General features: G+C 41.1%; 9 protein-coding genes across 14 annotated transcripts; 6 read left to right on the top strand and 3 right to left on the bottom strand.

The window, feature by feature from the left end:
• Positions 1-39,558: 39,558 nt before the first annotated feature.
• On the top strand, positions 39,559-43,844 carry cdcp2 (CUB domain containing protein 2). The gene is made up of 6 exons (XM_070974609.1): positions 39,559-39,625; positions 39,868-40,215; positions 40,658-40,999; positions 42,666-43,019; positions 43,242-43,420; positions 43,539-43,844. Exons 1-6 carry the CDS (start codon positions 39,559-39,561, stop codon positions 43,842-43,844), a joined length of 1,596 nt encoding a protein of 531 aa, XP_070830710.1.
• On the bottom strand, positions 43,519-46,097 carry tceanc2 (transcription elongation factor A (SII) N-terminal and central domain containing 2). Its single transcript, XM_070974610.1, has 4 exons — positions 45,659-46,097; positions 45,421-45,562; positions 44,910-45,103; positions 43,519-44,420 (listed from the first exon to the last, which is right to left on the bottom strand). The coding sequence occupies exons 1-4, from the start codon at positions 45,755-45,757 to the stop codon at positions 44,232-44,234; spliced, it is 624 nt and encodes a 207-aa protein (XP_070830711.1). The 5' UTR covers positions 45,758-46,097; the 3' UTR covers positions 43,519-44,231.
• Positions 46,098-47,214: 1,117 nt separating this feature from the next.
• Positions 47,215-51,761, top strand: tmem59 (transmembrane protein 59). Of its 2 annotated transcripts, none has more exons than XM_070974971.1 (8): positions 47,215-47,459; positions 47,691-47,796; positions 48,373-48,473; positions 48,557-48,709; positions 48,812-48,884; positions 49,621-49,744; positions 49,878-49,995; positions 51,035-51,761. In XM_070974971.1, exons 1-8 carry the CDS (start codon positions 47,304-47,306, stop codon positions 51,185-51,187), a joined length of 984 nt encoding a protein of 327 aa, XP_070831072.1. In that variant the 5' UTR covers positions 47,215-47,303; the 3' UTR covers positions 51,188-51,761. The 2 variants fall into 2 exon arrangements, with proteins under 2 accessions (XP_070831072.1, XP_070831073.1); XM_070974972.1 differs by having other exon boundaries at positions 47,239-47,459; positions 48,373-48,467.
• A 2,403-nt stretch (positions 51,762-54,164) lies between these two features.
• Positions 54,165-56,421, bottom strand: lrrc42 (leucine rich repeat containing 42). 2 transcript variants are annotated; one of them, XM_070974907.1, is made up of 7 exons: positions 55,730-56,421; positions 55,520-55,651; positions 55,324-55,445; positions 55,120-55,205; positions 54,926-55,039; positions 54,743-54,827; positions 54,165-54,632 (listed from the first exon to the last, which is right to left on the bottom strand). In XM_070974907.1, exons 1-7 carry the CDS (start codon positions 56,116-56,118, stop codon positions 54,337-54,339), a joined length of 1,224 nt encoding a protein of 407 aa, XP_070831008.1. In that variant the 5' UTR covers positions 56,119-56,421; the 3' UTR covers positions 54,165-54,336. The 2 variants fall into 2 exon arrangements, with proteins under 2 accessions (XP_070831008.1, XP_070831009.1); XM_070974908.1 differs by having other exon boundaries at positions 54,168-54,632; positions 55,324-55,442; positions 55,730-56,414.
• Positions 56,422-56,616: 195 nt separating this feature from the next.
• Positions 56,617-61,684, top strand: yipf1 (Yip1 domain family, member 1). 2 transcript variants are annotated; one of them, XM_070974904.1, is made up of 10 exons: positions 56,617-56,710; positions 56,977-57,102; positions 57,273-57,430; positions 57,560-57,640; positions 57,725-57,812; positions 57,972-58,088; positions 58,203-58,369; positions 59,168-59,350; positions 60,048-60,154; positions 60,452-61,684. In XM_070974904.1, exons 2-9 carry the CDS (start codon positions 57,069-57,071, stop codon positions 60,132-60,134), a joined length of 915 nt encoding a protein of 304 aa, XP_070831005.1. In that variant the 5' UTR covers positions 56,617-56,710; positions 56,977-57,068; the 3' UTR covers positions 60,135-60,154; positions 60,452-61,684. The 2 variants fall into 2 exon arrangements, with proteins under 2 accessions (XP_070831005.1, XP_070831007.1); XM_070974906.1 differs by having other exon boundaries at positions 60,473-61,169.
• Positions 61,685-62,582: 898 nt separating this feature from the next.
• LOC139338758 (GRIP1-associated protein 1) lies at positions 62,583-63,341 on the top strand. Its single transcript, XM_070974016.1, has one exon. The coding sequence runs from the start codon at positions 62,583-62,585 to the stop codon at positions 63,339-63,341; it is 759 nt and encodes a 252-aa protein (XP_070830117.1).
• Positions 63,342-63,749: 408 nt separating this feature from the next.
• Positions 63,750-70,751, top strand: ndc1 (NDC1 transmembrane nucleoporin). 2 transcript variants are annotated; one of them, XM_070975115.1, is made up of 18 exons: positions 63,750-63,903; positions 64,693-64,813; positions 64,894-64,995; positions 65,345-65,519; positions 65,603-65,735; positions 65,897-66,005; positions 66,260-66,311; positions 66,428-66,560; positions 67,088-67,180; positions 67,284-67,365; positions 67,508-67,669; positions 67,755-68,015; positions 68,165-68,277; positions 68,824-68,874; positions 69,480-69,543; positions 69,630-69,730; positions 70,177-70,337; positions 70,417-70,751. In XM_070975115.1, the coding sequence occupies exons 1-18, from the start codon at positions 63,865-63,867 to the stop codon at positions 70,478-70,480; spliced, it is 2,016 nt and encodes a 671-aa protein (XP_070831216.1). In that variant the 5' UTR covers positions 63,750-63,864; the 3' UTR covers positions 70,481-70,751. The 2 variants fall into 2 exon arrangements, with proteins under 2 accessions (XP_070831216.1, XP_070831217.1); XM_070975116.1 differs by lacking the exon at positions 68,824-68,874 and having other exon boundaries at positions 63,761-63,903; positions 70,417-70,535.
• A 977-nt stretch (positions 70,752-71,728) lies between these two features.
• On the bottom strand, positions 71,729-79,398 carry dcaf8 (DDB1 and CUL4 associated factor 8). The gene is made up of 13 exons (XM_070974482.1): positions 79,100-79,398; positions 78,527-78,600; positions 78,337-78,432; positions 77,403-78,040; positions 77,070-77,210; positions 76,887-76,981; positions 76,464-76,574; positions 76,222-76,352; positions 75,626-75,733; positions 75,255-75,385; positions 75,003-75,122; positions 74,360-74,476; positions 71,729-73,935 (listed from the first exon to the last, which is right to left on the bottom strand). Exons 2-13 carry the CDS (start codon positions 78,561-78,563, stop codon positions 73,828-73,830), a joined length of 1,833 nt encoding a protein of 610 aa, XP_070830583.1. The 5' UTR covers positions 78,564-78,600; positions 79,100-79,398; the 3' UTR covers positions 71,729-73,827.
• Positions 79,399-81,872: 2,474 nt separating this feature from the next.
• LOC139338834 (guanine nucleotide exchange factor VAV3-like) lies at positions 81,873-131,446 on the top strand. Of its 2 annotated transcripts, XM_070974111.1 has the most exons (28): positions 81,873-82,084; positions 86,166-86,282; positions 91,800-91,858; positions 92,575-92,640; positions 93,354-93,471; positions 94,341-94,430; positions 94,799-94,867; positions 94,947-95,050; positions 95,733-95,832; positions 96,662-96,757; positions 98,587-98,655; positions 99,761-99,847; positions 101,383-101,468; positions 101,757-101,889; positions 104,573-104,682; positions 106,740-106,841; positions 107,358-107,449; positions 108,201-108,223; positions 109,358-109,382; positions 111,413-111,543; positions 114,749-114,814; positions 115,062-115,096; positions 115,247-115,363; positions 120,988-121,075; positions 121,568-121,697; positions 127,607-127,660; positions 129,401-129,549; positions 130,256-131,446. In XM_070974111.1, the coding sequence occupies exons 1-28, from the start codon at positions 81,881-81,883 to the stop codon at positions 130,295-130,297; spliced, it is 2,562 nt and encodes an 853-aa protein (XP_070830212.1). In that variant the 5' UTR covers positions 81,873-81,880; the 3' UTR covers positions 130,298-131,446. The 2 variants fall into 2 exon arrangements, with proteins under 2 accessions (XP_070830212.1, XP_070830213.1); XM_070974112.1 differs by lacking the exon at positions 127,607-127,660 and having other exon boundaries at positions 130,256-131,179.
• The last annotated feature ends 10,519 nt before the right edge of the window (positions 131,447-141,965 follow it).

Here is a 141,965-nt window from a genome sequence, read left to right as displayed (position 1 = left end):
GCAGCACATAATATTTTGTGAAATAATAATGCAGTGCTTGTTCAACCATTCCTATGAGGTTAATTGCAACTTAAAAATAATAACTGTGTAATACTGTGAAAGCATAATGTTTTCTGAGACTATCAGACTATCAGTTATCATGCTGTGAAAATCTCATAATATGGAAGTCAAGCTGAAATAGTCGTGTGCGTATAGTCTTGCAGACTTGAAGGAAAAAAAGAACACAGGCTGCTGTGTGTCTTTGTAGGTGTGCATTCATGTGCTGGTGTGAAGCTCTGGACATCTCAAAACTTCAGTGTCAGCATCCTTGCTACTTTGTCATAAAAATCAAAGTCAAGCAACAAGTAAACATGATTGCCCTCAAAAGACTGAATTTGCTAGCTTTTCACACATTAAAAAGACTGCTCTTCCATCAGCTGGCTGTCAAGTTTTCTAAGTTGGGGGTTCCCACAGCACATGAACGCACTACAGCACAAGTGTCTACGCACACTGAGCAGCCTGCAGCAAACTTTCTCAACCAAATCTGAGAAGGCATGCAAAAACAGAGGTACTGCATGGTGCCTCATTATAAAAGATGCAAGAGTGAGGGAGAGGAAGCAGTGAATTCATCATTCTGTAGCTAAGAGCTTAACAGCACCAAGGGAAGGGAGTTAACAGAAGCACAGGGAGCAAAGGACAGCTAAGTGCTAAATAAATATACAGAAACGGGGAAAAATGCATTGTCTCTCCTGATATTTGTCCCTTATATTGGTATAGTAGTTGCTGTTTTGTGAATGGATGTGACGTCCATAAAGGATACTTGCGATTGGCTTTGTCTGTGTGGCCTTCTGGTGTGGGTAATTTCTTTTTCTTTTTCCTTTTTTGGGCACTAACATGAACATGAGTGTGCACACAAATTGAACATTTTGCAACAATTCCATGTGGCTGCACTCACACATCGAGATAATAAATCAATTAGTCAAACGGACAAAAAAAATAAATCAACAACAGTTTTGACAACTGGTTAATCTAGTTCTTTATCAACCATAAAACATGAAAAAAATCGTTTGATCCAAGCATTTGCTGCTTTCCTCTGTTTTGGATTTTTGGACTGCTAGTTGGACAAAACAAGCAATTTGAAGACATCAGCGTGGGCTCTGAAAAATTGTGTGCTTTTTCTAGAATAAAAAAAGACGTTGAATAAATCTATTAATAATGGATAAATAGAGGACAGACTCTAAAAATGAGTCAATAATTAGAATACATTAGCTGCAGGTCCACAGTCTGTAATATTACGTCATATACCACACGCCACATCACTTTGTATGCTGTGTCCTAAGATTACAATGACTTTAACAGCAGAACATAAGGGACCTAAGATCAGTCCCATATATCAATTCAAAACTGCACGTTTGGGACATTGTAAAATGGGATGTTAAACCATAAAATTGAGGCGTAGACCACCATCTCTGTGCAGTGTTTCCAGCACTTTGCTGAGCCAATGAATTGAAGAATTCAAACTGTTTTGGTTGCAAAAGGATCCTTTTCGGTGCTAGTTAGGTGTTCTTAATAAAGAGACTATGGAGTGTAAAATGTTTTGTGCTTTCTGCCTAAATACTAAGTTATGTTCAAGGGATCAGTGCTTTGTTCCAAAGAGAGGTAATGACTCTCCCCACTCTGTTGTAGGTATGCAAAGTCCCTGTCTCTCTTTCTCTCCCGCACGCAGTGGCATCAGCAGGCTATTGATTCCCAAACTCCCTTTGTGTTGTGTAGTGAAACCAACACCTAACTCACAGCAGAGATTGTGCAGAAGTCGCTGCAAATGGTGAGGAGAAAGTGAGGAATAACAGACAGAGACATCAGCAAGCTCCTCTTCGCTGCACGGACCCTCGCTCCTTCACTGATTACCAGTGAAATTAAAAGCACTGCATGGACTGGAACCAGTTTAAACCTGATTTCCTCGGCCCCTATTACACCTCACATCTAATGACCAATCACTGCGCTTCATTCCACCCTCCCAGGTAAAGTTCAAGTCTGACTGAGCAGTATTCACTATTTTTAAAGCTTGTCTAAGCCCTCTGCGTTTTTCTTCAGCTCTTTGAATGCTATTGTCATATTCTGACTTAATTATTTCTGGCTTTCCATGTAATCTCTGCATATTAGCACAATACTGATGAACTGGTAGTGCTGATATATAAGCTGATGTTAATTGGCACACAAATAGCAGGAAATGTCAGTACGGAAATGCTAAACAATCGTTTGAGATAGTGTAGAAACTGTCACCATTACATAAATTGCACTTACAAGATTATTTTTCAGCCGCATCGCATTTCTCCTTTCTTCTACAACTACAACATTTGCTGCCGATAAAAAAAAAAAAACTGAAAAGCAATGTTTCCGGACCAGCACAGGGTTGCACCGGCTATTTCTAACTTAGGACAGGATTTTACATGCAACACACATTTTCAGGATTGCACAAGCTGAAATAGTTAGAACTTAAATCTTACAGCTAGCCCTTGGCAGGTGCAAAGTACTCTGTAAACTAGGAGTTGGCATGATGCATTCTTTTGAAAGGTGGGATACCTTGGAGGATGAGGAAGAGCAAATTATATCAGCTGTTTTGCATCGGCAATGCCTTCTCTGTGACGGTACACAAAGTACTCCTGCAACAATACACAAACTAAGGTCAATATTATGATACAGGGCTAGCAAAACTGGTAATTAGCAAATATATAGAGTTAGATTTCTTTGAGGTAACAACGCCCAATCTACAACAGTTTGCGAGTGTAGTCTCTCATGTAACATTACAAGTTCATCCACTCAATAACAGAATACTGTTATATTATCCTATGTTGTAGTTGGCTGTTTCGCCACTCAATGTCTAGCTGTAGATTAAGGTTGTATAGTCATCACATAATCACAATGCCTTGTCCTAGCTTACACACTTTTTTGTTGTTGTTTGGTGATTAACATTTGCTATTTTCAGCCTTTGGCCTGTTCTCTGTTGCATAGCAAAGTGTGCAAAGAGGACTGGGCAAGACAGACAAGGTAAAAAACAAACGCAGCCTTAAGAATAGTGCTTTTCACTGATTGGCCACAGTAAGTAAAAACATCAGTTTCTGCAACAATATAATGTCTGATTTGGACTTTACACCAGAGGAGTTAAGATGAACCAGTTGAGTGAACCAACATGGACACAGCTTCAGTATCAAACTAACTAGTTTCAACAGAGTTCAGTGTAGACTTCACAGAGAGAACTTAGGTATAGCTGGTGCAATGGGCCATCTCTAAGTGGCTGCGCTACCAGCATAGAGAGGACTCTATCACGCAAGAAACAGTATAACCCAGACAAGACTGAGAGCAGAAAAAGGTGGAAAGAACTAGACAAACACACAGGGTTCAAGTTATACTTGAGCTTTACATCAACAACAAACCTATGCGCTACTGTAGCCTGAATACACAAGCCTTGTATCAAGCAACAGCTACAAGGTACATGAAACATAATGATGTGTATTTCAAAAGAATATCGAAGAATACTGTAGGAATACTCAGCATTCCTGTGGAAAATGTCAGGTATATAGCAGATACCTTTCCCTGCCATACATTCTTTCATTCAGCTGAATAAACACAGAGATGCTTTAGGGTGACAGCATGCATAGTTAAGTTGCAGTTGAAATGACACGCTTGACAGCAACTACCGTACATTCACACAGGGCATGCACGCTTCCACACGTCTGCCTTTTTTTTCATGCACGGATCAGCAGAGACCAGCATATCAAAACAGTGATGAATGTTAGAGAACACTGCATAGTATCCATCACTTGTAAGCGCAGCATTGTTTGCTAGAATAACACACTTGCTTGAAAGCATCTAAACAGCAAAGCACTTAGCGAATGTATAGAAAAAGAAGGGTTGATGGCAGCTGAAAAAAGGCAGTGCTGAAGTAATTCTGCTATTACTTTTTTTTTATTATCGGACTGCTTTTAAAAGCAGAGCCTTAAAATAAGCTAAGCATCTATTGGTTCAAGAGCAGGGCAGATTTATAGGGCGCCTTTTAAAATTAATTTTTTAAAATGAAATATTCAACTTTTAGGGGAAAAACATTAAGGTGTGCAGGTAAATTACATTATGAGTTACAGATGACGCACAATCCCTTGTTGGCTTAAAGAATAGTAAATGTACAGATGGAATAAAAACCCTCATCTGGTTTATATCAAATATTGTTTTTTTCCCACAAATATTGTGTTCTGAAGTGACAGCACTCAATGTCCCTCAGTTATACTCCAAAGTGAGGCTGGGTCAGGTCTGAATAAGGACAGCCTGTGCCCAAAAAGAATCATCTCCCCCATTTAATTCTGTATGTGTGGATGGATGTGATGATTCTCAGTCCAAGCGTTCAGATTCCTGCCTGTCTGAAACATGGCCTCAGGGTGTATGTCTACAATTCTCCAACACACATGGGGTGGCTATGGGAACACTGGTCACAGAGCACGGTGACAGTGTAGAGAGCTCGAGTTTATCACTGAAACCAGTCCACAAGCAGAATGGGACTGCAGGTGAGATATTGCCCCCTAGTGGTTTGTTTGCCAAAAGCAAGCACTTCAAAGTTGAGTGAGGCTGAAAAGCCAAGTCATTGGACAGCCTTAATAAATAAAGCACTGAAGTGTAGATCATCCTCATTTGACCAAATTACTTTTCATTTTTGGGTAACTATCAATGCAGGCTAAATACCCAAGAAATCATGCAAATTCAGAACCTGAATCCTTCCCGTAGGTAAAACAAGGTAAAATGGTGGGAACGTGAAACATGCTTGTTCATCCAAAAAGAAAATTAATTATATAAAAGCATACACTGGAGGAGTTTGAGGATTTTCTCCTTCTGTGCCAGCAGAGAATGTGCAGCTGCTCAGGTGCTGTGCCAACAACACGCCAAGGCTGACTCACTTCCAGAAGCTGCTGTGCAGAATCATCCAGAGGCTGAGGAGTCACTGGTGCTGGGGCTGACTGATGCACTGCGCTGATTTCTTTAGGAAATCCTAATAACGGTTTACAGCTATCACTGTATGTTTTCTATCTTAAAGTTTATTCCATCCTGAAATCTCGGGACTAGATTTAACAATCAAAACATGTTAAAAGACACTCAGCAATAGCTCAGCGGTTATGTGTTGGGGAGGAATGAAGCCGGCCCAATTCAAAATAATTTCATTTCAAGTGTTCTCATAAAAAACAGGCAAGAAAATAAAGACAAAAATAACAAGAGCAGATAAAGTAAATAAGGGATCTTACAATCAAAAATAAAAGAAAATTGACCAATAAGATTAGCAATTTAGTCTCTCTAACAGAATAAGAACCTTTACAACAATAAATACCACATGGAGTTAAAAACCTAAAATCTGATGTTAAATTGTATTATTTAGGTAATAATACTCTATTTTTTACACCAGACTTTTCTAAACAACACGGAAACTACGTGGACTTATTCTCTGTTTTGTTTGTTGTTTATTAAGCACCTCAGTGCATCTGTGTATTTGTCATTTTTCCTTTCTAAAGGGGCAATAACAGGGAAAATGGAAATTTTAAATGCTGACATGCTTGTCACATCTAATTAGAGTGTGACAACAAACCAGCCCGGTGTCGCACAGTCCTGTAAAGCCATCCATTTTGTTGCTAAGTTACATTTCTCATCATCTGAACGACAACAAAATTACAAGTGACAATGGTCGTGATCCCCTGGAAACTCTCAGATCAGCTGATAATTGGATGGTTCCTCATTCGCAAAGAACAAACGCCATAGTAACATCGCATCACACATAATTGCTTTGTGTCTCACGTCGAGGATTCATTAATGCTGGCTGGCTCTGCTGCCACTGTGTTGATTGGTTCACTCTGTCATGACAAGAACATTGTGATCACAAGAACATTTCCCATTCTATACTGAAACCAGCCACACAGTAATTGGAAACACAAGGTCCTTGTAGCACCGTTTGAGGTTTCATTGACAAACACAAAAGCTCGGTCTGACGACATCAGTAACACACTGCACGGCTCTCAGTTAATTCCACAGCATCCTTAAAAAAAGTGTCTAAACTCAAAATGAAATAGTTCACTAAAGCCTTTGATGGCAGAAATTTTAAGGCTTCTTCAGTGCAGCGGGCACAATTGAATAAAAATAGGTTCTTCAGAGTGCTTTAGCTCAATGGCTGTTTGTGTAATGTAGCATGAATAGTACAAATAGCTATAGAGGCCTGTCTCTTATCCTCTCCACATTCAGCTGGTGCTCTCCTGAGCAGTCAAGGTCCTTTTAAACGCATATTTTCTTAGTTAAGTCTTGCAGATGCAAAACAACCTCACTCACATGTCCCTTATTCATTCTCCCGACAATTCACCTTGCATTTGTCTTCAAAACGGCAGTTTTTTTTGTCAAACATCGGGCACAGCAGAGCCAATTAACCTTTTTTATGAGCTCAAATACATGTTGGCTCAGGACAGGGAAGACACATTTTTAGGTGAATCAAAAAGAGATGGCTTGAAACATCACGGTTCGGAGAAAAATGAGAATGAATCATGCGTGAAGAATGTAGTTCGTCTGACAGAAATGCACACAGTACATAGAGAGACAAGATAGAGAGATCGAGTGGGAGGCAAAGAAAGTGATTTAGCTGAAATGTAGCAGCCGGGTGAGTGGTCATACTGTCATTTCTGGCATGCAGCAACAAGTGGAGATGGTAGTAGATGGCATAAATGCACAGTTCTTCACTAAGTGACTCAACATTTAAATTCTCGTACCTGGAGGACCACAAATGGTCACATGCAAAGGGAAAATGTGCATATTTTGATTATTGTAAACAAATGCCACAAAAAATACCAAAACCAAGGAAACTAATCCTGCTAACAAGTACTTCTAGTGTAGCTGAAGCATGATTTCATGATCCTGTGTGCCATAGACCTACACTGTCCAAAAAGTCTAAGAGTAACAGGTAGAATATTTACTGTTAACCATCTTAGTTTAATGTGTTAACATGCTAACATATGCTAACTGCTACTAATTGCTATATAGCTGAATGTCATTAGTTTTACAATTACTCCGCCATAAATGAAAGCACTACGCAAATTAAAGGTTTTACTAGATGATGGCACCGGATGAAAAATCAGAAGATCACCAAAGTCATCCTCAGAGGAACATGAGCACAGCAATCCGTGAAACAGCAGTTGATACATTTCACTTAAAACCACAAATGTGAACCTCATGGTGAAAAATAAACTGATTTGTGACCTGTTTGAAAGAAAAAAAAGAAAGAAAAAAAAATTCCAGCTTGGGGAACATCTGATTGAAACAGACAGGCTAGGGAAGCTGGAAAGCACTGACCACGACTAACTTGTTGGTTTTGGGCTTTTCGTGGGATCTGTCGACAAAGAGAAAAATACAGAATAACACGAACCTTATCACTTAACATGCACAATGTAAAAACGTTACCTATGATAATCTGCTGCTGCTCAGGAAGAATCTGACCACAGATAAAGACATATTTTAAATTCCTCCCAGAAAGATGCTGTGGTTGCATGTTCTTTGTCAGCTATACCTTCAATTACACCCGTATAGACACTTTCATAACGTATATTTCTATCTGCCAGTACACCTGAGAGTCTGTTTTGAATGTTACTATCTACAGAACAAACATCAAGAGTGATCTAACAGCACAGAGGTGCCGTGTATCAGAGAAAAACACAGAGCGTGCACTACATAACAGCCTTCCTATAGGATCAACTGGAATTACAATATGTGTTCACCGCTGGGTAAAACAGCATCCATCTCCAGTGGATACAAATCTGCTGCAGTGGAAATATGCAGGGAGAGGAAAAACAATTCAATTTGTGTGGGCTGTGGATAACCTCTAATTCAGTGTTTCCTTCAATATCCAAAATGTAAAATGCAAATGAAAAAAGAGAGAATAATAAATGGAGCATGATAAGCAGAGGAAATTGCTGATAAAGAGAAAATTGTTACAGAGACTAATGTGCTCGGAAGCTGGCCAGTTATTTAGTACGTTGCCATCTCATCTCTTTCGACGACCATTTGCTATTTTGATTGATGCATGAGAGCATTGCCGGCCAAGTTTATGCCGAAAGTTTAAGGAAAGAGGAATGCAATCCGTGAAACAGGGCAGCAGCTGGACAAAAGCATGTTTCAAAATTCCGAGCTTTTCCCGGAAACCCTGGCCTGATGGACTGCTGATGAGTGGTGGATGTTGTGGCGGATGAGTGGAGGACAGAGAGAACCCGCTGAGAGGTCAATAGTTCTGCGCTGACCTGTGAAGAACTCCATTATACCTCGATCACATCTCTGACTCTCTCCTTTTTTCCAACTGGTGCAGCCAGCCAATACTGAGCAGTAACAATATCATTGTTGCAAACTGGACTAGAGTCCTGATTCAATCACAACCCTGTACAGAAATATATCACACAGTCCTCTCTTGCTCTCAGCAAAAGTTTGCAAGCACTTTGGCTGCAATATAGGTTGCAATTTGATGGCATTTCAGTCAATACTTCACCCTTCTATTTGATCTAAAAACCTGCGATCACTTCAAAAACACAATGCTTCAAAGAATGGAAGATCTTTTTGAAAGCACGTCTACAGTACTGTAAGGTTGATTTATATGATCTGTTACTAAACAAGCAAATGGATGCCCCCTCACTTTCGATGGAACAAAAAAGGAGAGAACAGAGCTGATTTAATTCCATTACATAATACCTTTGTTGTTAAGAGGAGCAATCTGTTATTGCTGAAGCTACGCTTTGTCACTGCTTTTACAGCCAAACAATTACAAGCCTGATTGTATTCACTTTGCCCTTACACACACCCACTGCAATTCTTTATGCTCTTACAACTGACTGAAATGCTTTGCATATGACACAGCTGCTAAGTTGGATATTCCATTTAGAAGCAAAAAGATGATAAAAACTTGCAGGAAATACACCATATAAGAAAAGTAGAAGCGCCTTGGGAGCTGAGCAGCGACAGTGCATGGCACATGGATCCATCGATTCCAGCTGTCAGCTTCTGTTGCATGTCATACCCCTTTTTCTGTCTCTCTCACTTTCCCCCATCTCCCTGCTTCTTCTCATGTTACTATCAAATAAAGGCCCCCGCTCCACCGCACCAAAAAAAATCGAATAAAATAACATTAAAAGTAGCTTTGATTATTCCTGGGGATCAGTATCCCATTGCTGGGGCCGTGATCATAGAAGCATTGAGACCGTTAAACGTATAAATAGTAATTACACAATGCAAAACATGATTATATATGTCATATTATGGGATGATTATGCATTATCAGTCAATTGCAAATACTTCATATACTGCTGGGTAATTCATTAACAACAGTGAACATATTTCTGTGGTATCATAATCCCATTGAACAGAGGCAGGTGTAAGCCCCCAGGTCATTTCGGCCAATGTTCTGGTTGTTTTAAGGCTATGAGGCACACGACAGCAGAAGATGGACAGTCTGTCCTAAAACAGGTCTTGCTTATTTGGCAGAGCAATAACAGAGACTCCTCTTGGCAATAAGGGCATGCAGAGCACATGGCAATTTTTAATATCCCCCAATAGCCCATACAAATCACCAGTCACCACAATTATCTCCTTCTGAACCTTTATGAATAGGAAATTACAAACAGTAAACTGATCCGGAGGTGTCTGTGCAGCTACAAGGCTTGAGAGAATAGTGATTCATGGTGTTATATTTGCTTGTAAGGAGATGAGCCCGTGGTAATGAATGAGCCTTAAGGAGGGCTTGGCCCCCGTCATTAATCTTACAGAACTGGGCTACAGAAAAACGCAGAGTCACTCTATTAACAGAAAAGAAGACATCTCTTCTGTCACGCTTTGTTGAACTCACCTAAGAAATACGCAGATTACTTCAAAGCAATTATACGATTCCAGTATGCCATTTTATAGTCCTCTAGGAACAAATGAGAAAGCAAAACTAGCCTGAAAAAACATGAAAGATAGCCAACAGGCAGAGGACACATCTGATGCAATTGGGATTCAGAGCATTTTCTCTTGTACCAGAAGAGTGAGGGAAAAAGTAATGAAAATCTGGACTAGAGTACATGGTGCCACTCCTGAAAATGTTTGACTAGGCACTGAGCAGTTATGGCTGCCAAAGCAACGCTGCTTATGGTTTATGTCACAAGGCGATTGATGCCACCATCATTACACACCTAAGCTTCTTTTGATGAAACAGCTATCTTGGAAAATGTGTCTTCTTCGTGACACACTGTGGTGGCTTTTTCAAGTCTCCCCATTCTGAGCATGATGAGAAAACACCGTCATGACAATGACAACTATGAGACTGGAGCATCAGTCACATTTTCCCTCTCATTCGTTTTCGAGGAGTGAGGCGCAAAAACTTTGAAGACCTTCTGAGGGATTCTCGAGGTGCTGCAGAGGAGGTTTCAGTTTTCAGGAAAGTCTGAATTTCTTGCATAATTCCCAATCCACTCAGCCAGCTGCTATCAGTTTTTCAATTCAGTCATTTCAGTTTTTCTGTCTAGGATATACTCCAGCGGTATGTCTGTAAAGCTTCCAGAGACGTTTTTTTTTCTTCTTCTCATCAAGTGTTTTGATGTGACAAAATCAAAGCGTTAAGTGTTACTTTTCAGATCAAATGTACAATGACTTCCTCGTGGCAATCACAGGCCTAATGCAGTGCTTACTTTATTCAATAGCGGCTGCTGTGAAAGATGCCTTGAAATAATTCTTTGAAAGGGAAAGGGTTTTGCTGAAAACTCTGCTTTAGTGGCATTCATTCAGTCATTTGATGGCTGCTAAGTTCCATTCATGATATGCATAAAGCTCCATTTGCACAGGAACTATTACACTGTAACTCACATTATCTTGCTCACAACATACAGTACATGAGTCAAAATGGCACATAAACAATATCAGTATTACATGGTCTCATACAGGACACAGTATATTTCCAGCCACATTTTTGATATTGTAGTATTAATGGTCATTTTTCTGGCATAATGCATTTGCATTCTTTAACTGCCTATGTGGCAGTTTTCATGGTTACTGGCAGAGCATGAGGGATTCGGAGACAATGTATGCGCATACTCAAGGTGATGTGAGACAGAAGCCGGTGAAAGGACACATTTCATATAATGCAGGAGGCGAAAACAACCAGTGTCAGGTGACACCTTGAATGCATTCTGTCATCTTCTTTATTAAATCAGTGACTCCTCTCAGCCCTCAGTTTGTTTGGCTGTATTGAAATGTAGGACTAGCATAATTAAAATACATTTGACAAGAGTGCCAGTAACTACAAAAAAAAACATGGCTGACACTTCAGATTTCAAACATTGCATGTTTGAAGTCTGAATGCAAAATTTCTGCGTCCTTAGAACATTTCCTCAACTGAATAAGAGAAGTAGGTTGCTTCCTGCTAACAATCCAAAATGGAAAATTATAGTCGTGTCACTACACCCGTCACTGATGTCGCAAAAGGATGATGATTCATAAGCGTCCGATGAGAAATCTTAATTTACTGCTCAGCATGAATTTACTATTATATGCAGAACTGTGAGTAATAAGAGAGTAACGTTGGACACAGTCTGCAACTATAAGCATGAATAAAGAGCCCAGGGTTCCTCCTCTATTAGACAGCTTTTGATTCACCAGCATCTGCAATTCAAAGGGATATTTTATAAAAGGTTTCTTTCATGCACTACATTCTCAAAAGCTACAACATATTTGTGCTCCAGACAACTTTAGCTTCACACATGGATAGAAAAAAACAGGAACTTATTTCAGCTTTCCATAAAAAACAAAAAGCCACAGGGCTATCGGCATAAAGGCTAGCTATGAGATGGAAGGAATTATATTTGTGAATGAAAATACCATATTTGTCTTATTTTACACTGCTAGTTTACAAATGCTAACTTTCTAGAATTGAAAAGACATTGCCCGTCATCTTTACTTACTGAGAACCACTAAAAGTTTACTTTTAAAGTAATAACTTGTGAAAACACCCACACGCAATCAGTGAATATAATGTATTTAAACTGTAATAATGATTAGAAAAAATATGCAATCAACTGGTATCTGTACTTTTTTCGTGTGCCATATCTAATACGGCTGTCAAAAATAAGGATTCTACTGGGATTAATCCTGGATGTCTGACTGACCAAACTAATATTCATTCAGTGTGAATGATACTGCTTGGCAGGAATCCTAAATATTCTGAAAGACGTGAATTAATGCTAGTAAACACGGTGCGTCTGATGCACTGGGACATCAACAACGTTAGTCAACATTTTGTTTTCTTCAATAAATCCCTCGATCATTTTTCTGTAATTACCATTTCACTACGCCGGATAATTGCTTGAGTTTAATTTATTTCTAAGTATTCCAGCTACAGTGCCATCAGTTTTTATTTTTCCCCTCACCAGGACTGCAGTGCATCTGTCACTAGTTTTGTTTTAGTCCACTTAGTCTGCACCAGGGACTGACAGTGAATTAGGGTAGAGAGAGACAAGCTCGGGTGAAAATTGGTACAATTACATTCATCTTTTCAGAGGATGTCTCAGTGAAAGGTGCTCCCTGGGGAATTAATCGCCCCAGCGTTTGAGCATCTTACCTGTTTAATAACCAATTTAATCACCTCTTCCCAAGGTTCAACACTCTTAAAAAGATACGAGTGGTTGATTTTTATTAACATACTGTGTTCCATTACAGGCCAATTAGAAGCCATGAATCAGTTGTGTGCTTCTTTGTGTGTGTCTGCTGTAATTCATTCATTGTCAACAAAATGAGATAGGGCTACTGAGAATAACTCGACATCGCTTTAGCAGTATTATTTATTACAATAACAGACATGTAAGAATAAGGTGCTGCTGCTTAAGTGTCACATGTTCGATCTAAATCATATCAATAAAATCCATAGTCTTGCATTTCTTATTTCTTAAGTTGCTGTAAGGATAAATAGCAAAACTATTTATCCTCAAGTGACTTGAAAGGCTTAACATTCAAACCATGAACCACGTTTAAAAAAAGAGCCCTTCTCAAGGTCAATGGCATGCTTACAACAAGCCTAATTGAGAATTTGATCTAGTTGCTCTAGGGGGTGGACAAAGTGCTGCTGTGAATGTTAAAGATGAGCTATCAGGATTTGATCAGAAGTAATCAAAATGCTCGACTACTTTTAGGTCACTTCCATCTTTACTGTGCAGCGGACCTGCTTTGCTGTAGTATATGCATTTATACAACTGCCAGACTTTCTTTAGCACAGCAAACACAGAGAGCTCCTGGTGTACCGGCACAGATAGATGCAAATCACATCTGAACAGTGGAGCAATAGCATAGCAACACTATGGCTAATATTCTCCTCAGACCCATAGGGAATATAAGCGTGCTATGATCTATACTGTGACTGCAAATCAAACAGGGCAGAAGTATTTACAACAAATTCATGCTTACAGACTCTGTTCAAAACACTGAAATAAAAAACAACTATAAGCAAACCAAAGTAACTTCGTCAAACAATCACACATACACACATTTTTTGCACCATGTACATAAAGTTCGAAAAAAAAAAATCAATAATAACAAACGCCTCTATCTGATTTGACACAGACTGACCCACACTAACAAAACACAGCTGCAGGTTTTAACATGAGTGGGCACTTTTGACTGCGTGAGGTGGAACTTTCAGCTAAATGCTAATGTGGACATGCTAACAATGACAATGCTAACATGCAATGTTAACCAAGTAAAGTTTACCTTGTTCACCAATTCAGTTTAGTGCTAACACTTGTTAAAGAGAATTAAACACTAACAAAGTCACTACTTACTTTTGTGTATGTAGTCATAAACCAAAGTCCTGGAAACACCTAAATCTTAACCTGCTGTGAGGACTTCAAACAGTCATGGTCGTTGTTTACATTCATTATGATAATGTCAGGTGTTTTCTTACATGTGAATGAGTATGAGGTGGTTGAATGCAGTTAGTGATGACAATGGTGCGCTAACCCCAGTACACACACCCTGAGCAGCTAACACAGTATGATTGTGGAATCTAACATCTAAGTTGTTTATTAATGTAGTTATTCAGAGAACCAGAATTTCATATCACTACTCCTCTCGTGGACTCGTCCTCCAGCAGTAGTCAGGCAGCGTTCATGTGTTTTGGGAGAATGGCTTTGGAGGGAGGCCTGAAGTGAGGGGATGGGATTTATTGGTTGCAGGGCTGCAACTAACAATTTTATTATTTCCAGCATTTCAAAAAACAAAACTTAATCCTCATCTTAAGTTACATAAATGGACATTGGGGGCACAGCCATGCACCGAGAATAATCAGGAAATGCAACTGATAAATATTTGATAAGATATTGATCAAGGTTCTGTTCTGAAGAAATAAAATCTTCACTTTAGACTGTCTCTGACTGCTGGCATGAAATATCTGAAAAACCATGAACTTATGTTACACCCCAGGGTCTCTCTGACCTAATTTCAGCTAATTAGTGTTTGCTAAAACTGCCATCTCTGGCAGATTTGTGGCCAATTTGATGGACAAACACATAATTACACATTAATTTAAAAAGAAACGTGATGAACAGAAACACCTTCTGTTTTATCTTCATTTTGTGATGATCAAGCCTCATTTTTAAATTAGAACCTGTGATCACGTGTTTCTCTGCTGTACAGTTACTCTCTGCTGTTTTTCTGAAGCATGCGCCAGAGATAAAGCAGAGCATCATTTCTTATAATTCATCATCGTGGCATTACCTGGCTTACTACCCCCACCTTAAGAGACAGCGTATGCTGTGCATCATAACATTCACCCAACTAATCAATGAGGAAAATCATTTTTGTAATTGATTTTAATCAATTCATTGTGGCAGCCCTAGATGGATATTTTTGAAATCTAGCTTACTTTTGCTGTTTGTCTGTTATTATTATTTTGTTATTTTTGTTAGTGATTTTTTTATATATATAAAATACATTAAAAGGTAATAAAGTGTATTTTCTGGTGAAATGGAAGTTTTCACTCTACTGACATGTATCCAGTGAATAATTTCCAGTGAAAAACATGCTGTCTTCACTCCTCTATTTTTACGGGGGAGAAAGGAAGACTGATAGAAAGCTTCATCACATGATGCAACGGCAATCACCTGAGGCTCAATATCAGCAGAACCAATCAGCTTGTGGTGGACTACAGTGCTTCAAATACGGACGTTGCTGCAAAGGAGCTACAAACTGTAAAACGTGGATGCTTCACACACATCTTCAACCCGGCGGCACAGAGGATCAATACAATCAGCACAGTTTCAAAGTGGGCAAAGTCATCACATCATTATTTTATCCAATCAGACATTTTGTGTGAAATCTTGTCATAACTAACATGAATTCTTGAGTTATGGCCAAAAACGTATTTTGCAATGTCACGTTGACCACAGAACTGTGATCACCAAAGTCTAATCACTTTATCTTTGAGTCCAAGTGAACATTTGTGCCAAATTTGAGGAAATTCATTTGAGACTTTCCTGAGATAATGTGCTCACGAGAATGGGACAGACTAATGGACATATGCATGCATGTACAGGCGGAAACCCAAAGACATGATGCCTCCAGCCACAGTTGTGGACAGCACAGAGGCAGAACAAAGGCATCTGGTGTGTCGCGCTTGAAAGAAACATCACATCACAAGCAATCATACTTTTAACTGCTTTTATAGTTATGCAATACAATGAAAGGGTAGGTGTGATGTTAACAAAAGATTAATTTTGTTCATCATAATGCTCTGTTAAGCAAAGATTTCACTTTCACAGGGACGTAGCAGATTTATAAGAGCTGCATGAGAGCAATGACGCTGCAGCATAAAGCTCTTAGTGAAAGGCATCTTGTTTTCAGTGAAACAAACTTTTTGCAGAGAATAATGCTGCTCTGTTCTGATTAAAGGCAGACACCATTGAATATTTCATTGCAGCTTCAAAATGAACTTGTGTTGTGAGTGGCTTTGATGTAAACTTGCCGTTTCAACCAGTGGTGGCTTGTTTGACAGGCAGCAGTCACACACAGACGAAAACAGCCCAAAGTTGCGCAGGAGAAATGTGCCCCCCTTCTACAAGCTGGCAGAGTGGTAATGATTAGCTCTCTAGCAGGATTCTCCTAAGGCAAGTGATTACGACACGCTCTGCAAACTATGACACCTCTTACCTGGAGCCCAAACAAAGACAGCATCCCAAAATATTTCTAGAGCGCTGCTAAGAAGAGTTTGAGCTCAAATGCTGTTTTTGCCTTCTCCCTGCAACAGTTTGTGTTTATTATTCAGGTTGGGGACTTGGGGGGGAAATTGGTTTTGCTAATGAAAATTACTTCCTGCGAAAACAAATGAACTGTAAATGCCAGCCACAAGAGCTGCATACCTGCTTTTTTTCCTCCTGTGTGCTTGAGTTGGATGAGAGCTGTTGAGTATGAATCATTTTTCTCAGTGTTTCGCTCCGTTTTGCCCCTTACCCGGGTTGTGAGCAGCGCTAAGCCTCCATGAGAGGAATAACCTGAAATGGAGGAACACTTCAATGTCGCCCTTTCCCCCTCTCCTCCACGAGTGATTATACAATTGATTTTTTTTTCCACCAGAGGTTCCTGCTACAGGAACAGTAATAACAATTTATCTTGGCTCCTTGTTCCATTACAGCAGAGCTGCAGTGAAAACAGAGGAAAAGCGCTGTGTTTTATGATTTATGGAGGCTATTTGACCTGTGCTTATTAGAGGGATCTACCGAACGTGATGTCGACTTCGGAAATAGACTATGAGCTTTGCTCTGTGATGGGAGTGTGAACATGGCTTTCAGGGAAGATGGAATGGGTGTCTCAGCTGATTGAAAAACAAATATGACCCAGTCTGAACAGTGATGTTTAAACATATATATCAGCTCCACTGCCACATTTCGACACTCTACTTGTTACTGTTTGATTTCAGTCTAATTTAGAGGTCAAAAAGAAGAAAATTTCAGCCTTAATCCCTCCGTGATTCCCAAAAGTGCTTAAGAATACAAGTTTTACAGGAGCACCAGTGGCTCACACATTACAGCCCCACTTGTCCGGTATAATGTGGCATGAATGGAGATAAGTAGGTGAGATGCTTATCGTCCTGCGTCCTTACTTTGGTTCTAGTTTTTGTTAGAGTGATGCCTGAAGGAAACCACCATGGCTCTAAGGGGCCCCTGGTTGTTTCTCATTGACTGGCGTTTATGGAGCCATTTAAGCATGGCGGCTACCTGCCTGCCTCCCTCCACCAAATCCAGGTCTCTCTCCTGTGGCTAGTGATAATATTTAACTACTGACCTTATCTCCTCTCCCCCACATCTCCTCTCTGCCAGCAAACGGAGAGCATGTTAATGTCTGACACAGCTCTACATGTAGCATGCTAATCCATCTGTGGCCTGGCTGATTAAAGATGAATATCAGTGGGATGGTAAACACAGGCATGCCCCAAGCAGCTTCACCGATGACTACATCTGCACAGGTCCATGTAAACGGTTACCCTCCAACCAGCATATAATATTACAGATCTTGGGGCTAGATGAATAAATCAAGGGTGCCCACTTAATAGCAAGCAAACAAGCTGCAAACTTTTATAGTCAAGAATATAAACCACAGAACTCTCATGTTTCCATGAACTGTTCAGTACAAAGAAAACCTCAGTCCCATCCTCCCACATCTGCCACAAATTAGCAAAGTTTATTATGATTGAAGTATCACATAATTTGCTTTTCAAAATGAAATTTCACACCCAGCTTAAATATTGATAAAGAATAAAAAAAAGAGGTGAAAAAAAGCAAGATAGATGGAATCAGAAATGCTAGGGCTGAATTTATTGTGGTAAATAGCTCAAGTTGATGTTTGAGGAATGAGATGTCTAATGGGACAGCGCAATATAAGAGCGTTGCAATGTGTCTGTTAAATTACATAAAGCTTCAAATACATATCAGTTTTGTGACAGTCAATTTAAAAGAAAATAAGCCATAAATCATTCTCTTATTCACTTTAATCCAGAGGGGACATGTACTAGCAATATAAAATCTGAGAAAACCATTACAGTAAGCTGGGAAATATAGCTACGAGAACTATTTATACTGAAATATTCTGATCATATATATACAAAATGTTGTACATTTTATTTGTATGTGTTATTCATAACTGTGACAGATGGTTAGAAGGCCAAATTAAAAGTGTAAAGGTTTTTATTACACAACAGCATCCTAAAGCAGAATAAAATCTACTTTTATCACATGGCATTATTATTTATTGTTACTGTGGACTCATATGTCCTTGTTGTCAAAGGCTGTGCACTCGCACACTCTATGGAAATGTTTGCACAGAAAGATGTGTCTCTTGACCTATAAAATATGGATTGTCATGTGTTATCCATACAGAATTATCTGACCATTCTCTTGTATTTAGTTTTAGGAAAAGAATAAAGACCCTCAGTAAACGTAATTTACAAATAACTCAGAGAATTCCAAAGTCTAAGTTGCATGAATTTAATATGCAAATAAGGCAAAATGACTGGAGCTATGAATTAAAATTAGATAACACAGAGGATATATTGAGTAAGTCAATCATAAAATTGAGTCAATTTGCAGTTTTATTTGGGAGCACAGATTTCAATCTCGTCAGTTAATGCTCCCATGGACAAACACTGACATCATTAAATTGCTAAAGCTGAAAGATATCAGTTCTTAAGCTCCACAGAAAATAGAGAAAAGTTTGCTTGCATCAGAAATATGTGTCTGGCAGCACTGCGAAGGGCCAAAGTATCACATTATGGGAAGCAAATACTTCAGTGTGCTTCAAACCCAAGAGCCTTATGGGAAATGATAAGAACAATTACTAGACCGTGTTTTAGAACATTGCATGTATCCTTAATGATTTCTTAATTTTCTCAGTTAAGGATTTGGCTAATATCTTTAATACTAGCCCTATTTTTTCTTGTTCTGATACTCCACTTCATTTGTTCTCTTTTACTGAGCTTATGCAAAAAAAAAAGGCAATAACTATTTTGACTTCATTTTGTAATTTTTGTAATTGTGTTATTCCTCTTTTTCTTCATCTATCAGTTTTTCCATATCACTGGAAAATTTCTCGAATTGTTTTTAAATCTAATAATTCAACCATAATTACAAATTATAGACCAGTCTACATCTTTTTAGTTATATCAAAGATACTTGAAATAACCCACACTGCTCAAGCAAGAGAATATCTTAAAATAAACACTCTTCTCAGTGAATCCCAGCATGCTTTCCACTCCAATCAATCCACTACATCAGCTTTATTATGTTTTGCTGAGCAGATTTGCACTTCCCTGAACAGAGTAATGTCACTAGGACAATACTTGATCTACTTAAGGCTTTCAACACTGTAGATCATCAAAAATTGCTTGGTATATTCAACTATTTTTATTTTTCTCTGCTCTGAAGCTGTTGTCTTCCTATTTGTCAAAAAGACCCCAGTTAAGAAACACCTTCCCCATCTTTGACACTGGGGTACCTCAGAGTAATATTCTTAGACCACTGCTCTTTCTCTCCACGAATGACTTGCCGATCATCTCTTAACATTCTACTTGTCTTTTCTACATGCATGATACCATAATTTCTCTTCATACGTGTTAAACATGAAACACTCTTCTGATTTTAATTCATTCTATAACTGGTTTCAGGAACATCATATGACTACCAATGTAAACAAAACTGAATGTATAATGTGTGTTTCCATTCCCCCAGTCGACCTTTGTTTATGTCTCGTCCCATACTTCTAGAGTACAGAATTTTAAACGCCATTTAAAAAATCCATTAAAAAGCTTCTCCTTCTCATTGTGCCCTACTCTTGCAATCTAAATCATTAGGCTATACTATCACTAACTATACTTGTACTATCAATTATATTATCACCTTCTCCCATTTCAACTTTGTTGTATTTTGCAAAATATAACTCTAAAAGAAGAAAGAAGAAGTTGAGTTTTTCAATGCTCTGTTGTTGTTTTCCTGCTAAAAATAAAAATGAAAATGAAAATGAAACTCACTTGATACAGTATTCTCACTTTCAGGAGATAAATGTTCGTGAGTTTGTAAAAAAATGTAAATGGATTAAAATACAGCAACCCTTACTTTGATGATAATTAGATGGGGGGTTTTTTTAGAGGCAGAAGTGCTATATCTCTGTCTAGTAAAAGTATATTTGTTTCTAGAACACCCAAAGGGTCCTTTACATGCTGTTACAAATGTCTTCTTCAGCAGACAAAGATAGAATACATGCCGCCTTCAGCTGATCGATAGTGGACCACCTGAGAGTTGTGCCCTTTCTCTGTGGGCAGAGTTGTCACCATTAGCTGGATAAGGAGCACAAAGTTGGAAAAAGAATGAGAATGTTGGTTGACAAGCTGCACAAAATACCTTTGAAAACAACAGAAGAGGGTGAAAACTGAACAATTCTGTGAAAGTGATGGTTTACTTTGGTTTCTTAATATCATCAGAAGCAATCATTATCTCTGCAGTGCCAGGAGGGAGAGCACAATGCTCTGCTGGCATCATATCAGGTGTAGTTCTCCTCTCAGACAAGCCATGGGGTGGCTAGACAGGAAAACCACAGTCTTACTCAGCTAGACTACTAATGAGTCTGGGGAGTTGTTTGCCACCATCCATATGACTGGTTTTGACTCATGCCATCATATTCCCCAACCAAACATAATACTTTTCACTGCAGAAATGAATACACTTTGTCCAGCACCCAACCTTTCCTTACAGAGGAAGTACAGCAATAAGCAATGGAACCTGAGAAGCAACCCTTTTCAGTCATGTAGCTAATAGATTTAACACACAATATGTTCAACAGTGCATGCTTGTTATTATCATCATTATCAAACCTTTACCTAACAAGGTATGTCCCATCGAGATCACAAAACCTCTTTTTCAAGGGAGCACTGGCCAAGATAGCAGCATTGGAGTGTACTGATATGAAATTGTTTCTGTGATGTATGAGCAAGCTAGATACACCACAGGCAGGATTCAGGCTAAATAAATGAGTGTGTAAACAGTATAAGACATTTGCAGTCTTTACTGAGTTTTCAAATACTCTGTCAAGGGTAATTTACTCATCTTACATTCAAGAGAAAACATTTTGACTGACATCTCAAAGCAAGCACAGATGCTGCAATTTGGAAGTTCTTCCAAGGGAACGTGAAAAAGATTCTCTGCTACCAATTAGCAGTGCTGATCTTTTTTAAAAAAAAGCAAACACTAAGATACAAAAATACCCTATAGTACTAGTTTTTTGTTTGTTTGTTTGTTTGTTTGTTTGTTTGTTTGTTTGTTTGTTTTAGTTTCAGTGTTTTCAAACAATCTGCATTTTTAACTGGGTTATTTTTAGTTGAAGAAATGTGTGAAAATGCAAAACTCTGTAGTTAGAGCTTATTTGTTGTTTTGCCACAAACTTACATACAGGGTGCACGATCTTCATCTTTTTTGCACCGTCTCTTCATTTTTCATTATTGACATAATTTCTGACCTATGCTCATTATAAGAGAACCTTGCTTACAGTGAAGTACATCTTGTAGCAGGCAACAATAATGTTTGGGGATCTAAAATCCACTTAAAAGACAATATAAATGTCAGTATTATTCAGTGAAATTTAAACAAAAAATATTTGATCACTGCTGTCATCAAACTTTTAGCTTTTGCACCTCTGAGCGGCCTTTTTTCCATGTTGCAATTTTTAGACTCCTCCACTATGTCAAAGTTATAGACAACACTTGATTTGAGACAAAAATGATTACTGAAATAATTACAACAGGTGGCCATAACATCAAAAGAGTTCAGTGTATCTGTTCAGTAACACTCATCTAAAGAAAAAACTTCATGAACTGAGCAAAGTTAACCCATTCATCAGGTTTTTAATATTATGGCCACATATAAACCACAATATTTTTCCATTTCTGTAGACAGTGGCACATCGAGGCGAGGTGAGAGGGGTGTGTTGTATTCAGTCACATATATGCGTCATGGACACTGCACATTAATCAACATGAGAATATAAATGTGCCATGGTCGGCTAACATTCATTCATTTTCATGATCAGTCTCTTTCCAAGATTATAAAATGGCCTACCAGTGAAGATGAAAAGTCTTAATTGCAGTAAACTGAGCAGATAGGAAAACAGTGTTTGACTTAAAGAAAAACTGAGAGTTTAACTGACTAAAGTTCTACTTCTTTACAACCCCAGGGATTTTTTCCTTCTGTATGTGTTCCATGCTAACCCACGGCCAACTCTACTTCACTACTTGTGGCAGTGATGGCTCCCACGACATTAGTGTTTTCCAAGGCAAGTGATTTTTTGGTTTCGGGTGCCAGCACTGGTAATTTGGTACAGAATCTGTGTGGGCGGGAACTTAAAAGTGTTCATTAAATCACTTCAATTCCAACAGCTACACGGACAGTTGTTAGCTGTTGCTTAGTCCCATCTGTGATTTCAATCTGAATCCCTGGTTAATGGTCAGGGTTGGGGTTGGGGTTTTGATCCGAACACAATAGGTGAGTTCATGTGTGTTAACAGAGTACTGAATTGAGGAACATAGGACCCTGGGAACATAGTTTTGCTCTCTTCATGGGCAAAACAGGGCTCTCACTCCAGTCAGCAGCACCCCACAGTTTACGGCACGTCTCCTAGCAGCACTGACTCCAAGATGTCCGTCGGCCGTTGCCATGGGAAACAGTCTCTATCCTCCTCAAGGATGCTGTTTCTACTATGTCCAAAAAGTTTTATCCTCTTCTGAAAAATGTAAAAATATGCACAATAGCTGCAGTGGCTTTTTAGTTTATATTTAACAACACAAAAAGTGAGGATGATTCAAATTTCAGCTTCACTTCAAAATCATCTGTTTGAAATAAATAAGACAGTTCTTTATGAGGGTGGCTTTGTGGCTGCCCATCTCTCTACTTTCAGCCTGTGCTCTACATTAATATAAAAGCAGTCACCCTCCAGATACCAGCTGGCATCTGCAACATGCCCTTCTGCTGGTGTTGGCAACCAAACCAGCAGGCTTTTGCTGTTAATTAGCCTCTCCACCACAAGGCCAATGAGCAGCATCCATGGCACAGCGCTTATGCACTCAACAGCGCAACAGATCACACTGGTCCACTTTCTTTTTATATTTCAGGCCTTCGCTTGCCCCCAACACACACGTCAAAATCACCAGATGCCAATATCTTCAGCCTCAGTTTGGGAGTAGAAGAAGGGGAGCAACACATTAGCATAAACCGGGATTACTATGCATGACTGTCACTTCAAAGATAATCAAACAAATTAGAAAATTCTTCAAGTGTTCACGAATGTTGGAATGAGTCAGAGATAATCCACTTTGCTTTGATTTATTTATTTTTTTGTTTTCGCCAGTCAAGAACATTTCACTTGCTTATGTAACTTTGAGTGGGGTAGTGATACAAGGCAGCAGCTGCAAGATGCACAAGGAGAGGAAAAAAAAATAATGAGGAGGGAGGACAAAGGGAAAAGGGGGACACAAACAAAAGTCTAGACAAGGTAATGGATATGGTTAAAAGCCAATAATCAATACGCTTCCTTTGCTGAGTGATCATTATTAGCACCTCCAGATAGACCTCAGACACACAGATGGTTTCTTCAGACTGCATGAATATGAAGAATTGAGCAGTTTCAGACATCTCATCCTCAATACATTTGTTATTTGATCAATAGGCAAATGACATCTGAGGATGTCATCTCACCATATCTTGGAAACAGTGAATTTTTTCCCAACGTTTTTCTCACATTTCATAGAATAATCAACTAGTGAATCTGAGAAACAATCAATAAAGAAAAAATCATTAGTTGAACCAAACAGAAGTAATCATTACAGGTAGTGGTAGCCTGGAGATCAGACCGATTATGAGAGGTGGGTTTCTGTCATATTCCGAGCAGGGAATAACCGGGCAGGAGAAGTTATCGCTGATCCCTTAATCAATAACACTTAAGTGTTTGTCCTAATGCCCAAATAAAGCTGCTCACTCCACTGTACCGCCAGAACTGCTGGGGTTTTTCTCGGCACACAGCACCTAAACCCTCTGTAAAAACCTACCCCAGGCTGTTTCTGCAGTCAAATTCCTTGATTAATGCTTACTGTACTACATGAAAATGAAGACCTAAAACGTCCATCCCCCAACACTGTAAACTAATGGCATCATATCTGACAGCCCTGGGCCTCATCAAGCAGCCATAAAGTTTAATAAAGCACAATGAAATGTGATTTTCACATGGTGCCATTCATTTCCATAAGCCCTGCCTTTACAACCCTCCCGTGTCGCCTTAGCGTCTCAGTGGGGTTGTAGAAAGTGGGGCTTGCGCAGGAGCGGAACACTTTCACAGCTCCATTTTCATTTAGTATCATTAGAAATTCAATTCCCAGCAAATGAGTTTTTAGAATTTCACAGCAGTCCCTTAAGATGTTCTTGCATGACCCACTTTTGTCTCAAGCAGCACAGGCTCCTCTTCATTGCTACAGTTCACAACGTACATGCATATTCCTAAACTGCTCCATCTGAGACCCAGTGTTCTTGTTTTAAGCGTGGGTTTTTTCAGCCTCTTTGCTAGGACTGCTGGGGTCACTGCAAGGGAAACTGGCCATTTGCTTTAAAAGTCCCATGGTGATTCAGGACTAGTGCAGCAACTGGCTATTTTCAGCTTGTAGATAATGGTGCCTGCAACCTATGTGACTGTGTCAAATATGCCTTCATGACTAGACATAGAAATTGAATATTAACAATGACACTGCTACCCTGGGAGACATTTAGTTTTCTACATTTTCACCCTGGAGTCCTAGTTATAAATACTGAAAAAGCCCTAATCCTGTGAACACCGAGGTGGATGCATCCAGATCACATGAATTCCTCTGATGGTTCAGTTGATTGCTGACTTTAGGTGCAAACACATCGTACATCAACAGCTAAACATGCTGAGATTATGTTCTGTGATCTGCCCCATCTGTTAAAAGGCCGATGACGAAAACAGCGGATCTGTCTCGGCTCCCCTTCGGAGTTAAGTAGGAAGTGGGTACAGCTGACACTTGTAACTTTAAGCGTGAAATGAACACACTCACTTTTCTGTCTGTGCAAACAAGCCTTAATAAAGGTGATGGGCTATAAATCTCGTGCTCCACCTTTTTCAATTTCCTGCTTCACTGAGCATGGAAACAGGGGACCACCTATCCCCAGGAAATACCCCAACAAAGTGACATCACATGTGTCGTAATGCGACACATATGAAATGTGTAGAAATAGTGATTTCATATTTGGGGATTTTGACCGAACGTAAATTAAATCACGTCAAAAATGCAGGTAAGTGCTTTAAGCTACAAAGAAAGCTGACTAGTGGGACCCCAGAGGAAAGATCGGACTCCAGGCCATTGAATGAATGATGAGTCCAACTGAAATCGCTTTGTTCAGGTCAATGACACTGTTACCCTTTGAAAGTCTAGGCATAATGGAGCTAATGAATGCTCTACCATTGAGTTTATGAACCGTACATCCTTGAAGTGAAGTCCACTACCCCCAAGTTGATCTTAAACATCATCAGTTGTGAGCCTGCTGGCTCTGACAGGTGGTCCTGTGTCGGGGAGCAGGTGACCCCCCCCCCTCTTTTCCCTCGATGCTGTCAGTCACAGTGACAAAGGTGACATTAGGAGTGGATCCTGCTATGATGGAAAGGGCATGTGCACAGCTTGTACATCTTTTAATAGCCTCTACTAAGATAGGCAGATAGAGACACGCAAATTTACCCACTTTTGAGTGAGTACACACACAGTGAGATACGGGGAGCCTCTCTAGTCTGAATACACACACTACACAAGTGCAAGGTGCCCTCCTGAGAAAAAAGGACAAATAGTTTGTGCATCGTGAGAATAAATGATAAAAGAACCACAGGTGGCAGAACCCAGCGTCCTTAAATCATTTTTTGTAATTCCAATTTATCACAACTTATTTTTTGAGGATGCACCTCTATCAGTAATCATAACATAACTGCTGAGATCTGAGATCACGGTAATGTCCCCGGGGCTGCAATTACTGATTTGTTTTTGATTAATCTGTCAATTATTTCCTTGATTAGTCGCTTTGTCCATAAAATAGATTATTTGATTGGTTAACACTTATCATTCCCTCACCTGTGACAGGTGTTTATAATGAACAGGATAATAATTTGACCATTCCCCTTGGTTAGCTCTTCTGAAGAAATTTGGGGCTTTGTTATATCCTAGGGAAAACCTAATCTAATCATCTAACTGCTTGTGTTTCTTGACCTGACAGACTCCTTTTCAACATGTGGCTGCATTCCAAGGTCTCAGAAAATTATGTCCAAAACTAAAATTACACCCAAGTTGTAATAAACCAAAATCATCCTTTCAAATATTAGATGTTACACTATTGCTGTAAGTCCACATAGAAACAGAAATAGTGCACTCCAGTAAAGATGGATAGTGAACATGCTGAATCTTTCACAACCTGGCTCTGAAAATAACTGTGTGCTTTGAGGAAATGTGAAATGGCTGATGTGTTGGAAAGCTCAAGAAGAGATACTGTGCAAGTCTGCACCGCAGAACAAAATGGTCTCCCCTGAGTAATGCAAAAGACAACAGCAATCAGTTCTTCCGCTTGTTCTTCCTGTCATCATACTTCAGATCTGCCACTGCTGAAAACATGCTGCAGGCTGTAATGGATGTCTTTTCATCATCACCGCTGTGCTAATTGAAACAGAATCTGTCAGTAAATAGGTCCATTTGGTCAGGCTAGGCTTTTAACTCCAGTTAATACACAGAGCTATTTGTCTGAGCATATGCTACAGTGGAAGTATAGTCACTGACACAAGGGAGAAGTGAGGTTGTTTCCATCATGGGCAGTGAAGACTCTCCATGAAAACAATGCTGAAAGCTTCTTCACTTCAGGGAGTTTTCATGTTTGTTCTATCTATACTGTCAGATAAAAACCTAGAACATCTAACGTGCAGGAAAAGATCCAGTGTGTTTTCACCTGAATTACAGGAGAGGTAAGAAATAATTTTAAATTTGAGAGACCTTAAAATGAGAAAAAGGTCTTCAGATCTAATCTAGTAGCTCAGATCAGTGAAATGTGATAATGGGAAACAAAGAGCGTAGCCCTACAGAGTATTTTTTTCCCTATCATAACAAAAAACATCATCAATTAATAAATAATAGATGGTGTCATGTATTAAAGATTATTTATGCATTATTCACAACTAATAATCTTTCATTCCAGAGGTTTGATGTTTGTTGAGTGCAAATGATAAATTTAGGTGATAAATTTCTATGAATTTTTTATAAGAGCTGAGCTGCGTCAATTATTCATGTTTATTGTAATGACATCTTGACACGAAAGCCCAGACAGAGTGTGTGGAGTTCTTCCAGGTTCCATTAAGTTAAACCACAGATATTTTGAAAAATTTCTGGAGCAACAGTCAATATTAGCAGAGAAAAACACAGATCTGTCGTAAAGAGGAGACAGAATATTCAGTGAAAACATTTTTAGCAGTTGAATTCAAACCTGTGGAACTGTGCTCTATTTATGCTTTGTTTAAGGCAAGTGATATTCTGCTTTCCTTATTATCAACTTGTGTGGATGTACATCAGTGAGCTATACTGTCAGGTGACATATTGCTTTCTTACTGTGAACATGGTAACTGTAGCATATTGAATGTGTATTCATCTGTGGCAGAAAACAGTCCCAAAATGCACCATCTTCTCCTGTAGTCAAGTTAATTTTATTAATACAGCCCAGATCACAAATCACAATTTGCCTTTAGCAGCTTTTCTGTCATTAGACCCTCGATTTGGTTAAGGAAATCCCATCCCCCCATCCCCCCCAGGGAGAACCTGAGCCACACAACCTCCTCTCAACCATGGAGACCTGGAAGGAGGACAGGCCCCACACAGAACAGACAGCACAGCATTCACAGAGATAGGAGAGACAGACAATCACACAGAGGCAGAGAGAGCCATGATAGCATGCAAAATAGCAAGAAAGGAGAGACGAGAAGAGGATGAATCTCCTGAGGGACGATGATCCAGATCCAAATGTTTGGATGAGGCATCAACAGCCAGGAGAGATAGAGAGAGGTTGCTGGATGGTCCAGCAGAGAGGAGAGAAAAGGAGGAGAAAACTAGAGATGGAGGAAGAGAAAGATAGATGTAAAAAAAACTACAGTGCTAGTTTAAGGAATTACTGAGTCCGCTATTTAAAATGAAACTACAACCTGTTTTTAAAGAATTTCATCCTCTGTAGAGACAAACGGGCTCAGGGCTGAGAGCCACAGACAGTTGGAAAATACTGAGAGACAGGCATTGTTGGTTTTGGTCTTTCCGTTGGATTTACAGAGAATTCAAAAACTGAGAATAATGCCAGACTTATGCTTCAAGGACCTGCACACACCAACTCCTAAACCCAAATGATCAGGACCACATCCTCTGGGAATTTATGCAAAATCATACACTAAGGAAGGCAGATGCTGTCAAAAGAAGGGGGCTGTGAAAAATAAATAAGGTTCATGATGCCCGTATTTTCACTTTTTAGTCCCCAATACATGTAGTGTCTGGTCCAATTCCTCCCTGTGTCACAAAGCACAACTAAGCCACATCGGACCAGCTGAGAAAACAGTGTTAAACCAAGGACATCCGCACAAGCTGCCCTATTGGGAAGTTGATGAAATGGTTATATGATATAGAGAAACATCATCCACACATGCGCTAAAACACATTTCCATATTCCATTCCTGGAGAAAAAAAACATATCTGAATGAGGAAGGGACACGTGGCGCATAAGATGTAGGGAGCAGGGAATGGAATAATCTAAGCTCAGTGACCAAACAACCTTTCGAAAATAATAAGGTGAGTGGAGTTGTAGGTAGGCAGGAAGGAAGATTTGCGAGATTTTATCACATGAGGGCAAAGACATATTAATCATAGCCCAGGCACATGTGAGCACAACAGTAAGGAAAGAACGCGGGAAAGGTTAATGTGTGGAAACGGGTGTAATAATGTGCGGCGCTGGAATACTAAAATGGTACGTTCAATATGCAGCAGAGCAATCACCGTACTTTGTCACATGCCATTGTACATATAAGAAATGCAACGCATATACTGCTGGGAAAAAATATGATGGAGAAAATACACACCATCTGCCAAACATCACGAATTTAACAATCAAAACTGAATTGTTTGTGTGTGTGGGGGAAGCTCAGCTGGTTAAGGCTGTCAGTTTGAATCTGACTGAGTCTTTCCTGCATGTCATCCTCTTTCTCTCCTATTTCCCCCATCTCTGCACAGACAAATAATCTCAAAAATCATCTTCATCATCAACTTTAGGAAAATAATCCTTCACAAAACTCTCTTCACACATGGAGACAAGACAATGTGTTAACTAATTGCAGTTCCATTTCTGACTCATTCTATGACCTTGATAATGACAATAAAGAGGCACTCAGGAAGGAACAAAAGAAAAGCTGGCACGAAATAAATCCAAACTTGAGTGATTCAGCCTCAGCTTCTTTTTGACAGTCCAGCAGGCTACAAGCTTTACATCTCTGTTTCAAATGCAAAATCAAAGACACTGTGTACTCATCAGCAGGCTACAGAGCCAGCGATCTCCGTCATTGTCTCGCGGCATGGATGTGTTGGCAGCTGGCCCTGGTACTCATGGTGTCATTGCTTCCCACTAATGAATGCAGACAAGAATTCAAAGGCCATACTGAAGAGCAGCAACATAACTGAAGCGTTCACTTTTAAAGACGCACAACTTTGCTGACGCAGACGGCACCAAAGAAGCGAAAACACTGAGGTAAGCAGGAAGACAGATCACATGGAAAAAGTATGTTTTCATATGGGAAACCATATCAGTGTGTGATCTCAAACTGCTTTTCACAGCGTTTCATTTTAATAGCACCCACTATGTCATCGTTATGTGATCAAGAGTGTTTAACACAGATGTTGAAAATTTGATTTTGTTTGATCGGTGGGCTTTCAAGTTACCGGTTTTCATTTTGCTTGAAAAAATAAAAATTCATCCACTTTTATGCTGTTTCAGATAGCTCATAAGTGGAATCATTAGAGGACTGGACCTTGGCTGTCGCAGCTCTCACAACAGCCGCTTAAATCCTTTAAATCAAGCAGGTTTGCAGCATTTCAACTGACACGCGGGTTCAAATGTAACTACTTAGCAGCTCTGAATCATCCGAATCAGGGGAGCTTGCACAGTCTGTCAGTCAGGGTTCAGAACCGTTCCACATGAAAGAGCTTATTCTTCAAATTCATTCAAGAAACACCCTATTATCTAAACTGCCCTGTTTTCAAAAACATTATTCTTACTGAGACATAGTACATTTGCAAACAAATTCCTGAAAAGCAAATAATTTTGGACATTTGCTGAGCTCACCATCAATGCAAATCTGAGCCCCCTAACATCAGCAGAGAAATTCCCCTTTTCTGCTGTGAAAAGGTGTTGTAATAAGCATGTCGCTGCTTCAGAACAATAATCCTAGCCTTCCAACACAGTATTGTGCAACATCAATCAGGACTGTGGGTACTAATGGAGCTTCAGTGGCCATCAGAGAAGGGCAGCCCACTGATAGATGAGGGAACACAGCACAAACAACCCCATCCACACACAGAAATGCACAAACACACTCCCATCAGTCTGCGTGCAAGTAATGATAATGTCTTATGAGAGGCACTGACGATCCACCCACAACACTGAGATTCACAGATATGGACAACACAGGAGTAATAAAATTTGAGAAAGAATAAGCAAAATCTTCTTAATGTTTTATTACAGTGAAAACATTACTGGCGATGTTTGGGAGGGAGACTATTTAATTAGACCCCTATTAATCACAGTAATTGGTCATTCTGCATCCCAGGAGTGTAACTGGCCAATAGCTGTTAACCTTCTGTCTCCATTGTTGCTGTTGTCCCCTAACTATTAATATACTGGTGGGCATCATTTCCAAATGACTCTTGGGAAGAATTTTCATTGGTTCTCAGTAAGGGGTTGATTATCTCCAACTGTTTATTCATGCAAAAGTGGATTATTCCTCAGGAGTACCTTGAATTGGTATCTCATACAAACACGCACGTTCTGTTCAGCTGTGAACGCAGGCAAGTTTCTCATGGATTACACTTTGCTTGCTGAACAAAGCCAAATCTGATATTAAAGAGAAATGTCACAGAATAATTAGGTTGCACTGTGTTTTTACCACCTTGTTTTGTCAGATTACTGCAACATTATGTAAACTGTTCAAATGGAACACCACCACCGTGGCCTTTGTCAAGTACTACGCCTGGTGAAATTGGTTTTCATATTGTGCTGTAATGCAAGACTTCACATTATTCACATTATTTGCAACTAAATATAACGCAACTCTGAATGTTTCGTGGGTATTCTGCATGTGCCCAGTCTGTGCATACAGTTGGTCCCACCCACAGATTGGGAAATGACCAGTGCACTAGGCCATCTGTCAGGAAGCAAAGAGCAGATTCAGACCCAAAAGGTGACCAAGGCCAAAAGGGTCAGCAACAGGGAGGAAAACTGTGGTCACAGATGGGTCCTTATGGTATTCATATGAGCACAATGCACTGAAAGGCAATGCTGCTGACCACTTTGTTTTTGTGCTTTTAGGTTGAGCTCCAATGAGGCAAGAGTCTTATCAGTTCTGTTCACATGGCAATGAGGTACTAAATCTAAGACCTTGAGTCACAGGCTCTTAGGACACTGTATACTGTGGATACTGACATTTAGACCATACTGTTCAAACAGAAAACACACCTTAGTCATGGCACTAATGAGTAGTGCCCTAAAGGTATGAGTGTATTTAGGTTATGTTCAAAGTGTCATCCAAATTAAAGGACAAAATACGCTGTTTGTAATTGCTCACCAGATAAAAGGGTCTTCAGATCTGATGCCAACTGTTGAACTGGACATACACTGTACGATTCTAGAAATGTTGTTAAATTCCAGCTCCTACTGTACAAGTAAATGGTCTGCGACGTAAAGCCAAGCTCTTACTATACATGTAAAATAGAAAATAAAACAGCCCATCTGGCCCTCTGGACTGTTCTGGCTATTGGCAATTGTTAATTAAGATTCATTTGAAAGTCCAGAGGCAGGTAGAAGTTTGTTTGCCAGCGGATGTCAGTGACACACACACTAAAATGTGGCTCAAATCCACAAAGGTTTGGTTATGTTTAGACATAAAACAGGTTAGAGAAAGCATTTTTTGGTTATGGTTAGGGAACAATTGTAGCCATGGTTGAAAGAAGTCCATGTTTTGTTGACCCATCCAACCATCAGAACCTTCTTCTTCACTTATGTGGTTATATAACAATGCCACACAATTTCCTCCTTTGCTTCTGACGGGTGACAGTCATAATTTGTATGGCTGTGAGAGGATTTGTACATAAATATGTTGTTTTTGAGCATTTGCCATAACAGCCAACACTGTCGTTTTTCATGGGAGGACACTCTCAGTTCAGTTCAACAGAATGATTACAAGACTTGAACCTCAAAAGATTAAAAAATGCTACACAAATGATATAATAATCCTAATATTTTCAAGTCACTGCCCTCATATTTGTCATCAAGTAGCTGAGCCGCTTGTATCACTGATTCTTGTCCCCATCCACTTCATAATTCCATTTTTTTAATTACTTGTGAATATTTGTGCAAGATCATAGCAAGAGCAATCTTCTGATATAGCTGATGCATTATGAGTCAGATGTTTAGTACCCAGTGAGTAAAGGGTACTAAAACAGCTTAATCAAGTGCTCTTGCTAAGGGCCATAATTGTACTCTGTTTATGTGCCAGGGTGCTCTTCTCTCCCCCCTTTTGAGTTCCTGTTATCTGGAGTATTTACACTGCAGCATCGCTATGTGAGTGATTAATTAAAATGCTGTCGCTTTTTGCCCAAAACAACACAGCCAACAAGATGACTCAGTTGGAACTGATTTATAGAGCTCTGCCTTAGATGCTATACTTCTACATGCTTGCTCTTTGAAAAAGCTGTGATACACTGTATATTATTATTATACAAAACACCTCACTTGTCACTGATGAAAGCACATCTCAAAATGTGCCTTTCTACTCAAAGGCCTATAAAAGAACCAGCTAGCTGGAAGCTGGGCTTGCCATCTTCAGCTGTTCACAATCCACTCTGTGCTGTTCAACAGCCATGCCACAGTCTTTGACGCTGGGTACTGTCACCAAAAGACTCATTTTGAGGAAATGGAAATCACACACTACAGATGGAAAGACTCAGGTTCTTGACAACAAATTCAATTAAAAAATTCTCAGTAATCTGAAACCCATTTCTTGCCTTCCCTGACAAGATCAGGCAAGGATGAGTTACTCACCCAGCCAATGTCTCGTGGCCCCTGTTTGAGTTCTAATGCATAGCACTCTGAAGCATTATTATTAGATATAAGCTATTATTTTATTTCACGTCTGGGTCTATTTAACCATATTTCATTTTTCACTTGCAAGTGATGACTGTGTTTGTTGATTTGTCTCATTGACTTAAGAAAAGCCTTGAAATAAAACATTGAAAGAACCGTGCCTTTATTCGTACAACTAGCAAAGCTGAACTCATACTGAATGCACGGATGTGAACAAAAAGCATCAGTAAGTGCTAGAAACGTGTCCAGTGTCTGTGTATTCAAAAGGTGTCAATCAATTTGAGATGAATATCTTATTCCAACATAGGTTGCCATTTTGTTTACAGCAGATTGTGCCTTTAAGAAAACTAATGTTTTGAGAGATTTCAAAACAGCAGAGACTGCAGGAGTGACGATAATGAACTTCACCAAAAAATACATTAGATACTGAGCCCAAAGCCAGCCAGTGGAAAGCATGTGGAATGTCTTGTACCGCTTGCATAAACCACTTACTTTGAGTTTAATTACACTACTTCTCCAATCACCATAAAGCATGTGGAGAAAATGTTTCTGACTACCAACCCTCTGCAAGACAAAAGCCATGTTGAGATCCCCATGCAGACAATATAACTATGTGAATATGCCATGTACAACAGTCATATTTAAAGCCATTATATAATTTTATCCTCTAGACAATCGGTTTGAAGTAAGCTGACAGGAAACAAGGCAAACGAATCGCAGCAACCTTTGGAAACCATCATGCCATTTCATATGCAGCAGTAGGCTATCATGTTAGTACTGTGTGAAAAACACAGGCCCATTACTTCTTTCAACAAGACCACTGTTTTACTCCGTGCGCCTTGCACAGCAGAACTATTACCCCGAGCTCTCTGAAAGGTTATGTGTCGCTGATATGCAGCGTGACAATCTGTACATGAAGTTTATGATTGGAAATGAGTGTAGCAGAAACATAAACCAAAGCACAGGAGCGCAGCAGTTTACATGCAATTATGATGGGAGGGATAGTCAAGCAATAATCCATCCTCTGTTACAAAGGCTATGCTACGCTCCCCATGAAGCCAATATTACTGGGTAATAATCATGTGAAGAGGCTGCGTGCAAGGCAGCAATCATGTTTACATCCCTACAGCAACACACGCTTAGCCGCTATTAGAGACCCAGGTGTACAATGAGGCAACAGGAAATCCCCTCCAAGGATGGCAACACCTTCAGCAACCTATCCAAGTCATTTTTCACCTCCTCCGCATGCGACAACATGAAACCTCAAAATACATATGCCTAGCTAAAAGAAACCAAAATACATTAAACACAAAGACAGAAAGGATATGCAAATACCAAACCTCCTGGTACTGCATACAAGCAGATATGTGGGTTAGCCAAAAGCCAAACCAACAAACAAAACTGCTAACATTAGCAGTGAGACAGACGGGAGTTCTCGGTCAAGGTGAACATTAGCAAAAGCATTACGCACTTACCTTAGCTTTGCATGTGTTTGGAAAGAGTCAACGTCGAGGTCCACAGCCAAGCCAGAAAGTTCCCACTTGAAACACATCTCTCTGACCGACCACCAACACAATTATTTCTTCACAAAGTCGTCCTGAAGTGACATTATCGAACTGTTAGCCGCAAATTAGCTTAACTAGCTTTCTTAATTGCTAGCTACACGAGGGGCAGTTAGCAAACAACGAGGTAGCAAACGAGTGTTTTGACCTTTAAACCTATAGTTACAAATTCTTTATTTTTATTTATTTATTTATTCACTTGTTTGTTTGTTTTTTAAGTCGTGGACACAACATTGACGTATCACCACTTTTTAAGCTAATATGATGAACTTTTCAGCTAACCGTTGCTTCTTTACTCCTTCAGCAGTTACAGCGCACATCCGCATTCTTTCGATGTGTGTTCAGGTATACCTGGCGTCCAGCAATCACTCACCTTTAAGCTCTATTTTGGTCTACCAACTCCTGAGGGAAATATATGACTGCTCTGCTGCTAAATATTTTATGTTTGCCAATTCGTTGCTAACCGTGTGTACCGCTCGGTGATGAGACGTTAGGGAACTGTGGGTTTTTAGAGCGTTCACCCTAAAAAGCAGGTGGCCGCTCCCGCGACAGAAAAGGAGGCTCTGCGGCCCGAAGAACTAAAAATGTGCTGAAACTCTCTCTAAAACTGAATTAAATCAGTAAAGTGGTAATATTAGTAAGGGCTGCCAACTGACCAGTCTTTTTAAGATCTTTCTTACTCTTTTTATTCTCTGTCAGCTGTAAATCCAATCACACATTTTAGCTGTGCTGCCTATTCATTTTAATCTTATAATGTCCATTTATTGTACGTATTAAGTTTATTCAAATTCATTTCTTCAAAAGTGTGTGTTTTCTTTCACATTTGCAACAGTTGTAATGATTTAAATGAAACACCAGTCTTTGGGAGAATTTAGTTTTGCCGCAGATTTGACAGCCAATTAGTGTTACAAGAGTAAGTTTTATAAGCAAGGTTATTTTAGGCAGTGCACAGTTTTTAAGAAACAATTTAAACAGCTAGGTCTTCAATTTAAGCTTTAAGCACAGCACTGTCTTAACAGCGTCCCATTACATGCATTTTATATTGTTGCCGTGATGCCTTTGGTTTGTCTTCACTCTATATGCAATTAAATTTGTATAAATGACAAAAGCAACCAGGAACATAACAAATGTTTTCTCATCTAATGCAGCAGAGTGAAGGTATTAGAAATAGCAGTTGCCAAGGGAAGTCGATTCTTTCTCCTTTCTGTTCCTTAACCCGAATCACGGATTTCATTGCCCTCATAGAGGGAGGTTTAGCTCATTATGGTCCATAATCCAATCTGTGAGCTCCCTGATTCGGAGGTGCAATGACATATCAATATTGTCCTTGGTACAGAGAGAAGGTGGAAATGGAACCAAGTGGCGCAGAGAAAATGTTAACAAAACCACTGCGAGGGGAAAAAAAAACAACATTTCTGGCTGTAAGTGAGCACCAGCTGGGAATACAAGGTACAAGGTTGTACCAATGTTTCCTCTGTACTCATTCAGTTTGGCTGGTCCACTCCTGCATGAAAATTGCCACCACTGCTATAGAAACGCAACTAATGTAGAATACTCTAAATGTCATTAAGTAAAGCTCTGTTATTTGAAAAATTAGCTTTTAGCGCCGCCTGAACTCATAAGACCTGAAACAGGAGTCAGAAATCCAACCAGCTGAATGCAAAAACAAGAAAAAAAAAAAAAAAAATAGGAGAAACACTGTGTTGCAGTGCACAACTAAACAACATGCAGCATAAGTTGATTGAGGCTTATCCTTAGGCTCTTTCTGCAGAAATACACCATGCATTAAAAATATTAAAAGACAAATCATGCCAACTAAGACACCATATAGCCCTGGATGCACTTGGAAATAGCATGGAGATATCCCACCTAGCCGCGGGCTGTGTCAGAAACATTGACTTGTTATTGTCCTGTGACATATGTGCTTATATATTCACCTCATTTCTCCCCGACTGTCAGGAGCTTTACAAAGCATTCGTCAGGATGAGCAGTTACCAACAGTCCCTGCATACCCGTAGCAGAGTCGAACATAATCTGTCTTGATGTGGAAAAAGATGTTTTGTAAACAGATTACATTTTATTAAAAATTTTATCAAGGTTTGCATCATTTGCCTTCTTGCTGTTTGGATTAAAAGATGTCAGATGCCACAGCTGTCAAATGCCCCCACCTACCACAACACAGCAAATCCCATCCACTTATGATTTGAGGTGTTAATAATTGATTTTTGTTTTTTGCTGAATAACCAATAAGATGCGGTATTTGTGGACCAAAATCATTCAATTAAGCTCCAAGAGCTATGGTCAAAAGGCTGCCATTTGTTAAACTGAAATTCCCCTTTATTCTGCCAGAATTTTCCAATACTTTCAACCTTATTTGTTTTTTGAGTATTTACTCGCTAATAGGTGATTTAATTGCTCTAAACAAACGATATCTTTCTGAAACACATTTCAGCACTGCCCAGTACCCACATCCTTGAACAATGACAAGCTTTCAGAGAGGACGGAATTAACATTCAAAGGCAAGGCGGTTCATTTTAGTTCCAGGAACCACTGTGTGAAAAACACTTGACTGATTTTAATCACATTCTTATTTATTTCAGCTCGGTGCTCAGCATGACTTTTTAAAAGCCAGTGGTGATTTTCACTCTGTTTTCATAGTGCCACAGCACCATCTAGCAGGTCTCTTTCAGCTACTAGCTTTGCTCACTGAAGCCATTATATATTCCCAAAAAGCATTGCCTGCACAGCACTACTGAAAAAGCAAACATTTATTTGCAGAATAGGTTTTTATGAAGAGCACTTTATCACCCTGTCTGTTATATACTCCACTTAGTCAGGATTATTGCTGTCTACATGTGTCTGCAATGCTCAGTTATAAGACTGCCAAACCCAGAGGAATGAGTCATGGGATATGATTGGCATTCAGCAAATACAGCAAAATCTTTGTCTGAGAGTCATTGCAGCGTTCTTGTCATAAACAGAACCAACAGTGTAAACAAAATTTGCATCAAAATCTTTGAGAGAGATGACCTTGCTTAGGAGTCATAATGCTGTGACTTATACTCTCTCTCTCTCTCTCTCTCTCTCTCTCTCTCTCTCTCTCTCTCTCTCTCTCTCTCTCTCTCTCTCTCTCTCTCTCTAAGGGTGAAGGTGTGAGCCTCAGTGGAAACAGAAACATCTGAAACTCTTTCTCTTAAGTAAAATTTTAACACAGAATGACTACTTATAGTGCAATATTAGAGTCCTGTTGTTATTTTTCCTCAAATGAACCATCGGGAGATACTTTATTTGAGAGTTAAATAAAAAAGATACCACTCTCTTATCTGTCTGTTAAATATGAAGCTACAGCCAAGAGACACTTGACTAAGCTTAGCATTAAGAGTGGAAACAGGAGGCTAGCAAAACTATTAATTGGCTGGGAGCAGTGGCATCAAGACAAGCTGTCTGCCTCCTGTTTCCACTGGGCGATAAGCTAAGCTAACAGACACATATGAGAGTAATATTAATCTCCTCATCTAACTTCTGGCAAGAAAGAAAGAGCATGTTTTCCACTAAACTTTTTTTTTTTTCAATAAAGCATTTGAGGATATATCCCATGTCTGCAAACAACGGCATATTGTATTTGACCAAAAATAATCAAGATCCACTTAATAGCTTTTTTATGGAATTTCCAGCTGCAGATACGAGAGAGAAGAATGAACTTTTAACCTATTGTACTGTACTGAGTAAGGTGACTGTGCTAAAATGTCAATAGTAGCAGCTATTATAATAGCTACAAAGCCTTTGATGCTGCAGTCCAAATAAGTGAGACACACCACACATGTGACACACCTGTGCATTTCCTCATTGACATACTGTACATTCCCATTCATTGTTAAGATATTGTTGTCTTTGTGTCGTACTTAAGTTGCTTTTGTCTGCACAGTTCCTCTTACTCCATGACATTAATAGTTCTGGGATGTTCTCTCCTTATATCTCTCTAATGAAGCCATTTATATTAGTGACAAATGTGATCATCCTTCTCTCTTTCTTTCTGTCTCTTCTATCAACTCCCCTTGCAGCTGGTGTTTAGTGTGTGTGTGTGTGTGTGTGTGTGTGTGTGTGTGTGTGTGTGTGTGTGTGTGTGTGTGTGTGTGTGTGTGTGTGAGAGAGAGAGAGAGAGAGAGAGAGAGAGAGAGAGAGAGAGAGAGAGAGAGAGAGAGAGAGAGAGAGAGAGAGCATTAAAAATGTATGGTATCTCTCCAAACAGTGTCCTGACAAGCCACTCGTGCTCATTGGATATCAGTCATTAAAATTTAGCAAAGAGGGCAAAGCGTGGCCCAGGTAGGTGTCAGGTTCCTCATTCAGGCTGTGGATGAATTTTTCAAAGTCCCATTACCTCTACAGGCACTACTGTTCTGTTGATGTCTCAAGGCTGTACGCTCTGACACTGCCGTTGTCTGTCTCTGCTGGTACTGTAGCTGAGGCGTGACAAAAAGCGAATCAACAATAACAACATGAGTCTCAGGGTGGCTATACTGGTTCATTTACTACTGCTTGTTGACAAGGCTGATTCTAAAAAAGGTGAGTTGCTATTTGTTATCTTGATGGAACAAAGCTTAAATTTGATGGAAGCACTTTATCTTGCTGGTACTGTATATACAGAGAAAGTTGGACCTAATTGTTCAATGTCAGCTTGTAATACGCTTTTCAGAGGTTGTTCCAGGTTGCTAGAACATTGTCACACAAGTAAGCAACGAAAGAGCAATAACCTTTACTCTGTATCTTTTCTCTTTGAGCTGATATTAAACTTTTGTAATCATAAGGTGTCAAATGTGGAGGGATCCTCTCTGCTCCATCTGGCAATATCTCCAGTCCAAACTTCCCAGGCCTGTATCCCTATAACATTGACTGTGCCTGGCTAATTGTGGTGGCAGAGGGTTCCTCCGTCCTCCTCACCTTTCACCACTTTGAGCTGGAGTACCATGCCAACTGTGCTTATGACTACATCAAGATCTACAATGGCATATCTGAGGATGAGGGCAACCTCCTTGGGGTATTTTGTGGTGACATCTCCCCGCCACAGTTCACCTCTTCTTGGAATGTCATGTCCATCATCTTCCATTCAGACCGCCATGTTGCCCACCGGGGCTTCAGTGTTGGCTACAGAAAAGGTAACTTGTTATATTTGATGCAATATGACAGGGATCAGTTGGCTAACTGCTCAAAACTTGAGTTATTTATTTCTGACAATGCCATAACTCATGGCTTTTAGCTAAAACTTCTTGATGTTAACCTCACTGGAGTTCTTAATATCTCACCAAAACATTATATAGAAACAGAATCTGCAGTCATGCTAGTGGCTCTGTGAGCCTGTATTTTGAGCTAAATGCTCACATCAGCGTGCTATCATGCTCACAATGATAATGTGAGCATGTTTATCTTTAATTGGTGTAATATTTGGTTGTTGTTTTCCAGATGGCCCCATTAAACAAGCCAAGTAAACCACTTTACAACCCTCTTCGGAGGTTGTTGCATCCATTAACTGTAGTCTGTGATGCTTCTCCTTTTCAAAAAGAAAACTGTCAGGTCCATCTGCCCTCTATCTTTCTCTAGATATGTGTGGTGGAGTCCTAACTGGCCTGTCAGGTGTAATCTCCAGCCCGGGCTACCCTCAGGAATACAGCAACAATGCTGATTGCTCTTGGGCCATCCATGTGTCCAACACCAGCGTGGTCAGCTTGGTCTTCTTGGACTTCCAGTTGGAAAACAATGAGGGATGTAACTTTGACTTTGTCGCCCTGTTTGATGGCCCGACAGTCACCCACCGCCACCTGGGGAAATACTGTGGGGCAGATAAACCCCCGCACATAGTCACCACCTCCAACCAGCTTCTGGTAGTCTTCAAGTCCGACTTCAACATTGGTGGACGTGGGTTCAAGGCCTACTATTACTCAGGTAGGAAAGTTTGGTTTGATTACTTGTATTGAAAAAATAAATTCTTCACACCACTATGAAATATAAAGTGCTCTCATTATTTGACCCCCTTGGTGTTTTCTGGTGAAAGTGCAGGTTTTGGAAATGAAAAAGAGACTTTGTTCAGTCATCAGCAGTCACATGCTATTACTTTTGGGCTTACACAAAGTGACCCTTTTTTGCAGAAATCCTATTGGAAGTCGACAGTGAAGACCTATAGATCTACTGAGGGCTATAAAATTATTCTGGGTTGGATTTAAACAATAGGAAACAATGGAATCCAGGGTTAGCCTGACATTAGTGGCGAGAAGGAAAAAAAAGCAAATCACATCATGCTGAAAATTTAAGTGGAGGCACATGAAAGACCTAGATGACAACATGGCACAAAAGATCCTGCCAACAGATGAAATGAAAATTGAACATTTCTGCTCCAATGTAAAGCACTATCTATGTGTCAAACAGAGCTCATCACCCCTCTCACACCTATCACACCCGAGAAAAAAGTCCACAAAGAGAAAGTCCTTAAGTGGTCTAGCCCAGACTTGAATCCAATTTAAACACTGCGGAATAACTTTCATTCAGCTGATCACAGACCGACTGTCGTTTGACCTCATCGAGCACTAACTGACCGGCAAGAGGATGAAATGAAATCCTAAAACTGTGTTGCAGAAGGTGATGCCACTCATGTGTGCATATGAAGGGGCAGCAAGCAACTAGTTAGCTTAGCTTAGCATAAAGGCTTGAAACAAGGGGAAACAGCTAGCCAGGCTCCATCCACAGGTAAAGAAACCCACCGACAGCACCTCTGGAGCTCACTAACCACCAGGTTATATCTCATTTGTTTCATTTGACATTTCACTATTTCTTGGCCTTGCACAGTGGCCAGGCTAGCTGTTTCCCTCAATTTACAGCCTCTGTGCTAAGCTAAGATAACTGGCTGCTGGAGAGAAAAACTTTATCATCACCCATCTGCATACAGTGCAGTACAGTGCATAGAGGAACGAAATTATGTTTCTCCTGGTCCATGATGCAAAACAAAGAGAATGAATGATGCACAATTCAATGGGAGTGAAGCCAACATTCAGACTACACATGAGGTGCAAACAAGATACAAAACCAGGGACAGAAATGCACTGCAATATGCAGGACAACAATTATATTATTTTATATTTCTGTACTTTAAAAATGGAAAAATTGAAACAAAGTATTGTAGATAAATGTGAAATGAAGGAGTGCAGTAGCAGCAGTAAAAGCAGTGTTGGGATTGGGATTTGATCTGAGAGGCCAAGTTGGGGGCAGAGTGCAGCTTTGCATGAGTCTAAAAGCCAGGTCCAGAGAGCTCACCACACACTGCAGGCTGTAGCTTCATACTTATTATATACATGTGAGAGTGGTATCAACCTTCTTATCTAAGTGTGAGCAAGAAAGTAAATATTTATTTTTCGCAAAAAGTGGAACTACTCCTTTACAGTGTGGAGGACGTGTTTATTTAATAAGGGGATTTTAACCACATACTTGCTATCACTATAAACCTTTACTTTTCTAAGAGTGATTTATCAAATCATGGATGCAGCATCCTACAATGCCGACACTGGACTGAACACAATGTACTAAATTGATATCATTGAATCTGACTGCACTCAAACAGGTGAATGCCAGCAGGTCCTGTCAGCTGTAAGTGGCAACTTCAGCAGCCCCCATTTTCCAAACATCTACCCAAACAACATCAACTGCCACTGGAGCATCACTCTAGCAGCTGGATACCGCATCAAACTCTTTTTCCCCATGATGGACTTGGAGGACCGTAACAGCCTGTCAGGCAAGTGTGACTATGACTCAGTTGCAGTTTATGATGGGGACAGTCAGACGGACACCCTGCTGGGACGCTGGTGCGGCAGGGAGCAACCTTCCTCTCTCATCTCGAAGGGCCACAAGATGCTGGTGGTGCTCAGCACCGACAGAAATGAAGCTCGCAGAGGGTTCACTGCTTCTTATGTTGGAGGTAAAAGTTCATTTGATGCATTCTGAGAGTGAAAAATTTATGATTTCTATTGATGTTAATTCTGTTTATTCTGTGCGGGCTGTAGAGTGAAGTCATGAGCTCGCTACCGCTTACAATATTGTTGACTCTAAATGCTTAAAAACAACTCTTTCCTATGTCATTAGTATATATTCTGCTTTTCAACAAGTGTGAACTGTGTCTTTTCTCTTCCCACAATCCAAGTGGTACCTGTAAACGTTAGCTGCACAAGATCAGAATTCACCATTTTGATACCCCAGCAGTATTTACCTCAGCTGGACCGCGAGAGCATCTACCTGGGGAACCCAACCTGTGCAGCCCAGCTGACAGCCACCTCGTACAAGATACTTGCTCAGTTTGTTAACTGTGGCACTGCTAGCCAGGTGACCAGCCGCAGTCTCACATCACTTACTGGTGCACCATGTTAGACAAAGATGATCCATACTTATGCTGTTAAAGACGTATTTGTGACCTGCTTCTATAACTCCTGCTCCCTTACAGAAATATCAGAACATCACTGTGCTGGTAAACAAACTCTACATTGATTTCTCTGATGGGAAGCAGCAGAATGTGCAGGAATATAAGGTGCAGTGTGATGCCCTGCGGAAGATAGCATCGGTGTCCATCATTTCAGCAGAGGAGCAACGTCTCGAGGAGCAGGCCCAGCAAAGTGACAGTGACAGTGACGGCAAAGCCGGAGATCCAAAACAAGAGCCTCACGACCTGAGCGATATTGTCTTCATTAGCATCTGTGTTCTGGCTGTTATTCTCATGGTGATAGCTATTGTTTGGCTGGTGCTGCTTTAGTATTTACAGCATGTACGTATGGTTTTATCCAACAAAGAAAGGACTCCGATGCTGAAGTTGTCATATTTTCAATCACATTTTATATAAAAGTGTTCAACCACAGTATAAAAACAGAGCCACTATTAACAAAAACATGAAGAAATGGCATAATCATCACCACCAACAATAAATTCCATATTCTAACAGTGATTTACATGTGTTCATAAAACAGTGTAAGGCTGCTGATGTGCCACAATGTGTAAAAGTATTTTATATCTCCTTTCCAGAAAATCAATAAAGTAATAAAAAAAAGTTGAAAAATAAAATGTGCATGAGAAAATTTTGACAAATTTCAAGTATTACAACCAGAAGTCTTCAATATGCAGGGTCAACCTAACTGATTACCAGTTATTTCTTGTACTTGGAAACCAGCTGGGTGACTGGCATTGTGCTGTCCTTCACTTGAGTTTTGATCTCAGGGTTGTGTTTGAAGGCAAACACCAGCGCTCTGACAGTCCGCCTGTATGAGCTGCTGACTAACCGGGAGCTCTGGTGAAACACTTCCCTCTCGATGTTGTCAATGAGACCAGAATCCTCCTGTGGGTCACATCAGAAAGCAACAAGAACAAACATAAGCAAACTGATACATAAAAAGATGTTAGTGGACTTGCAGCCAACATTTTCCTCAACATTTTTAGTTGGGGATTGTATATCAGTTCAAATAAACATTTAAAAAGTGCTGCATGTGTCATATGCTGAATTTCAAGTGGGATGTACTGATTTGATAAATGTCAAACATTTAATACATGCTGCGTGCTTTCTGGCAAGGAAGGAAACACTAAACTGCAAGAACTTACAGTTCATGTGAGTTTGATGTGATTTTATCTCTGATGCCATATAAACAAAAATGAAAATATGACAGTTGACCACATTCTGTAGTTTCTCCACCAATTAACCTTCAAAAAATATCACAACCAATGTAATGTTAATGTGAATTAAAATGGAAATTAGTGGTGGAATAAACATACTGAGTCAAACACAAAGGCTTTTGCTGTTACACTTGACTTCAGTAATGCTCCATCTCACCTTGACCCCCAGGGCTTCAGACATTAGTCTTTTAGCGTTGCTCCTGAGTCCTTCAGATTGTTTGTCGGAACGCACTTCAATAGACGGCTTATCGGAATTCTCCTCGATGAATGTCCTCCAGTCGGTGTAAACCTTTGCTGCCATTGAACTCACCTCGGGGTCCAGATGCTTTCGCATTTTGTTGACAGTATGACCTTAGAGGAGAGAGGATTTCATAATGTGGTGAACTAATTAGTGGAGTGCGAAGCTTAGAAAGGGCCCAGTGTGTGAGGTAAACACAGCTTTGATAGCTGTTTGCTCCTTTGAGGTATAATATACAAGTCAGGCCTTGGAACCACGCAGTATCAAACCTATTAAGTGTACATTTTTAGTAGTTTACATTGACTTGGTTTTTCTACAGACTGAGCTACATCCTGAGCAGAAAGATGGTAACAATCATTGTTAATGCTTTCAGCATCAAGACAGCATTGTGTCAGTAGTCTACACAGTGGGGTGGAAATCCTCAGTCTACCTATTTTTGTGGACCTGAGCACCTCCTTGGACGGGATCTTCTTGCTCAGGTCTGTCAGGGCACTCAGCAGGTTGTCCTTGCTCTGCTCTGGAAGCTCCAAGATGGACTTGTAGCGCATGATATCCTCGATCACAACCACCCTCTGTAAGAAACACAAGGGCAGTGAGTGACGAAGGAAACCTGTCACACAGTAACACTGACTTTACCCCATCATTCACATTTAAAACTGACAGCTCACCCGTAAAGATTCAATTGTAACTTGTTTGTAAATCTTTTCGTTACTCTTCGCTTTTTTAGGTGTTTGCCCTCTGGGGAGCCGCACTACAAACTTGTCCATCTTCAAGTACAAAGTTGCAGGCTACCTCGTAGACTGGTTATTTTTGACTAACTAGTGGTTAAATTGCTGTTCAGGTCAGAAGGAGGTTCCAGAGAGAACAATGCTAACTGTTATTAGCAGCTAGCTATGCTACCTGGTTACCTCGCTGTAGAGCGCTCATGTCCTTTTGAAATTCATTACATTAAACACGTTGCTGGCTTTGTTCAAGTCTTTTGTCTATACTACACTAACGAAAAGCTGCCTTTATAACTTTAAATGAGACAAATTTGTTTCGGAAAGCTAGCTAGAGCTGAGTGGCTATGGTAAAGTATAGCTACTTATGTTGCATTTAGGTGCTGTCGGAAATAACCCGTACCGTGGACCCTACCCAACATGGGGGTAAAGTAGAAAATTGGAAGCCATGAAGGTACGCATAGCACAAAATTCAATAACTTATCAGTCTTCTGAATTAATACAATAAAATGAATAAATAAGAAACTTCAAAACACCCCATTATTGTGATTGATATAATTATTATTCTCACTGTGTAATATTTGTTTAAGTTTAACATCATGTTGTTGTGTCTCCATCATTTTCTTTCAAGTCTATCTTTATTTCATAGTGCAATTTTAACTAGTGACACTTTTTCCATGATATCACTGTTACACCCATCTGCTACACACGTTTTGGCTTGTTTGCAGACCCAGCAATTGTTCTTGACTTTAGCTGAATAACTCCTGTTTTCTTAAGTACCTAAGAACATGTCTGTAGACTTTCATGTAGTCTTCTGCAGGAAAAAGGAGTCAGCATATGTTGTACAAATAATGTATTTAATGACCTGTCTGGATTAATGTGTAACTAGTATTGTTTATGTTTGTGAAGCTACTTTTTCTTTTGGTATGCAAAATATTGTCCACTCAGCTGGGTAAAATAATATTTTGCTCATGCAAAATACCTCTCTGCAGCTTCATTTGATTATGTAACTAAACAGTAAACACACCAGATACCTGTCCAGTTATATACAAAACCAGGAAAAAAGAAGAACAGAACAGAAAAATAAAACAGAATTAAGACACAAAATAAAATAAACTATTAATATCACGTAACACAAACAAGGCTGTATGCATAACATTTAAGAGTGGCACAGGATACACAGGATGTTTCCTTTGGGGTCTAGCCAATTCAAAGTCATGATAACAAGAAATGTTCAGCTTTGCCAATTTTATGTATGTATGTATGTATGTATGTATGTATGTATGTATGTATGTATGTATGTATGTATGTATGTATGTATGTATGTATGTATGTATGTATGTATGTATGTATGCATGTATGTATGTATTTAAAGCCATTTTCACAATGTTTATTGCTTGATTATATAGAGAATTTGAACATACAGTACGTTTAGGATAACACAGCCTGTGTGAAGAAGCCAGATTTTACAAGGAACATTTAAACATAGCAGAATGTTCAAGGCCAGCCTCGCGTGAGGCGGAGTTCCCGCGAGACAACAAACCGATTTAGAAGGAAGAAGAGCGTGTTATTTGTTTAGGTTTTCGCAGGTGAAATGGGGATGCAATCCTACTTTGTCTGTATTTTGGGGCTGTTCGTCCTGCTTTCGAGCACATCAGCATCGTCAGATGTGTTTGATAGCGTTTTGGGAAACACAGCATCCTGTCACAAGTCGTGTGAAATGACATACAGTTTGCACACGTATCCACGGGTGAGTACTCCTTTCGATGGGGCAACTATTAACGATGGCTAGCGTTAGCTAACGTCTGGGAAGTTAGCGGAGCGAAACGAGGCCTTAGACGTTATAATGTTACTTCGTGTCCCTCTCTGTTCTGTTACATGTTGTTTGCCAATGACTTGTGTAAAAGTTGAAAGTGCGTCATTTTTCACGGGCGCCGTTGTTTGTCGAGGCGTTCAACTGGTCCTCCGGTTTGTTTTGTAGGAGGAGGAACTGTATGCCTGTCAGAGAGGCTGCCGTCTGTTCTCCATATGTCAGTTTGTCCGAGACAGCGACGACCTGAATCAGACCAAAAGCGAGTGTGAATCAAGTAAGTCCTGCGCGGAGCCTCTCATCTGTTTACCTCTCCTCTGTACGGTGTCCAGGCCTCTGTGATTATCCTTTCTTATCTATGAGATCCAGAGCTGCAATGACAAATCGATTAGCTGTCAACTATTGAATTAACTGGCAGCTATTTAGATAATCGATTAATTGTAATTTTGTAATAAAAATAGACGCAATCCTCTGATTCCAGCTTCTTTAATGTGACAATTTCTGGTTTCTTCACTCATCTATGACAATAAACTGAATATCTTTGAGTTGTGGACAAAACAACACTTGAGGACGTCATCCTGTGCTTTAGGAAACAGTGATCACCATTTTCTGACATTTTATAGACCAAACAACTAATTGAGTAACTGATTGAATAACCAAGAGATTATTCAACAGTGAAAATAATAACTAGTTACCGTGTAATCACCTTCATTGAAGCTGTAAACACATTGTTCATGCATCTGTTTACACACCCACTTCTGTTAGATTTCACTCGCTCTGAAGGCCCCTTTGTCCAGTGTCTGTCATCCTATTTTGCTATATGTCATCTCGCATCACTTCCCAACTTCCGCAGCCTGCCGTGAAGCCTACACCCAGTCTAATGAACAGTATGCGTGCAACCTGGGCTGTCAGAATCAGCTGCCATTTGCGGAGCAGCGGCATGAGCAGGTACAAGTATGTGACAATCCCTCGATGGTCTGTATGAATATAGACACGCCTCAGTAAAGAACAGCACGCTCAGCTTGTCTTTCTTTCAGTTGGAGGCCATGATGCCCAGGATACACCTGCTGTACCCCCTGACGCTGGTCAGAGGGCTTTGGGAGGATGTGATGAATCAGGCCCACAGCTTCATCACTTCCACTTGGACGTTCTACCTCCAGGCTGATGATGGCAAAATTGTTATTTTCCAGGTATGATGAGATTCTGCACACAAACGACACAGTTCATCCTGTTGCTGTGTCGATGAAATGGAGAACACTGTTAAAAATCCACTCCTGCCTTCTGTCTCACAGACTGAACCACAAGTCCAGTTTTTCTCCCAGTTTGAAGTGGAAAAAGAAGTTAAAGAGGAGCCACAGAAGAGCTGTAAGCCTCCACTCTGTTTTCTTAACGGCCACTTATGCTGATGATATTCTTTTTATTTTTTTAAACCTGAGTTGTTGTATCCCTCTGCACCATAGACCTGCATTGTTGTCCCAAATAATACATTAATAGCCAGATAGTTGTGCTAAGTGACGTCTGAATGTGGCCACTATATGTTGTTTTCCGTCAATCTCACATATTACACATCTCACATAACTAATCCACAGCTGAAAGTAGGCCATAACAAATTAACTATTTACTCCTGTTTGTGTATTAGTGACAATTTATAAATCAAAGTATGTATTAGCACCAGTTTAACTGGTTTACATCTTCAGAGGGAGCAAACAGCCTTGGGGCTAAGGGCTGGATTATACTAGAAAAGAAGTAGTTCACCGGCATCAGAGGTGTTTCTTGTCATTTCCAAACGGCCTCGCTGGAAGGAGAAGTGAGAAGCCGGCCGTCATAGAGACACATATTGTTTAAATATGGGGACAGTGGTGCACATTTTCAGTCAGTCTCTGCTGGAAGACATTCATAGTGTTGGACTCTACGTAACACATTTTGGTTTTGGCCTTGTCATGAATTTGTACAGAATGCCAGCTTTGTCCATCAAATTCAGCATTCTTAAAAATATCGAGGCCTTATTTGAAACATAACCCACAAGACTTTCAGCACAACAAGGGAAATAAACGGATTAGATGTATCTGCATGTCAAGTAACTTCCGTTTCTTATTTCAAGTCCCCGCCTTGAGCAGCCCACTTTTCAAAGAATACCAACGCACTTTAATCCAGGAGAGGGACAGGGACATGAGCGGGGACCGCAGCTACGATGACGAATACAACCTCTTCAGCTGCCTTTCAAGGTTGGTTAGCATGCATTTATCTACATTGTAAAGGAAATTCATTTGTTTAACCTCCTTAACAGAGCATGTCATTGACCACACCATGCATCAAATCCTCACACAAGCTTTATATTTGTGCTTGTTTTTCCCTCAGGAACCCGTGGCTGCCTGGGTGGATCCTAACCACAACTCTGATCCTGTCTGTGCTGGTCCTGATCTGGATCTGTTGTGCAACTGTGGCAACTGCTGTGGACCAGTATGTACCTGCTGAGGTGAGTTCAGTGATGTCCTTTTTTAAGACATTTCTGGCACTTTAGTTAACAAACAAGCTCATTCAAGGCATGTAAATGTTTGTTACGAGTAATTTCAAGGTGCTTCAGGTTCGTTTATGGGTAATTGCTTGGAAAGTACGTGACTCAAGGAAATCATAAGAATACTTAACACCTGGACATTTCTGACTGAGGGTTACATGAAAATATTTATACCTCTCATGTATCTGAAGGGCAAATATGTAGCTGGAGGATGCAACTGGTTAGCATAGCCTAAAGTGTGTATTTGTGTTCCCTTTGGACAGAGCCGGGCTAGCTGGATACTGGATGTAGCTTCATATTTAGTGTGCAGATGTCAAAGTAGCCTTAATTTTCTCATCCGCCTCTAAGCAAGAAAGTGGATAAGTGCATTCCCAAAATATTTTATTTTAAGCACCCCTCGCTGCTTAAGCTGAAGGCATCAGCTAAACGCCTACAGCGGGAAACATACTGTTGGAAATGCAGAACATGCTGCGTTTTACACCTTTTCAGACCTAACCTCTTTAGAATAATGTGGATGATTGTAGTTATGTTCAAGGTTTTGATTATCATCACCTTTGAGTTCTGTTTATTTGGGGTGGCACAAGTGGTAATACTGTCGCCTCACAGCTAGAAGGTCCCGGTTTGAATCCCGCTGTGGGCGCTGGTGGCGTGTCCTCCACCATGCCCTCAATGCCTGCTCGAGGAAAAAGGGCCTTTCTGTGTTCTCCCCGTGTTCACGCGGGGTATCCTCCTTAAATAATCCCCACTAAAAACATGCAAGAAGATCACCTCCTGACCAATGGTGACGCTGGTCTGCTGCGGAGGAAGGATGGACCAAGGATGGGTTAAAGGCAGAGAAAATAATTTCACGAAAGCATGGTGTGTGCATGTAGTGTGCAACTAACTGTGTGATAAAGTACATTTCTTCTTCTTCTTTTTCTTCTTCTTCTTCTTATGTGAAAAATGTGAAAAGCCAAAAGAATATATCAGTTGTTTACCTTTTTTTTTGTTTGTTTTACAGAAATTGAGCATCTATGGTGACAAGGAGTACATGAAGGAGCACAAACTGACCCCGTACCCAGCATCCTCCCTGCTGATCATCACCTCCAAAGGGCCGGAGGAAGAGGCCGGGCCACTCCCTTCCAAAGTGAACCTGGGCCAGTCTGACGTTTAGAAGCCAAAGCTGTAGCGCAGAAGGGATCTCCTCCTTTTAAATCTTTAGTTGATTTTTATCCTCTGGCACAAGGCCTGTGCATCCTGTGGTCCGAGCAGGAGTAACTACTACTTGCAGAACACTTTGTATTACTGATATAATGTCTCGTCTCCCTTTTGAAGCTTTCAAAACTGGAGTGATGGAAAGGTTATTTTCTGTATATTTGTATGGAAGAGGCATTATAGTGTAGTGAGCAAAGTAAAATAGGTTTGGGGATTTTTCTTAAAACTTTTGATGTGTGCATTAGCTGTCTGTTGGTTTGCTTATTTTATTGAATAATGTTGAAATGTTTGTGACTTGAAGAGATGCAGGTTTCACCCTAAACTTTTGGAAAAATAGATCGTGCTAACATGGCAGACTTTCCCTGTCTGCTCTTATGTTTCTACTGCAGTGGTTTCCAGATATTGAGTTTTACAATAAAATTCTATGATTTTAATTAATAGTGATGGTACAAACAATAGGTCTTTCCTGCTTCGCTGTTGTCTGTTCTCGTAATGATGGGTCAGAATTAAATACAATGGAGTGAAGTTCTTTACACGGGTGTGACTTTTTCATTAATCAGAGTTTTCAACACAAGAATTTAACTGTAGAAAAACAAGGTTTAGAGAATCCAGGGCCATAATAAACACTAGCCTTCAAGCTTACAAATGCAATCACTTACACGTTTAGAGGATGATTGGTGACGAAGGTCTTTGCAGCTCCAGCATTGTGATGCAGTGGATTTCGTGCTTCTTTTTGTTGGAAATGTAAAGCTCTGGTGCCAATTTAGAGTTAAAAAAATGAGACAGTCATTTAGCCCCCCCCCCCCCCCCCCCCCCCCTCCACTCAGCAGTAAGTTGTTTAGGCAAGATTGCAGAGAACAGCACCAGTTTCCTGTGTGATGACAGAGTGGCTGTTTTATCACTCTAATCTCAGATGGGGTGGAGAGCTGAGGAGTCATAAATGCAGCAATGCACCGTCACACAGCTTGTTTACCTCTGCTGTTGGAACTGAAGGGCCTAATCTTGGAATGTAAAATTTCACAGCTACCTTATGGTATATTATATTAGCATAATGTGCTCCTTTTTTCACATCTCAGCCATCTAACCCAGCAATTTTCCTAGCTTCTTATTGTTTGGGTGTCGATATCCTCAGAACTGGCTCTTAGTCTGCTACAGGGCTGAAGGGCAAAAAATGAGCTGCTTGGCCCCCATTAACCCCTTCTTATCTCAGTTTTTTTGCTCTGTGTACAGCTTTTCTGTGTTGGGATGATACATAGGCTCCAGGTTTGCTGTTTGGTCGTTTGCTTTAAAGGGGAACTGTGGTGATTTTATACATCAAAGTCTGTTTACGTGTCTTGGGGAGTACAATTGCATATGAGAAAAAGTTGTATAAAGCCTTTTGTGGCTTCAGCCGGAGCTGTGCAAAGACTGATAAATTGCCTCAAGTGATGTCATTTGCATTTTTTCGACGTGCTTACGACTACAAGTTTGAAAATAAAAACAAATTTGGGAGGTTTTGAGTTTGTAAGAAGAAAGCCTACCAGATGTCTGTAGCCCACTCAACTCTGCTTGGTGCTTCTGGGCTGAGGCTACATAAGCTACAACAAGAAACAGCTTACATTGTGGGTAACCAGGTTTTGACAAAGAAGAATGTGTGGAAGAGAAGGTACCTCTAGTTCTGCTGCATCAATATTCTGACTTTTTTGTGACCTGTCCATCGTGTGTGACGAGGTTATAAGAGGGCGGTGCTGAATCGGTGCAGCACACTGGTGAGTCCATCAGTGGAGCCGCTACAGTTCACCAGTCAGCCTCACACTGGGATGGATGATGCTGTCATCTACCTCCAGCATAGACCCCTCTCTCACTGGAAAAGGGCTTGGAGCACAGTGAGAATCATGTTTTTTGTTTTCACCATACAGCCCACGGGTGGACTACCTCACCAACCAACCACAGCATGTAAGGATACTGGACTGTGAGTCTGACATGGTTGTCTGCATCAGCTGACAGTCAGCTGCATAAGTTCTCTGACACCTCGGCCATCATCAGCCTCATCACAGGTGAGGAAGACAGTGAATACTGAGAACTGGTAAAGGGATCTGTGGACTTGTGCCGACAGAACCACCAACAAATCAGAGCAGGAAAGACCAAAGAGCTGGTGGTGGATCTGCTGAAGGGACTCCGGCCTTTTGGAGCACAGCGGGCAGAGCAGAGCTTTTCTGATTCTGTGGCGTCACCAGTCATCTTCTACGGAGAGGTCTGCTGCACCTCGACTGCTGACAGGAAGAGATTTCACAGACTGGTTAAGAAGGCCGGCTCTCTGCTGGGATGCCCCCTCCACCCACCCCCATGCAGGACACTCTGACAGCGCTGGGCAGCTCCTACAGTGACAAGCTGCTTCACCTGCAGAGTGTGACGGGAAGATACTGCACACTAAACTGGCCAATTTAATATTCCCTATGTGCAGTAATGTGTTTTATTTATGTTGTTTAGTTATGTATCACATCTTTTTCTTCCTTACTGGTGCTTCTTAATATTACACTGCTCCCTTTGCTGCCGTAACGCTGCAAATTGCTCTGCTGTGGGATAAATGAAAGGATTACATTATTTTGCTCACTAAAGTCAGCGTTTTAGAAATGTGGCACACGGGAACAGAAAAGCTTGCGCAGGGACCCTCTTCAAAACAGGGCCTTGAGATTAGGTAATAAGGAAACTACCTTAAGGTCCCTATCATGTCTGCTGACACCATGCATCAGTGCTGCATATCCCCAGACACATTTTCAATTAAACTGGCATGAGACCAGTTCACTCACTGTTAGCATGCAGCTTTGGGGCCTCAGGGCAGTTGTCCACATCGCCCAGTTAGTATTGATGTAACTGGTCTACAACAGTGCCACATTTGTTCTGATGAGCATGAAAAATCAGTTTCAAACAGCGAAAGGACCATTAAGGAAGCGGACACGAGCAAAATACTTATTCATTTATTTATAAAAATACATGAACAACACTATCTATGTCCAAGAATAAGAGTTTACAGTTCGCAAGTGGAAAGTATTGTTCATTTGAGCGTGGATGTTACATACTCGTGCTGCTCTCCTCTCCGCTCTGTGGAATGCTACGTGGATGCATACCTCAGTAGCTGTTCAACAAGTCCATGTCCTCTGCAGTAAGAGCTGAGGAGGACAAACGTTTTGCTGGAGGGCTCTGATGTGAACTCTCACACCTTTCTGACTGGCGCTGCCTTTTTCTGACACTGTGCCATGAAGGCTTTGCGTGATGATTTGTTGTGGAAGGAGTCTGTTTCTCTGATATGTGACTGTGAGCTGCAGGTCTGTAGAAGTGCAGCCTCTCTCTCTCGGCCTCTTCCTCGCTCTCACATACCAACGTTGCTGCGTTCAGGACCTCTCTGACAAACTTCTGCCTGCCAACTAGGGAACAGAAACACTTTCAAGACCATTATAGATAATGTGCGACTGTGTCAAGCCAGACTTTTAAAAACAGCTGCTTAAAATGGAACTGAAATATAAAATCAACTCACAAAAGCGAAGTGCTGATGTTCTGGATTCCTCAATTTTCTTCTGTTTTGGCATTTGTGAGCCATTTGTTTCCCACTGGTTTACAACCTGACAGTGAAAATGATCATGAGATGTCAAATAGCACCACATCTGCAACATTTAGCCTACATATGTTTACTTTTTTATCTGCATCTGAAAATATTTACCTGCTCTGCCCAACCCTCTGTTTTACATCTGGAGTGATCAAAGGTCTCCAGTGGTTTCTCAGAATGAATGAGCCCCAACAGGTCCTGCATGATTGTCTTCAGTCTTGTGCCAAGCTGGAGGTGTAATTTACATTTAGTTGTCAGCATCAGAACAAGCTACAGCCAAGTGTTACACACAGCAATTACTGTCGTACCTTCAAACCGGTCCCAGATGCATCAAGTTTTTCAAGTTTGGGGAGGCATGTGAGGTATCTGAGAGCCCTCTCTGAAATCGGGTTATCTGTATGAGAAACAGCATTTTAATGATGGATGCCAGCTTCTAAATTCTTTAAATTTGGAGATGGTGGTTTTTGTGCTGCTGCTACAATCTGGAAGTAGATAATATTTTGATTACTAACAGGAAACATCAAGGAACTGAAGACGATCCAGTCCCTTCCTCATAATCCGGATAGGTGCAGTCAGTCTTTGCAGGCCGGCATCTGACAGACAGTTACCACCAATGAAAAGCTGAATCAGGCTGCTGAAGAGGCAAGGCGAAAGTGTTAGTAACATCTTTTCTTAAATCCTCCACGTGATGAGAAATCAGGGTGTTACCTCGCCAGTGAGCTGGATGTTAGATGCAGGAATATCTCATGATCATCACCCAGTCTGCAGCCAAACAGATCCAGAGACTTCAAACTGTGAAATGTTTTTATTTCATCCATCCTCTCGTGCAAGAGTGGAAATCTGCAGAATGAAAGGGACAATAGGTGTTACAGTCAAGAAAACTGGGAGGCTGGAGTTGTGTTGCCAGGTAGAACTTACCTATTTCTCAGACAGAGGGACCCAAGCACCATCTCCCCATAAGCGTCACTGAACAGCCGCAGGGCTTTTGGAGAAACGTCTGCGTTTAAAAATGCACGATTCTCCTCTGCTGCTGCAAAAAGTCTGTCACCTATTTGCTCGGGGAAGCCCACCAGAGAGTCCACATGGTGTATGTTGTCAGCTACGAACAGCAGGGTGATGTCGAAGAGAGATTTTGTGGTGTATCTCAGACTTCCCTCTGCATTGTAGGTGAATATGAAGTGCTCTTTTCTCAGGACTAAAGGGTTTGTCCTTCTGCATGAGGACACCGGCTTTGGCTGGGCTAAGACAATGCCACCAACACGACGAAGGTTGCCTCTTTCACGGACATAAATGGCGCTATTGTCCATACTCGGGTCACACTTTTCTTTCACCTGTGAGGACACAACTCCTAACTCGGGGACGATGAGGAAGCTAGCCGGCTAATCACGCGAAGCATTGCAGTATATCAGTTAGCTTATTTGTGGTCGTTGATTGAGCTAAAACCAAGACTGAAAAATTCCCAAAGTCTCTAACAAGACTCCTTCATCACCTGTTATCGTTTCTCATCTCATTCCGCCAGGTTATTTAGCACTTGCGCGTTTTAAACAAATATTTAGCTTGAAGTTCCTGGTTCTAGCCTTCAGTTATCACAGTTATGGTCTTTGCTTGCTAACTTCAAAATAAGAGTCCGGTATTTGATAAAAACTCGTTTCAACATCCTAAACTGCAAAATAATAAGCAAGTATTTAATCTGGATAAACTTCTAAAAACACGATACGTACTTCATCACGACAGGGTCAAACTTAATGTCGAATTAATAAAAGAAATTCAAACGCTTACTTTGAAAGCGTTTAGTAACAGGAAGAGGTATTGTTTACATGCTAGTATTTCCGGCTCCACGCAACGTAAACATAGCTGAGAGAAGAGAAATGATTTTTATCAGTTTTGGAAGATAACTTGGTAAGCATGCATAGTTTAAAAGAAAAGTATGCGTTTTTCAATACTAATGAGACTGCTGCTACTTTATTTTGACAGTCCCACTGTTACGTTAGGCATTTTATATAAGTTGTCGATGAGCTGTCAAGTGAGGACTTGGTAGCTAACTTAAGCTAACTTACAATGTTTCTTTTTTGCTGGAAGTTATTAGTTTGCATCGTTTTAAACTAACACATGGAGAAGGAATAATTAGGTTTGCAAGCTAAAAAATACGTGTCTTTCCTTCACAGCTTTTTAGGATCAAGTTGTGCCTTCGGGCAACTTTAATTTGCCGATAAGTTGCTGAGAGTCCAGCCTCGTCGCTGAGAGTGAATCCGTGTAAATGGCGTCGACAAATGATCCATTTCAGTTTCAAGGTGAACGTCCTCCACTATCATTTGTGTAATTAAAGGAGTTGCTTCATTGATGCTTCCTTTTACTGTTCTGTCTCTCAGTCTCTATGGCTTCAGTAAACCATAAGCATATCTCCTTGATGCTGTATTGACATTATAATAATATCTTCCTTTAATCTGTCCCATGAACATAGAATTTGAAGAAGCTGGCAATCTGTTGGAAGCTAACAGAGATGCAGTCACCATTAGCATTGAAGATGAACATAACAAACCTGAGAATCAGAGGAAAGCTGCTGGTTTCCCTCCCGATGATGACGAAAACGACCCACTTGCTGGTGATGACAAGACAGAGGTCTGGATAAGACTCACACCGGCTGACAATGTGCCATTTCTCACCAACTATTAAATGCTGTTGTGTCAATAATCCCTTCATTAATTTTGTTCTTCTCCATTGTTTTTTTTTTTTTTTTTTATGTTGTAGCTTCTCTCTGGGCAAAAGAAAAGTGTCCCTTTCTGGACCTTTGAGTACTACCAAAGGTTTTTCGACATCGAGACCCATCATGTAATAACTTCACAACTCCTTCGAACGATTTAACCACTGTGCAAAGCAAATGCAGCTTTACATTGTTATTAACACTCCTTTCAGGTGAAGGAAAGGATCATTGGATCAATGGTGCCGTGGCCTAGAAAGAACTTTATTCACGTCTACCTTCGAAGAAATCCTGATCTTTACGGTTAGCTCTAAGAACAGTTTAACGTTCATGTCCTTGTCAGACATTTTTTGGTTTGTCAAGTCTGAGAAAACTGTATTCCTGTTCTGTACTGTAGCTTAAAGTTGGTAATATTTGAAATTGTAAAAACTGTAATACTTCTAATGCTTTTTGTGCTTTCAGGACCATTCTGGATTTGCACCACTCTTGTGTTTGCCATTGCCATCAGTGGAAACCTCTCCAACTTTCTGGTGCACTTAGGCAAACCACACTATAAGTATACGCCAGAGTTTCGAAAAGGTCAGTGCTGTTATTGTTTGCTATTCATGTCTCACTTGTCCAGGTTAAATGTCAGAGAAAACTGTACATTTCTCTGAAAAACTCTTTTCTTTCTGAATTTGCTGCGTTTTCCAGTGACCATAGCTGCAACAGCGATCTTCAGCTATGCCTGGCTGGTGCCTCTCGCCCTCTGGGGTTTCCTGCTGTGGAGAAACAACAAGATCATGAACTTGGTGTCGTACTCCTTCATGGAGATCGTCTGTGTGTATGGCTATTCTCTTGCGATTTACATTCCAGCAGTGGTAAGACCTGAAATTTTTATCTCAGAATAACAGGTGCAACCATAATAATGTTCACTGTTTTTGCGCTGGTGTTACATATATACAGTGTGTATGCAGCCTATATTTATACTGTGTACACACACACACACACACACACACACACATATATAAATACACATACATGCACATACATGTTTGTGGCCGTCAGCCCCAAACCATTTGTTTCCCAATGAAGATGTACATTTTTGAAAACTATTTACAAAATTATAGTTAATTTTTTACAAAGGCTCAGAAGATTCCTTAACTAGTTTGGTACTGTAGCTTTTAGCAAACATCATTCAAACAGAGGTAAGTAGTGCATTTTTTGTGGAATATTTTCATTTATTTATGCACTAATGAATATTTATGAGAGCTGAATGATGTATGTGGGATCAACTGAAAATGAACTTCAGAGGCTCTGTTCGTGGTCGTGAAGGAAGGTGTTCCCCAGTGCAACAGTGTGTCTCAGTGATATATTTTCAGGGTTTCAGTGGACCTTTATAAGACAGATGAATGAGAAGTGTTGGTATACTGCTTCTGCTTCTTAGAAGATCAATTCATTGTTGGATTTTCTGTCTTTTCATAAGATTTGTTGACAGAAAAGTAAAATATAGATTACCACCAGCCTTTTTTGTCAACAACAACAACAGCACTGACCTGCATAAGATACACTATTCCCCCCGTATCATGAATACCTTTCAGGCATTGATTGTGTCTTTTGTTGCTCTCCTGAAATGAGGCGCCTGTTCTTTACTAACACACAGCTGTTTTCATTGTTAGGTCCTGTGGATTCTCCCATATGAATGGCTGAGGTGGTGCTCCATCGTCGTTGCTCTCTGCCTCTCTGGCTCAGTTCTGGTGTTGACCTTCTGGCCTGCAGTACGGGACGACCACCCCAAAGTTATCATAACAATCATGGCAGCCATTGTGTTGCTCAACGTTCTGCTTGCTGTTGGTTGTAAGGTAATTATGCTGGCTGTAGTTATGACGCTGCTTTTACGTAACTTCACTGTTCGGATTAATTACAAATTTGAGAGACATGGAAAATGAATCCGTTTGGCGAAATACAATAGAGCATTCATTGTCCTGCTTTGGCAAACTACATCTTCACTAATCCAGTTGATTCAAGCTGCCTGTCCATCTCAGTGTAGATAACAACAATGATTGACTCACTCCCATGTGTCCTCAATGATCTCAGTAGCATGGCCGAGCCTCAACCCAACTTGTCAGTGTCAGCCACAGACAGTACGTGGACATTTCTGTGTGTTTCTGGGAAATGACTGCACCAGATAGTGTCAAGTTTACTCCCCCTGGGTGGATTCTTCACTGGAAACTTTGACCGCATTCGCTAACTGGTGTGAGAACGGGCTGTTAGTGCACTTCTTAATGTGAATACGGTCAGGTCCGCAGAGGTATCGTGTGTCTGGTCACATTCATGTAATTAGTCTACAAACTAAGCCCTCGTCTGAAGGCTGACCAAGATGAATGGGTTGCAGGAATGCTGTGTTCTCTCCTGTAATGCTGAGCATTTGCTCCACACTTACTCACACACACACTGGCTTTAGTTCATGATTGATTAGTACTTTCTCTTCATACTGTGCTCGCCTCTTTGTCTGGTTGTTTTACACTTGTTTCCTTACTTGTTTTTTTTTTTTTTCAGGCCTATTTCTTTTCCAAACCAGAACCAGTAATACCAGTTGAAAATGTAGCTGCAACAAAGGGCATCAAGACACCGTCTTCGACATGAAAGCCTTTCATTGTCTGGAGGTAAACGCACACAGAAGCTTTTGATGTCATGATCCCTTTGTACAAATCCACCAAAAGCCTGACACATGTAAGATGTATACCCCACTTTGGGCTTTCTCATGGCCATTTTTAGATTTACATTCATTTAAGAATGACGGCCTCCCACTTCAGTAGCAGTTTTACTTTGCTGGCCTATTTTAGTGGCTTTGACTTGAGCATGTGTGTTTTTTGACCTACTAGAGCAGAACATCTGACACCGGACTTCCTTTACATGATTTCTCCTTCCCAAAGCAAGTGTTATTCTTTTTTAAATTGCAGGTTCTCCTGTTTCCTTATTAGAGAGAATCGGGTTGCTGTGGTGATGAAGTCATGGGTCGTCTGGATTTCACCTGCGCTCGGACATGCTGGCCTTAGACCTTAGAACTCAGTGTGTACGCTTGTTTCAACTGAGTGACCTCTGAAAACGAACACTGGTACCAAGTATGTCATTTCTAAAGGCATGGGTTCTAAACTTCCTTAAAGATAAATGGGGTCTGATGTTACTCAGCATACAAGATCTCTTTTAGTGTGATAGTTTTCTGCTTTATAGTTCCTCTGTCTGTAAAATATTTAGATAACCAGTTTATGCAGTAATGTTGGTGGAAACAAGGTGTTTTATATATGCATTTTTTTCTACTCTGTTAATGGAAACCGGCTTTGATACTTTGCGTGAAGGATTTTCTGTATGAACAGCATAACAGTTATAGGTGTCGGCAAGATATTAAAGGGCAGGGCTTATTGTGTACAAACAGAGTCATTGTATTTTCCTCTAATTGATATAACCGTTAAGTGCCCTAAACTAATACCAAAGACCCAGCCTAAATGTCCAAGGGATTTGCAGCCTGTTTAACTACTTTTTTTAAAATTAATTAATTTGTTTTTATTGTGATGAACTGCATTTGATACAATGTATGAAATGTATAGCGTCTGTTTCCAATGAGTTTTTCATAGGAAAAAATAATAAAATATGGTCTTTGTGGGATGCACCAAGAAATCAGCATTGTTGTAACAGTGATCAATTTTCAGTCAACCTGGAACCAATATTCAAGCACAAGACAGCAGCTGGTTAGGTTAGCTTAACATAACGACAGGAAACAGCTGGCCTGGCTCTGCTCAAAGGCAACAAAATCCACCTGTCAGCACCTTTTAAACTCAATAGTTAACATGTCACATCTTGCTTGTTCAATCTTTTTTGCCAGTTAAGCAGCCAAGATCACGCAGATTGAACACACAAGATACAATATGTTAATTTGCGAACTTCAGAGGTGCTGGTAGGAGTATTTTATTACCGTTTCACCCTGTTCTCTGTCCGGTTTAGGCTAAGATGAGCTACCCTGTGGTTAGATGCAGCATTGAAGCTGCAGTGGTATTGATCTTCTAATCTAACTCTTGGCAAGAAAGCAAGTAAGCCCGCTTCTGTAACAGTTCCTTTCAATAACATCCAAGTTGTTTTGTCTTTGTAAAAAAAACACCAACTAAAAATCTATTTTAAAAGTAAAATATTTGCACGCTAAATGTGGTCGCCGCAGTTTTTGTTCGTTTAGTTTCAGAATAATAAGCATCTGGATTCAGTGTTTGTCGTGTGAGAGCTGTTTCCTTGACTGACTGTGTTATATACATGCTGGTAACGTCAGTGTCAGTTCATCTTTCTCTTCTACTGAGTGTAAAGCTTTTAGGTAGGACAACCTTAAATCACCTCAGCCTCCACACGTGTCAGCAACGTGACTCTTTTCGACCAGCTCCTGACACCATTAACGGCTGCCAGTACATTTCAACAGTTGGACATTTTAAATATTTAAGGGATCGTAACTAATAGGTATAACTTCAACATTTCAAAGAGAGCATCTAACTTTGAAAGTGGGCATTTGGCTGCTGTTGCCGTTTTTCCAACTCATCCATCTAAACTGTCGTGTGGTCGAGCAAACTGATAGAATCTACTGTGTCACTGTTTGGATGCGCGGATCACCTGCAGTGGAAAATGTTGCTTATGTATGTAAAGCCTTTTTCTCCAGGCACACAGCCCGTGTTCAGCACCTCACACACAGGGGGCCTCTGTTAAGTCACTGTTTAATATTTCCATTGATGAACAAGGGCAAAGATTTTAGATTAATTAACAAAATAGAAAATTGTGTCACTTGAAACTGTGTCAAAGGGATGGTGGCGCCCTAATTAATGGTCATTCTAGCCCCAGCTTTGAGTTACACAGGAGCTGCCTGTCAAACAGATAACCCTGTTAGAAGAATGTCACCCGCCTCAGTCTCAGGCATTCATGTGGCTGCTCGTGCTTGTGAAGAGGATTTACCAACACAACACGCGTGGACCATTTAAACAGCTTGTGAGTAATAACAACAACAAAATGCCTTTTTAATGCTTATTTTATTGTAAAGCGATTTGGAAACCTAACCATAGGATGGCCACCTCAAATGGGAAAGGAGAAAAAGTGTCCAAATTTGAGACATTGAAACTCCTGGAGAAATGTAGAAAGGAAAGAGATGATGCCATGCACAGGGAAAGCGCCCTCAGAGAGAAACTCAGGCAGTATGAGTCAAGGATGCGTTCAACTGAGGCTCTGAAACAGAAGCTGAAGAGCTTGACAATGGACAACAAGGAGCTGAGGAAACAAGTGAAGGCTCTTCGCTCTGAGATTGGACTTGAGTGCAGCCCGAAGTTCAGTGGAAAGACCACAAAGGACATAATCAATGACTTGCATGAAAAGGAGCGTGAGTGCAGTTCCCTGGTGGAGAAGGCTGGGAAACTGAGTCTGACCATTGATGATTTGACATCAGAGCTGGCAAATACAGTCACCTCCAAAACACTTCTAGAGGATCAAGTGCAGTCATTGCAGCAAAACCTGAAGGATATGACAAATAATCAGCGTCGTCTGCTGAAGTTGTGGGAAGACAAGAAGACCCAGAGGGAGCAGCTCGCCCTGCCTGCCATTGCCCAGAAACCTCCACACAAACCGGTCGTCCATAAAGCAGTTCAAACAGAGATGTCCGTCAGTTCATCCCAAAAGCTCCCAGTTAATGCCTTTGAGACGAAGCCATTCTCTCGGGATCATGAGAAAAAGAATGTTCTGGAGAAACACAGTTTTCCATCTTACGGAAATGGATATCATCATGACAAGAAAGCTTTCTTGCATGATGAAACCAAAGGAATTCAGAACTGACTCAACTCACTGACTGACAGCCACAAACACTGCACTGAGCAGATACACAGTAATTGGACTAATATTTAATATATCTGTAAATAAACACATTAGTAAAAAGACATTTTAAACACCGAAAAGCCGATTTACGGCTTGTCTTGGTGCCTTATGTAAATTCATGCAGTGACAGTGCAGTTCTTTTAGTGTTTGTATCATTCAGCTGTAGCCTAACTTTATAGATCTGTTTAAGTCATTTTTTATCCGAGGCAACTTTTAAAAGGTATTGTTTGTGATCTTATTGCGATTAACCATTCGCAAGACTGTCCGAATTTATACAGATTTTATTGTTGAACGAGCTCATTTAACTAAGCGTGAGTGGCTGTGATCCTGGCAGCAGGCAGGAATATGGGCAGCTTTTCGGGGTCCTTCAGAGGTCCTTTGAATGCATGTGGCGCGATATGGGAAACTAGTGGAAAAGTAGTTTGACAACAGGCGAGCTGAAGAGATTATTCTCGCCGTGTGGCTCTCCATCTGTCCAAACAACATGTTTTCTGCAGAGCAAAGCTGTTGGTTTGTCCGCAAGGTGAGTCTTTAAACGTAATCTTTTATTCACTAAAGAGAAAATGTATCGCGCTTGCTAACTTCAAGTTAGCCCGGCTGTTTATGCTAGCTTGTGTTAGCTAAGCTGTGTTTCAGTTGTTAATAAGCAGCACAGATATAAAACAACTTACAGAACAAGAAAGAAAAGTGTTATTAATCTAAAAAATGTTGTCAATATATATATATAAGTATATAACTTACTTACTAAAAATAATACCCTGGAGGAAGTGAAAAAGAATTAGGATTATCAAGAGCAAAATAGTTACGCTTGTAAAATTGCTAGCTACATCATATAAAAAAGATCATTAGAATAAAGCATATAGACATGACAGTATAGGGTTGAATTTGTCCTATTAATAATAGAAGCAAATAGATCAAATCGGACAAAAATAACATGATTTAACGTTACGCAGCACGATGATCAAATTAATAGGATGCAGCAAGTTAATAAGCCGTTAGTTTTGAAAAATACTGTAATACTATAATCAAGGTGTTTAAGTGCACGTGTTTAGCCTGTAAGATATCTGGAAATAATAAAAGATACTGATATTTCAACCTTAAATTATGAATGTAAAAAGCACTCACAGGAAAATATTACATGAAAGCTGTAGTATTTTAACTCCGAAGATTTTTTTCTTGTCATTGATCCATTAAAACCATAGAAAGTTGGGTGAAAATGACTAATTTGACAACCAAGCAGAAAAGCTACATCTGTTAGCGCAGTTAATAAATGTTAGTTGTGAATGTGATAGTGACTGATATCTCCGTTCAGGTGATTTGGTGGAGAGCCGTGGCCAGCATTGCTTGGGCTGTGCTGTTGTTGCCACCCATCACAGCAGTTTTTGTAATCCTCAGCAGGTTCAGTCTTCTCCACCCCATCCAGACCATATCAGGTAGGTCACCATGTTAAATAGGAGATTCAACTCGTCTGGAGCTGTGTGACGCTGACTGTGACCTGCTTTTTTACATGCAGAATGCCTGTCCCTCTTAACGAGTGCAAGTGCTGTCTTCTCATTAATCCTGCTGTGTGGAGTGATCCTCATGGTTGGATTCCTGAACCTGGAGTATTATACAGGTGAGTGGCAGGAGGCTGGTTGTTACTGTTTAGTCACATCTGGCTTTGTCTTGGAGGCTGTGTGGGCTCGACGGGGTCCTCCATTCAGTGGTTTAGCGGAATTACACACAGTGCATCAGCTCATCAGTTTTTTTGTGTTTATGTACACAAGACAATATAATTAGATAATTAGACAGAAAAAGAAAATCTAACCTTACCCACATCAATCAGTATGACATGCACATTGCTTAAGTTGCACTATTTGTCACTGCTGAGTCTAACTAATATACCTGCATGTTCATACAATGCAGTGTTCATACAGCAGCTAGCACAAGGTCTTTGGTTGTAACGCCGTTCCGTTTATCTTCAGTCATTCCAACTATTGCGTGCTCAAAAATTGCCCTGCTGGGTCAGCTGCTGCACCCTCGTCAGTGTGTCAACTCCATGGTCCTCTGTATCATGGGAATGATCGTGGCTTGGTGTTGTTCCATCACCATCGGGGGCAGATATGAGACACTTGGCTACCCCTGCCCACAGAGTGATGGGTAAGCAGCTACCACATGAAACTATTGTGTTGAGCTCTACATGCTTCATCCAGAGTCTGATTGGCTCTGTTTGTTTCGAACAGTGAAAGTTCCCCTCAGATGTGTCTGAATGAGTATCACCTCATTCTTCTGCTGGCTGGAGCCTTTGTTGGACTCTCTCACAGTCTGCTGGGTGTGATCCACAACATGAACTATGTCTCTTTCCACACTGTTCAGGTATGCGATGATGCAAAGACTGAGTATTTTTAAGATATATTTTTCCGTAATGGCTCTCCAACTGTACAGGCTGAGCCTAACGTTAAACACAATAACTGCCACTGTCCTTTTAATAGCAGTTTATGATTGGCGCTGGTTTTCACAGTGTTTTTCTCCCCCAGCAATACAAATACCTTCGGTTTAAGGGATCTCTACCTATGGTGGTGAAGTGCAGCGCCACTCAAGCACTTTACTCTATCAGGAACTACATTGTTGTGTTTTTCTTTTTGGGTAAGTGATCTCTCTCTCTCTCTCTCTGATCTTTACAAATGAATCTTCAGTCACACAGAGCTTCTGTACCTTCAAACAAACTGCTTGAGGAGTGTCAACTTTCGTGATCTCATGCCAAATAGTCTCTATTTTCTAGACATGCTTTTAGTCATTGTTCAATTTTTGCACCTGAGCTTGGTTTTTATTTTGCTCGTCATTTTCCGTGCAAAGTTATTAGAAATGATGGAGAAAATATTTAATTTTTCTGTCAACAGGATACATTCCAAAAGCATGGATTTGTAAAACGCTTAATCTTCACTTGAATAGGTCAGTATGGAGTCTGTGTTCATATATGATTGTTTTAGGCCCTGCCACTCAGTGCTGTTTCCTGAACTGATTTAAAGGAAGGCATTAATATATTTGTGTTTGATCTCCACCTCCAGATCTGTCCACCCTCTTGACAGCATAGCTGGACTGCTGGACCTCTCCCTGCTCTACCACCTGTGGATCAGTGCCAGCTTCCTCCTCTTCACATGGCACATCACACTGCTGCTCTTCAGGGTCTTTGTCACTGAGGTATGAGTATCAGTTAAAGGCAAAATGTATACAATCTCCAATGCTGCAAAACTGAAGGTGTCGTTGTACTATAGAAGAGAAATTTCTGCATTTTTGTTAATTGTTTTTCTGTTTCGCTTGTCTTGATTTAAATTCTGTTTTTCTTTCTGGTCGTTTTTGTTAACCTAACTTCACACACCCACAGGCTGAATATTTCCACTTAACCAAGGATCAGGGTGCCAGCTGACTATGGTGACCACCATAAGATTGCATGGACTAGGCCCGTTATGATAATCAAATGTGACTGCCCATTTGTTACTGTAATTGACTTTAAAGTAGAGTGTGCTGTTGGAAAGACTACCTCTGTTTGCCTTTTAATTATTTAGAGACACTAGGGGGCAATGTTGTCAAGAACACTGGTCTTGACTGGATTATATTATCCATGCTGAACATCCCAGACTTAATCTCAGGTGTTAAAGTTAAATTTACTCATGAGGGTTTTAACTTTAAGGTAATGTGTTGTGTAATATATTTGCTGTTACCTGCAGGTGTACAGTTTTCCTGTGCAGTCGTCTTTTACTGAGGATGTCCACCAGTGTCTTCCCAAAGTTCTGACTGACAAGCAGCCAATGATACTGAAGGTAGATAACACACAGTTATATTCTTTCAGGTTTCCTCTTTTTTTGTGTGTGCTTGCTGATCATCAACTTAAGGTGTTGTAACTTGTCTTATCCCAAATTTTAGTTCCTAGCTCTGCAGGACTTGGCTCTGCTGTCTCAACACTCCCCATCACGACGCTGTGAGGTCTTCAGTCTGAGTCAGCCAGGTCTGTTATGTTGAAAGTTGTCTTCGTTTGAACCGATATTGATGTTTCTTGTGTCCCATAATTCTCTCAAATATTTCAATTGTATTTAAAAGCAGATGACAAAACAAATCGTGTTCATGTTTTCATTCTTGTCTCTTCCCAGGTGGCCATCCTCATAACTGGAACGCCATCTCTAAGGAGTGTCTGTCTCTGCTGGCTGACCTGACCCAGAGACTTGTTGCCTATCATGACACTGTCGCAACCAACGGCAGGGCCAAATCACTGTCCACAGGGAGTGACAAGAAGACTTCGTCTGAGACATCCTGTATGTTGCTATCAAACACAAATAAACAGAATTGTTTCTGGCCAGTCCCCTTTATCCTGCCTGTCCCATTTTTTTGTCTTAAAAGTACCCTCAAGCACAGAAGACCTGATGAGCCCGAGGCCCTCTTTACTGATGAAAACTCCAGTTTCGGTCTTTGCACGCTCCGTCATTGGCAGCCCACAGAGCCCTCTGACGGCACCGTTCACTCCCGACCTGGACAGCCCGTTTGCTTCTCCCACCCTGCGCCGTCTTACTGCTCCTGTGGAACAATGCTCGCCGTGGTTCGGCACGGTGCAGAGCCCACACGTCATGAGGAGAGCCCCAAAACTCTGGTCCACCTCCACAGGTGAGAGGACGCTCCTGGAAGACATCAGGTCTAATTTTAGACAGATGGAGTTACCAAGCATTAATAGCTGCTACTGCTAGAACTGTCTTATTGCCAGTTTTCTTGCCAGTTCCAGTTTGTGATTTATCAGTCTGTCTATTCTGGTGCAGATTCACAGATCAATGGCAGCCCCCCGTCATCCCCTGCCTCGGTTCCCACTCCCAAGCAGGAACCATCCAAACCAAGTCTCCTGGCTCAGTTCCTGCAGAACAGAAAAGAACAGGTACTTCAGCCTTTTTGTTACAGAGTTGACAAAAGGCTTTTCATACTTAACATTTATTAACCTCGAGCTAACAGTAGTAATCAAACAGAGGCTCTGTCTGTCTTGTCTGGTTTTTGTAACTTTCCAAAACGAACAGCCTGATCATCACCTCTGCCTCGTGCAGTGATTGGCCAGGATGTGCACGGGTGTGAAAAAGGACAGAGCTCCATTTGCTCTGCAGATTCTTTTTTCCACCTTCTTCACAGCTCAATCGCACCAGTCACTTCTGTGCTGGCGCCAGACAGATGTGCTTCAGAGATGAGACAGGAGGAGCGCCAACAAAATAAGCGTCACATATGCAATAATGGCTTGGAACACTGAGTCTTTTCCGCTGCCTGAATACTCATCTCTTTACTTCTGTGTCATAAAATAACGGTCCCAGTAAAGTTGTTGTTGTGGTCTTAGCCAGTGGTTAAGTGTGAAAAGCCAGTATTTCTTCATTTGTGTTACATATTTCTTGTTTGATTTCGAAAGCAAAACAACTTTACACTTAATTGTCCCATTCAGGTTAAAAATTTCTTGGCAAAGCGGGTGCTGATAATGTATTTGTTCAACAAGGTAAGGGCCTGTGGCGTCTGCATGCTGTCTTCTTTAGGATCCTGAACACTGTGAAGTACTCCCTGCATGCTCTCATCTTACCCAGTCGATTTTCACTTGGTTTGACCAAATCTAGCAACCTCACCCTGCGGGCATCACTAATTTAACGCTGCTGGTTTTGGCCTTGGTTGTGCAGACATTACTAATGTAGCTGTTTTCCGTCCATCCAGCTGTAACAATGAGCCTCACTAATTACTTAAAAAGCTTGAGTTAAGGAGCTGTGTTAACACGCGTGTCTTGCGAGTCACATGACCGTTAAAACCATTGTTTTGTTCAAATCAGATGCTGGGAAATCACATCCTTATGATCCTATTAGAAGTGTGAAGTACTGCAAAGTTCATCGCAGCCAAACACTGTGCATGTATTGCAGTATTTCCTCTTTCTAGAAATTAGTCTGCTTAGTCCAGTTTGCTTTCTGAGGTTTATGCATCTTCCTTTTGAATCACACATGCATGTTGTAGTGTAGTCTCACCAAAACGTGTCCGTCTAACTTCCTAATTCATCATTCTACTGTAAATGTGCGTCTGTCTGTTCAGTGCAGTACTCGTTAACATAGTCTCTTACAGCTTCCAGAAGCCTCCAGTCAAGCTCTGTTTGCAGACTCACAGGCTCACATCTGGGCTCTAGAAGGTAGGAGGAGATGGTGGACTTGATGTTCATTTTACAAGGAAGTGTCATGTTGATACATCATGATGTCCTCTAATGTCCTCCTGCAGGCCTGTCTTACCTTGTTCAAGCCTCCTTCTCAGAGGACCAGTTCGGGGTTGCACAGACGACATTACCCAGCATTCTCAGTTGCATGCTGGTCTTACAGGAGGTAAGCTGTCATGATTTACTGCAGCTACCCTGAGGGCACATATTGGTGCAGCAGAAGTGATCAGATTTCATAGCACAGCTGTGTGTGTGTGTGTGTGTGTGTGTGTGTGTGTGTGTGTGTGTGTGTGTGTGTGTGTGTGTGTGTGTGTGTGTGTGTGTGTGTGTGTGTGTGTGTGTGTGTGTGTGTGTGTGTGTGTGTGTGTGTGTGTGTGTGTGTGTGTGAATTGGCTTTGCACACCTCTCTGTGCTGGACTACAAACCTTTCATTAGACTTTGTGCCTTGAAAGCAAACAGGAAACGTTTAGTACTTTGCACTTACTGAGATTTGAGAAAAACAACTGCTTCACTGTAATTCTTGTGCATCTGGTGAAGAACTTAAACAACAAAGTGACTGTTCTTGCTTTGCGCCCCCTAACAGCAGCCCTGTCCCGTCCTCTTTGTCTTCAGGCTGTAGATCGACACTTCAAGCTGCCTCATGCCTCCAGTAAGCCGGTCCGGTCGACCGGCAGCATGGGAGACTCCACTCACAAAACGCTGCGCTTCGCTCTCAGGGCCACTCTCAAGACTGCCATCTACAGGATAACAACCACGTTTGGAGATCACTTAAAGTAAGGCCTGTCGATCAAATGGACTTTCTTCAAGTGCTAAAAATGTTATGCTAATTCTTGATATGTTTTTAATCCTCAGTGCTATTCAGATGTCTGCAGAGCACAGGAAAAGACTGCAACAGTTTCTGGAGTACAAGGAATAACACACTTGACACTTCGCCTTCTGATTCTTATCAGTGTGATTTGTGTGTGCGCGTGCACATTAGCATAACTGAGGCAACAAGTGAAAGTCCATGATAGTGCCTCTTTTAATATTTATGTCTGCACTGTGTCATGGCGGATTGTATTTGATAGGCTAGATCACATCTCCTACATGCGCGAGGCGGGGGCAGGAAGCCGGGATGATTACCTGAGACAGGTTGGAAGACTTTCAGCGCCGGCGTTTGGCAGATTCAAAGTAGCGTACTGTTTAAATCAGCGCCTCGTTTCAAACTATTTGTTTCATTTGCATTACAAGAAAATCAAATCAAGTAATTGTATTTGACTCGTTCATTGCGAGGAGATGTAAAGGGCTGTTCATGCTGCATTTCTACTAAATCTTCTGGTTTTATAGTTCATCCGCTCTCCTCTTGAATGACCTCAGAACATTTAGCATCAGGTGTGATGAGTGAGAGCGATCACACAATGTGTGTGTGTGAGTAGTGAGTTTTTTTGTAATGTCTTCGGTTTCAGAGGTGTGAGTGAATGTGTTCTGATGCGGATCTTTGGACACCAGCCTGGAGAACCAGTTTACAGCCGCACTTCAGGTTCTTGACTTATGAAATACTCCACAATCACATTTACAGATCGCGTGTTTGTTGACTGAGGATGGACAGATGCTGTGGCTGGTCAAAAAGTGGGTAAAATATGTATTCACTGCTGACATGGACCTCAAAGACCTGTTGAATAAAAATGTAATGAAAAGATCATTTCTGAGGTTTTTGTCATTTTTCAGCTTTAGCAAGCAGAGTCCATAAATGTGCTGGAGTTGGGATTGATCCCAGTTTTGCTGATTATCATCAATAAAACTCCAATCATCGAGTTACCTCTCGTCTGTATGTCTTCATGTTTGCTCCTCTTGGTTTGTAAAATCAGGAAGTGGACTAGAACTAAAATGCAACATTTCCCCTCATTTGATTGGGACCAAATGAGCTGAACTACAGGTGTGAAAGCGCCCTGAATCTCTCTTAAGTCACCCAACTTAATGAAATTTGCTTTGAAAAAATGAATACTTGCACAGAACACTGATCACTGGCATTAATCTGAAGACAAAACTAATAGAATGAGCTTTCACATATTAATACTGCTCAAATAAGAGGTGACTACAGCCCCCACATAAAGAATAAGACTTTGTGTATGAATCAATAAATTAATAAATGAGTATATCTAAACAAGACCATATGACGACAACATCAAGAGCACTGTTTTTGTTTATTGCACGAATCGTACATATTTCCAACTGACCTGGTAGAACGCAACATTAGGCAGTGGTGGAAAAGAAATTGTTCATCAAAAGCCTTATTATGTATACAAGATGCCAAAAATAGCCAGTGGGAAAATCTGGGTAGAACTGTTTCAAATGATGGATTAAGATCTAGAAAGGAAATACTGTTTTTTTTTTTTTCCTTGAACAAGAAAGACAAACAAAACTTTGATACTTGAAACGACAGCAGTTCTGTTCTTAACAGACAGATGTCATTCATCAAAGGAAAAACTGAGCAAAAATGGTGCCTCAAGTCAGCGTTTTTTTTTTTCCTCTGGATTTTAAAAGTACTTTGTCCTCATATAGAATATAAACCTCTGCATCAATACCAATCAAATGTTTTGACATCTTTTTTTTCCTTTTTTTGAAGTCAAATAGCATTTGCTAAAGTTGATTTTTTTTTTTACAGTTTTAATATATATTTATATATGTACATATAAATTCAACTAACTAGAGTTCTCATAGAAAATGAGAAAAGCTGGACTTTATCGCTCTCACACAACAAATGACTGGCAAGCATATTGACCCTACCGCTCCTTCTGTCCTCCTCTTTGAGCCGATGTTGATACAGCACAGACAGGAGTTTCCTCACAAGTGCTAATCTGGCTGCAAACACACGACCTGGTTCAAAGGAACTGAAAAATGTTACTTAGCAAATGATTTGAGACTGTTAGCATCACAGAAGGATTTGAAGGAACCACAAGCAGAGTCCTGTAATAGTCCAATCTTGATTGGCACACGGGCAGTCTTTCAATTATGGTTTGATCCAGGTCGGTTCTGGCTCTTTAAAACTACAGTCCCCCAACAGAGCCCAACATCAGTCCTTATATCCTATGCACATGCTGAACACCGTCTACTTCTGTATTTTCATGTTCGACGACAGAGGTGAAGTGAAGAGTTCCTGTCAAAGATGGGTGTCAAGGTGAAGAGGGAGGAAGAGGAGGAAAGGCTGGTGGAAGCAAAAGAAACCTTCCTTTGTCAAAAAACGCTCAAGTGCAAAAAAAACCCCCCCGCACTCCAAAAAATTTACGAAACTAAACTTCACTGTGGGTTTTCCGAGGAGATGCAGGACGAGATGAGAGCTCTTCCCTCCACGATCACGCGCTCGGTGCACGTTTTGTCTGTGTCTCAAACTAAAGCATCCCTGATTCGAAGTGCACTCAGCAGTGAGGGGGAGGGCGATGGAAGGAGGAGGGGAGGGGGTCGCTGAGGGCAGCATGTAGGGTGATGCAGCATGTAGGGATTTTTAGTAGTCCTCAGAGAGAAACTGGGAAAAAAAATGCAACTAGCTTCACAAGCTCAGGGCCAGAAATCAGTATGAGACTGGGCGATACACGGAGGGGCACTGGGGTTTCCCTCCACGAGTTCAAATCTTGAAGAAAATCACATTTAGGGGATGGTCTGAGGGTACTGGTACTACGCCATTCCTCCCTGCTGCACCCCTCTGTCATCAGCACAGAGAGCCCAAGAGCGAGAAGTGTGTTACTAAGAGAGAGGGGGGTGTTGTGTGCTGGTGATGTATAGCTTCCTACAGGGCGCCTACAGAGGAGGTGCTTGTTACCATACGTGCACACCACATCGTCATGGGGCTGGGCAGAGCATATAGATCATGTATGGACAAGCAGGGGCCTCCAAGTGGTTTATAGGGATGTAAGCACTCACTAAACCTCTTTGTACAATTCTCAAAAATCAGGATTCTGGAAGTGTGTCTGCAGTCTGTAGTCGCCATCCGAATACTCACAACTGCTGGGAAACCAGGCGTTAAGCATCTGTGTCACGCTGCTTTCAAATCTATGTTAAAGTAAATGTGTGTGTTTATCTGTTTGAGTTTGTATGTGTGTAAAAAAAAAAAAAAAACAAAGAAAAAAACAAAACAAAAACCCAAGTCTGTGGCTCGTCAGTGTTTGAGTGTGCCAGTGTGTCAATAGTGCTTGCCTATGTGCATCAATTCAAGGGCAATAAAGTGTGTATGTATGTATGTATGTGTGTGTGTGTGTGTGTGTGTGTGTGTGTGTGTGTGTATGTGGCTCAGGAGGACATGCACTGGACGTGGTCTGGACCTCCTTCCTCTTCGTCAGAGGAATCTGGAGAGCTCCAGGACTCATCTGTATCTGGCTCTGCACCCTCACGGCGGGTCTGAAGCGAGAAAAAGAAGAAGAGAATGCAGAAACGTAAGAAAGAGGCTGAAAGAGACAAAATTTTGTCCCTTGTCTATAGATACATACGCAGATACTGTGTCTGTGACGGGTTCCTATGACCAAATTTCATTGGACAGTGTCCCAAAGACTGTAACACCAACTGTATCCTTCATACATACTTCATCAGGGGCACTCCAGAAATGTAGAATAACTTGCTATAAAATTGAGGGACCAAGAAAGAAACCTTTAGTCACTACTGAGGTTCAAGCTCCAAAAACACTGAAGCCTACATTTCCCATAATGCAACCAGTGGGATGTTTTTGCTCAGCCCTGCCTGCCTTATAAATTCCCACATCTTTTCAACAGCGCACCCCGGAACACGGTCAGTGTTTCCGGGTTTGCTGCGGTGTCTGAGAGCTCACCCTCGGGGGCCGCCTGTTCCTCATGTGCCTCATCAGGAACCACAGCAGCTGGGTGTCATACTGGTCGCCGTGGCGCACGCTGTCCTCGTCGCGCTCCCGCTTGTTTTTCTTCATCACCTTGACGAACACAACAATTTTTATTTATTTATTCATTTTTTTTAACAGGTCTGACTGAGAGCAGCGAGAGCATGCAAACACACCTCTGATACAAATCCCATTACTCTTCCAGGACTTCTCATAAAGTTTTTACAGCCTTAAAGAACAGCCTGTTGTCTCCCTGCAGCCAATCATTACATAAGAAAATGTACTACAGTCTTATTTCTTTAATGACTTGGACCTTAGCTGTTGTACTTTGTGCCACCATTCCTATTCTACATTATGGCACTATTCAGAAAAACTGCACACAAAAGCAAATGTGAGCATGAAAATAGCCACAGTGCAGAGCTACTGCAGTGCTGTACCACTGTTTTGCAGTGCAATGGAGAATTATGATGCAAATTCACCTTCATTCCAAATCATACTGTCAAATAAGTGGCTTAGACAAATAAGTTAATCTGGGTTTGTTTAACATCTGTCTGCACCACCTGTCAGCGCTCATCCCCGTGTCTCTGAAAGAAGTGCAGTAGACTAGTAGTAGAAGTACCTCTTTTAGGCCCTTCAGTCCTGTGGGGCTTTCAGCGGTGGGGGCCCACAGTTTGATGTCATGGTCCAGCCCACTGGTGGCCATACCTGGCAGATGTGGATGCGGCTCCAAACAGTTCACCTGTAGTAGTCGAGGATAGAGAAAATGACCGGGATGATAAGATGAAGAGATACCGTCTTTTTGCTGCACATGAAAGAGATTACAGTCGAAACGCCGCCAACCACTAGTGTCTTCTGCCTCTCTTTGACTCACCACTCCTCCTCTGTCTCCCTCCATAAACTGGACGATGCGAGCGGAGTACTTGTCCCACAGGTAGATGTGTCCGCAGTCACTGCCGCTGACCACGAACTCACTGCACGGCCCGTAGAAGTTAACCCCCTTCACTGTGAGAGACAGGTGAAGATGACACAGCGTGAGCTAACCACACTCGTCCTTACAGTCCTGCAGGATATGTTCAGGAAATAGTCATCGTCCAAATCAGAACAGCAAGGATAATCAGCTGAACGCTTGTGAAGTTGGGCTACAGTTGATAAGTTGGATTTCTTAAACTGTGTGTAGACCCAAAGGGCGCCTTTTTACCACTGCCATAAATGATTGCTGTAATTGGGAACGGAGCTGAACACCTGTGGCATTATTGCGGTGTCCCTTGTATCTCCTGCGATAGTCGGCCCCGTCGCTGTGGCTGGAGTCAAACAGGTAGATGTCCTCGTCGTTGTAACTGGCCAGGAGCTCTGCGCACAAAAAGGATCAAACGGTCATTTGTTCGTTCCCTCTGATGTCAGAGAGGCTGAGATGAGGATGATCTGGACTTTTCATCATACAGAGATGATCCCGACAAACAGATATTCACTGAACCCGACCTTTCTGCTGCAAAGACGAGAGCGCCCAACGCTTTACATTCAGTGAGACTCACTCTGTTCGAGTGCCACTGATGTTGCATTGCGGTTGCATCAGAGAGGCTAAGAGGGGCAGAAGTTTTCAGACAATGAACGAAGAAAGCATCCAGCGCAGGGCTCATTACTTTCAATATTTCTACAACATCTTAAGAACAGCATGAGAAATTAGGCGAGGATGAATCTAGATTTGAAACAGGATCATGGAGATTGCAAGAAAATTAAACACGTCACAGGGATACTGAATTATTACTTTACATCCTGCATGCGAGAAATTCAATCTGCTGTGCTTACGACGTGTGCGAGAACTGCTTTTCTCTCTTTACCTGTGCCGTCGTGACTATACACAAGGCAGGTTATGTTGGTTTTGGACTCGCTGGAAACCAGATGTGAAGGGCAGAACTTTTTCAGTACGCCATTGTTGTCATTCTCATTGATCTTCCTCTGGTCGTAGATCCTGAGGAGGGTGAAGCGGAGAGAAAAGAAGATTAACAACAATAGCAAACACTGTTTTGCTATTCCATTATCAGAGACGTAATCAGCACTAGAGCGACGTCCTGGTTCCTACCTCACATACTGGTCTCTTCCACCCACAGCGAAGTGTTGTGTCTTCGCTGGGTTGACAAAGATGGTGTACAGCCCTACTTTTTTATCGCCCTCCTTTACAACCACCAGTTTACTGCCACATAAATGTGAGGAGACGAGAAGGAAAGCAGGTATTAGCTCCGGCAAGGGGAAACCTTTTAGACAACATTTGAAAACTGGCAAAGAGGAGCGTGTTTAAAGGTGGACGTTCACCAGCACTGACTGAAAGAGGACACTTGCGCAACAGAGCAGAGTTTTATCAACACCTCTGACTGTCTCAACAGAAATCAAACATTATGATTGTGGTAGCTTATTTTGCCCTCCTATTGCACAAGCCAGTTAAGAAATCCAATTCCTGCGGTGACTATATTTACACTTGGTAAACTTCAGTAATGGTATCACTCACTTGGCGGGACGGTCTAGACGCAGGTCAATACCGAACACCACGGCGTCCTCTCCGGCGGACAGAAAGGAGCAGGGGGAGTCTGGCTCCAGGGCCAGCTGGAACACAAACAGGGTCTTAAATGCGTCTGCCAGGGCTGCAACTTATGGCACAAAACGCTCACGCACGCACAGCGCAAACGCTCACCTTGTGCGCCGCCCCTTTGTGCTGCGCCACCCGCTTGGTGTTCTTGCAGCGCTGCGTGGCGGAGAGCTCGGCCACTCTGATCTGCCCGTCTCGAGCGCACATGGCCAAGGTGGAGTCTCCGCTGTGAGGCAGGAACTTCGCCTGTGTACGTTAAGGGCAGGGAGAAGACTCATTTCCAGTTTCTGACCACAAAGCACTTTAATTCTGTGTCTGTATCCTGTCTTGCAAGTTTTATCATTTAGAATTGATTAATATGAAATAATCACTAATCCTCACTGTTAAATCCATTTTCACCTGCTGTTCCCTCTCTTGGAGATTTCTACTTTGCCTTACCTGAAAGACATTGCTCTTGTGGCCGCTGTCAAACTCCAGCTCAGCGCGGCGGATAGCCCAGTCCCAGATCACCACCCGCAGGTCATCGCTGCCTGAAGCCAGGCGTGTGCCCGAGGGGTTGAAGTGCAACGTGTTGACGCAGCCCGTGTGCCTCTCCAGTCGGCCCTGGAGCTCCAGCCTCTGCACGAGGCCGCGGGCTCCGCACACGCGCCTCACGAACTGGTGCGAGTCCCTGCCGATCTCCCTGGAGCGCAGCGAGGGCACGGCCCGCCACACGGGGCCACGCAGGTCGCGCAGCTCTGCCCCCAGCCACGCCTCCATAGCCTCATCGTCGTCTTCATCGTCCTTCTGTTCTTCTTCTTCTTCATCGTCATCGTCATCGTCGTCCGAGCTGGTGGAGTGATTGGTGCCGCCGCTGGGTCTGTTCCTCTTCCTAGCCGCCCTTTTCCCACCATCTTTATCCTTCGCCCTCTCCCGCCTGCCTCCCTCGCTCTCTCTTTCGCCATCCTCAGTCAGCGAGTAAAGGCCGCTGCCATCCATGCTGTCTGTGTCTTCTTCCTCCTCTTCCTCTCTGTTTGCCTCTCCTTCCACATCTGGCATGGGCTTGTCTCCAGACGTCTCTCCTGTTTCTTTGGGAGCTACAGAAATAGTGAAAGAGCGATGGAGGATAAGGTTAAGACACTGCAAACCTCACTGGGAGATCCAATGAGGGGTGAAAGTCTGCTGCATAAACTCTGCTGTAAGCAGCATCCATGTTAACGATCAGGGTGCAAAGACAGTGAGAATTAGACTCCAGCAATGTCAGGAGCAGCATTATCCTGGTAGTAAAGATATAAGCATTTAAAATGAACATCATTAAAGATATATTGAAGCTAAGTTTTAACCAAAAATGTCTGCAGCATGAGCTTTTTGAAGACTACAACTATGAGGTTACCATCAAGAGAAGAAGACTGCGTTTGTCCCTCTCTGCTCTCGGAGGCATCTCCCTCCTTGTGCTGATCTTCTCCCGGTTCTTTCTCCTCCAAACCACCTGATAAAGACAAACACGTCCTCCGATTAACTGTCAGCGCTGAGGACCGTGACAGCTCGACAGGTTATGGTGAGCATGAGCACTGATCCTTTACCGTTAAGCACGGTGGATTTGCCGTTCGCCTCAGCCATCCGGTCTCCTTTGTCCTGCGTCGACCCGAGGGAGAACCTGAGTGTCACACGCAAAAACAATATTCACGTTTTCAGTTAAACAAACTCACAAGCGCTCAAATTAAGACAACCTGCATGCAGAACTCAGCCGACATCGTTGCTCGCACTCGCTCAACTGTTGTCAACTACCGACGGCGGACCGTGTGCCGTGGGACACAAGTTACCTGTTAGCTCCGTAGCTTCCAAACAAACAGCCAGGCTAGTTTTACTACCTATCTACCGCCGCACATAACGACATAAACAAAATAACTCGACTGCTAGCTGTCTCACAGGCCTGACTACTGCTCCATTTTGCTTTGTGATGTTTTATTGTCCCTTTGCAGCGCTCGACTGACCGACACCGTTATTAACGGCAGCTAAGGCTAACCCGGCTGCGTGAAGCTAACACATTTCCAGACTTAAATACTGCTGTCAGTCCTGCTTCTTAAGCTATCAAGCAGTCAAAAAGCGAGCGAGCAGCTAGCGTTGGAGTGGCTAACTAGCACGGCTAGCGTTACCTCTACTCGAAGGCCCGACGAGGCGTACTTCTTAGTTTAGTCCTAATCTTTATTGCAGATTTATTTTCTCCACCTCACTGCTTAGCAACTGAGCTAAGTGCCTCGACAAGGGAGTCTCTGAAGGTGAACACACGACATCAGGTTTGCGTGCATAAAGCTTTTTGCAGAAGACAGACTTAATGCAAACTAGCTGCGTTCACACAAGGTTGACTGCTCTGTTTATGTTTTGACGGTTCAGCTTCTTCTTTTTTTATTTGGTTCCATTTCCGGTGTCGTGCTCGCTTCGTTTTTTTCTCTCCGGAAGTTTACGCAGGATAAATGACAGACCAAATAATAATAGAGACAATTTATAAATAAATAAAACAATAATCTAAATTATTTTTCTGAAATATACCACCTATTTGTTAGTATACATACATTTAGTGTGGGGTTAAAGTGTAAGCTATTTTAAATTATTCAACAAATTAAGCATTTTTTTTAGTGTCACTTTATTTTATCTATTCATTCATTTTACTCTTAATGGCTTATTTTCTTAATTCATTGATCAGACCCTGGGGGTAAAACGGAGCTGCTGGGTTCCTGTTCCCATTCTTTGAGCAACAGGTACAGTGATACAGTATATATAGCATATTAGCACAGAGCTTAATAATAATGGTGTTAAAACTAGCTTTTAGACTTGCACAGGGCTTTCATGCAGGAAACTATAAATCTTTTGTCATTCAAGTAAAATGAGGTAACGTTCATATCGTCATGTACTTACTGAAACCATGATCTTTTCCTAAATCTAACAAGTACTTTTGGTGCCCAAATCAAAGCAAAGCAAAGCACGACCGTCTCTCAACGGTAAGCGCGTTTATTAGCGAGCTTTATTTTGAAAGTATAACCGGACGTTGCTAACCGGTTGTTTTATATTATCATTGTTAACTTTACCGGGAAGGCCTGCACGTTGGTGTCCACAGTGCTGGTGAAAAAACTGTCAAATTTAGGAGCCAGGAATGATGCAGTCACACGATAATACTTTGTGGATTTTGCATTACAAGCAGCCACTTTTACATTACACATAGTCAGTTGATCCATTGATTTGTGCAGTTTTCAAAAGCCTACATTTCGGATTAATTGTAAACCTTATTATAAACCTACCTTGTTTGTCACTGAGCAGGCCAGATTAACCTGCAAATTGACCCTCTGGCAAAAATGAGCTCAGTTCGTTCAAGTGTAACTTCTACCTTTTTTTCTTTTCTACTCTTAATAATGTCCAATTAAACAGTTCTTATCTAACCTCAGCTACGGGGCAATTCACATCATATCTCATTTTCGGCATATGCTTTGCTGACATTAGATTAGGCGTTGGTTGGTGTTTGTGCAAGGAGTGTTAAGCACCATTAGGTGCTATGGCAGAGACTGGCCATTAATGAATGTGGGTTGCTATGCCAAATATCTGCAGATAGTATCAGATATATAGTGGCAGGTGGATAATTACATTGTATTGGAGTATTATTTTTTTTGTATTTGAATAATTAAGAGCAAGTTTTCTTGCTTAACCTACTACAATGAGCTGAAATGTATGAGCCTCCTCAGTGGCTAAGGAAACATCTGCCTCTCTCTCTCTCTCTCTCTCTCTCTCTCTCAGGGTAACACAAGATGGGATCCCTCAGCTTCCTTCCTGTGTTTATGTCATGGGGATGATGACAGTGATCTGCAGTAAATCCCAGGCCAGGAGGCTATCCTTGCCTCTGTTAGGTCCCTTGATTCTTTCATTTTAATGGCTATACTAAAACATAGAGATCACAGCTTCCCGGCATACAATGCCACAAAGAACTCAGATTATAGTCACCTGTCTATAATCCACATGGAATGTCAGCTGAGAGCAGGAGACTGAGGGGGAAGGATTATTCTGCAGCACATATATAATTAATACAAATAAACTATGTAAATGGTAGAACATGTGTCGGTTTTTTTTAAGTAGGCTGTTATAAATTGTATATTTTGGGGTTTTAGATTGTTGGTCTGACAATATAAACATTTAATGATGCCATTTTGGGTTATGCAACATGTGATGGACTGTTTTTACTGGAGTTTATAGATTGAGCAATGCAGAATTTACTGAACTGATAATCTACGTATTGGCTGATAATGTCAGTAATCAATTGTTGCAGCTCGAAGAGAAAGTTGACATTGAATGTGAAATAGTTTCACTTGCTGCCAACAGCTGGAGCTCCATATCTGAAGTTAAAATCTATGTCAAAACTATGCAAACCTCGAAATCAGGTTAACATATCAATGGTGGTGGAGATGAGAACCACCTGTCACCTCAAACTCCAATCTCAGAAATAACCAGCGTTCATTGAACCTTTCTGACGTGACACAAAACATTAGAAACTTCAAAAAAAAAAAAAAAAAAAAAGGAATATAGCAGGACTCGAATCATTAGATTCTGCAGGTGTAGAAACCGGCAACTCATTTCAGAAGTAAGGGGGAAACAGCCTACAAAGCTTAAAAAAACAAAAAACAAAAAAAACTCTTTTACGACCACCTCTGTGGAAATATGACAGCAGAAGGAAGGGGAAGTTCACACAGACAGGGGGTTTCACGGCAGCCTTCCCCAGCTGTGCAGCGCTCTTAAGCTGCAGCGGCTCAGTCTGTCCTCCAGAGGCGACGCTGGAGTTTGGAGCGACCGACGCACGGCGCTGAGCGCAGCTATCATGCCGCGCACAGGCTTTAAATAGCGATTAAGTTTATACATTTGGCATTAACCTGCTGTTTTCACCGCCCTCCGACAGCATGGAGTACTGGAGGCAATGCGCGATGTGGCTGATCAGCTGCAACGTGCTGCCCGCGAACCACCGGGTGACCGCGGACGCCGCGCAGGTGTTCGACCTGGCGCAAACCCTGCGGGACGGGGTACTGCTGTGCCAGCTCCTGAACAACTTGAGACCTCGTACCATCAACCTGAAGGAGATCAATTTGAGGCCGCAGATGTCACAGGTAGACCGATCTTGTCCGCGCTGCTTTCAGAGCAACTTGTGGTTGACATGCGCGCAGTGGAACTGCACAACTGCTGTGAAAGAGTAAGCGGGTCTATAAACATGCCATGGTAGTAAACCTGGAGTTAGATGACAACAGTAATGGAATGTGAGCACATGAAAAGACTCACAAGACAGCGATGCTACAAACAAATAATGATCTTAGAGGATATGAAGCATTGCTGCAGTTTAAACTACCCAGAAGTATATAACATAGTTGAAATGAGCTCAGTCTTAAACATCTAGGTGTAAAATGTTACATACAGCAGTAAAATGAATCCAAGCACATCATATATAATGATAAAACACTGACAGGGACCGTTTCTCTGCAGAATGAATACTTTTACTTCTGAGACTTATGTGAATGTAGCTGATGACGTGTACTTCAACTTAAGTAAGATGTTGAATGCAGGACTTTTACTTGTGGTGGAGTATTCTCAGTGTGGTATTAGTATTTTTACTTAAGTAAAGGATCTGAATAGTTCTTCCGCCTCTGGACGTCAGCAACAGGCGAGCCCAGTCAGTGTTAATTCATTAATAATAATCACCTGATCTTAATAATCAGGTGCTGAGGTTTAATTAACTCTGTTAGTGGAAGAAACTCAATCATTGTCACTTTTGTGCTCATGAACTGTAAAGTGTGTTGAGGTATGCACAAGCTGGCAGCTGCTCTTCAAGAAATGTAAGGAGATAAAAAACACTGAGGTCTTTAAACACACCGCCACAGAAAAAAAGTAGAATCCATGTAGACTTATCATTTTTGTTTTGTTGAAACACCTGCAGGCAACAGCTCTACTTTGGACACAGAAGTCTTATTGCAGAGTTATTGAAAGCTGAGGAGGAGTTTTACCCTTTAGGTTATTCCATGACTTTAAAATAGGCCAGAACATTGTCATTTATCATCTGTCAACAAGCATTATGTTCAAGCCCGGTCTGGGAACACAGAGCACATCCTTTCTCTTCTAGCTCCGTATCCCTGTTAACATTTTAGAAAATAATGCCACACAGCGATCTCTGACAGCTTCATTTGGAGATTACTATCAGATGTGGACACGTCTCCATCAGTTTAATCTTGCTGAATATGATCATAATCCCAAACTAATTTATTGTATACCTCTCTACATGCCTTTATTTATTTACCTTTTTTAAGATTTAACTTAAGACAGACTCTTTCTCTTTCTTAATGTCACTCAGCCTGTGAGACCCAAAGGAATGGCTCACGGCTTGACCTCTCTTTACCCATAATTCTCCCGTCTGCCGCTGGAGAGGCCTGATAAAATCCTGGCTTTGATCCACCCATTAGTTAAGGAACTTTTACTATGTGTGCAGAAGCTTGTAGTTCGCTTGCGACAGAGTACGAAGCTGCTGCTGTTATTTTGGCCAGGATGCTCTGGAAGAAGTGTAATTAAACTGAAGAAAATATAACAGCTTAATGTGGTGTCAAGCAAATATCACTTGAAATGCTGGAGACAGACATTTATAGCTGCATATCTCCTTTAGGGGCCAAATAAACTCCAAATACTCGCTAATAATTTTCATGCCTTTTTGTAACATGTGACTGTGAAACTTCCTGTCACTGACTTTTACCCACTTCATTCAGACAACATTGCCGGTGATTAGATCTTTATCAGTGAGACACAAGTTGAAAATGCTTCATTGTCAGACTCTGAACACGCTTCATTCCAAGAAATCTCCAACACACTTTTTAACATTTTAGAGAAGACAATGAAACGAAGCACATACACAAAAAACGCTCTAACATAAGTAGGCCTAATAATTTATTACAGGACTTCAGATGATGTTTTTGAGAGATGAGATTAATTTTTAGTTGATGTATGACAGATTCCTTAAAAATGATTTCATCAAAGAAACCGTTTTTAATGTTATCTGCGATAAATAAATGGAGACATCGAGCCAAAATGACCAGCTTTGCCTCCAGAAAGCTTCTGTACCAAATAGAATCCAGCTTCCTAGCCAGGCTGTGTTGTGTATGCTCTCTGTCAGTGCACTTCCACTCGTCTTTTATATTCTTGATAGACAGTCAAAGCAAACCCAGGCCGTAATGCGCTGAACAATGGATAGTCATAGCCTGCAGCTGTAGGGCATCTGAGCATGGTCGAGAAAGGCATGTGTGTCAGTGGGCTCCGGATTTTAAATGGTCCTTTCATTGTGCCCTGCTGACCCACGATCTTAGAAAGGAATCAAGGGCATGAAGGTAATGGACGGGAGGAAGAGAGTGTAGCGTACTTTGATGGAAATGCACCCAGAAGTGCTATTTTGGTCATATTGTATTTTAGGCTTAGGTGCAAACGTATAATATGGAATGTGACAATAAAATTCTGATGTATGGATCATAAATACAGACACACTCAATACCATCTCTGTTTTTGTTGCTTTCAAGGAGGCTTCAGCATCAGACCAAGCTATGCTGGTAAACATTAATACATATGAGCACAAATGAGATAATAAGTGATGTCAAAAGTTACAAAATAAAAGCATAAAAAGCATATCAAACCAGCAGGAAGAGGATTCCGACTAAATGCTGCATCAGGAAACCTCCCTGATGACCCTTCACGATCATTTTGAACATACTGCACCAAGAAATACACGCACTTTTACTTTATAGTTTTTAATCTGAGGAGCTCTAGAAGCAGCGTTTATTCTCAAAGTGAAGAAAGTGAATACCACCAGAGCACCAGAGCTGTGACGGTAGTCAGGAGCACGAAGCTGGTGGTGGTGCAAAGCCATCATGTAGATGCACTTCCTCCTCAGACAAACAGGGCCCCGGGGGGCAGAGGGGTGATTACAGGCGTCTCCACGATGAGCTGACGTGATAAAAAGGAGCCTATCTGTTCTCAAGAATCTTCGTGCAGCTCTGTTTTTACTACAAACGACCACACATGCATTCCCTAGTTTAGTCATCGCTTAATAATGTGCAAAACGGCAAACTATGATGCAGTTGTTTATTGTTAGAATACTTTACTGAGTGTATTTAATGGCTCGAGCTTGACTCAGACACCAACCTTGAGCCCAAACCCTGGACCATAAGAGCATTGTCTTTGTGAAAGCTTGACTGCACGCTTCCCACTGAGGCAGATCCTATTAGGAAGTGACACCAAAAGAGCACATGCTTAGCGGTTTTCGCCTCACACCGTAAAACCAGTTTTCATTTTCGTTTTGCTGTGTGTGAGTGCGGTTCACCTTCACTTTTAGAAAGGCAGCTTCCAATTTCACTGTGCTCTCATTATACCGTTAGTGTAATTTGGATCTTGGCTAAAATTACAGATCTGGAAAAGGCTTTTCAACTTTGCACAGTGGTATCTAGCCTTAACATTTGCAGGAGCTTGAATGGTAAATGGTAAATTGACTGTATTTATACAGCGCTTTTCTAGTCTGACGACCACTCAGAGCTCTTTTACAACACAAGCCTGCATTCACCCTTTCACACACATTCACACCATGGCTAGGCCACCTGCTCATTACAAGCTTTTAACCATTCTCACACACTCACACGCCAATGGTAAGCATCAGAAGCAATTTAGGGTTCAGTATCTGGCCCAAGGGAATTTTGACATGTAGGCTGCTGAGGTCAGGGATCGAACCACCGACCCTCTCATAAGTGGATGAAGCTCTACCTCCTGAGCCACAACCGCCGAATCTGTCTGAGATTTCTGCAATGGAGGCACATAAACTTTGCTTTTATGTGGTGCTCAATTCATGAAAAACTAAAACTATTTCTTCCATACAAGTACCTCCAATGAAAACGGTTGGCAGCTTATTTTATTTATTTTATTTTATTTTATTTGTTCTTCTGTGAGACACCGACCCTTTAAATGTGCATCTGGTTCAGGTGCTGGTAGTGAGAAACTACTACTTTTGAATAAATGATGTATAGAAATGATCTGCGTGGCTAGAAAGCACGAAAACACTGTTTGACCTGTTATTCCTAGAATTATGGATAGATGGAAGTGAAAATATACACAAACTTCTGCAAGTGCTTTATGAGGGTAAATGATACTAAATCAAATTTTTGCCTCTTGCAGTTCCTGTGCTTGAAGAACATCCGCACATTCCTGACGTCTTGCAATGTGGTGTTTGCGATGAAGAAAAGTGACTTATTTGAAGCCTTCGACCTGTTTGATGTGAGAGACTTTGGGAAGGTAACATGCACGTCTACTCTACTCTTCCTCTGCAACAACGGTCAAATTTCCTCTGTTTTGTTCTTTTCTGCTCTCATTCACGATTTTAGCCGACTTCTCCGCTAGCAATGAGTCACGAAAGTCTTCAAGCTTTTCAGGATCTCATACCTTTACAAGCTGTTTTACAAGGGAATCAGTTTGAGTGGCTGTTAATTTCATGAGACATCTATGACAGCTGGGTGGTGATGATGAGTGTGCCGGCTGGCTGTGGAATTAATAGTGCATTTTACAGCGTTTCTTCATTGTTCGGAAGTTATAGTTTTGGGAAAATTGGTGACACAAACATCAAAATTGTGTTCTAGTTTGCAAAACAGGAAATGAGTGTTATGTTGCCAAAACTCTAATTGCATCAAGAAAAAATCCTCAAAGACAGAAAGAAAAAAAAACAAACCTGAAACATCGTACTTCAAATCCTTGGTTTGCAGCATTATTCAGAAGTGAAAAATCAATATTTTTTCATGTATTTTTGTAATCTGCACACCGTGCCTGCACTTCTGTTCAAGCTTATTGCGAACTATTCCCTATACTGTATGAATTGAGAGAAAAGTAAACACACCTGCTGAAGGAGGACTAGAGATCATTTAACGTGAGGTGCATCACTGCATTGCTGTGTTTGCAATCTGCATCTGAACATCGTGGAAAAATGGCAATACATACTGTATGTCATAATGAGACCCAAGCGATATGGAGCCAGAGGTGTGACGTCTTTCCCTCTGATGGAGTCGTATGTGTGTGTGTGTGTGTGTGTGAAAGAGAGAGAGTTGAAGAGCATTCAGCGTTTGTCCCTCCGTTGCCTGGTCTTGCATGTTACTGGTGCACTTCTGCAAGGATTGGTCGACTTCTATTTACTGCTGTGTTATTATGAGAGCTGGTTTTGGTGTGTGCGTACACAGTGTTACCAGGTCAGTGGGTTTGTAGCGCACTCCTCCACTCGGCGGACTCTTGCTCGCAGCGCAGGAGCCTGATTTAAGTCTGCCGACGCTCACTCTGACCAGCCTTATTCCCACATTCCCTTACTTCAGTGCATGAGGAGCGTCTGTGGGTTATCCACAGGGAAAGACATTAATGTTTGTTTCTAAATCATTTCATGATGGAAATGTATTTGCTTTGTATTAATCTGCACGCAACATATCTATTTTATGATTCAGTGCATTTAAAATATGGAGGATTAATTCTGTAAAAGTGTTTTAATGAATTCAGTTGTTTTGCCGGAGAAGATACTGAATCTATTTGATTACAGTACTGCATGCAGTTTGAGAACTTTAGTTATATTTTGTTTATGTGTGAGCAAATTTTAATTAAAAGAAATGTTCTCCAGGCAAAAAGTATTTCAGAAGTCCTTTAGTCAGGCATATTATACCTGATTAAAACTTTTAATTCACTTCCCTGCAGACAGTAAACAGTGGTCCTTGGTTCTCTCTCTAAGTGTGATTGCATATTGAGCTTTGCGTGCAGTTTCCCACACAGACTCTTTTCTTTCACTTCGGTGTGTTGTGCTCTAAAGAAGCTTCCAGTTAATCTGGCTGCTGATAATCCCACAGGGGAGGTGCTGCCTCCAAATATGTACAGTACATCCAAGCCAGGCTGCATAATCTCAGTCATGTTCAAGGGTTGTCCGTCAAACAAACAAGCTTCCGGAGGGCAAAGATTGCGTTACATCATTACTTTTTTTTCTTCATTAGTTAAAAATATGGGTGGCTGCAGGTTGGATTGGCTCCAGGAAGGGTTGTACAGCCGAACAAGAAATGCTCAATCTCTTCCTTATTTTCCAGAAAACATCCAAAAGAGAACATCTCAAATCTCAGTCAGTCTAATCTGCTTGGGTTGTGCCAACTCAGCCCGTAAACTGAGCATTAGTCCACTGAATATCTAATGAGAGCTCTCTAACCTACATTCCTCTGCTGGGTTACTACAGGCTTCACCCCGGGCAGCCACGCTGAGTGCATGCAGCAGCCTGGAGGCCACAGAGATGAAGGGAAGAGGCAAGAAATGCGTTTGTTTCTTACCTCAACCTAAAATGACGTCTACCTTGACTGTAAAAGCAAAAGGTTTGCTTTCTAAATTCAAGCGAACAGAGAAGGATTGACTGTTTTACTGAAAGAAGCAGTTCAGTGTTTTTGTAAATACATTTATTCACTGTCTTGCCGAGAGTTAGATGACTAGACCGTACGTTAGATATGAGCCAGAATTAGCTTAGCTTAGCATAAAGACTGGAAACAGGGGGAAACAGCTAGCCTGGCTTTGTCCGAAGGTCACAAAATCATCTTTCCTCTAAAGCTCATTATTCAAAATGTTACATCTGGTTTGTTTGATCTGCTGGAGGCTTCATTGGTTTCCTGTGGGAAAATTATTCTGCCCAGTCATGAAATAGTTGGCACGTAACCCCCCATAATCCAAAAATGAGATGTTTTTATGATTTGGCTTTTGTGAGGATTAAATAAAAAAAGATACCTTTAATTTCCTTAATGTTCTTAGAAATTAGACCCATAGGATTTGATAATAGTTTATAGTTAATACGTCAATGTGTATAATGCAGATAACAAAAAGAAACATGTAACATTATACTCCACTTCGTCTCCCATTTGCTTTCCTTTTCTTGGTGCTCTGGGGATTTAAGATAAACTTTGTAAATAGGCCACACCACCTCGGTGGTTGGTCTTCAGCTCAGCTTGTGGCTTTACTTCTCAACTCATGCGGTTTAAAGTAAGTGTCAGAGCATCGCACAAGACAGCTGTGAGAATATTTTTAAGACGGCCAAGAATTTACACTTCATCACACCAAGTCAACAAATGTTTGATTTTTCTCGTTTTTTGTTTCTCTCTTCACAAACCCTTATTCTGCTTCTTCCTCTTAAATTATTCGTCCTACTAAGCTGATTAATCTTGCACCCCATCGGCTATCACAACTGTTAAATCATTTGCGAGAGATGTGATGCATGAGAATGAAATTTAAACTGATAGTGACAAAGTCACTATGCCACAGAAATCAAATCATTCATGTAAAATTTCCTGTCTTAGTACTTAATGTTGGGAAAGCAAAACCCAGTGGAGAATCTAATACCGATCTATTGTCAATCTATCACAGCACACAACTAAATATTAGGGCTGCAAGTACAGAACACCACATTTCACATGAGTGAAATCGTCTCACATCAAAGTCAGAATTTTCGTTTTGCTCTGTGGAAGACATAAAGCTGGTCCCTCACTCTACAAATAGGTCTTTCAAGTCACATGCACACCTGGGTTCAGCCAAAGCCACAGCGCGCACTCACACAGGAAGAGGCAATGAACTGCAGATAGAAGGGCTGTTATATCTAACCCCATCGACTCATCTTTTTTTAACCATGCCTGCGAATCCAAATCCTGAGAACAGAGTCGTTTGCTGGGCTGATGCTTGAAGTTGAAGAAATTATTAAGTGAGTGAGTTAACTGTCAGATGAATCACTGTCGTCTTCTACTAATCTGGCCATTTCTTTAGATAAAAGCATGACATTATTAAATTTGCTGCATATGTAATGACATAAAATGCTCGTTGCACAGTCTCCTGAGTGCGAACATCATGATTTTTACTATGGTGGCTTTCTATCATGTCATCTTCACACTTTATATTTCCCTTCAGTATTTCTCCAGGAGCATCTGCTGACGACAAGTTCCAGCATCGACAAGTTGATTATAACATCCTCCACTTGGTCTGTTTGGTCAGTTGTGATCTCGTATCTGTGGATGAAATTGATATACAGTGTCCATGGCCTCAGATTTGTACGATAAAGGAACACTAGAGATTATTATAGCACAGAATTTAGATCACTTCTGCTCTCCAGTTTCATTTGTGTTTGCAGACTTCAGACACATATGATGCATGATTATCAGTATTTATCACTATGAGGTGTACTTTTTTACGTGCATAATAATAATGTGTTTACTTAAAATGTGAAAAAGTGACTTTCAATTAATGGAAGTGAGGAAATTTTAATTTTAATGATATGTTATATTGGTAAAAGACGCAGAATGCAGAGGTTTTAACATGTTGATTTATTGATATAGTAGATCTATTAAGCAGGCTTCTCTCACTTTCTTTTTCTCTCTTTTTCTCTATCACACACACACACACACACACACGCACACACGCACACACACGCACACACACGCACACACACAGCCAGATGCAAAGGTGTGAGAGTCTGAGGTTGCATGACCATTTCCTGCAGACCATGCTTGCCTTTCTCTGTCACACTGTCTTCTGTCTGTCTATTTCTTGCTGTCCATTTGAGTCTTATGAAAACATGCATAATTTAAGTATAGTAATTTAAGATATAGTAAAAATAAAGACAACAAATTGTTGTGCACATTTCCACACAACATAACATTGCTATATATAACAAAGAGGAGTCAGGTCGTGAAGGCTCTCGCTAACCTTTCACATGTGGCTGTAGCTTGCTCTGACATATTTTGCTGCTATGATGGCAAATACAGATTTTTATAGTCTGAAAGTGAAGCAAATTCTTGGTACTTTATGCTGGTGAAGGAATCTAGCTTGTCAATTTATTTCTTTATTAGAAAGTGACAGCAGAGAAATTACAGAAAATGAGCGACATGGAGAGGCAGAAAAGGTCCTCAGCTGGATTCTAACAGCCAAATTGTAGTTCATGTTGGTATGTTGGTTCTTTAGCCACTCAGGAACCACTACTTTACATTTTGATAGAGGCAGCTGTCTATTTCTACCTGTTGAGACTTTGGTTATAACATTACAGCACCAGTCAAAGGTTTGCATTTTACTTGAATGAGAAAGTGTGTGCTAAATAGTTGCTAAGATGTTCCAAATATTTCTAGCTAGTTGGTTGCTCAGTCGTTTCTAGTGTGTTTGTGTTATTGTGTTTATCTCCATAGTTGATTGTGGGCTTCAATAGGTGTTTGCTAAGTCGCTGCGAAGCAGTAACTCGTTGACCGCTAAGTCATTGCAATTTCAGCCTCTAAATTGTGGATATTTTCTGTTTCTTCACTCCTCTATGACGGTAAACTGAATATCTTTGTGAACAAAACTAGACATTCGAGACTTAGTGAATCAGAAATCGACATCTGTCACTATTTTCTGACAACTTATCGATTAATCGAGAAAATAATCAACAGATTAATCGTGTGTGACACTATATCCATTAAATCTGTATTTAATCAGATAGAATGATGGACTTTGCGTGACGTGAGGCACCCTAATGTATTTGGTCTCAGGCACTCTATTATTAAGAAGCAAGTGGTGTATATCAGAGCTTTAAGAAATTACAACTTTCCCGGTCATAATTAAGGGTTGGATGTTGATGTGAATGTTATTTACAACCACAAACTGGTAATTACAATAACTCCAATATGAACTGAACTCAGCATTAGCATAGCGTAGTGTTAGCCTCTTCTCTCTCTCTCTGAGGCTCTGTCTATCTCTGAGCCTTTCAAAAACATGAATTAACACACCTTTTTTTCCCACCAGGTTATGGACACTCTATCCAAGCTCTCTCACACAGCAATAGCACAGCAGGGAGGATTCAAGTAAGTCACCCAATATTAAAAATAACGAAAGAGACTTAGATGTCTGTAAAGTTACTGAAATATGCTCTTGTAAAAAACAATGCTGACACATTAGAAAATGTGTCCTCCAACCCCCGAGTGCCTGCGCGTCCATTTCACCTCCACCTCCTCACACTTTTACACCGCAGCCACACTTCACTCACTAATTTCCACTAATTTACTTTATGACCAGAAATGAGAAACAGCGGTTCATTTTTTTTTTTAAACAATGTGTTACTTGAGTTTCAAGTAAACAAAACACAATCACTAACAACAGCAATATATCAAATATGACTGATATCCATCAGACCTTTCTTAGGATTAAACTACTACTACTGGAAGTTTTTTCAGTTCCATGTATTTTTTTTTAATTTGGATGTCTTTAATAGGACTACACCAGCATCCACTGAATGAGATAATGGGGGGTTTGCGTGTCTCCATTTAAAAAAACATTAGCCCCTTGGCCCCAATTTCTGGTTTTTAAGCGGCTCTGATAAATCTGTAAATTTGTCCAAACGAGTTGTATCCAACATGTGTCCTTTTCTGCTGCACAAAAACATTTTAGGCTGTTGTAGATATTTGAATACATTTTAATACATGAAAAGTTTCCTGCCCTCAGTCACTCATTAATTAGAGTTTCTTCATGGTGATTTTTCTGTTCGACACCGAGTCTCACGCTGCTTTGCTGTCATTTTCAGGCCATTCCCAACCGAGGAGAGCCTAAAAGACGAGGACATTTATAATAATCTGGAAGACTTGATTGAGTATGTATGAGGCTCCTCTCTGCGGGCCCATTACTGGTGTTGATAGAACATGATTATTTCGCTCAGTAGCAGAACCAGCTCCGCTTATCATCCAAGCTCTCCAGGGGTCTGGACACCCACATGTTTTGGTAAAAGGCTTGGCTCCATTTCTCTGTTACTGTCAGAGGCAACGAATGAGTAATTCTGCATGTTCGCTGAGTGCTTGCATACCACCCACATCAAGGCTCTGGATGGGTGCTGCTGACAGTTTGAATGACAGATAAAGACACACAAGATTAATATATAGAACATATGTAAAGAACAGATGCAAAATTGTATTATCTTTATATCACATTAGAGTTTCAGAGCCTGTTTTCTTTGAATTGTGTGTCACGCCTTTCTAAAGTATTCAATTATCATGCAGTGATGATGAGTTAATGAATATGAGAACAAGAGCAGCCCAAGTTATTCTTTGTGTGCTATTCTATTACTGTGTCTACGTTTCAGAATGGGAGAAAACTATTAAACACTGCATAAAATGTGTTTCCTTTTGTTAATATTTGTGCGTATTTCTCGCCGTTAAATGTTGCACTTTGCTTATAATTGTCTACATTATCCACAAATTGCTCCCCCCTGCTTTCACAATGCAAGAAGTAATTTGTGACTGATAACACAATTTAGGGACGTTAATATGTGTGTGTGTGTGCATGGTTGTGTTTGTGTACATGTAATAGTGAGAATGCCCCCGAGGACGAGGATGACTTGTACGCAGCTGTTTACGGTCTGGAAGAAGACAACGCAGGTGGAGAGATCTATGAAGACCTCATGAGGACTGAGCACCATCCCCCATTGGTACTGCAATGAGTCACAAATGCACACACACACAAACCCCCACACACTCAATGATGGGCAGAATACTTGAAAAAAGGTCTATTACAATCTCAGTTTTGATGTTGGAATATAATCCACAAAGTCCTTACTGCTACAATTTCATTCTTCAATTTCTCACCTGATACAGTTACAATAAATGGAGTATTGTAGCTGGTTAAGATAACTTTAAGTATTTATTTGTTCTGTTGGATAACAGCGTTTCATATTTTACAAGCTCGTCATGTTTGTATGTAGAATTTAAATCCATTACAGTAACTGGAGTGCACATAAAACAACATTTTCACTGAAATGTATTGGAGTGGAAGCATTAAGTAAGATAAAATGGAAATAAAGTACAAGTACCTCAAAACTGCACTTAAGCATTGTTAATGAGTAAAGGTGTACCACAGGGGTCTATTTTGGGCCCATTGTAACTTACAGTTTGACCTTTGCTGTTCATGTAAATGCGTGACAAACAGTTTCGACTTAGATCTTCTTCAGGCAAACGTCAAAGAAAAAACATATTTTTTTGGATGCAGTAATCAACAAATTACTATCACCTCCTGGTCAGCAAGCAGCAACATGAGATGGCTGAGGTGCTTATTCGGAGCCTAACAGTGTGCAGACCTTTCTCCTTCGCGAGAAAGCTTCGTTGAGCTTGTAAATAGTTTGTTTTAAAAAAGAACAAAGAAGAAGAAGATTTTTTTTCTGATGTTATCGCATTCTGAGCACATACTCTGAACACACGCACTTTCTTGCCTGCAGATAAACATGAAAAAGAAAGTCAAGTTTGTCTCCATGGGATAGTCATTACTGAGCTACGCATTCTAAGGTGTGTGTCTTTCCAGAAGCAGGCGGAGGTGGATGTCCGGAGCTGCTGCCTTACGGAGATCAAACAGACGGAGGAGAAGTACACAGAGACTCTGGAGTCCATTGAGAAGGTACCGACCCTCCTTTAACTGTCTCCTCTGCACTGAGATCACTTTTACACGACAAATGTTAAACGGTGGATTTTTGTTGTTGTCGAATAATTAGGTCATAGCCTGATCTACTGTAAGTGTTTAATTGATTCTTTTTAACATTGAACACATCATTGTTTTTCACCACAGGAGGTGTCGAGCTTCTTTCAAACAGAAAAATCAATCAGTAAATAAAGCTAATTCAAATGTGGCACCATTTCAGAGAAATTCTCACAGCTTGTTATGAATTAGCATGAGGATTGTTTCCCGTTGAACGATCACTCATTGAGGGAGTCTGTGCAGAAGAGCTCAAATGCTTCATTCAGGTTTTTAATTGTTTCTTTCTCCAGTATTTCCTGAATCCTCTGAAGAAATTTTTCTCTGCGGCTGAAATTGACAAAGTTTTTGTCAACATTCCAGTAAGTTTCCCTTCTTGTCACATGACCTAAAGTTAAAGGTTTTTTGTCCAGATGCTGATTTCCTCTTTCTCTCATGCAGGACCTGGTTAAAGTTCACAAGAGCCTGATGGTCGATGTGCAGGACTCCATCCTGAACAAAAATGCCTTAAATCTCTACCAGATTTTCATCAGTTACAAGGAGAGGTATTCACTCATTTACTTTTATAGTTAGGCTGCAGGGAAGCTAATTTCACTTTCATTGTTTGAGTTTCCTGGGGTGTGTTTAGAATTTATGAAGCCATAAGTGAAAAAAAAACTGCCTCTTGCTCCCGTTTTGGGAAATTATTTCTTAGTAATCAGCTTAACATGAACAGACGGGTTCATTTAACTCGACCACTATACTTACACTTTGTAAAACTTGCTCAGTGTCCCAACTGTTTTGGAATCAGGGTTGTATGCTTCACTGAGACATTTTGACCTGTGGATCTGCTCTGCACACAGGCCACCTGCCAGTTTTATATTAGATGAATTAATAAGGCTCAGATTTGATGGTTTGCTCTATTTCAGTTCTCTGAAAAACTCAGGGTCAAACTCGGAGTGCTACAAAATGTAGTGAATAGATGCTGAGTGTGATTGACACCTGCTTTTTGAGAAATAATCTTGCATATCAGAGGACGGATTTCCTTGTCACGTACATCATGATGTAGTTCAGAGGACTGTCTTGCAGCAGAATCTCTCACAGCAGATCACTTGATAACATCTTTGTCACGAGCAACATGACTGCAGCATCTTATGAGTTACACGGTAGTACTTAGTTTTGTGTACATTTGTATGTCTGTCAGTACTAGACCCTCTGCTCATAATCCTACCTCCTTGTGAATTGCAGACTGCTCATTTATGGGGTTTACTGCAGTCGGGTGGAGATCGCCATCGCTGTCTTAGACCTCATTTGCAAAGAGAAAGAGGACGTTCGTCTAAAGCTGGAGGTGAGCCACTTGAAGGGGCTGTAACAATAACACACATTTTCACACACCTCCATGTACACAGATCTAGTTTTCCAGCGACACCCAGTGTTTAGATTGTGCACTACAGATATATTAGGATGCTTTTTTTTTTTGAGATAAGTCTTCATTGATCCCCAGAGTTGTGAAGGCAGCACAAGGACAGAAGTAAGCACAGAAAAATAAAGTAAAAAGAAGAAGAGCTATATAAAACGGAAATATGACTTGAAGTGAAAATAGAAACTATGCAAGAGCAATTGAAGACAAACAAACTTGTAAAATAAAATCTTTCTGCAATCACAGGTACCTCAAATTTGTACATTTCACATGCGATAGGTATCAGTGACATAGTTGAGATTACTGGTATGTAGATATTTGAGCCATGTTTCTTGCATCAACACTGGGTGTTTTTAATTAGACGTTGGATGTTTTCCAGCCAAGTTTTTGGTAACAAACCTGGGCCAAAACATAACCAAGTGGTTTTGTTTGCCTAAACCTAACCAGACCTAAACATAAAGCTGAACATTGAAATTTAAAGAAACCAAAAAAAAATTTTATGTAAAGAAATGTAAAGCCTTCAGATACAATGCCAGCAGTTATCCTGGTGATTGGATTGTGAGAAACTATAGTATACTTATATAAATTCATTAAAATAGCTGATTTTATGTGACAGATTTTAAATAAAAGTAAATGTAAGATAAGAAATGTTTAAAAGTATGTCATTTATTTAGAAGCTGTGAGTGAATGATGTCATCTGTTTCAGGATGCGCTGTTGCTCTTTCTGTCATAAATGTGGGTCTTGTGTTTGTTGCAGGAGTGCTCAAAGAGAGCCAACAACGGGAAGTTTACACTGAGGGACCTGCTGGTTGTCCCGATGCAGAGAGTCCTCAAGTACCATCTGCTTCTTCAGGTAGGGAATTTTAAAGAATTTCAAACCACACGTCATAGAAAGCAGCTCATTTCAGAGATCAGTCCTCACTGATGAGATAAAGGTGTGTTAATCACTAAAATCACCTCAATCCTAGTGCACATACGTCTTTTATTTCAGGACTTTTCCCATAAAATTATTGCAAGTTTTCTTGAGTTTTTGTCATTTATTTCAGTTGACTCAACTTGTATGAGGTTTTTCTGTCAGTATGAAAGCGGCCACTTGGGGGCGACATTCTCCATGTTTGCTTCATGTTTGTCTCCCTTCACATCTATTTTGAATCCCTTACAGCAGGTCCTGCATTTAGCATTTGCACCTCACAGCTTGCAAAGAAATGAATGAATGAAACATAACTTCAGTCTTCAGTCATAGAATTTCAAGGATTTTACTCAAACAGGGATTTTTCAGGAGATCATTTATTCTTGCAGTGTCTGTCACCTGATTACAAAATACGTTTCCAAGTGAAATTATGATTGCATTGCATATTGATTTTAAAAATGATTGCAGTCCTTACACACAGACATGTCTTGCAGTGTAATTGCACTCTTGCTTCATGTAGAAACCAGACATGCAGCCTTTCAAAACCCCCCAGAGTTCACTGCCTACTGATAGCTGTGTGACATCGTCTCCCCTGGTTAGTATGAATCAGAGGTCAGACTAGCTGGCAAGGCAGATGAGGACAATGACGAGAGAGCTGTTTAAAATTGTTGTTGAGGGTAAAGGCCTGCTTGGTAATGGGTGGTGTTCTCAGAAGCCCTCTGAGGAGAGACTTTTGGAGGTGGGTGTAGGGAATAGTTAATCTAAAAAAAGAAGTGTAAACAGGCCTTAAGTGATTCTGTCCACTTGTTCATCAGTCTTAGATGTATGTATTGCTGTCATTGTGTTTAAGTGTTGATGATATAATTTTCTACTATGCAAGGCACATACTGCACAGCAAATACAGTGCAGCACGTCATTAACAAGCAGCATCTGTCCAGCGAGCAAGAATCAGATGTACACTACAACAAACATTAAGCATGATGCTGTATTAAAAAAATGGTGAAACCGGTGCAACAGAGTTATGTAATGATATTTAATCATATCGACTGTGGAAGTTACTCAGCATGGACTAATATAAGGTTATTGGTCTCGCGCCTTCTTTGCTGTTTGATTGGTGTTTTGACGGCAGTGAAACCAAAGTCTTCCACAGGAGACTCTGGACAGATTTCATGGTGCCTCTGTGCAGGCTGCACTCCCAACAATAACTTCCATGTGTTGAGTAATCAAATAAATGTGTGCGTGGGTGTTGGCAGCGTGATGATTGAACACGTCGTTTCTTTTTTATTTCTGGCATTAAAATGACATTTTACAGCATTTGTACAATGTAAAGAAAGAGAAATACTGTGTACTTGTCTATTGACTTTATTTTTCTGTTTTAAAGCACATTGCTTAAGTGCAAGTATGTTGGCTTAAGTATCAAAAGTATTCACAGTGCAGAAAAAAGGTGTTTTATTTTATATGATATTACTGGATTATTATTGCTGAACCATTCACGTGTGAGCAGTGTTTTCATGTTGTAGCTGGCTGAGCCAATTTTAACCAGCTTCAACATTAAAAGGAACTTCATTCAACAACGCTGCATCATATATTTTGAACTGATCTTATGTTTAGCAAGTTAAATCTTAACCTGCAAAAGTGTAAAGGTGAAACAAACCAGAGGGAAAAAATCCTTTCAATCTGTTTGTCTATTTGGCTTCTCTTTTAGTGAATTAATATATAATTTTCATGCCACCAGCTGAAGCATGTGTATCTGCTCTGTCCACCTCTAACAGGAGCTAGTCAAACACACTCACGATGCTGCTGACAAGAACAACTTGAAGATCGCCCTTGATGCCATGAAAGTAAGTGCAGTTCTTATGGTAAACGGTCTGTAATCACTGTGATTTCATCTTGCTACCAATAGCGGGCTGATTCGGAGGGTAATTCCAAACAGTTGCTGCCACTCAACTGCCAGCTTTTATCAGATCCAGAAAAGCCAGAAATCATAAATCATCATGTTTCTCTTCTACAAATGGGCCTGAATTGACGAAACTTTACGTTTGCATCACATTAGTGAGCGCTGAGCAGCCGTTCCACTTTTCCACTGCTGAAGAGGGTGATAGGCAGCTGATTTGAGGATTTAGTAGCACAAATTCAGGAAATGTCAGTTTTATTTCTGTAGCCCAGAATCACAAATCTCCTCAAGGGGCTTTACAGTCTGTACAGCATACAACACACTCTGCCCATAGACCTCCACATGCATAACTTTAGACAGCTTGAAGGCTTGATTCATTTTCAATATTTATTAACATTTATTAATATTAATATTTAAATGGTATGCATGTTCAGATCACAGAAGCACAGTGTAGAAAATGAGAGAAAGAGGTCGACATTTTATGAAGTGCGTGTATTTGCTTTCTTGCCAAGATTAATACGACTCTCATATCTGTATGTTAAATATGAAGCGTCAGCCTGCAGTCGATTAGCTTATCTTAGCACAGATGCTGGAAACTATAAAAAAATCTGCCTAGAACCTCTGAAACTCAGCAATTGGCACTTTTGGTACCTCAAATGAAGTAATTTCCTCAGTAATCCCCCTTAAAACCCCTACACTTTGGTTTCAAAGGGCTAGCTGTTTCCCCCTGTTTCCAGTCTTTATGCTAAGCTAAGATGAGCTTGGCTAAAAGTCTCCTGGCTCCAGCTTCATATTGAACAGGCAGATACCGGAGTGGTATCGATCGTCTCATCTAACTCTCTGCAAGAAAGCGAATAAGTGCATTTTGAATAAGTGTATTTCCCAAAATGCACAAACTATTCCTGACCACGTACAGTACAGCATGTCAGTGTTTTTTCCTTGAGGCTTTGCAAATAAATCCGGCCTGAATTTTTGGACATATTTCTCTACCTCCAGACTGAACTAACCCAACGAAATGTGTGTATTTGTCCGCGTGTGTCTGTGTTGCCCAGGACCTGGCTCAGTATGTCAACGAGGTGAAGAGAGATAATGAGACTCTGAGGGAGATCGACCAGTACCAGAGGTCTATTGAAAACCTGGTAAACCGAGAACCTTTTTCTTCAGCTATCAGCCGCTGTTAGTGTTCACTGTACGAGGGCAAAATATCAGGAAGACGTGTTGTTTCCTTTTTGTCAAGCGTCATCTTTGCAAGTCAAGTTTCACCCAACAATTCAGTCTTCCTCCAAATCTGCAAGAGTCAGGAGAAATCAGCCAGTAACACAAGATTCAGCTTAAGCACCACCATGTACGAGATACCTTCACTGACTTCCAGGGTTACTGTCATGTTAACGTACCGATTAGATAGACTGACTTCGCCTGGATCAACCTAATCATCAGCAACTATGGGGTCCCTGAAGCATTTGTGATTTTTCTGTTACATATTTTCCTTTAATTTGGGGCTTTTTTTTTTTTTTTTTTTAATTTTTTTAGTTCTTCGGGATAATAAAGTCTGTTTAGCTTTAAATAGTTGGTAAATCAATCAGTGAAATATTTATTAACTACTTTAATAACTTTTGTCTTTTTTTGCAAAAATGCTAAACATTCCTCTAAAATGTGAAGAACTGTTAATATTCTTTGACATATATGATTTTAGACTATTACTGCCTCTAAAAAACAAGACATTTGAATGTGTCACTTTGTGCTCCGGCAAATGATAAAGAAGATTTTTATGGGAAACGATAATAGAAAATAGAGAAAATAATCAGCAAATTAAGCAATAATGAAAATAATCATTAATTGCAGCCCCATCAGTCAAAAATATTGCTCACTGCAACTGCATCTCAAAAAGGATTTTAAAAAAAAAATATCAAACAGCTTTTATATTTCGGTGATAAACACATTTTAGCTTCCGAATGGCCCACAGTAAACCTCGTCCTAGGGCCATACAGAGCACACCACCAGAGCATATCATATGTAAGGTAGAACATATGGAATACACCTCATACATAAGGCAAGAGAGGCCATCACCGAGTGTGGTAATAAGAAAGCTGAGCAGGATGAGATAAGGTGGCGAAGGGAGAAATCAGTGGACAGAAGCAGCAGCAAGCGCAACCAGCAGCAGAGGCGTTATGAGTCTGGTCCGGTTTGAACAATATTTATGATTTGAGTGAATGTCGTTGGTGATAACAAGTCAGCTGTTACTGATCAACTTACATGGTGATGCACTGGCAATACCTCAGTGTGCATCAGCAACCAGTCATGTGTTATGTGTCTGCTGTAAGAGTTTTTGATCAGGCTTATATTTAATGCAGCTGAGAGTGTTGAATGTTGATTTTCTCAAAAACATTCATGAAATACTCAGATCTTCTTTTAAGCAATATAATGGAAGTAGAATGTCTGGTGGATCCCAGCTCTGCATCAAAGGGTCGACGTGGCAAAAATATGATGAGTTCTCAGAGCGGGAGACAAATGAGACACTTTCTGTGCAGAGGATTGTTAAAGCTGGAAATGTGTCCCCAGTGGTTCATTTTAACTGGGTTCAAATGATGCTTTTGACCGGAATGGGTTACTAATTAATGCATTTATTTCATGCATATTTCACATTCATTTTAACCCTCTCTTGTTTTATTTGCAGAATGAGCCCCTAATCAGCTACGGCCGACCAAAAGGTGACGGTGAGGTGCGCATGATGTCCAGTGTTGACAAGAGGAAACAAGACAGGTGGTTCTAATTCATTGTCCTGAGGAAGAAATGAGGTGCAGGTTGAAGTGTAGCTATTCAATACATTAACCAGATGTGTCAACAGTGTGTGCAAGAGCTCCTTTCTGTTTCTCAGGCTCATCACTTACTTTCCCACTCACCTATTGAATACAGGTGTACAAAGTGAAAACAGTGTGTGAATACAGCTTCAAGGCAAAATAAAGTTCATAATAAATCATTGGTATTAAATCAGTTCTATATTCTGCAAAATAATATAACAACATAACAGTTTGCTTTCTTCTTGTTCAGACACATCTTTTTATTTGATGTGGCTGTCATTGTTTGCAAGAGAAGAGGAGACAACTATGAGATGAAGGACATACTCGACCTTAACCACTTCAAGATTACTAACAACCCCACCTCTGACAGAGAGGCTAAAAAGGTCAGTGAGCTGGGAAATCACACAATACCTCCATGCGTGTAAATCTGTTAGTCTGCAGATGTTATTGCTAAAATAAACGTCCGTCAGCTAGAGTGATATTCTCCCCCGTCCTGGTTTGCGGTCGGTTTTGCTTTCTCCTTTCTGAAAAATCCTCATTTAGAGAACTGCAAAGCTCCCTTTGGTCACCCCGCACAGTTTATACAGCGTGCTATCTTTCGCCTTGTGGGAACGTTTGCAGGCCGTATTGTAGTGGAAGGGACTTGTTGATGTCTTGTTGATGTATGCCCACAGATGGTGTCTTCTCACCCCGGTGCTGATTGCTAATGTGAAACTGACAGCTTGCCAGAATGGGATGGTTCTGTGTTTTTTTTTATCAAAGGGACTCCGTTATCATCCCCATTTACTCTATTGTGCAATCATGATGTGTTTGAGTGTTTAGGTGTTGTGTGGGACATTTCTGTGGCAGTGATTGGCATTTAACATGCATGGTCTTGTCTTTACTGTGTGTGCGTGTTTGCCATTACTTGTATTTAACGTTCACCATTCGACACTCGAGGTGGTATATCCAGCTTTCTCAAAACCAGGATTGGGTCTTATCCAGGTTTCTGAAACTGGGCTAAGCTGTTCACATGTGCAAAACCTAACCAGGATACTTGTGCATGCAAACACACTCATTATTTCTAGATTAACAACCTTGTACTAGACATGCAGTGATAAATGACAAAGACATAAGTCGTTACCCTTTATTTGTATCCTGTAAACTTTTCAACATTTTGCTGCACAAAAAAACAGACATGAACAAGAATTCATCTGTAACGAGCCTCGCACACAGAAACACAGAGAGAGACAAATATTCACAGTCAAACAGATACTGTGTACCTATGTCCACATCAACACACACACCCACACCCACAACACACACACGCACACACACTGCAGGACGGAGATGCTAATATCAGGTGATGAATGTGTGCAGTCCTCCAAGGCTGCTTATAGCTATATATCATTTTCGGCTAAATGAAACTTCAGAGTGTGAATGCGGTGCCACTGAGCACCCACCCAGTCATCAATGATTTAACACTCAGCAGAGCTCTAAAACACTCAGGACTTTGCAGGGCTGGCCAATCACTGACGGGTAAACCCCACCACTTCTCCTGTTATTAGATATGACACAACAAGCTGGGATAGATTAGGGTGGCAGAAGATGAGAGGATTGGGAATTGATTGAAACTTGTTCCCAAAAATGCACATGGGCAAGGCATTTAACCTGTAAGTGCTGCAGTGGCAGCAGATATGTGGCAGCTAGCTGTGAATATGTTGCTTAAGAGAGAACAAGAAAGCAATTGTTAGATTTTACAGCCAGAATTTTCTATTCGTAGTTGAGGTAAAGTTGAGGTCTTTGGTGACTGTGACTCAGAAGTTTTAGTGGTGTTTCTAAATGTAGGATGTGTCTGGAAAAGAAAGATCGAATGCTGTCTTTTGGATCCTCCGAGGCAGATTAGCAGACTCTGCCTCGCTGTCATCACATCTTAAGTCCTCTTTGGGCACAACTCTGGTTAACTCTGATTGCTGCTGCTCTCCTGACAAAAAACCAGCAGCCAACCCTCTCTGGTCTGTCTGTGAGCCTGGTGACATCAAGACACACGAACTAAAGCCAGTGAGGATTGATGGCAGCATTAGCGGTTGCACCTCAGGGAGAGCGATGTCTGATGAAGTCATCTTTGTTGTCAATGCAGGAACTGAAAAAGCGAATGATTAACATCTTTAAGGTTGGCTCAGTGTAATTCGAGTGGCCAATCAACCAGAATCAGGCTTTGCAATATTTTTTGATTGTTTTGAGATTGGTGTAAATCAGACTAGACAATTGAATTAATGTGTCTCGGTCTGATAGGACAATATGTGTAAGACAATATGGCAGATAGTGATCAAGGCAGAGGGTAGAATATGACAGGTGAATGTCAAACAAGGCAAACAAGACTTCACCACAATACTCCCAAAAATTCTGACATTCTCAGCTTTGGGGCAGCTTGTTTTCTCATATGTCAGACCAGACAAAATAAAAACAGCTGTCAGATATGTTGCGGCGAAGGAGTGGAACTGATAAATGTACAATAGTATAATTAGAGTTAACGGAAAGGTGTTTGACATTTTGGGAAATGCTGCGAGATAAATGAGAAGATTGACAGCAGTCTCAGAAGTAAGAAGGAGGCTACAGTACCACCAACAGCTAGTTAGCTTAGCAGAAAGACTGGAAACAAATGGAAATAGCTAGCCTGTCACTATCAGCTAAGCTTCCAGCAACTTGCAATTAACTGTCTTGGGTATGTTTTATTTCCTCACCAGTTTTTAGGTATTTTTAACGACCAAACCACAAAAAAGCATTTGGCAAGGTAATGAATATTGCATCTATTTGCTATATGTATGTATGAGCATCGTGTAGTTTTAGTCGTAAACCGACAAATACATGATAACAACCTGCCATGGTTAGTTTTATTTATGATGCAAAGGTAAAGCTTGCTGTGCCACCCACCGCTGAAAGTGTGCATTCTGTGAGATAATCACTACACTGTACATTTTTCCACAGTGGTTTCCTTTATGTACACATAAATATGCAAAAAAGTACATTTGCATGCATGAGAAAATACATTTAGCTTGATTGCTGTCTTCTTCCTGACCTCTACAGTGGTGCTACGGGTTCTACGTGACTCACCAGCAGGGGCACACAGGCTTTGAACTCTTTTTTAAGACCAGAGAGCTGAAGAAGAAGTGGCTGGATCAGTTTGAAATGGCCATGTAAGTACACAGAGACATGAACACCGCAGTGACGACAGTTGGTAATCAACGCAGAGGGCCGCTGTGTGTATCATAGGAAAAACAAACTGTGCACTTGTATGTGCGTGCGTGCGTGCGTGTGTGTGTGTGTGTGTGTGTGTGTGTGTGTGTGTGTGTGTGTGTGTGCGGTGTTTGTTTGTCTTTGTTTGCATGCGTGTTTTTCCAAGGCCGACAGAGGTGTTGACTCTTTCATGTGCAATGTTTGATCAGGCCTTTGCTGTAATCAAGCACACACTGCTGACAACAGTGTGATAACACACACCAACACACACACTCACACTCACACAAAGGCTGATATGTTTCTGTCACTTTTGGGGACGTGTCATAGATCTACCTTCTTTTCCTGGAGACTTAACCTGACCATGACCCTAAACCCTAACTTTAAATTTAATGATTTACATTATAGCTTGCTGGTCCCCATAAGGAAGGTGAGTCCCAACAAACTGACTGTGTAAACACATCTATGTCCCCACACACACACTCTCTCTCACACAGACACACACACATAAACTGCTCCAAAGAGCTGCAGAACTACAAAGAAGTCTCTCTGCCTCGATGTTTCTTCAAATCAATGCTTTATGGAGGTATATCTTTTGTATTATTTTGTAACAGTGGGAGGTTTTTCTCAGGCAGATATCCTGTCTGCATCCTTTGTTATGTTGATTTGGGAGAATACAGTGTTGTTTTGACATTACGCTGTGATTGACTGAACAAATGCTTTTGTGTTTGGGGTGGATATGTATGAAAACATCCCTGATATGCATGCTGACTACCTGCTATGGCCGTCCTGAATATATTTTCACTTCTCAAAGTGTGCTGGATTCTACTTATATGCACTGTAGCAAAACAATACAGTGTGTGGGGACGTACGTTAAACAACTTGCAATTTAAGCGCCTCTCGTTCTCTAACTTAGACTGAAAGTAGTCAGTATTCATGAGTTCAGAAACTAACATGACCACCAGGCCCTCGACACATGCTCAAAACCTCATGTGTAATTTACAGAATTTGGAGAAGAAATAGCATTTTTCATCCTCGTATTGAGACAGTGTTTTCCACAGGTGCAGGGTTTGTGTCTGAAAACGGCTATGTGTGCCTCTGTGCATTGGGTAATGACACCAGAAGGGGCCCATTCAGAAAGTGAAAATTGTACCTGTAAAGAGGATGTGGGCTCCTGATGAAGGACTCACTTCTGGGAGCACTCAGTTTAAGTGGCTTCTGGTTGGTGTGTTCAATACGAAAAGGCGTTTTTGTGTCAGTGCTGTTTGTTCACGTTCCAGAAAGGCTGCTTATTTCCACGATGCATGTTTCCCTTCTCATGTTTGAACACATGCAGCTCAAAATTGGATTTGTCTGGGCTGATTCAAGCCCTCTTCATTTACACATACACATGCAGTGGGCCTAAGATTGCTTTTATTTTAGTCAGTGGAAGAAATAAACTGTTTTTGCCTCAACAAAGAAGTTTTATGCAGTTGATAAAGAGATGATTATGAGTGTTTTGTGTGTTGGGTAAATTGAAAGCAAATTGTTCCCACTATTGAGACACACATTACCTCTTGCTAGCAGCATGGCTCTATGATGATATTGGTCTGTCCTTCCGTTATTACACTGCTTTTGTTTGGACTAATATCAGATGGGTTACAGTGGAATTTTGTACACATGTTCGTATCCCCCCCCCCCCCTGTATTAAAGTCCCCTGACTTTTCATGTAGTTACATCAGCAGGTCAACTTTTCTGAACTGAATTGTCGCCATTAGCCTTAGCTGTACTTGTACTAAAATGTTAGCAGGCTAATACACTAAACTAAGGTTGTACATGTGGTAAACTGACTGTGGTTGTACTGGGCAGCTTCCAGGTGTGAATGTGGACATATGTGATCGGGGTGCTGCAAAAGAGAAGCTTCCTCTCAGTGAAACTTACCTGAATACATAAAAGTAAAAAAAAACCTCACAGAGCAGCTAGAATGACTGTTGACTCTTTTTCTCTTCCACCATTTTTTGTTTTTATTCCCTGATCTCAGATCAAATATCCGACCAGAGAAAGCCAACCACAACTCCCACCAGTTCAAGATGCACACCTTTGAAAGGATCACTTCCTGCAGTTTTTGTCACCTTTTGCTCAGGTAATATTCACAGTGTACAGACTCTTCTGTTCTGGAGAATGGTGAAGACCTGTTGAAGTCCCAGTCGAGTAAAAATCTTTCTACATGGGACTCGATCCCATGTCTGAGACAGGGTAAACTGTAACTACACATGTTGTTCCAGGATGGCAAATTTAGCGTTTTCTGTTCTTTTGAAAATATACTTTCAAATATTTTTCATGTTGAAGGTATGAAAGGAACACCATGACATTTCAGTCTTTAGTCAGTTTTCTTCAGGCACTTTAGGGGAAAGGAAGATATCTGAGTTTAGCCTCTCACTTAACTGGAAATATCATATTAGAGTTTAATTGAAATAAATAAGGACTGCAGACTGTTAGCCGTCTCAGTTTTCAGCATCATTTTTATGGTTCTAGGAAGCTGAAGGACGGTGTCATTTTCTCTTATCTTGAGACTGTGACAGAAGCCTGAAAATTCAAAATGCCAAGGTTTGAGGAGGCTGTTATACATGAAATATATCCTGTGGTTTATTGTGTCCAGGGGCATCTTTAACCAGGGTTATCTCTGTCTAAAGTGTGGGCTGGGGGCTCATAAGGAGTGTCTGGGTCGACTGGGAGTCTGTGGGAGAACAGGTGAGACGGAGGCCTCCCGAACTCATCGTGTTGCACTTTTCCTACATTTTGTAACAAGCTTCACTATGTTGAAAACTATAATGGCATCATTTTCATGATATTTGCTGTGCATATTTATGTCCCTCAGAGAATATTTCCTAATTTTCTGGTGACCTTTCCTCTAGCGCCATCACCAGGCCACAAATTCCACGTAAAATATCAAAATCTAAAAGGCAGATTGCCTTGAAATTTACTGAACACATTCATGCTCCCTAGAGGAGGACCTCTTTACATTTTAGGCGCTCCATGTGCTTTCCTCTAACTCCACACACTCCTGCCAGATTACTAACTTTGTACATGAGGTATCTAAGAGCTGGTATACCATGAAATATGTTGTAAATATTTATGTTAGGTGGTTAACCTTTGACCTTCCCTTACAAGCTCAAATTGGCCCTCAAAGAGATCTAAATTCTTTATAAGAAAAACAGCAAATTACACATTTTTATTGACTTTTTTGTCAATTTGTTGAGCTTAAAAATAGTCACCAGTCCGCGGGGCTGTAGTTCAGGTACACTACCCTTTGTGAATACGCAGAGTGCTAAAGGCAGCTCAGGCCTTTGACAAGGCTTCTTAGCCGAAGCACTGTGGTCTTTATGCATTCTGAGGTGTGATGAGGGCCAGCAGAGGTTGACAGTTGAGGTTGTATGTCAGGAAGCCACCATGCGCTGATACTGTATTCCTCTCACTGTGTCTGTCTCTCATCCGACTGCAGATTCTGCCAAGCCGAAGCCCAAGGTAAGACCTGGACAGTTTCTGTTCTTTGACTTAGACACCACAGCGAACATAATTAATGAAGCGTAACATAGCAGGTATCACAGAGCGCACGTACGCTCTCTCAACAATGGACAAAAGGATTTTGTTACCCACAGCAGCAATTCAGTCAGCAATTGGTAACGCTGGAGAACGGATCTAGCTAGTTTTACTGTATATTGATGTTTAAGCTGAATTTGGTTTTAAATGATGCTTTAAAAACGCTAAGAACAAATGAATAGTAATAAAATCTATCCCATGATTTTTGTGTCTCCGTACATACTAACATATTAACCATTGTGTTAATTAGAATTAGAAGACAGCTTTATTTGATTATTTGATTTGATTTGATGATTGTTTACACTGAAATGTAACCCACAAAGCAGCAGGAAGAGCTCTGACTGGCCAGACTCCCAGTAACATACAACAGCTGGCCAATCAGAGCTCCTGCTGCTGCTCTGTGGGTTGGACTTCATTTAATTTTTTGGTGGCACACTGCTTGAACATCTTTAATTAATCAAGGGACATAAATCAGAATAAAACTAAACTAAACTACAATTAAAAACTTTGAAAGTCTGTATATTGTTTTTCCTGCAGCACATATAAGAAATTCACATTTGTTTCTCAGACATTCCTGTTTCTAAAAATCGTGAACACTCTATGATACCCAGATGGGCTGTGGACAAAATTAGGATCAAAAGAACCAGTATTTATGTTTATTTATTTATTATACATTTTCCCAGAAAGTCAAAGTTTTCAGAAACAGAACTTTTTTGGGGAGCATTTTTGCCTGTATTGGACAGTGACAGTGAGGAGGCTGACAGGAAATGGGAGAGAGGCGTTGAAACAAAGATTGTGACAGTTGTGACCACATGACCATGCGGACTGCGCTGTGACCCTTCAACTACGAAGACGCTCCCGGAAACAGAGCTTCTAAATTTTACTCTTTCCCTTTTCAAACGGTTCGATTCGAACACTCACAGACAATCGCAATACGAGTATGACTCATTCTTCAGGTCAGGCTGATCCTGCACAATGACCTCAACTGTCCATTTATCAATCTCTTCCTCTTGGTAATTCTCTCTTCCTTCCTTTCTTACTTTCTCCCTCCGTCCACAGGACAGCACAACACCACCAGACCCAGGTCAGTATGGCTTGACCACTTTTCCACTTTTGTGAACCTGCCAAGAGCTTTCCGTGGTACCTCTTAAACTGCTTTCATCCGGGCTCTGTAACAAAACAGAGACATAGGTAGGATGAAAACGAGACAGTCAGAGGCCAGAATGAGACCTGGAGGAGGTAGATGGTGGTTGAAAGATAACCCTCGGATGTTATGATACCCCTCCTCTCATTTATGATCAAATAAAAAAAAAAAAACCCTGAAGATGTTTTCTTAGAAATGCACTGATATGATTCTCTCCTGCTCACACAAAGGGTTCAAAGGCAAAAATGAACAACATCAGTTTCCTCTCCACAAATATATTTGAGATAGAATAACCAATGAATAATAGCATGCAGCATGCAGGAATCCTTAACCAAAGCACAAAAAAAATCCCTTTTCTTACCACATGCCGCGATGCCTAAACCCAAGCCAGCATTGAGATGAATTGGAGTGGGTGGAATCATTATGAAGACGGCGGCAGGAGAAATACAGGCAGAAAAGCACTTCCAGCAGTCTATATGCCTCCGCTTCAATCGCTGAGCTCTGCCTTTGTGATAAATCAATTTCCATAAGGGGCTTTATGAGCAAGACATCTGTGCTTATTGTTCTTATTAAAAACATGAATGTGAGATATTCCATTCATCTGAGGTCACTGTCAGCTAATAGTTTCCCCAGGCTGGGTTGCAGGGGAGCCGTGGCTGGAAGGGAGATGTGTCTGAGGGGGCTAGATGTGTGAGTCTGGGGAGAGTAAGTGGCTGTGTCTTTTAAGTTGGCAGGGGTGTTTAGTCTTAGCCTTAGCCGGATGCTCCTGGCTGTATTTGTCTGCCACGCTGAGGAAAGATTGGAGCTGCACCATACAGGAATCGAAAAGATGAATTTCCTGCGAGAGTAAATTGCTGCTTTTTAGGATGGTGCCATTCTGGTGGTTTAGACCTCAATCAAAGAGACTGTCAGGACGGCCACATTTATGTACCTTGTACTGAAACCTTTAGGATAGTGACAGAAAGGGAATTTACTTTGTTGACATGATTAGTGCAAGAAATACAAATAATTAATGCAACAAGAAAAAAGTTTTAACCCATCTCTGGTGGTATCTAGTCATGCACACAGCTTTTATTTGTCCATGTTTTGACATATCTGCCTCTGAGATTTTCTGCTGTCAACCCAATACAATGGAGATGTGACAATGGAGAATTGTGTTTGTTTGGCTCATAGTTAAAAAAAAAACCCCAATAAAATAGTAACCTAAAGGTCCCATATTGGTCTACGTGCTATATCAATCCTGCGAAAGTTGCGTAATCTAGTGAGAAATGCTCACAGCCTGTATTCAGAAACTGTGCCTTTAAATGAGTCGTCAGGACTTGAGGTGACAGTGACCAATCAGGGCAGACTGGGCTTTTCAGGAACTCCTTGCTTTCACGTGCCTCGCTTTTTATGTGCAAAATGAAAGTGTGCATAAAACAGGTGGATGGAAACCCACCGAGCAAACTGGTCATAATGAGAGATGCAACACACTTGAGACCTTAAATCAGCGAACGCATTTAAATGTGACTTTTAGGAAGAAAAGCAAATTTTGTTTGCTTTTCTTCCTAAAAGTCACATTTTGTCAGAAAATGCATCAGAATATATTGTTGCATTCGAATCACACATTTAGCTCTGCCAGTACCTCTGCCTACGCTTCACCTGAGTCAATATTCATTTTGATTGATCAAATATATTAACATGCAGCGTCTGTCTGCAGGTCTAGCAAAAAGTATTTGAGCTTCACATTTTAGTCTGAGTCTAAGCAACAAATGCCTTCTATTTTTTCATAGATCTCATCTTTTTGTTAGTTCATTTTCAGAAAGTCATTCATGGTCACAGTATTTTTAATCTATTACCCAGACTTGAGGATTAATCAATCAGGCTGCACCAGGTATTACTGCTTTTGCACTGCTGCATATTCCCCTGTATAAGACTCAATGATAAATGTCTAACAAAGCATAAATGCATCTGTATTCCCTGTCTGCTAGGTTTACCCAGGATGGTTGTGATCAGAGACTACAGTGGCATCCCTTATCCCCACTGTGGGCCCCCACTAAGCATTCATGCGGGGGATGTCATTGAACTGATGTTTGCCGACCTGCACAGCTCCTGGTGGCAGGTGCGTGTCACTCAGCTCATCCTCGTTTTATCTCAACATCTGTGACTCTATGAAAAAATAACATGTTATGGCTCACCGGGTTGGCTCGGCACACGCAATGTCTTTGCAGTGTCATCGGTTTGAATCCGCGCTGCATGTCATCTCCTCTCTCTTTCCTGCTGGTTGTCCCACTATCTGACAGAGAAAAAAAAGCTTTCAAAAACATATGAAAGGGGTGACATCCACAATTTGTCTCCCTTTGGCCATTATTGTTTATATATGGTATTGTGGTTGTTTATCACATGCTGTGTCAGGTGAGCCATAAATATGACAATATGATGAGTTCAACGCCAATTAGAAGTATCAGTGAAAGATCTGTATGAACTCCACAGAAGCCCAGTTAAATTACACTGGGTTGTCTGTCCTTTCACTCCTCAGATTAAATAATAGCCTACATCAGATGATCTAACCAATTAGTGGCTTCAGTTGATTAATTGAGTGCCACAGTGAGACAATAAAACAGCACACACTTCAGCCTCTGGAGGATGTTTTAATGGTAGTGCACAACCTCATGTACAGGCGCATTTAGCAACCATCTCACGAGGTCAGCCAACGGTTGACAGCGTTTGACCTTATCTATTTTTGAAAGGATGGCGATTTATCTGGGGTCTTCCAGCAGCCTCCCTAGCTGTTTCTCACTCTGCTTTACGGCAGCATTAAAGCCTCATCCTCCTTCTGGTGCTGCTCCAATCAGACTGCGGTCTTTGCCAAAGGCACGGCTGGGAGTTGGCTGTTAGCCTGATTTCCTATGCTCCGTGTTTCTCTCTGTTGTGACAGAGCACAAGGTGGAGGGTGAGGGCACGAATGCCAGGAGACTTCTTGTAAGCCGATTGGACGGCTAGCATACCACAGACCTGATGGCACTGCATTGTTTGCTGCCATGGTAACCACGCACACTGGGAGTAGATAATTAAATGAGTTAAATGACAATACGCATTTGTGTGTACTCCTGTCCTGTGCATAGTGGTACTCTAACAAGGCTGCTATCCTGTTTCCATATTGTCTGCATTATGTGTTTTATCAGTGCACATAAGAGGATTGACAAACTGCAGATTTCTGAAGCAGAGAAGGCAGAGAGCTAAAGAGGCAGTGAAGTGAAGAAAAAGGGGATGTGAGGGGAAAATACCCTATCTACAAACCCATTTTTGTCCATTATAAAAAGAGTTTTTAAGAGAATTAACCTCTGTTTGATTAATTACAGCCCATAGTTCATGGGAATGAAATGCATCACCACTTTGCTAGCTATCTGTCTCTCTGTTTACTATTTTTATATTTAATGAATCCACAACTGAATACATTTAAACATGTGATTAAAACGTAGCCTAGCTTTAGCGCACCAAATCACATGAACTCCATTCGAGTTAGAAGCAGAGATGGAAGTTACTGATGATCTGTTAAGCTAGTTATCTTTTAGCTTAGTTGTTCTTCTCTCCCTCATGATTGGGTTGCTGCTACAGCCTCATTTAGCTTTGTGGAATAATAAACTAAACATAAGATGTTGGTTCATTAAAGTGGATCTTTTCAATATAACAGCTAGGAAAAGAATAAGTAAAAAATCTTAATGTTAGCTTTAGCGGATAGCCGTGGCTAACTCACCGGTTAGCTTTTGCTTGATGCAGCTTGCCAGTCTAGTTGTCTCTCAGTCTGTCCAGTTTGGCTTGATATTTAGCTCTGTTTTGGAGTCTTGACAGAAATTGCTCATTTCTAAAGCATAATAGATGGTTAGACAAAAATGTGAGATTCCAGTTAGCCTATTGTGCTTTTTGTGGGTCAGTGAAACTGTATGAGCCGTGATCAAAATGCTGACTGATTATGGTTTGGAGTGCTACTTTTCCCAAGATTCACATTTCTACTAAAATTCTGCAGAGGGCGTCAATGCTCGTCAACAGTTGGTGGCAGTCGTGAGCTTTAACATGTGGCATGCAGTAGTAAAAGAGGAGAAGATTAAGAAGACTGCAATCTGGTATAAACAATGCAAGTTACAAAGCGTACAAAATGAGGCTTTGCAAGTGTTTCCAACAAGTTTGTTAAGTCTTACGGTCACACACAATGCTTTTTGGTTAGAAACCCTGAATCTAAACAAAACCGTGTTTGTTTACAATGAAAACTCCACAGGGTACCTTTAATCTCCAGCATCCCTGGTGGCGCCAGAGGATGGAATTACAGAACATTGAGAATTCATATCCCCTGTTAGCCAGGAGGCAATTATCCCCCATCCCACTGGCAGAACAATACAATCAATCACTGTAATTTCATTTGATCCTTTGGCTGCTGCCTGTTTATGCCAACAGAGTAATAAGTTTAATCTTTATCATACGCTTATCAAAGGCATAACAAATAGAGAGGGGCTCTCAAAAAACCTTTGATGAAATGTTATTACACAGAATGAATCATAGAGATGGGTAAAGATTCGCTTTCCAATCTAGTTACTGCCGGGGCTTGCACGGTCCCAAAAAGCATTTCATACCCTAATAAAGAGGAGTGAGGAGGAAAGCATAAACAGGGCAGGAAGCTGAATCAAGAGCTCCACATACCCTCAACACTCACTGTCTTCTCAGATTGACTCAATGGACTTCAAATTGACCTCAAACTCAGAACTGGAAACTCAAATTGTCTGGAGATTAATGCTGATGTATGTGCTTATTACTGTCTATAAGATAATGTAAATGCTCGAGAATGAAGGTAAAAAAAATATACTGAGCATCTAAGCAGCAGCAAGACTGTATCAAAATTAATTTGTTGAACCAATTTAGTTTATTTTGGCAGAGAAAAAAAACAATGTCTACAATATGTTTGTTGAAGGAATTAATGACTTTCATCTAAAACTTGTGTTTGCTTGAGGCGGGTTAGCTAAAATGCAATTGTTAGTCTTTAGTGCGAGCCAGAGAGCTCACGCTGTATGGGTATTCAAAGACCAGAATAAGATCCATTATTTAGTGTTAAACGAGGCACTTGTTTTGATGCAGTACAAATCTAACTGCCGGCAGAGTTTGAACCATAATTAACTTGGGCTGCAAATTAGATGCACTGCTTGTTGTGTGCTAATTGCTGAGGATTTATTGAAGCGAGTGTGGGAGGGGAAGAGAAAAGGAAGAGAGAGGGAGAGAGAGACGTGTAGTTGCTCCCAGACATATATAATGCGATTAACAGCCAGTTGCCATTGCAGGGCAAAATTCTGGCGACAAGCAAGATTGGCTTCTTTCCAAGTGATGCTGTGAGACCTTGCCCATGTGTAAGTGTGCATATTTTTCGTAATCAATAAGACACATTTAGTGTGATTATAATGCATTCAGTGGATAATGGCTACTATTGATGTGTTAGCGAAGGAATGTAGTGCTTTTCAACTGCACTTTTTCGCCGTAGAAGACTGATTTTAGCCATTAGATGTGGCTTGAATATCACATTACCACAAATGACCTCCACCCCTCTGTATTGACTCCATTAAGACACAAAATAACCACATTTCTTTTCTGTGCCAGGTTCCAAAACCTGTCGATTACTCTGCCCAGCTCTGGTAAGTGATGAAAACAAACGACTGCAGATTGCTAACAATAACCACAAGTCATTCTTACTCTGTTTCATTGATTGTATTGACTGTCCTCATCCTCATGTTCAGAGTGATTGATTGCAGTGTAAGTGCAGTAGTTGTTCACGGTTTGTTCAGGTTTGCCGGGCCTATGGAGAGATACCAGGCTGAGTTGGAGCTCCTGGAACGGGAAAACAGCACTTATCTTGTTCGACACAGGAGTAAGGAGTGCACTGAATATGCCATCAGTATAAAGTAAGTGACAGGATGGTTTGTTTTCCATTTATTTCCTTTCTAAATCTCCTGCAGTTTTCGCGCACTACAGTTTACCGAGAACGGTGGAGTAAACAAGACGCATGCAGTCAGCAGCAGTCTTGTGGGCAGGAACACCTTGTTGTGAGAAGTGAGTGGCAAGAATCGTTCAAGCTAACAAAATGCCCACATGCAAATAACAGCTCTGTACGACAATGGTGCAGTATTTGAAAACAGCTCATCAAATGTTGAAGTGGATGGGCTCCAACAGAAGGACATCATACTGCGTTCCTCTCATGTGAATGACAAACAAGAAGTTATGGTGGCTACGTAATTATCAACAGCCACAGCTGAAGAATGGGAAAAGTTGGCAGACTGATGAATCACAGTTGATGCTGAAATGCAGATGGCGGGGGACAGAATTTAATTTAAAGGGTTGTTTCAGCCAAGTTGCAAAAAAATGCATTTTCTCACTCACCTCGTGGTGTCAAACAAATTGTTTTGGCGAGGTTTTCAGTTATCTGTCTCAGAGCTCTGAAAACAAATAGAAGAAGTACCAAACCCAGAGTTAACTTTCACCATAAATAAACATTAACGGATTATAGACAGTGGTAGGCTTTAAAATGTAATCTCTCGCATTACACATTACTTGTTCATTTGAAAGTAATAAGTTACTTTTACATTATTTTCACCAAAATAATGACAGAAGTACAACTAGGATTATATTTAGCCATATATCTTGGTTCGTAATGATAATGCTATCGCTAACATAGCCTTGGCATAACCTGGTCTCTGTGGCAGTGGTTGAAGCAGGATGTTGCCATAACGTTAGCCATCACATTAGCTAATTCAGTAAAAGCTGGGATTCTTTGTGTGGGATAAACCTGAACTGAGACTTAACTTATTTGTAGCTGCTTTTAAATCTAGTTTTTATTACTTTTTTGTTCATCACCTTTGCAGTGGGAATTGTGCACAAGGTCGCTAACACTGACCTCAGCTGTTGCTAAATTTTAGCTGAGGTTGCAGGTGAAGACATGTAAACACCTGAAAAGAGACTATATGCAGTAAGCGTCACACAGCCTGCTGTGTGTATTTCAAGTATTTTACCACTGTTTGTGAGACAAGTGTTCAGAAGGTGAAAAACATCACCATTTAATCATTGACAAGAAAGAATACAAAAGAAATAAAGAAAACAGTGAATCAGCCATTGTGCATGGACACAGATTGCCTCCACCATTCAATACGGCTCTTGAAAAACTATTTCCATGTACTGTTTGGAGTGCATCATTCTCAGAACTCGCTGATTTCATTGGAACTAGAAGAAATAGTCCCTATGAATACTTTTGAAAACTGAGGTCAGTTTCTGTTTCTGGAGAGAGATGCTTGTGTTTATGTGAGTTTTTAATGCCCCCTGCATAATACAGTACATTCAATTCTGCCTCAATTATACAGGTTGAAAAAAATGTATAAATAAAAATCTATATTTCTTAACTTTGGCCAAGAAAACCCAAACTTGGAGAATGTTTTCCTGTGTCAATGGTCCAGGCTTCATTTTAACCCAAAGTTGCATCACTGTTGCTGTTAATTTTAGTTTACTCTGTTGGTCGGAGCCCATACATCTCAGCTGAATGCGGCAGGGGGAAAAGGTGGAATTGGATGATCTATTTTACCATGTTTCTATTGTCTGTCTCCTCTGCGCAGACATATGTTCAAGGCGAGCCTGATAGCTTTGCATCATACTATTTGCTGCTCTTTGGCTATCAGTCTTAGAAATGTATTTCAAAAGAAAGCAAGCAACGCACTTGAATTGTAGATAAAGCATCCATTCCTTTAGGCCTTAATAAATGGCTGCTTTATCTGCAAGTTGAGTGCCTCGGTATCCCTCTTTTGAAATACAACACTGTCCATTTCACCAGCGAATATCTTTCAGGCTACATCAAAGCTTGTTCAGTCCTTTAAAAAAAGAAAGGACTGTCGAGTCCTCCTGACCTGGCATGACGGCTCCGAGAGATTATAACGATTGAGGGTGCACTCTGAAATAGTGTTTGGATGGTAAGACTATTTAGCCAGTGACACACCATTCCAGCCCATTTGGTTTGGTGGACTCATACCGTCCCTCATTCAAAGCTTTGATGTGCAGGGCCGATTTCTGAATACTCCAATCCTAATTGCCTGTCTTACTGCTTAAGATCATTATCGGGATGGCCGTTTGAGATAATGGAGGTTTATACAGAGAGCTGCAACTAATCAGCTGGAACTGTCTAATGTCAGACATGAGTCGTCAGTTTGTGCGCGTGCGGTTGACGGTTGTGTGTATATACGCAGCCATCGGAGCCTATAGGAGGACAGAAATGCTCAGCCTTCACCAAACAGGGCCTGTCTGTCTCTGTGTATTATGCACCATATAACTCAACACACATCAATAATGTATTACTCACCATATATTCATAATGTATCAGTGAATTTGCAACATGACCATATTCTTCTCATCCTTTACACACTGCATTGGGAAATTTACATTGTGGATCCATCTCCATTGTAAATTTCACATCACCGTATGGGACACATGCAATATAGAGAACTGTGCTTGCGATTGACTTCACAGGACATTCCCATTTCAAGGTTAACCCACTTACTTTTCAACAAGGTACTTAGCCTGAGCTATGACTCTCACATGACATGATTATTTAATGACTTAATTATTAAATCAGGCCTATAGCAAAGTATGCTCTCAAGTACTCTGCAGTGTGTTCATTGTCATACAGTTTTCTATCTTGGATTAAGTGAACCTGCTAAATGACGTCTTGAAAGAAAAGGGATGCTTGGTAAACAAATTAGGATCTAAAAAAAATCCCCAGAATCACCTGCAATAATTATTTAAAACCAAATCTAAAATGCACATTTAACATGTTACAGCTTGAGTAATATAAAGCATTTTTCTACCTATTGTTGATTACAGCCAGAGGTTGCAAACAGTCTAAACAGGAAAGAAAACTATTGTGTCAACTGATGCATATAGTGAGTTACATTGAGGATCAGATTTCTTTTTTATGGGTAGGGTTAGGGTTTAATTTTTTATTTATGCCTGCATTGCATTGTCAGCATGCACACTCAATCTGATTAATTTCTGAGACTGATGGACACTATTATCCCACACTGCTTTTCACAGAGGAGCTGCTCACACCTTGAAAACTTAAAAAACAGCACCCATTTTTACACAGCAGGAAACCACAAATGTAATTAATAATAACAAGGGCTACACTCCATTTAGCTAATTTCAGAGCCCTGCCGCTGTGTGAGCTGGCTTAGTCGTACACTTAAAGGGAACAAAGCTGATGTTAACGTTATTAATTACAGCTGTGCTGTTCCTGCTACGAGTCAAACTGCTTGCTGTGAAAAAGCCCCGTTACACACCAAAAGCATCACAGAAAACAAACAAAAATGCGGCAAATCTTGAAATTCATTTTTGCTTTGTTGCTGCCTGTCGGCATACTTCCTGTATCAGTTTCTGTTGGCGCAGAAAAGTAATTCTTTAGTAGTTTAGGAGAATGAACACAGCACAGTCCACAGAACTAGTGACTAGCATTGAAGTGGAAGTCTAGCCTGCATTTACACTTAGGGAAAACGCACGTTTTCATGCGGTTGGGTCTCGTTTACACACAAACATAGTTTTTTTCATGGAAAACGATCATTTTTAAAAACTCCTGCCAAGTTGGAGATTTATGAAAATGTTGTTTATGTGTTGGAGCGTAAACAGGGTTAAACAGCATTTTAGCATCCGAAACGTCACAACATGCGACTGAAAATACTTAACGTCATGTGAGCGACCTTGTTTACACTCACGCCCATAGTTTTGGCATAGTTATGATGGCGCTCGTGTTACGTGTGAACAGGAAGAGCCTGGGCCCAGTTGCAGAGTCGTAACAAAAAAACGATGAACACAAAATCACCTTCACAGGGAAAACTCATTCAAAGTAAAAGAAACCAAAAAACACCACTACGGGAAAAGTAGCAAACCAGGCAAAAACACAAAAACACCACAAGGGCGATAACTCACTCAAGAGGCAAAAATAACTAAAAGTGTCTAGAAGCAAACGCACTAGGAAGCTACACAGCAAACACAAAACACCGGAGACACAAGGAGAGAGAGACAGGTGATCACGACAGGAGCGAGACGAGTATGGCGAGAGCAGAGAGAATAGTCTGGCACAGGAGTCAAACTGGAGCTGGCTTAAGAAGCCGGTTGATTAGCCAATGAGGCGCAGGTGTGTCTAATGAAGCTCGTACCTGAGGAGATCAGACCCGCCTCTCTCTCTCGCGCTCCGCCTGCTGACAGAGAGGGAGGAAAGAAAAACACCGTTAGACCTAGGAGAGAAAACACCGGAGCCAAATCATAACAGCTCGACGGCGTATTTATCCGGGTTCATGTAAACAACAACATTTTTGAAAATGATGTTGTGTGCACGATGTTATTTTTGAAAACGGAGGGGCTAAAATATCTGTTTTCCAAAATACCCTGCTACGTGTAAAGGTAGGCTTAGTCGTACACTTAAAGGGAACAAAGCTGTTGTTAATGTTATTAATTACAGCTGTGCTGTTCCTGCTATGAGTCAAACTGCTTGCTCTGAAAAAGCCTTGTTCATCACAGGAAACAAACAAATATGTAGCAAATCTTCAAATTCATTTTTGCTTTGTTGCTGCCTGTCGGCATACTTCCTGTATCAGTTTCTGTTGGTGCAGAAAAGTAATTCTTTAGTAGTTTAGGAGAGTGAACACAGCACAGTCCACAGAACTAGTGACTAGTGTGGAAGTGGAAGTGTTTCTGGGCTGTGAGTAGTTCTCCACACCTGACGCTAATCAGTCAATCACTTCTAGGTGGGTGGAACAAAAGCCAGTAAACTTGGATTTAGATGATAAATGAGACTAATTTTGGGGGCTTTCCTTCATTTCTTTTGTGGGGGATTTTTTTTTAATTTTTTTGAATACTTTAAGTTTGGCTTTAAACTGTTTGATTTACAAGATGAATGGACTGTTTCCACACAAAAAACACACACTATCAAGACAGTTCATAAGGGTTTTATTGGGTCAGACAGCACTTCAAAGTCAGATTATCCTCATCAGAATACACATCAGGGGTTCCCGTACTGGGGTTTGTGCGTGAGAGAAATCTGACATGTCATGAAATGATGAAAGGGAAAAAAACACTTTTCTGTTTGAAAATCATGTTTCTTGTGAAATTTCTGTGACTTTTCTGTAATTTCTTGTTTTTTTGTGAAATAGTAGATAAGTTCAGCTCTAAATGCATCCAAAAATATTTCTTTTTATGAAACCATCTGAGGAGGAAAGCCTCTGTTTCCTAAAACTGCTCACAACTCGTGTCCACTTTGAGGCACTACCTCTGATGAGGGGTCACGAGTAGACTCTTCTTCATTTTAGGAGTTGATAAGCCAGTGAATGAGTAGATCTCGCATGGTAAATCTGATCAGAGTGAATTGCATCTGATTTTCTTGGCGTGGTAACCGACAGTCGTCTCAGGCAGACCTCCGTGATGGTTCACCATAGAGACGGGGTTGATGTGGAAGCATGTATAGTTGATTAGCAGCCCGTGTCTCATTGATCCTCCCCAGATTCAACGATAAAGTCAAGCACATTAAGATTCTGACTAAGGATGGCTGCTTTTACATCGCTGAGAGCCGGCTGTTCAAGACGGTGCTGGTAAGGTTTTAACTTTGTATGGATTTTTGTATCCTATGAAGCACTGTAGCTTTAATGAGTGTAATCATTTTGACATTACATTACTTTTGCAGCACTCCCTTGAGATAAACCCCTGCATGCAAATGGAAATGTTTTATTTTGTACAGTGATAAAAATATGGCTCCTAGTGGTTTATTTCTATATTTGTGCTTGCACTCACAAAGCCACAGAGGCATGTTGTTAGCAGCTTCCTGTGGTATTCCACGGCAGTCACTACTATTAGCTTGTTTACAGAACTTGAAATATGCAGATATAGTGGTTACTTGCTTTGCTCAGGAACACTTCTTCAGTACTGCTTACTGTTGTATTGTCAAGATCAAACTGGCAGCTCCTCCGTAACAACCACATGTGTTTGCTTTCATTTCTATACATTAGCACACAATACCATCGAGATTCACTGTGGCTTATCATTGTTAAGGGTGTGTTTTGTTTTATTGGGCTTGTTTTACACAGGACTTGGTGGAATACTACAAGCAATACTCTCTGAAGGAGGGGTTCAGCAGTCTTGACACCACTCTGCAGGTCCCCTATAGGGAATTTTCCAATGGAAACATGCCTACGGCCATTACCAAGGCTGGCAGTGGTGAGTCTGCTTCACAATCATCCAGGTTCCCTGACTGAGATCTGTCTGACAGGTGGAAATGCTGCCATTCAGATCAGATCTTGAAGTCAAAAATAATGGTTGAAAGTTATTCTGAGCATTTGTTTTGACCTGTTTGGGGTACCGGAGGAGTGGGTTTTGCTTCAACAGTCCAGTTTAGATAAAGCGAGGCGGGTTGTCTTGCAAAGCCTCTCTACAAGAGCAAAACAGTCAATGTCTATTTCCCAGGTCATCAAATAGAAATAACAGAACAGGCTGTCTATCCCACTCGCTATGTTTTGTTATTACAAGCGGCTAATGTACTGCATGCCCTCACCTCGAAGAACTGTGGAAAAATGTCCCAGCTTACATTACAAAATCATGCTGACAGAGCATTTGCTTGGTTATTAGACACTCAAGTTAAAACTGTGTCTTGATACCTGAGGCAGGCCTGTCTTTGACGTGCGAAACATGCTAGAAATATTTAGTACAGCATAATGAGCCAACACGATTCCCTACAGAACGGCGCAGGGCGGAAGACAGCAGCAGTTTTCCTTGCTAGATAAGCCTCTTCAGTCTTGCTTGTTTCATCCTTTTTGCCAGCTTAATGAAGTCAAACTGAACATTTGACCACATGTGTTGTACACAGGACCTCATGTCTTATGATACGGGATCTAGATCTTGATCAGGGAGTGTCGATATGAAATGTTTGCTGTTGTGTTCACTAAACAGCAAATGGTGCCTATGCTTAGTTCAATGATGCAACATGACAGGATCAAACCATTGTGGTTTAAGCTGGCTCCACAGTAACTCTGTGACAATGACTTTTTAGTGTTTTTGTGTCCTAATATGTTCCAGTTTTAATTTTTTCAAGATGCCATTGATTGTAATCTATCATGTCTCTATTTATTCACGCTTAGTGATGAACTCGAAAGGCTGTTGAAACTCACACCATCAAATGATGCGTTACTGTCAGTGTACGTTCAGCCTCAATTAAGCTGTAGTTTTTCTGGAGCTGTTTCACACAGTCTTCGTCAGCAGATGGAGTTTGCACAGCTGTCATAGATTTGTAGGTGTCAGAGAATTTCCATTTTTTCTTTACATGTGATTTAACCAGTACTGACCTTCTGTGTGGTTATTTTATGTTATCTGATTGATGTAATGCATATTGTGGTAGCCCTTATCTATCTGGGTCAAACTAACATTAAATGTTATATGAGTAAAATGTGATAAGCTTTCACAGGGTCAGAATAAAACATGCACTCAGTATTGTATAGCTGAAGGCCCATCCCGTGAGAGGCTAAGTAGCATCTTTGATTCCAACCTGCCCACACTAACAGGCATGAATAAATGCATTCCTGTGCTTACCTTAAACAAGTCCAGTCACTGCGTCATAACTGGCCCTCAGAGACAGAAGCAGATGCCCGCTCACTCTCTGCAAGCATGCAAAGTAGAAAGGGGTCTTGAGGAAGAAGAGGCAGGGGGAGGAAGGGAGAGAGATTTAATGTAGGGAGAGCAGGAAGAAGAAGAAGAAGAAGAAGAAGAAGAAGAAGAAGAAGAAGAAGAAGAAGAAGAAAGGCATGAAGAGGTGGGATTGGCAAAATGGCTGAGCAAAAGAGGAGAGGAGAGCAGAGACATTGACGTGAGGACGAGTGAGAGAGATGGGAGAGACTAAAGAAAAGGGAAGAGGTATCGATTGAGGGGAAAAAAACAAACAAACATCCCCTTCAGGATATGGTCATTTTTAGGTTTTTCTGGTGTTGTTAAGTAGCCTAAAACTAAAGACTTAAAGATGAGAAGATTGCTGCATTTATGTAAAACTGTTTATGCTATCTTAGCTTAGCATAAAGACTGGAAACAGGGGGAATCGGCTAGCATGGTTCTGCACCTCAAAAGTTAGGATAAAATATCTCATTGTAGTGTAAAAACCAAATTTTTTTTATCAAGTAACAATATATATCATGGTATAGTAATGTTAATGTAAATTAAACTGAGAAATGGTTTAAAATAATCATACCGTACCATACTTCATCACATTTGATTACTTTTATTTATTCTGAGCTACAATCTGTAACGTCATCAACATGTCCACTCGCTCTGTAGCAGGGTAGCAGTGCCTACACTGTGAATGACAGTGTGTAAATACAGCTTCAGGGATAGCTCCTGCAGTGGAAATAGTATTGCCAAATCTCTACCGGTGGACACATTTCTACTGTTGCACCGTATGTGCCGTCACACTGCCCAACCCTTGTTCCAAACAAGCAACAAGAAGGTTGCTGCTCCAGACCAAAAAATGGGACATCAGTCAATCTGGGAAAGGAAACAAATGTGTATTTCAAAAAATGTTGAACTATTCCTTTAAAAATGCAGCAAACTGTACAGATTACATTTACAACCTCCAGATGTGATCTGTCTGATGCAATCATACTCTACGTTTGCACTCTGAATTGATGTGTTTTTCCTTACCCAGATAAGATATCCAGATGCAGATGGCATGCTAATACCAAGTGGAAATGGGTTAAAAGAGAGACTCAGGTACAAAGGGACGATATGGGGTAAGAGTGATGGAGGTAGAACAAAAGACAAAAGAGGGAGTGACAGAGACAGTGAGTGAAGGAAATAGAAAGGAGCCTCGGCAGCTCACCAGGCTTGGCGGAGAGGTCCCAGTTAGGGCCCAATGCCCCAGGCAAGCACCAGGAGCCTGCTACTCCAAACGTCATACTCCGCACGCTGCTCAGCTCTGAGATGGCTTCACAATTTTCCTGACAGGACATGACATTTCACTTGGGCTGGCAGCGGAGAAAACTGTGTGACAGCCGCCTGCTGACATGCTCCTGGGGGATACCCCTGGTCCAACTGAGGGACTGCTCCTGTTTCCACATAAATTGGGAAAAGTTTGCAAATATGATCTGATGTAAAAGAGCAGAAAGCAGCTGGAGGTAAACTGTCGTAACTTAAAGAGAGATGTACGTGAAAACAACCACAGCCGCTGCAACAGCAGCTGAGGCAAACAGATGAACGCTGGAACAAAGTCAAAGTTAGCCCTTTGTGTCTGTTCGGATGTGAAATTTTGCTACATCCTTGTCCCTCTGCCTCTTTTGGAAGCGTCGGTCTCCCAGCGCATCAGGCTTCAAAGCGCTCTGCAAGAGGCATGTTTGTGCATCGCTGCCATTCAACGCGCTTCCTTCTGTGAGAAAGCCTTGACAGACCTGCCGTTGCCTCAGTGCATTCTGGGATAGATTATTATTGCCTTAAGTCGTCCACCCCCATAGACAGACTTAGTGTGGGCACCGCGTTCTGTCTGGTAAACAGCCTCCGTGGAAAGACAGATGTCATGCCAAAACCAAAAAAAAACACACACAAAATGGTTTGGATCTCAAAACAGACACCTCATAGCAAAGAAAACAGAATGCAAGTCTGAGTAAACAATCACAAGATGAAGAACTGCTGAAAAACCATCAGTAATTTGTTTGGAAAAACCCCAGCAAGCATCTTTAATTAAGTCTGACTGAATGCTTTTCGCCTGTGAATGTTAGGACTGGGAAATAATTAAAAATATCTTTTATTGTCTGTCAGGCGGATCATTGTTGTATTTTTGTTATCACTGTTATATACAATTCTATTATCTTAATGATTGTAAGTGAATATTATTCAAAATGAGAATTTATCAGAGGAATATTGAAAACATTACAGCATATATTTGGCATATATAGTTTGATCTAACCTCTATCAACTTCAAGTATCAAATGCTAATGCTAGTTTATGCTTGTATGAACAGCACGTGTACAGTATATTTATACATGTACGCATACAATATGTGCCTGTTTATGCAGTGTATACTGCATCCTGCAGGTGTATGTGTAGTTGTTAGTGTGCACACTGGCCAGACAAACAGTTGACACATATTGGCCTGCATTTACTTATCTCTGTGGGGGAGAGGAAGAAGGCACGGCACCATATTGTTGTGATGACAGGAGGTGGTTTTCTCAGTGTGAGGGTCTGCTGGCTCAGATGGGATTTCATGTGGGAGCAGAGGTTGTTGGCTCTGCAGCATCGATTCCCAGCCGTTGCCTTGTCAGGGAGCCGTGCTGTGCCCAGACGTATACTTCCACCCATGCTGCTGCTTTGGCTCACCTGGTCTGGAGCACATAAGGTTGTTTTTGCTGATTATTATGCAGTACGACCTGTGGAAGGTTGTAGGAGCTATACTACATGGCAAACGTATGTAGACAGCTGAACACCTGATCTTTACACCCATGTGATTCTTGAACATATCTTTCAAAAAACATGGGCAACAACACAGTATGCTGCTACAATGGTCTCAACTCATCTGGGAAAGCTGTCCACAAGATTTTGAAGCCTGGCTGCAGGGATTTGCTCCCATTCAGCCACAAGAGCGTCAGTGAGGATCGAAAACAGTGGCGTGTTAACACAACACAAGGGGTTGTTGCTTCAGGTACTGGTGGGATAATTTATGTTTAATTCAGGAATTCCAGTTTGAGTAACATATCATTGAGTCTGAAGGACTTTCAGAAGCAAAAACACAGTTTGCATTACAAAGTAGAAGTTGTCACAGGTCCAGGCTTGAAATGTACTACCCGGAACCGACCTGGACCTGTCTATTATTTGAAAGTTGGGACCTGGACCCATATCGAAATGAGAGGTCGGACCCACACTTGGCCAGGGAGACAGAACCCAGATTGACACGGATTTTACGTCTGATTGTTACGAACAAGTTAACGTTAATTTACCCGTCAAGACGAAAGTTTGTGTCTGACCAAATGCGATGTTAGTAGCCTTCTCCCCTGGGCCTGGCCGTGATGCATCCTCCTTGCCAAGAGAGTTGGTAAAATACATCCAGATTTTCGGTTGTCCTCTCTCACTGATAAAAACAGCATAGCTGATCCACTCATTATTTCAGCTTAAAAGTCCGCTTGCCGTCATGGTGATGGATGACAAACGCGGCTTGTGTTGATTCAGTTTTGCAGTTTTGTTGCATCTTGCATAATGAAGATAACTGTGGCTGTTTGCCCTTTTCAACTATAATAAGGAGTGCTTGTTTGTTGCCACAGCTGCTTTTGTTAGCATTGCTGATTTGCTCTCAGACGAGTCTGTTGTGGTTTTTTCACCTAATTTTCCGGCTGCGCCTTCTCATCCTATTGTTACAATGTTGCGAGTTAAAATTTAAACGTGCACCCACGTGCATGCACACACACAGCACTTCCTTCATGATCAGTGCTGTCCGATCACAGTCGGGTTTTTCTCTGATCCACTTGGACATTACACATAATGTTTAACAGACTCACGGCTTGTGGTGAAAGAAGGGACCCTACCTTGACGTGAATGTCCATATAAAACCACCCGAACCAGTACGGGTCCCAGGTTGGGCTTTGGGTCTGCAGGTTTGGGTGGACCCATGAACCAGTAATGTGTGCTGCATCCAGAGGTGTTGGACAGGCCTGAGGTCAGCGCTCTGTGCAGGCCACTTAAATTTTTTTGCACCAAACTCAGGAAAACCGTTTCTTCTTCTATGGCCCTGGCTTTGTGCAGGGGGACATAGTCATGTTGGGACAAGAAAGGACCCTATTCAAATGTGAATGTAGATGTCCACATACTTTTGGACATGTGTCCGTTAGTTACTTAGTACCCACCTTCTTTTGGTTAATATTAGATACAAATCATGTGTATCTACCCGTCCTTGCTTTTTGCTTGTTCTTTGACTTTGCCAACTTTTCCATTCTCTCTCTCTCTCTCTCTCTCTCTCTCTCTCTCTCTCTCTCTCTCTCTCTCTCTCTCTCCTTTACCGTCTCTCACACTCTCCTTCTGTCAAACTTGTGTTTACTTTGCTTATGTTCTCTCTTTGCTCCCACTACGGCCTGAACCTCCCCATCACTCACCCCGTTTCTCTGTAGTTCCTCCTGGCGGCTGCAGCTTTGTTCCTCCCTCTTCCTCGCCTTTCTGGTCAGGTACAGGTACAACTTTTCTACCCTCTTTGTCTCTCTCTTGCTGTATGTGCACATTTCCAGGTTTCCAAAGACGAACTGTCTTGTTTTTCCTGTGTCTGTCAAATAATATAGTCTAATAATGCCTCTTTTTACGTCATACTGCACAAAACGTATGAGTTGCAATGTGAGAAAAAACATTCATGTCAGCCATCTGTGATTTAACATCGGAAATATTGTGAATTTCTGACAGCTGTGATATCTCCCTCTTGGCAAAAATAACTGCAGAATTATCAGCAAATGATGGCCAAGAGCTGCCAAGCCACCATTACTGGCATTTACATTGTGCTAAAATTCAACAATGACATTATCAAATCAGCTAATTAAAAGGGGACATACAGTTTTGTTTGTATGGCTTCTCTTTTTAATGAACCACAGCAAATATTTAACACAATAAAAATGTTAATTGAGGTTTAATATACATTTTTTAGGTGTGACTACAAGGCTAGAAATAGCATTTTGGAATAATAAGTACATGCTCCCAAGTCGGAATAGCGGGAGGTTTTCCCATTCTTCTCATTCTGCCGACGTGGCATGAATACAGCACAATAGTCTGTGCCTGCCTTTGTGTGCGCTTCCTATGTGCATGAGCATACATATGCATGCATGCGTGTGTGGGCTTGAGCGTCTGTGTTGGCATGATGTGCTTGTGTGTGCATTAGGGAGTAGATGTACTCCTTTCATCCAGCATATCTTCCCAGTCGTGTCACCTGTATTTCGACAGATAAGGTAAACAAACCTATGCACACCTGTGTTCATGTGTGATATGAGGCCTGACCTGCATGTGTAGGAATAACCTTGTATAACCTGAAGTGTTGATGCAATACATGAGCTGTGTTGAAGGTTAACTTTTAATAATATCAACAAATGACTTGTGTGCTTGGAACTGTCAAGCTGGGCAGCTGTATATACAGTGTTTCTCCTCTCTCACTTGTGAACAAGATTTATTCTCTCATCTGTGTCTCTGCAGTTTTGCTTTTACACCTCGTATGACTCAGGCTCAAGAGACAAGGCTCTTTGCTACCTTATCATCCTCACAGTACAACCATAGTCATTTGAGTGAGGATAATACCAGTGAGAAATGTGTTTCCTACCATTGTAAACCTCATGGAAACTACTCACAAATACTTGATTAAAGAAATAGAATAATATACCATTGTAAATTAAAGGTAGATAATTTGCCCTCTCATTGCTCTTGTAGTCCCAAAATGCTTATTAGTATTAAAGTCAGTTACTGTAACAACATCCTGACTGAAGGTCCTGCATTGTTTGGAGTGGACCTTGAGTTAATGTTTTTCTTGTCAGTTTGAGATAAAGTAAAAAATCAGTCACCAAGCATCCTTGCCTTTACAAGTGCTCCCAAGATGACAAACGTAAGAGTTAAGAGGATAACTTTTAGAAATTATTTCAAATGTAGAGGAAAAAGTGACGTCAAGAGGCTGATGCAGGTGATAAATTTTCTAAACGCTGAATGACTGGGTGCTACAGATCAGACTGTGCAGAAGGAGAATGGGTTTTTTCATTTCAAAGTTAGTGAGTATTTAATTTTTAAAAATAGTTAGGTTGCACTACCCTGAGGGAACATCTGTTGATGATTTAGATTCTGGTTAAACTGTTCTATGGAGCGTGACTCTCTGATTTTGCAAATTACAAGTGACGGTTCTTGGTGGAGTTCTTGAATACAACAAGATCTTTTTGTCTCAGTGTTTTCTCCCAGGGTGGTGGGTATAGCCGTGGCTCGCTATGACTTCTGCTCCAGAGACACACGAGAGCTCTCCCTGCTGCAGGGAGACATCATCAAGATCTACACCAAGATGTCCAATGGGTGGTGGAAAGGAGAGGTCGACGGCAGGGTAGGTCTGCTGTCAGGTCCTGTTGCCATGATGAATTTCTCTTCACATTTTATTTAATCTTTACACATCTATCGTGCATATTCATATTATTACACATCCAATTGATTGGACAGGTCCCTCTTGAGTATCATACATCATAATTGCTGTAATGTGGCCTAAAATTCGGCTGTTAATTAAGTTGAGTAGTCAATGTCTACCCTGTCAGTCATCTTGGCGGTTTAATCGTCCGAGCAGAGTTTCAGTTGATGTATTGACCTAAATAATCTACAAATATTTTGGTGTTTAAACCAATTAAAATACAGTCAATACAATATGCACACATATTTGAGTGCCTGGGTGGTGGGGTAAAAGAATCGTGCAACATAATTGAGAGCCGTTGGTGGTGGGAAGCCAGTGAGGGATCATATTTGGTTGGCAGTGGTACCTGCATGGAGGGTTGGTCTTTGCAGGGAGGGAAGGGATAGTGTGAAACTCCCTGTGTGCATCATTATTCAACCTCAGTGAAGATCCTCAAGGCTTGCATCATGTGTAGGCCAGGCCATGAGTAAGAGATGAGGTAACATTGACTGCAGTGTGAGGACGAGTCACCATTCAAAATTGGGAGAAAGAGGGGAAACAAAAGGTATACAAAAAAATATGTTTCCTGTTTAATATGCGTGCAGTTGAGTGCTGTTGCCTGAATTATACCCTATTTTCTGCTTCTCAGGTGGGCTGGTTTCCGTCTACCTACGTGGAAGAGGAGGACTGACTGCTCTGTATGAATGACATCTTTTCAGCGTCCATTCAAAGCTTACCACCTCCAGTGAGCGCCACGCTGCTCAGCCACTCTCTGTGCCCTGCAAGTCAGATCTCTTTGATAAAACCCAGAGACTTGGACTGAAGAGGAAGCGGCAGTGCCGTCAAAAACCTTCTCTTGCCCTCTGACAGACTCACAAACAGAGCAGATGTCAAATCACAGATTCCAGGAGCGTCACGCCATATCTCGCCCCTCTGTGGCCCTGTCTGCCCCCATGGCCTGCTGGGAGGTGCATGTGCTGTGCCCAGATAACCCTCCCCCCTCCTTTCCTGCTCACCTTGTCTTATTATTGATGACTCCATTGGCTTGTGTGAGACTTGCCGTCACTGTCATCATGTTTCAATACCAGGAAGGCTCAGCCACCGAACTGGAACACAGGTCCTGTTGATGGTGCACCGCCCAGGTACTCCACCACATTGACATGCGGGAGCTGAGGAACTGCGACTGTTGGAACACTATAGCCCTCTTGGTTGTTTGGACTTTTGTGTTTAACTTCCTGTATAAGACCCATTTTATTTTTCTAATTTTCAGTGACTTATATAAACAGTGTGATATTTAAATGCAATCGTTGATTTGCAGTTTTACACCGTTTGAAAAGAGGATGAAAAGATTTCAGCACCGCAGCGTGAAGGACTGATCCGTCATCCACGTCATGTGTTTGCAGTCTATTATGACTATTAGTCTTGCAGAGCGAGAAGCGATTCGGCCATATCGTGGCAAGGGACCACATGTGGAGAAAAAGCAGTTGATCATGTGGTTGTGGAAGGGGTTGAACTGCACAGCTGAAGTAACAATGTCTCTAAGCTTTCCTCCTCTGTTATCATTTCTTTTAAATCGTTGTTTATTTGAATCACCACCTCAACTTTAAGTACCATCTTGTGGCATTGGATTAGTGCTAAAATTTCAAAATGAGTTTCACTGTTCCTGTCCAAATGTAAAGCAATAGTTCAACATTATGGGAAATTCCAATTGACAGCACTCTCATATCAATTTGCTCAATATTATCTTAGCTTATCATCAGGACTGGAATCAGTGAGAAACAGCTAGCCTGGCCTTCCTTAAAGCTCACTAATTCACATGATATATGTTGTTTAATTCGTGAAAAAAAAAAAAAAAAAGTAATTCTACAAGCAACAATTTGGTTTTATGAGGAGGCTCAGACTCAGCCAGGCTAGCTGTCTGCCCCATTTTCCAGTCTGTGTGCTAAGCTAACTGCCTGCTGGCTGTAGTTTCATATTTAGTGGACAAACTTGAAAGTGCTGTCAATCTTCTGACTGACTCTTGTCAAGGAAGCCAGTAATTGTATTCCCCAAAATGTTGATTTGAACCAAAAGTGACTGGAGTCACGGCCAGACCCATGAGAGTGAATACGGTGAATCATTTAAAGGAAGAGGGAACACACACTGGGATAATGTTTCACAATGTTAACGGCACTAAAGGAAAAAAAAAAAAGATATCCAGATCTCATGTTTGGCTTCAGACATGTCAAGTCATCAAAGAGAAAAAATATGCACAAAAGGAATTATAAAGTCAAATAAGTCTGAAAAGTGCATGTGTTGTAGGTCTGTACTTCACTGTGAGCTCCTTCATCTTTTGATCATTCACTGTGGAAACCGGAGAGCCATTTTACATTCCACAGATTTTGTGTTTACCTCAACTCTTTTTGGTTTCAGAATGAATGATTCAAGGGTGATGTAACAGCTGTTCACTGTAGAGCAAGGTAGCACAAGGGCGTTAAGTGATGCTGTTTTCCTTCAAACGTTAACATCCCGCTAACCATGTGTGTGACATCAATATTTAATAAAAGAATACTCTTTGAATTGTATTTCTGAAATTTGATAGGCTATTTTCCCCCTCTTCAGACAAATGTTACATCGCAGGAACAAAGCCTTTGCAGTTGCATCACAAATCACAGTCGTGTCTGACGCGGTGGTGGAGGTGCAGTGGAGAACTGCCTGTGCTCAAATAATGGCTAAACAAACAGAACAGAAAAGAGACGCCTGGAAACTGTTGCGGTATAGAACACCTAAGTTCAGTCAAAGTCCATGTTTTCTTTGTGTGTCACTGACAGTCTCATCAGATTTGCAACACACAAGCTGCTATTTGCAACATGGGATCATTCCTGTTGTTAGATTTGACACATTTAATTAAATAAAACCAACACCATACCTGCGACCAATGGATGAGCGTGAGAGAGCCCAGATGAATCTCCCATTTAGAGGCGAAGGTCAATTGTGAAATGTGACATTGCTACCATTTGCATGGGCCTTTCTCGCAGATCCTCTGCTTGAAATCAGCACATAATAGCTATAGCTTGCGAAGAAAAGCTGATCTAAAGTTAAAGAATGTAGTGAAGATGTTGAAGTCTCACCACGTGTCAGATATCTAGAGGTTATTTTCTCTGAGAAAGGTAAGACAGTGTTTTGATGCATTTGTTGCATGCGTCGCTCATTCCAATAACTCTCGTATCCCATGCAGAAATAAAGAATTTGAACTTGTCCTGTACTGCATGGAAGGAATCTTCAGAGCGGTTATGAGTCAAATTTTCCATGCAGGTGGTACCTCAGTCCCTGGCTTTTACTTCTGCGGGGAGCAGATGTCTTCAAATACCATACAAAATATCAGGTGACATAGTACAAAGAGTGAGAAAGTCTTCTTAACACGACTTTAATCTAGGAGACCAGGATGTTCGGCAGGTACCCAATTTGCATCACGTTTGTCACGTAAATTAATGCAGTTACTTTATGTTAGCCATGTCTTTTATTTTTCTTACCATGACGGTGAAGGTCACCTGACTGTGGATCTGCTCTCCACGAAAGTTAATAGGAAGGATTGGTGTTATCACCTGTATGCCTTTGGACTTGAATTTGAAAGTGTAAAGTTACGTAATGTTATTTGTATGCAGGCCGAAGAGACTGTGTTGCATAATGCATTCGAATTGATTTGAACACAACTCATATAGCTTAATCCTAAATTGTAGAATTGACCTTGGTCTGCATCTTGGTCAGCCAACAGACGTATAATTTCACCATTGAAGTATCCAGAATGCTCCACACCAGCTCTGTACCGACCTTCAGTGGGTCTGACCGACAATGAAGACTTCAGATATTTGGTTGTTGCTACAAAGCGAAAAACATTGTTTTATTAGAAATCAAGAATTGGAGCTATGCGTGATTGATGATATATTGTATATTTCCTGGTCAGTTTTTAATCTCTCCAAACTTCCACAGCTAAGCAGCTATAGCCTACCCAACAACATGAGCAAGAGCACCACCTCATCCTCCTGTATCTGTTGTCATGGACAAAAATAATATAACAAAAAGCAAGCTAACATTTGTTGTTTTACACATGCATGGCTAAGTGCTAAATTTGCTGCTAGTAGCAACATTAATGTCCTTTGAACAACAGATTCGGCAGACGCTACAGTTAATTCAGCGTGATTAAGTTCTTTTTTGCTCTTTTTTCTAATCATAGTTTATCTAATCAGATATTGTCTATAACAATAACAATCCTGCTGTTTTTTGTCATATTTTCCTTCAGTGTTCTGAAGCTCTGAGCATGCTTTCATTATTACTCTGCTGTTTGTCAGTTGATGTGCTCTCTCTACTGTTCTTTTTTTAAAATACAAGATTCAACAGAAACACGCTGCCAAATATGAGATTGCATTTATACACTAGAGTCTCACAATATCAGTATTCTTGTAATGCAAACACTCCCTCAGGCTTACTTTCCCCCGACTGCTCTGCAGCCTCTCTAATGACCAAACTCAGCTGAGGGAGGGCTCTGCTGTGCTAACAGAAACCCTCCCGTCACAAAGAGGCAGAAAGAATGGCTCCCCTAATACTCCTCCTCTCCTTAATCTGCCTGTTCCTGTCTTAGCCAACGAGAAGAAAGGCGACGACAGAGAAGTTGGACAGCAGCCAGAGAGAGAGAGAGAGAGAGAGAGAAATGAGTGTTCAAGGTTGCATGGATGGATGGTGTGTGTGGATATGTGTGTGCATCTGAGAGAGAGAGAGAGACAGCAAAAGCAGACACTGAGAGAGTGAAGGAAGCCATGCATCATCTTCATCTGTCTGAATGATCTCCTTAACCCCCGGTTTTTGCCAGTCAGCCCCTCTGGATCTCTATGTGGGGTTAAACAGGGATTTAGTAAAAGCTGAAGCTGCCCTCAAATACGGTGAGCTCTCAGTTCCTCTCAAAAGGGTTCGACTGTGAAAGACTTTATCTGTAAGATTTATATTCAAGTGCTGACTTGTGACCCACAACCCCCCTTACAAAAATCATAAAACTACACAATGAGTTTTTCTGTATTTAGACAAGACATATAAAGCTTCCTTGGAGGAGAAAGAGGAATATAGAAAAAAGACACCCAGTCCTGTTACAAAACCCACAGAAGCTGTTGAAGCTGACATTTACTGTTCAATGGCCAGAATGACATGATGCTGGAAAATCAGAATTTGACTTCATGAAAGAGGACTCAAGCGAAAACTTAACCAACATAAGCAGAAGCGGCAGGATGCTGTTACACCACTGCAAAAAGTCTGGATGGGGTGAATGGATTGATGTACAAAAACGCTGACTTTAACAGTGGATGTTCACATCCTGCTCCACGCTGGTTTCTTTTAATCATGAAGACAGTCTTTTCTAGCTTTAACCATGACCACAGGCGAGATCATGAGTTGTTATGGGCTAAGGGCTTTCACTAGCGCAACCAGTAGCTCAAATTTACCACTCATCCAGTGAAATATATCCATATTTTTTGGATGGATTAGCATGAAAAAAAATTTTTGTGGTGAAATACCTGGAAAATAATTCTACTCTGAGCTTCTACTCCACTTTGCCTTTAGTTCGTGTAATTAGCAAATAGTAGCAAGCTAACACAATGAATCACGCACAGATTCCACAGGTTTTGTTCCATCCTCCGCATGACTCCACTGAGAGCATCTCAGAAGCAGAGCATTTTGCCTGCCTGATTTTGTTGACTTGGCAATTTTTATCTATTTTAAACGTGTTTATTGTTGATGTACAATTGGGGGCCTGCATCAGGTGTTTTATTTTGAGAATTGACTGGATTCTGTACACTGTTCCTGTGTCTGACTTCCTGCACGGCTCGATCAGCTCTGTGCGTCTTGACGTGCCTTTTGTCAAAAATACACTAGGCGCGTATTTTCCACATAGCCGAGCGGAGAGCTGCTTCTGACGGAATCACGAGCGTTGTCTGGAATGGCTGCGATCAGCTCTGATGGCCGCTTGGTTGCGGCGCAGCTGTGCCTGGTGGAATTTGCAGGTATGATGGTGAACATCACTACCTACTAAATATCACCATGGCAGCATGCTGATTTACGCATTTCAATCAAAGCACTGCTGCGCCAAAGTACAACCTCCCAGAACTCCCCACGTGGTGGAGGACGCTTAGTCGTTTCAATTATTAATAGAAATACAATTAAACAAGAATGTCCAGGAATTGAGATGAGTGTATCCAGAGAAAAAAGGAATGAGGAAAAGAAGGTAAGGACATGACCACCCTCTTCGCCGGCATAGTGTTGCTAAGTCTCTGTGAGGACTCTATCAGCTCTACCCAGCAATTAAGATCTCACAGATCAAAGCAGTCTAAATGAGCTAATCCTCAGAGAACTGCTCCTCTCCCCTCCTCTGTCTACCCCTCTCTTTCCCTCTCCATCTCTCCCTCACCCTAGTTACTTCCTCTTGACTCATGGCTCCATGTGCTGACTGCGCTTTGATGCTTGACAGCGGTGGGTCTCTTAAATGTAAAATGGTGAATAAATGTGCATTAATGGGTAACACTTTCATATCCTTAACGCCAATTTGCAGAGGCTGGGGAGCATGTTTTCAAAGGTCTTAAGACATAATTGGTGATTATGAATCTGTAGCTACTCTATCTGATGCCCACATGCAGCGCATCTGAGTGCACAAGCCGAACACAAACTAAGACCATATCAGCGGAGAGACATTTTTTGCGTTTGATAACAAGCAATATTAATACATCTAGGCCCACATTAAAACTTATGGCGCAACAAGCCCCTTCTGAGTGTGGCGAGCTGGAACCAGCACTGGCGTGAAACCGAGTGACAGCTTTGAGGTCAATAGTTGTTCAAAGGAGCGTGACGCCGCTGGCTGCTTAGCAGGTCGGTCATTATCATAGAAAAAGCAGAGCATCTGCCTGTGACTCCTGCGGACAGGTTTAACGAGGTGGCGCTGCTCGTCATGGGGGCCGCTTTGGCAGGGCCTGTCTGTGTCTCACCCCTCCTGCTCCTTCTCTCTCCCCCCTCTGTCTCCCTCTTTTCCTCCAATCTCTTCCTCCGGCTCTGCCAAACAGGGGTGTTTGTGTGTACTGCTGCCTCTTTCCATCAGGGAACTATTGTTTCATGGCGGGCTTTTGTGATGAAGGCTTCTGTCTTCCCTCCTTTATTTCTCCCCTCTGTAACTTGAATCTCTTTGTTTTTGTGTGCCCGTTGTTTGCCTCTAAACTACCTCTCCTCGTGTCCCCGTCAGTCTGTCTCTCTGTCTTTCTGTGTGTCTGTTTCTTCTCTAACTGCTTCTTTGTAGCGGCTCTTTGTCTTGGGATTTTCTGCCACCGCCACCACCTGCGCCTTTCTTTTCTCCAATACATGAGACAATAGTCCTTGGTGTCCCCAGTGCCATCGTCAACACTGGTTTGTAACACATGGAACAAATAGTTTTTGTTAAAATAGCAAACTTGTTAAAATAATGTCACTATTATCACTTAAGCTGAGTGGTATCTAAGCCATGCAAATAGATGTGTTTTTTATTCTGAGATCCATTTCTGGTGCCACCGTAGTACAACAGAGGTGACTTGTTTTTGCAAAAGAAATAGTCCCTTTGAAAACTGACAGTGAGCTCTGTGAATTATCCAGGTGAAGTGGGCATTGCCTCTAGAAAGTCTGAAAGCAAATGGCAACACACTATTAAAACACCTGTATCCATTGCCCTCTACATATCTGACCACTTTGGAGTCAGCGCATCAGGATCCATCACTGTTCTATTTTGTAGCTTTGCTGCATGTCGGATCTTCAGAAAAACAGTGATTGTATCACATTTCCTCCACCAATCAGCAGATTGTATCACCTCAGCAGCTTCATCTGTCCTCACGATGCGTTCAGTGTGGTGCAGGTGTCAACTGACATGGTCCAAATGATGCTACACTCTGCCGTGCTGAGAGATGAATGTTTCTTGCACTTCTTTTGAACACAGATATTTGAATCTATTTCACCTCCACTGTAAGGTGGATGCAGCCTCATATATGCTTATATTTTTGGTATTTGGGTGAACCCACTGGTTTTCAGCAGGGGTAAAGTGCTCCAAACAGGGCAAAATACTGCACCTCTGATGCAAAGTTTAATTGATCATTGACACTTAAGCTTACAGCTTAACAACCTTTGTATTCACATGCATCCGTTAATGTTTTACTGTATCAAAACTCGAAGTAATAATTATTCATTTGAACCTAAACTCAAACTCAAACTCTACAGTATCCTTTCTTGTGAACAGGGTGTTGTCCCATCAGACAAAACCCAACTCATCCAGTGCCTTCTTTAAGAATGGTAGGGCAAAATACTGAATTGATGTAGGTATGATTTTTTTAGGACTCAGTGTGTAGTGAAATTGATATCAGTCATCCTGTGCAATGTGCTTTGGAAAAGGCGATAATCTTCTCCACATTCTCCAGGTATGTTATTTTTGTTTTCCCAGTCAGAAGTGTTTATATGAAACCCAGGGACCAACACAAAACCCCACATCCCTCCCAGCATGTGAAAAATGAGGATAAACTGTTTTCTTCGAAGCTCTCTGGAACAGACTGTGAATGGTATCTTTTATTTATGGACGGATTCGGTGTGATACATAAATAATTTCTTCAACAGGGCGTCCGGGGCTTGCGGTGCCAATCCCAGCCGGGGCTGATTTGCAATTTAGGTGTGGCACTGAAGGCCAGAAGTGCTGGATTTGGCATTGAGAAAAAATAGACAAAAGCTGTGATCGTGCGTGACACTGAATAGGATTACCATCTGTAGCCGTAGAGCCGATTGCTGCCCTAGATTGTATTGAAATGAGGGGACATCAGATTGGTTTGCGGTCGTGACAAGAAAGCAGATTTCTTTTTATAGGTTTATGTTCATACCAGAATCTAAACAGTCCTACTTAAAGCTGCCTCTGCTCAAATGAATTATTTAATTCCATATTTCCGGCAACAACTGTTGTGCAGATTGACACCAATATCGACTCCACCATATCTCAAGCAAAGTTTATAGTATAAGTCCTCAGCGATACAAGGAGAGTTTTGAATGAAATAGGTGACCTGCGTAATATATGTGCAGTATCTTTCTCATCTTTCTTGAACGAATGGGGGAAAAGCAGAAACATTGCTTCCTGTTTAGTCAATTCCAAGAACTGAAAGAGCAGAAGGAAGAAAGGTATTTCCATTATGTTCCAGCTGAGGCAGCTTAACTTCCTCTCTGTTCTGTCTATTGATTCTAGTGTACTCTGGCTCTGAGCGCCAAGCCAGCGAACCACCCACCAGCTGTCCTTGCGATGTCAGGGATGTGAATAGGAGTTTGATAAAGCCACAGATGGCATGCTGCTCCCTCCCCACCATAAGTGCCATTCCTGATGTGTTGCCACATAAATGGAGTCGATACAGTTTCTACCGCTGGAGCTGAAAAATTGATTTGGATGGAGAGGGCGGAGGGTCCATATAGATGTCGGCGAGTCAGTGTGCCGCGTTGCATGTACAATCTGTGTACATGGGTGTGTGCTTCAAGCTGTCTCATATGATTTTCAGCCTCTTTTTCCACGACCAAAGGACACTTATCTAGTACACATCTAATAAAAGTTGAATCACTTTTCTATGCACAAAAGCATTATCATTGCCTATTCAGTTTCTGTCTTTGTATTGTACATGACTTATAAAGTAAATCTTCAGTTGTGGAGTTTTTATTCATTTCATTAAGTTAAATCAAATAAAAAAAAGATTGTGTCCAGCGTATGGTAGAACATGATAGATGGGTATGTAAAAGATGAAAAGATTGCAACAGTGAGGAAAATCCTACCCTGGATACTGATTTCTCCACATGGAGCTCCTTTGAGCTTCTACACCTTTTTAATATAAGCTTGCTGTATCTCAGAAGGGAAGAACTCAGATGAAATGAAAAGGTTACTGAATGAAGCTGAATCCTCTGTAATGCCCTGTCACATCAGCATTTAAAGGAATAAGATTTTGCAGTGAAATCAGTTAATTTCAGTGGAACCGCGATGATCAGTAGTTTCGCTTGTGGGGACAATCTACATCTGCAATGCTTCATGTGGAGTGTGCTGAACTTTGACACACAAGTGATTGATGAATTAATGAATATCAAGGCATTTTGACAGCGATGCAGAGAAGTGGAGAGGGACCTATCATCGCATCCACTTATCCAAGTATCTCTCATGGTTTGGTTTGCCCCGTGGCTCAGGCTGAACCATACAACACTACTCCGGCCAATCGGCTACAGGTGGCGTTCATGCTTGGGGAGGGGAGATAGCAAGACGGGCGGAAAATCTGGCGTGCTAACATCGTGTAATTGCATTATGAAGGAGACAAATTTCACCAACCTTTCTCCAGAGTGACTCACCCTACAGTTAACCCTCCTCTGCTGGGCTGCAAACGAGATTAAAAATTCAATCCAACATCTCAGAAGCCATCATTTCTGAACTATCTCACGTATGTACTGCACAGTAATTGGTTTTGATTTCATGCTCAATCATATAGCAATACTAGGTGTAAGTTTTCTTCAAATGGTGGCTACCTCTTACAACAAATCTTTCTGAACAAACAAACTGAGAAGCTAATAAATAAACGAAGCGGCCTCCATTGTCAAGCAGCAGGCAGCTTTTGCTCTATGAAAACAGAAGGCATACCGCTGCTCAATGGAAGAGAAAGTCTATGTGGAAACTGCAACGCTCCATATGGAGCCACACTTGTAGTTGCATTGCTTTTGTTACAGTGACGGTCGAGCTGGCAGCTGAAGCTTGCTCAGTGACGGGTCAAGGACGACTTATTGATACAGCAGAGAAGTGGACCTGCAGCCTCTAACTTATATTCTGAGCTGTAAATCACTGTATATATTCTAAACATTCATGAAATTCATGAAGCAAAATAAATGCTGTACTGTCTTTATAACGCTTGGTTTGAAAACAGCTGGGGGAAGAAATGAACCAGGCTTTGCGTCCCCATTTTTAGCACAAGAGTTAGCAGTATTCAAATGGTTTTGGGGGGAAAAAAAGTTCCGCTCCACAGGACCAATTTGTGTTTTGAGTTTGACTGCTGTGCATTTCAAAGAGTATCACTGATGAACTGAATGTGGATACTGGATTGCTAATAAGCAGAGTGTTCCAGTCATGTTGCTGAGCCTCTTCTTTCCTAGACACTGAATACCCCTTGTCTTATGTTATGTAACTTTCTGTTGGTGCCACCAGTGCTGACAGTGGCAGAACACAAGGACTGCTCGTGTCTAAAAATGTCCCCCTAATACCCCCTCCTGAGTCTTAGAAGTGAAAGGAGGAAGGACAAGGCGCTGCGGTGACACAGAACCATGGGGAACATAACTAGCAAATAAAATCCTCAGGTCTTTTCTTTGTGCACTGGATTCTGACCCCCTGAAATAAAGCCTCATGCTGCACTCCAAAACTGTACCAAAAAATTACCATAAAATGCTCCACTGCTGCCATATGTAGCTTTAAATGTCAGCATTTCTGTTCAGATATTTATGATAGTATCAGGAAATATATTCATGCAGTTGTTCAACGTGCATGTTAGTTGCCATAACTTTTGCTGTCTCTAAATCTGCTGTAGAAGAAGAGAGTTGTTTTAAATATTCCCATGTCTGCACTCACTACAACAAGCAGGTCATGTAGAGGAATTATGGCGTTCATTTTCCTCTGAAGCTGAGAATGTCAATGTTGGCAGTGTGTTGCACTTGCTCTTGAGGCAGAGCAATGGTCTCCATCCAGTACTTCATCAACCTTTTGTGCCATAATCTGCATTTAAGTGCATGAGACTTGGATTTAACCTTAAAAACTTTTTTGTGCTAATAGCTTAATACAGCACAAAGCCAAGAGCAAGTGTCATAAAACACCCATTTTATTACACTAACATGTCATAAAGGTAATTGTCTTTCACACACACACACACACACACACACACACACACACACACACACACACACACACACACACACACACACACACACACTGCCTCTCAAACACTGCTCTAAAGCTTCCTTTCCTCAAACTGTCACCACAAAATGGTCTCAAGTGTGCCGCTTCACGTTCTGCAGAGCCAGTTTACAGAGAGGAACCTTGAACAAAACTATTAAATCACACAGGGCGATACAACTTTAATGTCGGATAGATATGATGTTGAACTGTATTTGGGGTAAGAACACAGTGTTTGTCATTTTAAGTCACATCTGCAATCTTAAATCTCTGCATTGACCTTTTGCTAAGATGCTGTTGGTGCCTATCGAGCTTTGTCTTCCTGCATGGTATGAATGCCGTTTACAAAGATAACTGAGGCAGATTTAACATTAACATTTTTGTTAAAAAG

The sequence above is a fragment of the Chaetodon trifascialis genome, chromosome 11 (assembly GCF_039877785.1).
Source record: "Chaetodon trifascialis isolate fChaTrf1 chromosome 11, fChaTrf1.hap1, whole genome shotgun sequence".
Taxonomy (NCBI): Eukaryota; Metazoa; Chordata; class Actinopteri; order Chaetodontiformes; family Chaetodontidae; genus Chaetodon; species Chaetodon trifascialis.
This window is presented reverse-complemented; position numbering and strand designations above follow the sequence as displayed.

Bases quoted from the DNA above. Each gene is read 5' to 3' on its own strand.
- lrrc42 (XM_070974907.1), bottom strand. From the start codon at position 56,118: ATGGACAATAGCGCCATTTATGTCCGTGAAAGAGGCAACCTTCGTCGT. The intron at 55,446-55,519 runs GTAACACCCTGA...TTGCCTCTTCAG, and splicing joins ACATCCAGCTCACTGGCGAG to CAGCCTGATTCAGCTTTTCA. The intron at 54,633-54,742 runs GTGAGTTGATTT...TCTGTTCCCTAG, and splicing joins AACATCAGCACTTCGCTTTT to TTGGCAGGCAGAAGTTTGTC.
- cdcp2 (XM_070974609.1), top strand. From the start codon at position 39,559: ATGAGTCTCAGGGTGGCTATACTGGTTCATTTACTACTGCTTGTTGAC. The intron at 39,626-39,867 runs GTGAGTTGCTAT...TGTAATCATAAG, and splicing joins CAAGGCTGATTCTAAAAAAG to GTGTCAAATGTGGAGGGATC. The intron at 40,216-40,657 runs GTAACTTGTTAT...ATCTTTCTCTAG, and splicing joins CAGTGTTGGCTACAGAAAAG to ATATGTGTGGTGGAGTCCTA.
- LOC139338834 (XM_070974111.1), top strand. From the start codon at position 81,881: ATGGAGTACTGGAGGCAATGCGCGATGTGGCTGATCAGCTGCAACGTG. The intron at 82,085-86,165 runs GTAGACCGATCT...TGCCTCTTGCAG, and splicing joins TGAGGCCGCAGATGTCACAG to TTCCTGTGCTTGAAGAACAT. The intron at 121,076-121,567 runs GTAAGGTTTTAA...TGTTTTACACAG, and splicing joins GGCTGTTCAAGACGGTGCTG to GACTTGGTGGAATACTACAA.
- yipf1 (XM_070974904.1), top strand. From the start codon at position 57,069: ATGGCGTCGACAAATGATCCATTTCAGTTTCAAG. The intron at 57,103-57,272 runs GTGAACGTCCTC...CCATGAACATAG, and splicing joins TGATCCATTTCAGTTTCAAG to AATTTGAAGAAGCTGGCAAT. The intron at 58,089-58,202 runs GTCAGTGCTGTT...TGCGTTTTCCAG, and splicing joins TACGCCAGAGTTTCGAAAAG to TGACCATAGCTGCAACAGCG.
- ndc1 (XM_070975115.1), top strand. From the start codon at position 63,865: ATGTTTTCTGCAGAGCAAAGCTGTTGGTTTGTCCGCAAG. The intron at 66,561-67,087 runs GTATGAGTATCA...TGTTACCTGCAG, and splicing joins TCAGGGTCTTTGTCACTGAG to GTGTACAGTTTTCCTGTGCA. The intron at 67,670-67,754 runs GTATGTTGCTAT...TTGTCTTAAAAG, and splicing joins GACTTCGTCTGAGACATCCT to TACCCTCAAGCACAGAAGAC.
- dcaf8 (XM_070974482.1), bottom strand. From the start codon at position 78,563: ATGGCTGAGGCGAACGGCAAATCCACCGTGCTTAACG. The intron at 77,211-77,402 runs GTAAGGCAAAGT...TAACGTACACAG, and splicing joins ACAAGAGCAATGTCTTTCAG to GCGAAGTTCCTGCCTCACAG. The intron at 76,353-76,463 runs GTAGGAACCAGG...CACCCTCCTCAG, and splicing joins GGAAGAGACCAGTATGTGAG to GATCTACGACCAGAGGAAGA.
- tceanc2 (XM_070974610.1), bottom strand. From the start codon at position 45,757: ATGGACAAGTTTGTAGTGCGGCTCCCCAGAGGGCAAACACCTAAAAAA. The intron at 45,104-45,420 runs GTAGACTGAGGA...CTCTCCTCTAAG, and splicing joins GCTCAGGTCCACAAAAATAG to GTCATACTGTCAACAAAATG. The intron at 44,421-44,909 runs GTGAGATGGAGC...TGTGACCCACAG, and splicing joins CTGAAGCCCTGGGGGTCAAG to GAGGATTCTGGTCTCATTGA.
- tmem59 (XM_070974971.1), top strand. From the start codon at position 47,304: ATGGGGATGCAATCCTACTTTGTCTGTATTTTGGGGCTGTTCGTCCTG. The intron at 47,797-48,372 runs GTAAGTCCTGCG...CAACTTCCGCAG, and splicing joins CAAAAGCGAGTGTGAATCAA to CCTGCCGTGAAGCCTACACC. The intron at 48,474-48,556 runs GTATGTGACAAT...TCTTTCTTTCAG, and splicing joins AGCGGCATGAGCAGGTACAA to TTGGAGGCCATGATGCCCAG.
- LOC139338758 (XM_070974016.1), top strand. From the start codon at position 62,583: ATGGCCACCTCAAATGGGAAAGGAGAAAAAGTGTCCAAATTTGAGACA.